Source organism: Myotis nattereri (genome assembly GCF_964212035.1).
Source record: "Myotis nattereri genome assembly, chromosome: 19".
Taxonomy (NCBI): Eukaryota; Metazoa; Chordata; class Mammalia; order Chiroptera; family Vespertilionidae; genus Myotis; species Myotis nattereri.
The window spans coordinates 12,734,840-12,851,180 of NC_138095.1; the positions used below are offsets into that span (position 1 = coordinate 12,734,840).

General features: G+C 45.3%; 2 protein-coding genes across 2 annotated transcripts; both read left to right on the plus strand.

Annotated features, from left to right (window-relative positions):
• Positions 1–315: 315 nt before the first annotated feature.
• PPM1F (protein phosphatase, Mg2+/Mn2+ dependent 1F) lies at positions 316–15,976 on the plus strand (the record flags this gene model as incomplete). The annotated part of the gene is made up of 7 exons (XM_081113577.1): positions 316–512; positions 4,629–4,774; positions 8,983–9,185; positions 9,655–9,843; positions 11,842–11,985; positions 14,245–14,338; positions 15,597–15,976. The coding sequence occupies 7 exons, from the start codon at positions 316–318 to the stop codon at positions 15,974–15,976; spliced, it is 1,353 nt and encodes a 450-aa protein (XP_080969703.1).
• Positions 15,977–31,628: 15,652 nt separating this feature from the next.
• MAPK1 (mitogen-activated protein kinase 1) lies at positions 31,629–109,353 on the plus strand. Its single transcript, XM_081113578.1, has 9 exons — positions 31,629–31,959; positions 70,451–70,633; positions 73,274–73,463; positions 80,535–80,651; positions 82,261–82,375; positions 82,668–82,799; positions 100,175–100,284; positions 103,136–103,261; positions 105,465–109,353. Exons 1-8 carry the CDS (start codon positions 31,844–31,846, stop codon positions 103,250–103,252), a joined length of 1,080 nt encoding a protein of 359 aa, XP_080969704.1. The 5' UTR covers positions 31,629–31,843; the 3' UTR covers positions 103,253–103,261; positions 105,465–109,353.
• Positions 109,354–116,341: the final 6,988 nt, after the last annotated feature.

Here is a 116,341-nt window from a genome sequence, read left to right on the forward strand (position 1 = left end):
GGCTCCGTCTCCTGAAGCCGCTTCCCGCATCCCTCTCAGATCAGACCAGCCAGGGTTGTGCCTCCCACTTACTTGGGCCCCCTGAGCTGTGTGTGAAACTGGGTGGCCTTGCCCTTCTGCTGTGAGCCCCGGGCTTGGTGTGGCACCTGCTGTATGATGCTCGGAGGTGCCCGAGACCTGGCAGTCAGCACTGCAGGGCCCGAAGACCCCACAGCAGGGCACCAAATGCGTCCTGTCTTTGCTGACCCTCATGTCTCTCCCTAGAGTGCAGCCTGCCTGGAACCCTGGCGGCAGGCCCCCCGGGATGATCTGGGCATGGCCTCTGGAGCCCCAGAGCAGAGCAGCCAGATGGCAGAGGAGACCCCCAGCTTCCTGGATGAGTTTCTCCGCGACTTCCCAGCCCCACTGAGTGCAGAGAGCCCTTTGCCATGGAAGATCCCAGGGACGGTGCTGAGCCAGGAGGAGGTGGAGGGCGAGCTGGCCGAGTTGGCAGTGGGCTTCCTGAGCAGCAGGTAGGCCGTGCACCCACCGGGAGGGGACAGCACGGGACAGGAGGAAGGGGCACGGCGTGTGCCACAGGCCAGCCTGGAGCCTGGCATTTACCCCACACATCCTTCCCTGTGCAGATCATGTTCCCTGTGCGAATCCCGGCGACAACGCGGTGTTGTCTCCGAGGGCAGCCATGACAAAGCACCACGGGCTGCGCGGCTCAGAGCAGCACAAATGCATGTCTCGGCTCTGGAGGCTGGAAGTCAGAGATGAGTGTGTCAGCAGGGAATGTTCTCAGGCAAAGGCCGTCTGGAAGAATCTGCTCCAGACCCTCCTCTTGGCTCCTGGTGTCACCCAGTCCTTCGTGTGCCTTGGCCTGGAGACACACCACTCCAGTCTGGCTTTCGTTGTCACATGGCGTCTTCCCACGTGTCTGTCCTCACGTGGCGTCTCTCCCTGTCTTTCTGGGCATCCTCTTCTTGTAAGGATGCCAGTCCTACTGGATGTGGGGCCCACCCTGCTCCGGTCTGACCTGCAAAGACCCTGATTCCAAATAAGGTCCCACTGTGAACCACTGCAGGTTGGGACTTCAGCATATCACTTTGGAGGGCACGACTCAACTCATGACGGTGCCAGGCAGTAGGCCCTATTTCTGTCCTGTTTTACAGAGGGGGAGACAGAGGCCGGATGGGCTAGGAGACTGGCCAGGGCCTCCATGGTGAGGCAGGGCCTGGCCATGGGCCCAGCGTGCAGGCCACGCTGCCTGCCCCACAGAGCCGTGTGGTGGTGCTTCCCCCGTTTCACAGACGAGGAAGCTGAGCCGCAGAAAGGGAGCACAGCCAGGTTAGCAGATCTCAGCGGGGAGAGGGGGAGGCTCATGGCCTGTGACCCCTCATCCTTCCTTGAGGGACCACACCTAGCGTCCCTAGTCACTGCCTCACTCCTAGAATCAGGACCCGGCCCTGGCCGCCGTGTGCTTCCTCTGTGACAGGTCGGCTCCATTCCCCCGCGCCCGCCCGGCCCCCCAGCAGAACGGCCCGCTCCGCTGTGTGGGAGCCTGGGTCGCTGAGCACAAAGGCCCCTGTTGTGGGCTGGCTTCTGGGCCACGTCCATCCCAGCATCCCCCACGGTCCCACAGAGCTTATATTTCCCAGCCATCTTAGTGGGTTTATTTTTAGTTGTATCTGTCTTTTTCTAGTTGTTCTTTCCCGTGAAGATGCAGACGTTTACACGTTGTCTACACTGCGTGTGGCTGTCAGGAGCATCCCACCGGGGCTCCCGTTCCTGGAGCTCGAGCGGGCGGGCTCTTGGGTGAACGGGGCCGGAGCATATTGGTCCATGGAGTTTGTTCAGAGTGTAAGTGGTATCTTTCACGACACTGACTGGAAGTCAGATGACTGAGTTCAAGGGTGTGACCATTTATATCCTGTCTTTCCCCCGTTGTTAGCAGTTCCATGTTACATCTCAGGTCCGCAAGCAGCGTGTACCTTACACTGTGTTATTTATGTGCCTTTTCGTCTCTGCTGCTAAACTAGAAACTCCCTGAAAATCCCGAGGTGGGCGGGACTGGAGCGTTTGCTGGGTCCTTGGGCCTTGCACACACACCGGTCCCTTCACTGCATCTTGTGGCCCCTTCAGCAGCCCCGCCTGACGTGGGGCCTGAGTGCCTTGAGAGTGTGGTAGGCGGGGACCCCTGGATGAGGCGGGAGGGGCATCCAGGAAGCAGGCCTGTGGCCCGAAGCCAGGCATTGTCTGGGTCCCCACGGCCGGAAGCGCGGTGGCCTCAGCACTGGGACTTCAGAGGGCCTGCAGGAAGACACAGCTCGACCTACAGGAGAACAGCCGCCCCTCTCCCTGCTGTGGAAAAGGAAAACCCAGTGGTGGGCAGGAAATCCCCAAATAGCAGAGGAACTCATTTCTCATGTCTTGACTGGTTGTTTTTAAAGGCAGTGCCAGAGGCTTCTCCCCCTGAGCCGCCGTCTCATTCATCCCAGTAGATTCCTAAGGTCATCCGTAGACACCACAGATGCCTAGCCCCAAAGGGACATGACCTGTCCCCAGGCTGTGGGAGGTCCTTGCCCTCTGGTGAAGCCCAGTGTTGTCAGCCCAGCAGAGAACCACAGGCCGCCCACCCTGGACCGGGGTCCCCAGTCCTCAGGGAAAGGCACGGGGTGGGGGGGGGGGTGAACACACGTCCTCCAGCCTGCAAGGGGCTCCCACTGGTGAGGAGGCAGATTCTGGGGTCAGCATATATTCTTTACTTTGTTTCGTTAATCCTCACCCGAGGATTGTTTTTCCCATTGATTTTTAGAGAGAGTGGAAGGCTGGGGGGGGGAGAGAGAAAGAGATACTGATATGAGAGAGAAACATCGATTGGTTGCCTCCCGCATGTGCCCCAAATGGGGCCAGGGGATCGAACCTGCAACCAAGGTATGTGCCCTTGACTGGAATCGAACCCAGGACCCTTCAGTCCCTGGGCCGATGCTCTAATCACTGAGCAACGGCTAGGGCAAGATGTATTCTTAAGGCTGTGGGGTACGAGGGGTAGTGACCCCTGTGCCTGGGGGAGCCAGGAAGGGCTTTCCAGGAACATGGTGTGGGAGCTGGCCCCAAGGCTGGAGGCTGGGCGGGCAGGCGAGCGAGGCATGGGAGAGTGTCCTTGTGGCCTCGTCTCTTCATCCCCACGACTTCCTAGGAACTGCCACTTACTGTCCCTCTTCTCCTGAGCTCGACCTCCCGTCTCCTCCCTCCACTTGCTTCCCCAACTCCTGCCCACGCCGACCCCGCAGTTCTGTTCTGGGTGGCCTGGCTGGGATCTTCGGAGCACTCAGCAAGTCTTGCTTCCCAGAATTTTTCCTCCACGGCCCTGGCAGCCACCTCCCCAGCTATCCCGGCCCTCCAGCGGCTGTCTGCCCAGGCGAGCTCCTTCAGGCTCGAGCCCTCCCCCCATTCAGTTAGAGGCCTCATCTCCAGTTCAGACCTCATGCCCACCGGCCCCAGGCCTCTTGACCTCAGCCAAACTGGAGACTCACTGTGGACAAGGAACCTGTCCAGTCCCCCGTTCAGTGCCTGCTCTGTCCCCTCCCGTCCACCGCCAGCTGCTGTTCAGCGAGGGCCTCGGCCTCCTTGCAGCATGTACCCTTCAGTCCACCCTGAGGGGGGAGGCCAGAGAGAAGCCTGTCCCATCATGTCACGTCCCTCTTCAAAGCCCACCAGGGCATGGCTCCCCATTTTCTGACACCTGCCTCCCTACCCCCAGCCTCCCCTGGTACCAGCTGCTCTGATGGTCCAGGGACCCCTTGGGCCATGCACAGCCCAGCCTTCCAAGCACAGCCCAAGGTTCCCACACTCCCTAGATTTGTGTTCTGGGGTGGCCGTGATGAAGGACCACAGGCATGGTACCTTCACCAACAGAAATGTATTGTCTCAGTTCTGGAGGCTGGAAGTCCAAGATCAAGGTGCCAGCAAGGCTGGTTCCTTCTGGTGGTTGTTGGCCGCCCTTGGCTTGTAGGTTCATCACTCCAGTCCCTGCCTTCATCCTCACAGCATTCTGTGTGTGCGTGCGTGCGTGTGTGTGTGTGTCTATGTCCGAATTTCCCCTTTCGATAAGGACACCAATGTTATTGGATTAGGGGCCCATCCTACTCCAGGGTGACCTCGTCTTAACTAATTATACCTGCAACCAGCTTATTTCCAAACAAGATCCCATTCTGAGGCACTGGTGATAAGCACTCGATATGTGAATTTTGAAGGCCACAATTCAACCCGTAAGCTCCCCAACTCCCAGAGGTCCCCAGCTGGTATTGGTGACCAGGCACCTGTCATCAGGCTGGATGTTGAACAGTTTGTCTGGCCTGGCCATGGAGGCCAGTGGACCCTGCCCACAAGTCGGTGACACCCCTGCCCCCCCCAACCCCAGCCCACGTCTGGAGCAGCACAGGCCCCAGGAACTGGCGGCATCATGTGGACGTCGGCTCCCCAAGGACAAGAGCTTGACCTGCTTGTGTGGCCCCGGGTTGGGGTGCAAGTAGTCGTTGCTGCCTCCAGAGGGGTTTCCCTGCGTGGAAGGGGCCCGAGGGCTCCCTCTGATGTTGGCTTCCGCCGAGGAGCCAGCCCAGCTCACTTCTTTCCCGTCCCAGGAACGCTCCGCTGCCACTTGCTGCCTCTCTGGCCCACGAAGCCGTTGCCCAGCTGCTGCAGACAGACCTTTCCGAATTCAGGAAGCTGCCCAGGCAGGAGGAGGAGGACAGCGAGGAAGTGGAGGAGGAAAAGGCCCCTGTGACCTGTGAGTTCTCTTCTTTATGGGGACCCCAGGCTTAGCAGGCAACTGGCTTGCCAGCCAGACGAGAGACAGGCTGCCGGCGAGCACCAGAGCGGGAGAAGGCAGGGCTCACCTGGCCTCCGGCCCTTCCCGTTTGCTGGTGGGAAGGCGGTGTGGCAGCGCTTGGCTGAGAGCCTCGAAAGGGCAGCCGTGTGGGTGTGCTCGGACGGGGCCGGGGCCTCAGGATGCAGAGAAAGCACTCGCAGCCTGACGGGAGCACAGCGGCCATCGCCGGGCTTCGGAACAGCCAGGGTGGACGATGTGCGGCCGTGTTACAGGGGAGGACACCAGGGTCCCGCTTCTGTTCTGCCTCACCAACGTCAGTCGCCCTGCGGTGACGTGGGAGTGGTTCCCAGAGGCAGCCTTGATGTCCGGCGGAGAGAAAATGCCAGAGCTCGGCCCTGGCCTGGGCTGACTCGACCCCGTCAGGTGGAGGTGCAGTGGGTTCCCGTGAGAGCTGGGGAGGCAGCCTGCTCCTGGACGGCGGTCAGCGGGGCGGCCCAAGCCATGCGGTGAGAGCGACCCAGAAACAGAGTGAGCCTTCTCCTGGAGAGGCGGGCTCTAGTTCTGCATGTCTTCCTTTCATTTTCCCATCATTCCTTCCTATCACATTTCACCAAAGTATCCGTTCGCGTCAGACCAGGACTACAGCAAGCAAGGGTGGCTCGGCCGTGGCCTGTGGCGGGCTGTGCGGTGGGCCAGGCTGGGTGCCAGCTCTCGGTGGCTCCATGCTTTCTGGTGAAAGGTGCGGCTCCGGCCGCAGGCAGAGCTGAAGGCCAGGCAGAGCTGAAGGCCGGTTGGGATGCAGAAGACAGAGTGGGTTCTGGGGCCGGGCCTGGCCGTCGGGCCTGCCTAGCGGGAGCCCCAGCAGATTCTTCCTCCTTTGCCATTTCCTATCTGACTGTGTTATTTTATTAATTTTTAATTGAGATATAATTGACATGTCACACGGTGTAAGTTCAAGGTGCACAGTGTGTTGATGTGGTTCATTTAGTGTTTTCTCCAGCACCTCCCTCACATCACTTAATTACAGGCATACCTCCGAGATATTGGGGATTCGGTTCCAGGCCACCGCTATAAAGCAAGTCATAATCTTTTTCTGGGGTTGGGGAGCGATTTTGCCTTCGGTTTATAAAAAATGCAACATTTGTCAAGCACACAGTAAAGCGAAGCATAATAAAACCAGGTATGCCTGTAGTGTCCGGCCGTCTCAGCGTCAGTGGGAGCACTGCGGGCAGAGCCAGGAACGGGCCAGGAAAAGAGAGGAAAGCAGACAGCCTGTCCCTGCAGTAGGCGCCGGGCCCTTCTGCCCTGGTCCCCTGCTCTTCTCCCAGGTTCCCTGCCCTCAGCCATCCCAGCACAAACGCGCTGGTCCCCCCACCAGGGACAGGAGACAGGCGGCCATTGTCCTCTGCAAAGTCTGCAGGCCCCGCCTTGCCCGAGTTCTGGCGGGAAGTCAGCGCCACCTGTTGGCGGGGAAGGAGCAGTGCAGTGGCTGGCAGCGCCAGAGACCTCCACTTGGGGGCTCCTGCCCCCATGCAGGCCTGGTGTCCCTGTGGGTTAGGGTCTCTCCGTGGGTGTTATGAGAATCATCTCCCAAGGGAAGAGATGTGACCAAGACCTCTGTGCGACAGGGTCAGGCGGAGCACCCCAGTGAGCTGCGCCCCCCCGTGAGCAGCCCCCGTGGGTGCCAGGACAGCAGGCAGTCCCATGAGCAGCCTGAGTGTGGGGGCCAGGCGACCTCCCCACAGCTTATCAGTCTTATTGGTAACTGCCCTTTGCTGGAGCCAAGATTCAAGTTTAAACACGTTGATGAAAACACTAGCGTGACCTAAGGCCAGAGGGTATACGGTGCCCTGTGTCTCCCTGGGTGTTTCGGACCTGATACAACCCAGTTCTTGACAAACACCTGAGTGGCCACCACTTTCTGGGGGGGGTGGCAGTGGCCAGTTCTAGGCACCCCCAGTGTGTGGATTTCCTCGGCCATATCGTCCCCTGGCCTCAGCCCTTCTTTTCTTCTGTAGCCACTGCCTTGAGGCACGAGCTGTTTCTTCCCCAGCTCCCCACATCCTTCGAGTGTGGCCTGTGACACTCCTGAGTCTGCCCTGTTTCCCGTTACTGGCCCTGGGGCCACCCTCTTAGCTGTGCCTGCCCCCGGCCCTGGGCCAGCAGGGGTCTCAGGAGGGATTTGTGTAGCAGAATGAACTGAGTCTCGGAGGTGAAGCACCTCAGGTTCTCTTTGGGACCTGCTCCTTGTTCATTTTTTCTTTGGAGCCAGGCTTAGGTAGGGTTAGAATTTTTGTTTTAAAATCTATGTTGTAGGTGCTGTTACCTGTTGCTGCATAACATTGCTCCAAAATTAGTGACTTCCAACAATAGGCATTTATTATCCCATAGTTTCTGTGGGTCTGGAATTTGGGAATAACTGAGCTGGTGGTTCGTGCCCAGGGTCTCTCACGAGGTCGGACGAAGGCCAGTGCGGGCAGAGGCTGTGCTTCCAGGGTGGTTCAGTCTCACGGCTGTTGGCAGGAGGTCTCAGTTCCTTGCCATGTGGACTCGCCACAGGGCTGCTTGAGCATCCTCGTGTCCTGGCAGCTGGCTTCCCCCTGAGCCAGTGATTCACAAGGGAAACAGAGAGAGGCAGAGAGAGTGACAGTGAGGAGACAGGGCACACAGGGTGGAAGCTGCAGTGCCTCTCAGGACCTAGGGTCTGAAGCCACTCATGGTCACTTGGGTTTTATCATCTTCATCAGAAGCAGGTCACTGAGTTACACACTCGGGGGGGGGGGCGGGGACTGAGCTCTGCCCACTCTTGCAGGGAGTAGTTTCGAAGCATTTATTATAGATGTATTTGAAAGCCATCACCTGGGACTAACACTTGCAATGATAATAGGGAAAGCACTAAAAAGATGTACTTAAGAAAACGCATCACCCATAAACCACCCCCCATAGTCGGGTCTGCTGGCATTGGCTGTGTGCCTTCCCTGCCTTTTATTTCTGGGTTCAGGTGGTCGAAGACTTTTTCACGTACTCACGATATGGAATTTTCTATCCTCCTTTTTTCACAACATTTTCCTTAATATCAGTGTTTTTTTTTCTGAGTATCATGACATAAGCATTTTACATGCCTTACAAACTCTGTAAAAGTCCATTTTTGTTTTACCCTTTAGTTTTTTGGTGTGTGTGTGTGTTTGTTTTTTTAATTAAATTTTATTTGAGAGAGCCATAGCCTCACATGCAGTTATAAGAAATAACACATCAGGATCCCAGGCATCCTTTACCCAGTTCCTCCCAATGGTAACGTCTTTACCAAACGACTGAAATGTCATCCCACCAGACTCCCTCATGTTCCCATGTATGCCAACCTAACACCCCTCCCCCCTGCACAACCCCTGACAACCACTAATCTTCTCTATTTCTGTAATTTTATCATCTCAAGAATGCACATAAATGGAATCACACAGTATGTACCTTTTGAGGATTGGCTCTTCTCATTCAGCTTAACTCCCTGGCGACTCATCCAGGCTTCTGTGTGTGTGTCGGTAGCTCCTTCCTTCCTCCGGCCAAGCGGTAGTCCATGGCATGAGGTACCCAAGTTTGTTCAGCTGTTCACACGTGGAAGGACACCGGGGCCGAATCGGTTTTCACCTGTCACGTGTAAAGCGGCTATGAGCAGTGAGCAGTCAGGCACAAGTTGTGTGTGAACATCGTCTTAATGTCTCTGGGATCAATGCCCAGGGGTGCAGTCGCTGGGTCAATGGCAATTACATGTTAATTTGCAAAAATCCTTTTTAATAGCAGCTTAACTCACCAAGAGAACAGACCATAATTTACTCCGTCATGAATATATATTGTTTCTAATTAGTGCGCAATTATAAGTGATTCTGTACTTTGCCCTTAAATCACCTGCATTTCTGGCTGTTTCCTTGGGTGGGGGGTTCCATGAGTGGAAGTGTTCCACCACGGGCCCGACCCAGACACTTCTCGCTGCCGATGACACAGGTTGTCACACCTGTGTGCCCGGAGGTGCTGGGCTGGACAGGCCTGTGCAGGCCTGTGACGGGGCTGTCTGGAGAGCTGCAGAGGCCACAGGAGGGGGGGCAGGGAGAGCGAGCAGAGCGTCGGCTGGCCTGCGCTGGTGCTTCCTAACAGCCCTCCACCTTACCCATCAGTGCTGGATGCCAAGGGCCTGGCGCTGAGCTTCTTCAACCGGCTCTGGGACGTCTGCAGCCAGTGGCAGCAGCAGGTGCCCTCGACTGCCCGGGCTCCGCAGCGGCAGTGGCTGGTCTCCATTCACGCCATCCGGAACACTCGCCGCAGGATGGAGGACCGGCATGTGTGCCTTCCTGCCTTCAACCAGCTCTTTGGCCTGTCCGTGAGTGCTCCACCTCCAGGGCTCCACCTCCCGGGCCCCAGGGCAGCTCAGGAGGCCAGCGTCCCCAACCAGGACAGCCTCGGAGGGTTCGCACAGGGCGTGGGGGTGGGAAACCACTCTGGGTGCCGAGCAGAGCTTCCCACCAGAACCAAGGCAGGAGTGATGCCTACAGCTTCCGTCTGTAGGCCGAGGTGCTGGACATCTCTCAAAGCCCTTCCAGCCAGCGCCTGACCCCTCCAGTCAGCTCCTGACCCCTCCAGTCAGCGCCTGACCCCTCCAGCCAGTGCCTGACCCCTCCAGCCAGCGCCTGACCCCTCCAGTCAGCGCCTGACCCCTCCAGTCAGCGCCTGACCCCTCCAGCCAGTGCCTGACCCTTCTAGCCAGCGCTGATGAGAGCCTTTGGCTGGGTCACAGCCTCGGCCAGGCATGAGGCCAGCAGGGCGGTAACTCCCGCTGCTTTCCCAACCAGGACCCCGTGGATCGTGCCTACTTTGCAGTGTTTGACGGTCACGGAGGAGTGGATGCCGCGAGGTACGCCGCTGTGCACGTACACGCCAACGCTGCTCGCCAGCCGGAGCTGCCCACACGCCCCGAGGGAGCCCTCAGAGAAGCTTTCCGGCGCACCGATGAGATGTTCCTCTGGAAAGCCAAGCGGGAGGTGAGGACAGGTGACCGGTCCTGCGTGGTGGGGGGCTAGGAGCCATTGGCTGCGGAGAGGCCTGGCCCCATAGAAGTTCAGTGGTGCTGGAGAGTCCTCACTAAACGCTGCTGGCAGTCACCTCACTTTGTTCTTACAGCCAACGGGGCTTGTTTTTAATTTGAATAGAAGCAACATGAAGCTTGCCGCTGGTGCAGCCTGGCCCTGCTGCTGCTCGGACCTGCCCCACTGCGGAGGGTGTGCAGCCTCGTGGGGAAGACAGGCCGGCAGTGTTAAGATGTGCTCGGGGTTTGGTTTTGTTTTATTTATTTATTTATTATTATTTTTTTATAATCCTCACCTGAGGATATTTTTTCCAAAGATTTTAAAAATATAGATTTTAAATATATATTTTATTGATTTTTTTACAGAGAGGAAGGGAGAGGGATAGAGAGTTAGAAACATCCATCAGCTGCCTTCTGCACACCCACTGCTGGGGATGTGCCCGCAGCCAAGGTACATGCCCTTGACCGGATCGAACCTGGGACCCTTCAGTCCGCAGGCCGACGCTCTATCCACAGAGCCAAACTGGTTAGGGCCAAAGATTTTTTTCCAGAGAGTGAAAGAAAGGGGGAAAGAGAAACATCGATGTGAGAGAGACACTTTGATTGGTTGCCTCCCACACACGCCCCAAGCAACCGGGACCAGGGATTGAACCTTCAACTGAGGTACTTGCCCTTGACTGTGCCCTTGATCGGAATCTAACCTGGGATCCTTCAGTCCGTGGGCCAATGCTCTAATCACTGAACCAAACCGGCTAGGGCCCAGGATTTTGTTTTACTCAAGCATGGTGGAATGACAGACCATGTCCTGAAAGAAGAGTTTATTACTTAGAGGAGTTCGTTACTTACAGTTCCCATGAGGATGCACTGTGCCACACAGTGCCACAGGGGAAGCACCACGTGGGTCAGGAAGCAGAGGGAGAGAGGAGAGCCTGGCCAGGGTCTCCACTGTGGCCTCTGCAGGAAGCATGGGTGAGGCAGGGCCAGCAAGTCACAGCAAGCCCAGCCCCCAGCTAGCGGAGCCAGCGAAACACTGGCCCAGCGTGAGAGGCAGAGCAAGTGGTTGAAGACGTGGGCTCCTGACCCACTGACTTGTGCATGAAAGGGTCTCCTGGGGGAGATGTTTGATATCTTTGGGAATTAGCTGGCCCAGGGGGTGGGGAGTAGGGCATTCTCTCCAGGATTAGCAAGGCCAATACAAATGATCATAAAATACAGAAAACACAATCATCATAAAGTATAAATCATCATAAAATACAGAAAACAACCCGGCCAGCGTGGCTCAGGGGTTGAGCATTGACCTCTGAACCGGGAGGTCAGGGTTCGATGCCCAGTCAGGGCACAGGCCTGGGTTGTGGGCTTGATCCCCAGTGCAGGGCATGCAGGAGGCAGCCAATCAGTGGTTCTCATCATTGATGCTTCTCTCTCTCCCTCTCCCTTCCTCTCTGAAATCAATAAAAATATATTTAAGAAAAATAAAATACAGAAAACAAAACTCATGATTCATATGCAGCCACACTTGCCCTTGCTCTCCTGGGCAGGGTCCCAGCAGGAGCTGGTGTCTGCTGGGAGTGCTCCTTCCTCGGGAGTTAGAGCCACACAGGGACGAGGCATCTGTTTGTGAACGAAGGAAGAACCCGTCCTCCCCTCAGCCCGACGCTGCGCCTCACCTGTGTTCTCTTCAGTGGGTTCTCCCGCAGCCTGTGGGGTCGGTACTGAGATCTGTCCACTTTAGACTTGGGGAAGCTGGGGCCCGGTTGACACAGCTGGTGAGGAGATTTGGGGTGGGGGCTGCACCATCATCAGACGCTCTGCGCACAGAACGGAAGTGATCACGGTGCATCGGCAGCCCTTCCCTCTCTCTGAGCACGCCTCCAACAGTTCTTCGTCGGACTGCGTGTGCCTGCGGGGCAGGTGCCTGGCCCACCCTCACCCGCTCGGCCTTCTCCTCCCACAGCGGCTGCAAAGTGGAACCACAGGCGTGTGTGCACTCATCGCGGGAAAGACCCTGCACATCGCCTGGCTGGGGGACTCCCAGGTCGTCCTGGTGCAGCAGGGACAGGTGGTGAAGATGATGGAGCCACATAAACCCGAGCGACAGGTGAGGGGCTCCTTCTACCCACACCCTGGGAAGCAGATGGTCAGGGAGCCCTGGCCAGGCATTGCTGGGACAGAGGAGGAAGTAAACGGGACCTTGGGCCGTCTTCCCAGGAAACCCTTGGCACCCCTCCACAGGGAGAGCTCCCCTGTCTGACTCTGGTGGCCAGGGGTCCCCTAAAGCTCGGCACATGGACAGCCAGTGTCACAGCGACACGGAGCCCAGGGCTGCAGGGGAGAGCTGGGCTATGTGCCCAGCAGGCAGCCAGAAGTGGGGTCCATGTGCAGGGTCTTGTCATGCCTGCAGACAAGGAGCGGCCCACCTGGGCTCTGGGAATGAGGGCAGGAGGAGGTGATGCTAGGCTTCCTTAGGCAGAAGCTACGCTGAGACCCTGAGGTCACTCACCCTGGAAGCAAGGATGACTATTCCTACTCAGACCATGTCTCACCGAAGTGTCCGTTCTGTCTCCTGAGGCGGGAGAGCGAGAGTTTGCACATCTCGGGGTGCCTCTAGGCCCCACATGCTGCTCTGCTCTGGCTTTTTCGCCTACTCATGCGCCTGGTGGGTGTTCCACGTCAGTACATACACATGAAGTGCTCCCACCCTCTCCCAGGGCTGGTGGAGTCCCATTCATTTCCATCCCTCCTCGATGGGCATGGGTTTTTTTCAGTCTTTTGGTTCTAGAAGCAAGGCAGCCATAGATAGCTTAGGACAGCATTTCCTTGTTCAGGGTCAGGGACGTCTAGAGGTCACGTCCCCAGAAGTGCAATAGCTGGGTCAGAGTGTACAGATTTGCAAGCTGCCCCCTCAGGCTGTGCGGGGCCCTGCGGTCTGAGAGGTGAGAGGCCTTCCTTTACTTTGCATTTCTGTTACGGAACCAGCTTTAGCGTCTTTTCAAGGCTGGAGATCATTTCCGTCACCTTTCCTGACTTTTGCCCATTTTTGTCCTGAACTGTTGCTCTTTTCTTATTGATCTGTAGGCATCTTATATACTTGAGGGAGGTTGGCTCCCTATCTGTGCAGCGATTGGCAAATGCTTTTGTCTTTCTTTATGGGCTTTTCCGTGTGAAGTGTTGGTTTTATGTAATTGTGTGGAACTGTCTTTTCTTTTGTGGCTTGTAGAGAGCACTGCGTAACAGCCAGGAATGACAGCGTTCCTTAGCCTCACAGCCTGTGCTCAGCATCCTGCATATGCTCTCCCCATTGTATAGAGGAGGGAACTGAAGCCCAGAGAGGTTAAGTAACTTGTCCAAAGCACACAGCCAGGAAAGGGCAGGTATTCTCTGTCACTCCAGGTCCTCCAGTGTCTGCTCTCCGGTGGACCCTCCCACCCCAAGACAAGCAGCCCGATGACATGTGGCCCAAGTTAGGTCTACATACAAACCTATGCTCGAGGTCTCGGTTCTGCACCCACCGGCTGCACCCACGTAAGCTCGGAGTTGAGCACCTCCTCTGAGGCCCGCTGGGCGCTTTCTGCAGGCAGCATTTCCCAAACACTGCCTGAGCTCAGCAGAGTGGAGCATGGCGAAGAGCAAGGACAGATGTCCGTGCTTGGGCCTGGCTCCACCCCTTCCACGCCTCAGGCTCATCCAACAGCAGACACTATTGTTACACCTCCCGGCAATAGGCTCAGGTCTGAAAACCTCCTTCCAGGGAATTTATGGGACCAGAGAAGCTTCAGGACTCACAGCTGGACTGGGCCTCTGTCCTGTCTGTCCTCTTTGGCCTGGAGCACCACGGCCTCTTGGGGAGCCGGACAGGGTCTGTGGGTGGAGGAGAAGGATGAGGACCCAGGGCCACAGGGCTTTCCAGGGCCTGGTTCAGGTTTCATCCAGCCCTGCCAAGTGGCCGCATGTCACACACGCTTGGTGTCCTCCCAGCAGCTTACAGAGAAGGGACAGTGTCCTGCCTGAAAAGTGAGACAGCCGTGGGGCCCGCCGTCTGACCCTGGGCTCGCGCTCTTTCTGTTGCCTCGTGAGCATCTCCCTGGCCCCGAAACGCTGCTCAGGGACAGGCTGTTGGTCGATGGCTGTGAGTGGCTTGTGGGTATTCGCACCATAACCTAGTTAGCCATTCCTGCACCTGGAGGACGATGAGGTTATTTATAATTTCTCACTGTGTTACTAATGCCTCAGTTGGGCATCTTTCAAGAGCTATGGCTTCCAGTGCTGTCTTAGAAACCAGCTCCCCTCCTCCCGGCTGGCAGTGCCGGACGCCCGGCCCGTGGAGCGCCGAGGCCCCCACTCTGGCTGTCTTCCGCAGGACGAGAAGGAGCGCATCGAAGCGCTGGGTGGCTTCGTGTCTTACATGGACTGCTGGAGAGTCAACGGGACCCTGGCCGTCTCCAGAGCCATCGGTAAGGAGGCGAGGGGCGAGAGAAAGGCCGCCCAGGGCTACGCCTCTGGGCCCAGCTGTTGGGGCGGCAGTGTCATGTGCTGGAGAGGTGCCTGCCGTGGATAAGGCTGTGCTGTCAATCAGATTGAAGGGAGATGGGAAAGTCACTGTCAGACATGTTGCACAGAGAACTGCGGTTCGAGTTACGTGTCATTATCTCTTCGTTAAAACACTTCCTCAGAAAAATCTAGGCCCTGCTCCCCTTGGTTAGCTGGGAGATAAGTTTCAAATATTCCATAAGTGAGATTTACCCCCCCCCACCTATTCATGCTGATGATTCTTTTTTCTGTCTTTTAAAATCAGAAGTATAAGCTTCCCCCACCCACCTCATTCTATATTCTCAGCAGCCTGTCGCTGCCAGGCCTCACTCTGGGGCTCAGCAGCCATGTCTCTTCTTCAGATACTTAGGAGTCGCCTCCTTCCTGCTAAGCCCTGTGATGGGACCTCTGTCCCTCCAGCCTCCTGAAACGTCCCCCTCTGGCCAAACGTGTTGCCTTCTTTATCACCCTTCTCCTTCTGGCTTCTGCCCTTGCGTCTCTGGACATACCAGGGCAGGGAGGTGGGGCAGGCCCCCCTTCCAAGGAGAGGGGACCTCTGGGAAGCTGGGCATAAGGGACGACAGGGTTTAGTTCACGCTCCTTGGGCAAGTGACTGTCAGGCCAAGAGCAGAAGGAGGGGCCGGCAGGAAGCTCTGAGGGGGCTGGGTGAGGTGTGAGCTGTCCAAACCAGGAGGGGAGGGGAGGGGAGCTGCATTTTGAAGGTAAAGCCGGTAGGACCTGCTAACAGCTTAGATGTGGGGTGTGAGAATCAGAGGGAACCCTCAGATTCTGGTGCTGTCTTCCAAGCTGAGGAGACTGGAGGAGCAGGTGTGGGGGAGGAGGAGCGAGCTCAGTTGAGTGCCTGTCCGGTGTCTGAGGGGAGCTGTCGGGAGCTCAGGAGGGCCAGGGCCGTAGCCCAGACGATGTCCTAGGCCGCCCCCTCTGGGCCCCGCTGTCCGGGGAGTGAGAGTGAGAAAGCTGTGTGTTGGAGCTGAACTCTGGCCCTGCTGGGTTCTGGTTCTTCCCCGAGGAACACCAGAATAAACCTGTTACATCCCCACCATGGGACGTGGTCTGTTCACCCCGTGCCCTTGCCTGTGAGCGTGGGGTAGCCATAGCGGCCAGGCCTGGCAAGATGGACAGCCAGCCCTCTGACTCCAGGCCCTTCTCTCCCATGCCCAGGGGATGTCTTCCAGAAGCCCTATGTGTCTGGAGAGGCAGACGTGGCCTCCCGGGAGCTGACCGGCTCAGAGGACTACCTGCTGCTGGCCTGTGATGGCTTCTTTGACGTCGTCTCCCACCAGGAGGTGGCCGGCCTTGTGCAAAGCCACCTGGCCAGGCAGCGGGGCAGCGGGCTGCACGTCGCCGAGGAGCTGGTGGCCGCAGCCAGGGAGCGGGGCTCCCGTGACAACATCACGGTCATGGTGGTCTTCCTCAGGGACCCCCGAGACCTGCTGGAGGGGTGGGCCCAGGGGGCTGGGGAATCCCAGGCCGACAGGAGAAGCCAGGACTTGCCCTCTGCCCTCTCAGAGCCAGAGAACAACACGCCATGGAGAAGCTAGGAGGCCCAGGGCCCCGGGGTCCCCACCCTGTGACCCTATGACCCTTCCCCTCAGATGCCTAAGGACCCAATAGGCAGGGGTGGGCAGGCGGCACCACCCAAGCAGTGCTTTTCCCTGGGATCCCTGAGCCCCTGTGCTGCTTGCATCAGTCCCTCCTGGTGGCTGTGGCACCGCATGGGGCGTGGGTCTCACACCTTGCTCGTGACAGGCAGTGGGACAGAGGAAGCCTTGCCAGAGAGAAGATGACCTGGGAACTGGACTGGCTCTTGATCCCCAGGAGGTGGGGGCGGAACCAGAGGCCGCAGTCACTGGCTGCAGCCCGACCAAAGACACCGGCGTGTGTGCGGGGCAGTGGCGCGCTGCGGGGGGCTCTTGGGCAGACCCAGAGCCGTGGGTCTTTGCAAACACGTCCTGGGCGCCCAGCGCAGGTTTTTTTCTCCATTCCTCATAGGCACAGCTGGGAGGGCTCGCGTCGGCAGACGCGCCTGGCTGGGCTCAGCTGGCCGAGCTCGCTTCCCAGACGGGAGAGGATCTAGGATTGCATCTGCAGTGGTCGCCCGCCTGCGCCAAGGCAGCCGGGACATGTGTGGGCCTGGCCTCACTGGTCCCTCTCGTCCCCCGAAGGGGCAGGGGAAGCTCAGAGATGCTGCACTCGTCTTTTGTGTTGTTGTTGTTTTCCAGGGAAAAGTCTAATTCTGAAGCAGTGTTTGCGGTTTTGTCTTTGTTCTGTCAGTGCCAAAGTGACCTGTTGTGTCAAATAACTTAAGCAGAGCTTAGCATTTATTTTAATCCTTAGAAACTTACGTATTGGTTGTTGTTGGTTTTTTAGGGGAACCTTCTTTTGCAGTATTACTGAATTTTTTTCTTAAATCAAGATTGAAATAAAAACCATTCCAGGTAGTGTTAATAAGCCATTCAAGTGCCTTAAACGGTTTTAGGGAAGGCTAGATCTGCCGGGCCTATGATGAGTTCCAATAGGCATGGTTAAGTTTCCACAAGAGCAGGATTTGTTTTGTTACACAGGGTGGTTTAGGCTAGAATCCTCCCTGCAGACTTCTTTCTGCCTCTCTGAGATGTGCCGCCGACAGTCAGCAAGGTGGTTCCTAAGAGCATGGGCTGTTCTGTGGGGCCCTGATCCCCACCTTCCTTGGCCCTGCCACTTGGTATCTGGCTGGACCCTAAGCTGGGGGCCCGAGCTCCGTGAGCAGGCACGCCCTTGCTGCTGTTTGGAATGTTCCAGAATGTCTTGTGTGTTGGTAGTTGGATGGGTTTCATTCGGTAACACATTCTTGGAGGCTCTGGCAAGTCTGTGGGTCTGTTTGGAGGCAGCAGGGATGTGGCTGGGAGTCTGTCCCACCCGCCCGACTGATGCCCCTCTTCCTGCCAATAGCTGGCAGCCTCTGCTGCCTTCACTGCCTGTGAGAGAGCTCGCCCAGGTCCCCGACTGCCCTGGGAAGGTGACGCTCAGGGGACTTCGTTTGCCCACATCAAGTGGGCGCTACAACTGCTGTGTGGATTGAAGGTGGCAGGGCTGGGTGAGGGCTCCAGGCAGAGGTCAGGCAAGTGGGAGATGGGTGTCCGGTGGGAGGACCTGGGCTTGCAGGGGTGGGCAGGGCTGCTGCAGGCAGAGGCTGGCAAGTCTGGGAGGGGCAGTGAGTTGCTTAACTGAGGCTTCAACAGAAGGTTGCCCGGGGGCTGGGGCAGTGGGAGGAAGCTTGGTGCCGGGTCCCCAAGGCCAGGAGTCCTGTAGAGGCCTTCTGAGTCCACCCACAGCTGCAGAGCCCCAGGAAGATCTGCCTGGGGAGCCCCCTGACCCCAGGGGCATTGAGGGGAGTCCCGGGGAAGTCGCGGGGATGATGAGAGGATGTTTTAGGGAAGGAGCCATGGGGGCCACCCGCAGGTTCTGAGCTTATCCCACCCCCGCAGCAGGATGAAGACGCTAAGGCCATGCAGCCAATGCCTTGCTCAGGGCCTCATGGTAAAAAGCATCTTAAACATGGTCACTGCAATCTGGAGAATGTTTGGCAGCCAGTATGACCATGTGTTACCCCATTTAACTTGAAGGCCTGCTGCCTTCTGGGGGCCAGAAGCCTCCTCGTCAGCCCCTCCCAGCACAAGGCTGGCAGCAGGCTGGATGTGGCCCCACCCTCCACTACCAGCCTGGCATCCTGAGGGCATGACCTTAATGGAGGGAGGGAGGGAGGGAGCAATGGGCTTGTTTTCTCTCCTTTCTCATCGTACTCCGTTGATTGCTGCCAAGAGAGGAGCTTGAGAGCGTGGAGTCTGGATTCCACCACTTGGTGGCCTGATCTGTGCCCTGATCTGAGGCTCCACCAGGACATTTCTCCAGGCTCGTCCTGACACCTCTCCAACCCCGAGCCAGGCTGCTGGAGTCAGCCCCTCACCCCCAGCAGAGGCCCTGAGCAAGGCATTGCTGTCTGGTGTGGCTGTCAGCCCAGGGAGTCCTCGTTATCCCGCTGCTCGGGGACTGGCCTATGCAAGCGCCTGGGCACAGAGCAGGTCTTTTCCATCTGGACTGGGCTGCACTGGGAGCCACTGGGCATCTTCAACCACTGGGCATCCTGGCCCACTTCCTCTTCAGGACTCAGTCCCAAGAGGGCCCCTGGCTGAGACCATGGTCTGAAAACCTTGGTCCCCTTCTCAAGTCCCAGCTTTGCCACTAGCTTATTGTGCAAGCTGAGTAAGTCGTTGCATTTCCCTGGGACTCAGTTTCCCCTTTGTAGGGCACAGGGTTGCACTGAGTCTGCAGCAGCTCCAGGAATTCTGGAGGTGCAGGGGGCACTTGGGGGAACCCAGCACATCCCCAGGAGATGCTGCCAGGGCTGAGGGCCCTTCCCCCACCGCCAACAGGGAGGGGGTGAATAAGTTTTACTAGTGTCTATTCTTAAAATTAAGTGGGTTGGAAAAGAATTGAGCTACTGATGCCAGCGCCTTATAAGGAATACAAAAGCTGGAGAATTGCAGCCTTGCTTTTACAGGTAGAGCTGATCCAGAGCCAGCAGGGGTGGGAGAGGCAGGCAGCAGCTGAGTGGGAGGGCCTGGGAGAGAGGCAGCGCAGCTGAGCTCCCAGGGCTGCTGGTCAAACTCCCAACCCTGAGGTGATTGCATAGCCTCCCTGGCCCAGCCTGTGCTCAGCATCCAGGGCCAGGAAGTGGGCGTGTTTTAGGGAGAGAACAACAGGGTGCTCACTGAGGTCCTGGGTCAGCTTTTGGCTGCCGCCTGCCTTTGGCCATAGCCCTGTCTCCCGTCCTGTCCTCCCTGGCCTTGCCCCTTCCCCAGCTACCTCAGCAGTATTCCCAGGGCCAGGGGCACAGTTCTGACAGCTCCTAGGCCTGGCTCCCGTGCCAGCTAACTGGAAACGAGGTGGGTTTGTGCAAAATGAGCCATTTGGTTTGATTCTGCCTGTAGCCCAAAGGGGCAGCTGCCTGGGGGCCTTTTCCAAGGCTCCACAACTTTGCCAAATTCGCTGAGCTTTGCCATTCACATGCTGTGCCAGCCTTGCCAAGGATTTATCTGTGCACATTTCAGTGAGGTTCTGTGGAGGGGGGGGGCGGGAGGCGGATGGGGAGTGGGGGCGGTTCCAAGACAGGATGTCTGTTTGCCCTGACCTGACTATAGGGACAAGTGCCAGGTGGGAGGCCAGAAAGGCAGTCCCCTCCCAGGGCTGTTGTGCTCAAGTGTCAATAAACCATGAGTCTGAAACCTGTGTCGAGTCCTGAATTCTGCCTTCTCTCACCTCTGGATTCCTGGTTCCCCTGGGTGTCCAGGGTGTTTGGAAGCTCCTGGGGTGAATGGGGACCATCGACAAATCTCCTTGGAAGGGGAGCAGTTGAATTCTGGAGGGAGCCCTGCCTCCCCAGCTAGCTATCCTGCCCAGCCTGGTTCGCATCCCGGGGCGCCCAGCCCTCCCCCCACCCCCCAGCAGCAGGAAGTGACATTCACTGTGGGCATGGGCAGGGGCGGCAGGAGAGGCCAGGCCTCTGGGGAGCCCGCAGGAGTCCTTGGTGTCCCTGGGCACTGAGGATGGAGACCCTGCCTGCACAACCCTCACCCGGGAGAGAGCAGGTCCGTGGCCCAATGGGAAGTTCTTCCTTGAGCTCCTGGCTGAATTCAGACCCCAAGGGAACTTGGACAGCATCCAAAATACTCCACACACAAGCTGCCGAGCCAGGGCCCCGGATGCTGCCTGAACTTCTCCCCAAAACATAGGGTGGGGTGGCCTGGGCTTTCAGGTTGGTTGGGGCCAGCTAGCCGGGTGTTGCTGTGTCGCTCCCTCCCTCTCCTTGCCCGTGGGACCCTCTTGCCCACTTTCAGGTCTGGTTAGCCTCATTTCTCATAGTCCTTCCCAAATCACCCCTGAGGGCTTTTAGCACCCCCTCCCGCTCCAGGCAGCCTGGGCATCCGTCTCCCACCAGGCCACACTGCGAGGGAGGCAGCATGATCTCTCCATCCTATCATTTGGGGGGGGGGGGGGGCTGGGGCTTCCAACTAGACATGCCCCTCCTCCAACCCCACCTACTCACCCATCTGCCTTCTGCCTCCCTCGCCCCCTCTGCCTCCTCCTAAGCTCCCGCAGAATCTGCCAGGCAGATCCTTGGTCTTAAGTATATGCTGTCTTGATTGTTCGCTAATGAGTCGCCTCATGTGTCTGAACCTCATCACTAGAGCCAGATGGTGGTTCCGCACCCCCCACCCCTCCCACCACTGCCACAGAGCTAGGAGCCCAGAAGAGCATTCTCTCTGAAGCCACTGGATGGAGGCAGGGGGAAGCCTGAAGGACTGGGCACACTGTGCAAGCAGGGACTGAGTGGCCCCTGGGGGGCCAGGACATCAGCCGGGTTCTCTGCCAGCAAGGAGGCAAGTCTGCACCAGAGGTCAAGACCCTGGACTGGGGTCTGCCAGGCACAGCACAGGGGCCCCTAGGGGTGTCACTGCCCACCACAGGCAGGCCCCTCCTTAGGCCACGGTCTTAGTCATCCTGGCTACAGCAGGGGAGACCTCCTCCTCCTGTTTTACCTCCTTCCTCTTCTCCAGTTCCCTGCCCCCTACCTCCTTCCTTAAATTATAAAAGCAATACGACAACATGACAATTTGGAAAAGAGAGAAAATGAAGATTTGGTTTTGAGTATGGAACAAAATAACAAAATAAGCAAGGTAAGTGTTTAGCAATATCGTTTAAAAATAAAACTTCTTGAAATGAAAGGCACCTTTTCCCAGAGCAACTCAAACAATGTATAGTCGGTGGAGAGGAGACAGAGTAAATATAAGAGCTATGTGTTTTAGAGTCAGAACTGTATGGATGTGTTTCATTGGCTGCAATTTGGTACATTTAATGTCTGTGGCATCATGTTTGAGAATCGAAGCCTCACTTCACGAAGCTGGTTCTCGGCGGCCTCTCCTGGCCTTCAGGCTCAGCCAAGCTGACAGGCGCAGGCTGCCCACTCCTGCCTCGTGCCATCCATTTCTGATCCCCACAGTATAGCACACCTGGGCTGGGTCTTCCATTTTTAAAATATGAAGTATAGTATTTGACATAAATACATTGAGCATCAATGTCAGAGATCAGATACGAAGCATAATAATTACAGACCCACCAGCCAACTCAAAACATCGTCTTGCCAATAGCGTTCGCCTTTGAGAGCCCGCCATCTGCATCATCTTGAGAGATGACTTCTCTATAGATTTACCACATACGTATATCTCCCTATACATTTTGCTTGTCTTTTTTAAAATTTTATTTTGTATTGGTTTCAGGTGTATGCATAGTGGTTAGACATTCATATATCTTGGTATTCCCAGGATCCGAACTGATGCCATACATAGTTATTGCAATATTATTGACTATATTCTCTGTGCTTTACCCAATCCCCATGACTGTTCTGTAACTACCAATTTGTACTTCTTAATCCCTTCACTCTTTCACCCAGTCCTCCAAACCCCCCTCTGGCAACCACCAGTTTGCTCTCTATGAGTCTATTGCAATTTTGTTCTTTTTGTTGTTTACATTCCACAATATAAGTGAGCTCATATGGTATTTTTCTTTCTCTGACTGACTTACTTCACTTAGCATAATACCCTCTAGGACTAGGTCCATCATGCTGTTACAAATGGTAAGGTTTCATTCATTTTCATGGCCAAGTAATATTCCATTGTATATATGTACCACCACTTTTTTTTATCCACTCGTCTATTGATAGGCACTGGGTTGCTTCGGTATCTTGGCTATTGTAAATAATGCTCATTTTGCTTATCTTTTTATGAAAAGTAGGAAAATAATGAAAATAAAAAACATGAAAAGACTGCCCTGACCGGTTTGGCTCAGTGGATAGAGCGTCGGCCTACGGACTGAAGGGTCCCAGGTTCGATTCCGGTCAAGGGCATGTACCTTGGTTGCGGGCACATTCTCCAGTAGGGGGTGTGCAGGAGGCAGCTGGTCGATGTTTCTCTCCCATCAATGTTTCTAACTCTCTATCCCTCTCCCTTCCTCTCTGTAAAAAATCAATAAAATATAAAAAAATAAACTTTAAAAAAAACATGAAAAGACTTTAAAAAAGTTTTGCTGTATGTGTGCTATATCATGTTTTTCATTACTCAGTATTCTGTTTCTCAGATTCATCTGTGCTGAGTGGGTTTCTGGCTTTTTGCAGAAACAGAGCTGCTATGAACATTTCCAACAGGTCTCCCAACACCCATAATACAAGAATTTCTTGGGCATACCAAGGAGTGAAACTGCTGGGACAGACTGGCCATGGAATTTACAAGGCCAAGTGCAAATCAAAACACGGGCCCCCTGCCCGGCCACCGGGGCTCAGTGGTTGAGCATCGACCTATGAAACCAGGAGGTCACGGTTCAATTCCCAGGGCACATGCCCAGGTTGCACGCCCAACCTCTAGTAGGGGGCGTGCAGGAGGCAGCCGATCAATGATTCTTTCATCATTGATGTTTCTATCCTCTCTCCCTCTCTCTTCCTCTCTCTGCAACCAATAAAAACATATTTTTTTAAAAAAAATATATTAGACCTAAATCTCCCATGCAGAAAAATTCCCAATAATTTCTGTAGAAATACTCTCAAGGAGGTGAAGCATAACTCCCCACTCCTTAAGAATGAGTATTGCCAAAACCGGTTTGGCTCAGTGGATAGGGCGTCGGCCTGCGGACTGAAGGGTCCCAGGTTCGATTCCGGTCAAGGGCATGTGCCTTGGTTGCGGGCACATCCTCAGTGGGGAGGTGTGCAGGAGGCAGCTGATCGATGTTTCTCATTGATGTTTCTAACTCTCTATCTCTCTCCCTTCCTGTCTGTAAAAAATCAATAAGATATGTTAAAAAAAAAAAAGAATGAGTATTGCATAGTGACTTCCTCCCAACGAGTACAGTATGGAAAGGGGGGGAAAGAGTAACCCTACAGGGGAGAAATCTGACAGACACTACCTCAGCCAGATGATCAAGATCAACATCAACAGTGATGTCACATTAATAGTAAGTAGCCTTGTCCTAGCCAGTTTGGCTCAGTGGATAGAGCGTCGGCCAGTGGTCTGAAGGGGCCTGGGTTCAATACCAGTCAAGGGCACATGCCTGGGTTTTTGGGTTCAATCCCCAGTAGGGGGCGTGCAGGAGGCAGCCTATCAATGATTTTCATTGAAGTTTCTATCTTTCTCCCTTCCTCTCTGAAATCAATAAAAATATATTTTAAAAAAATAGTAGCCTTGACATATTGTGATAAAAATAGTACTTTAACTCTATGGTCTTCCTCCCCCAAATCCACATACCCAGATGTATTATGAGAAAATCAAATGAGGGACATTCTACAAAATATTTGTCCAGTATCCCCCAAAACTGTCAAGGTCACCAAAAACAGAACGTCTGAGAAACTGGCAAAACTAAGAGGAGCCTAGGGGTGACTAAATGTAACGTGGAATCCTGGACCAGAACAAGGACCCGAGGTGAAAACTACGGAAATCTGGCCCTGGCCAGGTAGCTCAGATGGCATACTGTCCTGAAATGCCAGCCCTGGTCCGGGCAAATACAAGAAGCAACCAATGGATGCATAAGTAAGTGGAGCAATGGATTGATCTTTCTCTCTCTCTCCCCCCCTCCCCTCTCTTCAATAAATATGAATTAAAAAATACTAAGGAAATTTGATTAAAATATGAACTTTAGTTAATTATAATGTATCAATACTGGTTAATTAAAAATACAAATGTGCCCTAACTGGTTTGGCTCAGTGGATAGAGCGTTGGCCTGTGGACTGAAAGGTCCCAGGTTTGATTCCGGTCAAGGGCATGTGCCTGGGTTGCAGGCATATCCCCAGTAGGAGGTGTGCAGGAAGCAGCTGATCAATGTTTCTCTCTCATCAATGTTTCTAACTCTCTATCCCTCTCTCTTCCTCTCTGTAAAAAATCAATAAAATATATTTTTTAAAAAATTAAAAAACACACAAATGTACTATACTAATGTGAGATATTAATAATAGGGGAAACCTAATGTGGGGTATTTCGGACTCTGTACTATCTTTGCAATTTTTCTGTAAATCTAAAAAATATTTATGCAGTCCTAGCTAGTTTGGCTAGGTGAATAGAGCTTCGGCCTGTGGACTAAAGGGCCCCAGGTTTGATTCCAATCAAGGACACATGCTTGGGTTGTAGGCTCAATCCCCTGTAGGGGGTGTGCAGGAGGCAGCCAATCCGATCCATGGTCCTCTCTCATCATTGATGTTCTTATCACTCTCTCCCTCTCTCTATCTGAAATCAATAAAAATATATTTAAAATAAATAAAAAATATTTATGCAGTTCAGTGAGCAGGATTTGGGCATGAATTAGATTTTGGGGTCAGTAAAGAATGAGGTTGAGGAATATGTTTACTTTTTGGCTTGGGGAGCAGGGAAGATGGAGGGGCTCCTGGGTAAGATAAACAGTGGTCAGCTGAGGAGTTCAGTGGAGATTTGTAATGAAGCGTTGTGCACTTGAGTTTGGAGCTGATGCATGAGGCTTGGTTTGGCAAGGACAGGATTAGGGTGAGGCAACTGAGGAGCCTAGAATGCAATATCTAAGGAGGCGCTTGCTCTCGGATGTTAATGCTGTGCTTACATAACCCTGAGGGTGAATGTTTCCTTAGATGTTGCACCCTCGGCGCCTCCCTAACTTGCCTTATCATAGTCCTGGCCCTGTTTGAAAACTTCTAACTGGCAAGTAGAAGACACAGAAATTCAAGGAATGGACAGATAAAAGGAATCTAGAAAAGGAGATGAAAAACAGCTGGTGCCAGCAACCAGCCCAGCCTTCAACTGAATACTAAAGAAACTGCCTTCTAAGCTTTCTTGATTTTCTAGGGTGTTACTGCATTCATATTTCCTCCCTGTCTAAAGCATTAGTTAGAATGTTTGTTAATTTCCCAGTGGCTGGGGATTTTAAAATTTGTGTGATTATTTGCTAAATTGAGCTGTGATTAGAGGATTTGACTTGAATAATACTTGCTTATTTTGTTAAAACTTGTGGTTCAGTATAGGAGACTTTTTGTATTTTGTATAGGTATAAAACTCAGCATGTATTTTTGTCTTATTAATCCTGTTGCTTAACTTATATTTTGCTTACTTTATATATCACAGTCTGATAGTGATAAAATATTTTACTATAACTGTGTTTTTATTAGTTTTATTTTATTTCTAAAGATTTTTGTTTTTTGTTGTTATGTCATTTGATGCATTTGATTTCACAATGCCTTTTTATTATATGTTTTGGGCTCACCCTTTTTTTTTTTTTTTTTAACAACAGTACATCTTCAGAGTTTGTCCGTTGGTCTGATCTGAGATTTTCATATAGGAATTTTAGTTATTTACACTTGTTTGTTACACCTAGTCTAACTTTCCACCATCTAATTTTCTGGTGTTTTGATACCGTTTTAATGATTCTTTGTCATTTCCTTTTTTCCTTTTCTTTTTTCTTTGTTAATCCTCACCCAACATTATTTTTTTTTCCCATTGATTTTCAGAGAGAGTGGAAAGGAGGGGGAGAGACAGAAAGAGAGAAACATCAATGTGAGAGAGACACATTGATTGGTTGCCGCTCGAGTGTGCCCCAGTTGGGGCCAGGGATCGAGCCTGCAACCAAGGTACTTGCCCCTGACCGGAATCACACCTGCAACCCTTCAGTCCAAGGTCTGACACTCTAACCACTGAGCAACTGGCCAGGGCACCATTTCTTTTCCACTTATAATGTGAGGAAAGTGACCAGTACATATCTTGATTTGCTATATGAATTACATTTCCCCTTTTATCTTTTTTTTTTTAAATTTATTTTATTGTTTTTTTACAGAGAGGAAGGGAGAGATAGAGAGTTAGAAACATCGATGAGAGAGAAACATCGATCAGCTGCCTCCTGCACATCTCCTACTGGGGATATGCCCGCAACCCAGGTACATGCCCTTGACCGGAATCGAACCTGGGACCTTTCAGTCCGCAGGCCGATGCTCTATCCACTGAGCCAAACCGGTTTCGGCCCCTTTTATCTTTTGTCATAATTTATACGGTAGACATAAAACTATGCCACAAAAAAAGCTTTTTACACTGAAAAAAAACATATAAAATTGTACTTTTAAAATAAATTTTATCTTTATTTTATGTAAAACAAGACCTAGTGTGCCTTGCTTTTCCTACCACCTTTCTCCCTCTCTGGTTTTCATTGCATTAATCTGAGGTTAAAAACCCTGCTATTTAAAAAAAATCCTCTTTTTTTTCTTTTGTGTTTTGTTTGTTACCATAGCAACAATTATTTCAACCTATCAGCATCAAACAGTGTATACCGAGTGGTGTTTTTATTCAATTATCTCTCTATCTTTAGCTCGTTTCACGGCTCATAGCCAGTTCTTTTCTCTCATTTCATCATTCATGAGGTTCTGATTCATGTCTTGGTGATTTATTGTACAATTCTGAACAGTTTTTTGCAGAAAAGGGAGTTAATTGGTCAGAAACCTAAGTCAAGGTGACTTCAGTAAAAAAAGAGAATTTATTCAGCTGAGCCTGTAAAGTCCAGGCTCAGCTGCATATAGTATCAAACTATGTCATCAGAAAATGGACTCTGCTTTTCCTGTATCACCGTCATTCTAAGAGAGCATTTCTCACAACATGGCATATTTGGCCCCAGACTCATACTCACTGCCTTAGCACCCCAGCAGAAAGAGAACACTCCCTCCCCCAATTGTTTCTTTCAAAGTCTGGGCTGAGTGTCATTGTCCTGGAACAGGTCACATGCCCATCCTTTGAAGGAATGTCTCTGACTCTGATTGGGGAGCCCTGATCATATGCTTATTCTTTTTTTTTTTTTTTTTTTTTCATATGCTTATTCTTGAGAGTGCAGAAGAAACCATTCACCAATGGAAAATTGGGTTGTGCTACCAGGGAGAGCAAGAATCGATGCTGTGCAGGTAAAAATCACAGATGTCCATAGTTTTCCAAGTTTCTACAGATCTGTGAATTGTCACCACCCTAGAAAGACAATAAGGAAGACATTCAGGTGGCCAGCTAGTCATCCAAGTAGGGTCTTATGCTTTGATGGTGCTTGGTTTCAGTGGTTTGGTTTCAGTGGTCCAGAGCCTAGTTCTCACCTTTGTGTTTCCAGAAATTTGTTGTTGTCACTGTGGCTAGATAATTTTTCCCTCTGGACTGGCTCATGCTAACCTGACTCAGTAGAGACTGATGTATAACTAAAACCCATCTTTGAATGAACTATAATTGCCACAGGACCTGAAGAAGATTGTCTTCTGGTAAGTGTACTTTCTCTGTCAGGAAACCACAAGTGAAGCCAATCTCTAAGTATAAGGTTGCTGACTGCCCATGGAACCAGGCAAGAGAAGTTCTCTGGAGACAATCAGCTGTCAGGTGCATCATGCCACGATAGTGTGGTAGCTCTAAAATGTCCACAAATACTGGTATGCGCTACGACTGAAAGACAAGAGGAAACTGAGAGTAGGTTAGTCTGGCTGGACCATGGAAGGGCAGAGTAAAAGGAATTGGAGTGGAGGGATGGTCAGTCATGGCCTCACTCTGAGAGCATTGGGAGCCACTGACTTGCTTTAAGAAGGGGAATGACGTGGTAAATTTTATATGGAAAGAGTGGGTATAAATAAAGAGAAGCCATTGGAGATGGGCAACATGAAGATAGAACAGTTAAGGCTACTGTGAAAGTCTAGGTAAAAGTTGATGCAGCAGCCAAGGCCAGTTTGGCTCAGTGGACAGAGCGTCGGCCTGCGGACTGAAGGGTCCCGGGTTCGATTCCGGTCGGGGGCATGTGCCTGGGTTGCGGGCACATCCCCAGTGGGAGATGTGCAGGAGGCAGCTGGTCGATGTTTCTCATCGATGTTTCTAGCTTTCTATCTCTCTCCCTTCCTCTCTGTGAAAAATCAATAAAATATATTTTAAAAAAAAAAGTTGATGCAGCAGACTTTAAGCAACAGAATGGCAGTGGAAATGAAGTGAATAAACTCAAAATAGTGCTTTCAAAGTTTACTAAGGACCATTTAGATCTTGTTACAATGCAGATCTTGATTCGGTAGGTCTGAGGTGGGGCCTGAGGTGCTGTATTCCTAACAAACTCCCACATGATGCTGCTGCTGCTGGTCTGGAGACCATGTTTTCAATAGCAATGATTTCGGAAAGTAAAGAAATAGAATTTACAAGAGTTTGTGATGGGTTGGGCAGGGAAGGGGTTGGTAGGGAGGTAAAATAAGTTGTTGAGGATCATACCCAAACTTCCATTTTGAGTATCTGAGTGAAGGTGATGCTATCCACAGATACAAGATGAAGAACAGGTTTGGGTGGGGTAGATAACAACAACAGATAACATGTATTGGGTACTTACTGTGCGCCAGGCTCTTTACATAAGTTCTCTTATTTTTCTGTACAACAAACTTTGAAGAGGAAGAAACTGAGGAACAAGGTCATACAGGAGCAGTCACGATTCAAACCCTCTGGCAGTGTGACTGCAGAATATGTGCAGTCTGGAAATGTCAAGCTGGGCACATACAGAAGGCAATGGATTGATGTTTCTCACGTCGATGTTTCTCTCTCCTCTCTCTCTCTCTCTCTCTCTTTCTCTCTCTCTCTCCATCTCTCTAAGCATGCTCTCAGATGAGGGAGAAATTAAGGCACTGGAGGGAATGAAGCCATCTATGGATTACAGCTTGACCCCTCAGAGTTCTGTCTATCTTGTTCCATATTCCTTTGGGCATTTAATTATTACAGAGGAGGAATCTGGAAAATAAATTTTAGCTTTTTTGGTAAATCATTTTTTTTTCTGATTGGATATTGTTAGTTCTTTATCCCTGAACTTTAAGAATTTTCCCCGCTTACGTCTTGAAGTTGGTTTGTACTTATTAATGTTTCTGGATCCCAATGAACTCACTCCATTTTCCACCTCCACCTCAGATATTTTTAGACCTATTATTATAGTTTTTTTTATTATAATTTTAATTATTGCCTCTAATTGATTTGTTGTCTCCTTTTGGGAGATGCCTATAGTTTAAATTTCCATGATGTTCTATCCATTTTCTTCTCTCTTAAAGAATTCCATCACTTAATTGTTTATCTTCCATATTGCTGATTTGCTCTTCCACATTGTCAAATCTGTTTTTTACTGCTTCGACCAATGAATTTTACTTTGATTATTGTGGTGTTAATTTCACAGTACTCTCCATTTATCTTGGCCTGTTTTTAAAAGGTGCAATGTCCTCTTATAGCCAAGAATAAGAATTAGGTGTTTTCTAAAACTGGATTCTGCTTCATGGACTAAATATATTTCCAAGGAGTAATTTTTGGCTGTAGCACTTCTTTTCTCATGTGCCACATATGTTTTTCCTACAGGGCTCTTTAATAGATTAACTAGTTGAGATTAACTAGTTGATCTTTTTGGTTGTCTGCAAATCCAGAGTTGACTGCTTTCAAGATCACAGCGCTGGACAATCAGGATGCAGGGTTTTCCACTCTTACTCCCCTTTAAACATGGCCTGTGAAATGGTTCAGAAGCAATGGCTGAATCATTTCTCTTGTCTTAGCTATTCTTGGCATTCACCTGCTTCAGGATTCCAGTTTTTCTTTTTCAATCTTTGTTGTTTATGACTATTTTTAGCCTCAGCGTGTGTATGTCACATATTCTCTAGATCTTGATGCTTTTATTTAGCATTTCCATTTTGGTGTTACATATCAGTATGTCCTCTAAGTTTCTATCCCTTTATATCCATCTAGGTCTCAGTCTCTGAATTTTTCTTTTTTTTGTTAATCCTCACCCGAGGATATTTTTCCATTGATTTGTAGGGAGAGTGGGAGAGAGAGGGAAAGACAGGGAGAAACATTGATGTGAGAGAAACACATCAATTGGTTGCCTCCTGCATGCCCCCTGACCAGGGCCCGGGCAGGGGGAAGCCAAGTACATGCCCTTCACCCGAATCAAACCCGGGACGCTTTGGTGCACAGGCATAAGTCTCTTAATGTCTTTCTCTAATGTCTGAACCTACTTCAGTAGGTCTTCAAATATGGTGGATTGGTTATAGGGATTGATGAGATGCTGTAGGAACATAATTCTTGTTTCTATCAACTTAGCCTGTGGTAAAATTGGTTTCCTTATACCTTCTTTCACTTGAGGGTTCAGAATCTTTCTACATTGTTAAGTGAAGACTTACTACTGTACTCTCTAATCCTTTTAGTTCACAGTACTTATCACAACTTGAGCATTATCTATACTAATAAAAGGGTAATATGCTAATTAGACCAGATTAGCATATCTTTGTCCGACAGTGGCGGAAGCCAAGGCAGAGGCAGTTAAGGGCAATCAGGTCAACAGGGGAGGGCAGTTAGCAGGGAATCAGGCCGTCAGGGGAGCAGTTAGGGGCATCAGGCTGGCAGGCAGAGGTGGGTAGGGGCGATCAGGCAGGCAGACGAGCAGTTAGGAACCAGCTGTCCCAGATTTGGAGAGGGATGTTCCAGATTGGACAGGGGCAGGGCGGAGGGACCTCTCCCCTGCACGAATTTCATGCACCAGGCCTCTAGCATATATTGATTTGTCCATCTCCTCCAGGTTCTGTCACGGAAGATGTCCAGGAACTTGGTAGGTGCTCAACACGCACTTGTTGAAGGAACCTCTGGTCGGATTAGAGGATCCTCCCACCTTTTGTGTTTCACACTTTCTCAGTATGCAAATACCTGTCTCGGTCTCGGTCATGCCTTTTCGGTTTCTGCCCTGGTCTCAATGTTTCTAAGTTGGTGTGGCGACCACGGACTCTCATAGGCCTGGCCCAGGCCCGAAGCCCCTGGGCGGCGCGTCGTTGTCCCTCACACGCAGACCGGGGTCACTCTATGGCTGAGTCAGGACCACACTCCACGGCTCTCCCTGTCCCTGACCCTCTGTCAGGATCAGTCCTATGGGTTCTTCCCCGACGCCCTGGAGACCTCCTACGTCTCAAGAGCCACCCCCGGGCTAGCGCACGTGACCGCGTAGGGCGGTGCCGCCGCCGAGTTCCGCCCCGAGTTCGCTACTTCCGCCGGACCGCATAACCCCGCCCCCAGGCCTCGGAGAGCCAATCCACGCGCACGCTTCTTGGCCCCGCCCCTGCGCCCTCCTCAGCGTACGCCCCGCCCGCCGGCCCGCCCGTCAGTCAGTCAGTCAGTCGGACAGGCAGTCGGTCCTAGTTGCTCTGGGCTCTCACGCTTTCCTGAGCGGCGCCCTCCTTGCTCCTTCCCGCTCAACGGCGGCGGCTGCACCGGCAGCGGCGCGGTCCCTACGGGAGGTGCGGCGTGGGCCGAGACACGGCCACAGAGCGTCAAGCCCAGCGCGGCGGAGGCGGCGGCGGCCCGGCAACCAACATGGCGGCGGCGGCGGCGGGCGCGGGCCCGGAGATGGTCCGCGGGCAGGTGTTCGACGTGGGGCCGCGCTACACCAACCTCTCATACATTGGCGAGGGCGCCTACGGCATGGTGTGGTGAGTGTCCACGTCCGCCCGCAGGCCTGGCCGCGCCCGCCCACCTCTCGGGGACGCAGCCGCGGCCTCGTCCGCGCCTCGGGCCTTCCGCGCCCCCGACCCCGGGCTTCGCCGCGGTCCGCGCACCGGGGCATGCGCTGGGCCCATCGAGGTTCGGGGTGTTGGTCGCGGCACCTGGCGGGCCGGCCCGCGCGGCGTAGAGGGGTGGCGCGCGGGGGGGGGCGATGGGGGGGCGGGGCGGAGGCCAGGACCCGGGCGACCCAGCACCCCCAGGAGGGGAACGGAACCCCACCCCCAGTTTGCGAGTGAGGTGGTCTTTTTGACGTCCGGGTAGCAAGCCAGGAATTCCTCCAGATGCTTGTCGGGGCGGCGGGGGCCTGGGTCCTGAAAGCGGTTCGCCCCGGTTTGTGTGCAGAAACGATCCTCTCTTTTCCTCCCCTCGCCCGTGTCTCCCGCGGACGGCTTTCATTAAATACCTTCCGTGGTGCTGAGTGCTCTCCAGCGCAGGCTTTCTAAAAAGCATTAGTTGTGCAGTATTTCAATCCTGAAGTTCTTAAATGGATTTTCATATCGTACTGTCGACGTTTCAGGAAGGATTAAGTCAGCATCGCTCTCTCCATTTATTAAAAAAGTCGTTTGGACTTGGTCCTAATTTGCCTTTCTTCTTTTTTTTCTTTACCCCGAGTGAACTCTCTTACCAGCAAAAAGGCATCCAGACGTCATAGCACAATTACCGTGGACTTTTACTGTTAGTGTTTTAATGGCCAGTGTATAGCTAGGCAGCCTTAATGGAGTTCTTGCAGGCGCATGCGGGCTGCCTCATCTTAACCCAGATTCCTCAGGAAGGTTTGGCGACAGCCTTGTTTTTATTAGCACCAGCTATCTGTGGTGTCTTATGCTGATGAAGACTTGTGGAGGCCTAGGCTCCTTTACCTCTAACTCCTGTGACTGTGTCTGTTTTGTTGAACGAAAGAACAAACTAATATTGATTGAACACTTCGTGGCAAGTTCTGTGCTTAGGTACATTATTCCCTCATTTTATCTGAACTTCCACCTCGAGGGAGGGGAAGGTGGTGATACCATCTCTTTCAGGTGAGAAGGTATTTCAATGTGGAGCCAATTCCGAAGGTCACAACTAAGGAGTCAGACATGAGATTGTAGACTAAGATCCTGTTTCAAATGCTGCAGTTCTTTCCATGACACCCTGCCATCACCCTTAAATAGTGTTACTAATAATTTTACAGTTTTCGCATATTTTGCTGTTGTAAAGCAAATGTATTTCAGGAACATTCAAATTTGAGTGATCGTAATTTTAGAAATGCCGTAGAGGACCTATTTTGCCAAGTATGTTAGCTAGATAGACAGACAAGTTTAAATTCTATTTTTAAAAAACCCACTTTAATTCAACATTGAGTATTCTCATCCTCGTCGGGAGCAAAATGGTTCACAATGGTTCACAGTATTCAACTATGGAAATTAACATGAACTCAGAGGCTTAGGAGCCAAAAGAGAAATTAAATTAGGTCAGGCCTAAAAGAAATAAGGCACTGGAGCAGTGGTTCTCAACCTTGGCTGCACATTAGCATCACCTGGGAATCTTTTTAAAATCCTAATTTCTGGGCCTCATCCTCCAGAAATTCTGTTTCTTTGTTATGGGGTGGGGCCACAACATTAGTAACAAAGAAACAGAATTTCTGGAGGATGAGGCCCAGAAACCAGGATTTTAAAAAGATTCCCAGGTGATGCTAATGTGCAGCCAAGGTTGAGAACCACTGCACTAGAAAGTAATGAAGAGAAAGTACTGTACTGCCTGCAGCACCACTTCTGTCATATCTGATGGCTGTTGTACCTGCTGGTAAGTATGCCAGTAAATGTTTCACTATGAGAGGCTCAGATTTGCTCATCAAGCCCTTCATCCCCTTTAAAAGAAATTAGCATCTAAAATAGGTACTGAAATAATCTTTAGGTTTAAGGCAGTTTTTGTTGTTATTGTTGTTTATCCTTACCTGAGGATATTTTTTCCATTGATTTTTAGAGAGAGTGGAAGGGTGGGGGGAGAGAGAAAAATCGATGTGAGAGAGACAACCACCAATTGCCTCCCAAACACGCGTGGACTAGACCAGGGTTCAAACCTGCAACCATTGTATGTGCCCTTGACTGGAAATTGAACCGGTGACCCACCAGTGCATGGGCTGACACACTAACCACTAACCTCCATGCGCCAGGGCTAGGTTTAGGATATTTTGATTGAAAGTTTTTTGCCGAAACCGGTTTGGCTCAGTGGATAGAGCGTCGGCCTGCGGACTGAAAGGTTCCAGGTTCGATTCCGGTCAAGGGCATGTACCTGGGTTGCGGACATATCCCCAGTAGGAGATGTGCAGGAGGCAGCTGATCAATGTTTCTCTCTCATCGATGTTTCTAACTCTCTCTCTCTCTCTCTCTCTCCCTTCCTCTCTGTAAAAAGTCAATAAAATATATTAAAAAAAAAAAGTTTTTTTCTTTTTCCTATTTGATAGGATTTTTACTAGTCTGAAAATAATTTAGATCTGGTAACTTTCTATCACTGCTGTAGACTTATTTGACCTAAGTATTAGGTGAAATGCCAAATCCTCTTACTTTAATTTTTCTTTCTTAAATAAAATACAAATATAATTGGAATTAAAATTCTGGATCTATATTATAGCTTTTTATCTTCAGGTTGATGATAGACCCTAGCAAGACTTTAATTATCTTGCATATTATTAGCATTTAATAAATGTTGATTAGCAGTGATGGTTGTGTGGAAGGCTTCTTACTTGAAATGTTAATATTTGAATAGTAATATTTTTAAAAACATCATGCTTCCAGAAGGCTTTGAGGATTTTCAAGCTTTTTGTGTTTTGTTTTGCTTTTTTCATTTCCTGAATCAGTTCATTAGGAATTTGCCTTTTCTGTGCAGAGCTCTTTGCTAATCATTGTGTGGAGGATATAAAGATGAAGAGTGGAGTTTGAATTGGGCCTTGAAGAGTGGGTGTGATTTTGGTAGATAGTAGGCATAAGAGACAGTGTAAACAGTGGAATCTGATCCTGGATTAGATGCCACATTGTAGAGGACTGTAAAGGCAAAACTGAATTTGTATATTTGTGCAATGAAGAGGCATCAGTGTTTTTGTAAAGAAGCAGTCATGTGATCAATTTAAAATTTTAGGGGAAGGTAGGTCAACACAGGTGGAAATAAGAAAAAAAACTGAGGTGGGGGAATCTATTAGGGCTATTGTAACTCTAGTGGCAGTGGAAGGTAGCAGATGGAGGTGAGAGACTTTATAAGACCTTATAAAGATAGAATTAGCATCGGGCTCTTGTCAGAAGAGTGGTAGAAAGACTTAATCGTGGCAAGTGTGGGAAGAAGCAAATGATGAGATCTTAAAGGTAAGAGGCTGAGAGAGGTAGGATTTGGATTGGAGAGCGATTTCTGAGACAAGGCTTGGTGATTAACTAAGTATGGGCATAGTTGTAATTCCACTGCTTCTAGCATGGAACCCTTGGAGAATGGTGGTGCCATTATTTAAGGAGAAATACCAGAGGTAGAGCAGGTTTGTTAGGGAGAAATAGTGAGGTCTGGTTCAGATAAGTTTGTGGTGCCTGTTGGCCATTTAGGGTATATCCAGGGGCATCTTGAAATTTATAACAGGGAAGGTAGAACCTGGAGGTGAAAACTTGTGAAAGTTTTAGTATTGCATGGATGGGCACAGATTCTTATTTGAGGTCATTGGTTAGGTAAAATTGCAAATAGATGTTGGGTATGTTCATTTGTTTAGTGAGCAATCAATAGCATTCAATAGATTTCCAAAGGGTCCATTATCCCAGAAAGATTAAGAGCCACTGAGGTAGAATAGAAAGATTAAAGAGGTAATTCTGGTGAGATGCATAAGAGTCATGAAAAAAAGAAAGGGTATGAGAGGAGAAATTGAAGCTGTATGTTTGATCATCTAATTAAGAAATCTACTTTGAATAAGTTAAATTTGAAACACTTTCTGAATATGACAGAAAGATTATAGGGTTATCTCCATAGAGATACTAATTGAAGCCTTGGGAGTGGACAAGATGAGGAAAAATGTAAAAACTTAGCTAAAGGAATGAATGCCTGACTTTAGGTGTCAATAGAGGGCAAGTTACAGAAGAGGACAGAGAAAGTGTGATCTGAGAGACCAGAGAACCCTGAGTGGGCATTATCAGAGGAGCCAAGGGAGATAGTGGTCATTAAGGGATTAGTATTGGATCAGAATAGGAATAGGATTTGTTGACTTTCAACTCTCCCTTCCCCCGGAAACAGATGTTTCCAACCAAAATTTCATTGTGATCACATTCCCAATGGTACAGTATCCTGATCTATTAAGCTTTTTGTGATTATGACAAACTAGTAGACCTACCATGTATCACCACTTTTTTTTTAACATAATATTAATTAATCCTCATATCCACACTGCAAAGATGGTTACTTTGTAAGTGAGGAAATGAGACAAAGATTAGTTAACTTGCCCAAGGACACACAATTAGGAAGAAATAGAGCATCCCAATCTGTCTGGTTCCTAAGTGACACTCAACCAAAGATCAGAGTTGAAAAATACATGCTTTCAGTAATAGAAAATAGCTGTTGTTTGCTTTTGCTTGTATCACGTTTTAGTCTTTCTAAAAACCTTTAATGCAAGGCCATTCACTCAGAAAATATTTATTGAGCACCTTTTTATGTGCCAGGATTTACATGATCCCTGTCCTTAGAAGGCCTGCATGGCATGGGGCTGTCTTTGTATGGCTTCACATACTTCTGAGCTGGATATTAATGTATGACTAGGAGTTTGCTTTGAGAAGTGCATTCTAGGTGGAGGAAAATGTACGTGCAAAGGCACAGAAATTTGAAAACAGCATATCAGGTCAAGAAAACCACAAGTTGGGAGGGCAGGAGTATAGGGTGCCTTAGGCAGAAAGCTGGAGTTGAGACAGCTGGGATGGGCAGGGCCAAATCTTGAAGGACATTGTGTACTTGTGGAGTTTGGACTTGATTTTATGGGTGAGAGTCATTAAAACATGGCTCTTTATCTCGTCAAATTTTGTGAATTGTGTTCCCCTTTGTCTCTCTGTCCATTGTGCTACTCTTTTCTTTCTGCTTATCTAAGAGTATTCTGGGTGTGTCTTTACCCCCCCTGTCTGGGAGTATTTTGAAACATGTGGGCATTGTGGACTTTTTGTTGTTGTTGTTACATTGATTGGGGGGGTTGTTATTGGCCTTTGGTGGTGGAGGTGGGCATACTAAACAACTTGCAATGCATGGTACAGTCCCTCCGCTAGAGAATCGTCCTTTAAGGCTCATCTGTTCTGTAAACTTGCCTATATTACTCCCTGCTATACCACTCCCTTCCTCCCTGGAACTGGGTGTTTCCATCACCTGTTTGAAAGGCAGGGCCAGCCGGAGTAGTAGTATCTATAAAAGCTCAAGACTTGGAAATAGATCTGGATTTAGATTCTTAGTTTTGCTTGTTAACTCTTAAATTTAAATATAAATAAAGTAGTCTCTTGTATGCTTTTTGGAGCTCAAAGATGTGAGGAGACCAACTTACATGAGCAACAGAAAATTCAGTGTTTCTAGCAGAGTTTTGAGTGCAAATAAAACTTAGAACAAAATTAAATTTGATATTTATAACATCCCTAACGTGCTCCTAGTGGTTAGCTATAACTGATACACCATTCCCATAAATTTAATTTGTAAATGTTCTCAGTTCTCAAGTATTTATAAAAATATTTTTATGAGAAGTAACCAAGTTGGGTTTTCCCGGGAACCATATATAAAACTTATTCCTCACCTTACTTACATTAATGCACCTACTAAGTTAAAAAAACAACAACTGATTTGCCAATAAATATCCAGAGCTACTCTACCTTACATCAAGTCTACTTCACCCACCTACGTGCCTAAACCTGAGGTGCTGTTTATCCCTTTTTGCTTCTCTTTTCTCAGTTACTTCTTGGGGCTCCCACACATTAGAAAACCAACAGTATAGAAGTCTTCCAAGGTCCCTCTCAGATTCTCAGTCTTAGGGGAGGCTCTGGATTCTAAACCTATGGCCTGTAGGAGCAAGGTTCACAGCCAGTGAATACATAGCAGAACTGAGATTTGTCTAGATCTCCAACCCTGTGATTTTTTTCTTTAAATTTAAATCTTTATTGTTTAAAGTATTACATATGTCTCCTTTTTTCCCCATTGACCTCTCCCCAGCCACTCCCACTGATTTGCGCTTTTTTTTAACTACTGTAGGTTTTCCTCTGTTATTCCAAGCTACCTGGAAACATGCTCCTTGTATATAACCTGTGTTCCTTTATTGGCACTGAAGTATAAAATGATGGTTGTCATAGTTGACTTGAGCCTGTTGAGGAGGGTGAAGAGGGAGAAACGATACCTGGAAGGAATGAGGGCGATAGGGTCAAAGCAACTTAGTTTTTATCAGGAAGGTAGTGTTGATTTCTTCTCACTCCTCCTACTCATCTCTACTAGTTTCTTGATTTTTATTCATTTACTAATATTAGGTATTATCTGATTTAGGTGGTAGGATCAAAGTGAACAAAAGTGGTTTTTACACTGGTATTTACAGTCCAACAGGAAAGTAATAACATTTACTGAGGATTATGAGGTGCATAGTGCTACTGGAGGGTATAAAAGGTGGGCTAAGTTTAATGAGAAGCCTGGGAGGATTTCCTGGAGGAAGTGATGTTAAGCTGGGACCTGGAGAATGACTAGGAGCTAGCTAAGTGAAAGGTGGAGTGCTGGAGTGTTTCTGGCACTACCTTGTAGATATGAGTTTATGATTGAGATCCAGGGTCTTTCTCATGCTACCAACAGGAAAGGAAGTACAGTTAAAGCTTCAGGTACGGTTGCAACTAGGAACTAGAAAATAGATGAAGGCATCTACCTCCCTTCTCCTTTACATTTACAAAATCTTGCACCCTGCATCCCTGCACCACTGTTTTTGTTTCTCTTTTCCTTTTTTACCACTTCCCGATGCACTTAGCATAAGAGAGCTGACCCACACTTCCCCAAGGTATGTGTTTTTAATTCTCTGATTTCTGGGGGCGGGGGGGGGGGCCTGATCCAGCTCGGAATAGTGTCCACCTCTGGTCCATTCAGCTGAGGCTCAAGGTGGGGTCATTTGATAAGGTTGGATATCTCTAAAGTATGAGCGGTGGGGTTGGGGGTAGTCAAAAGATGTTTCCCATTGATTACTGGCTTGACAGGTAAAAGTTCTGGTGCTGTTTCCCCTGCTCTTCTCTAGGCTGGAATTGGTCCTTGCTGTTGGAGCCTAAGGAAGGGGAGGAGAGGAGAGGGAGTAATTGAGGCAGGAGAAGGGCTTTGGACTGCTCTTCTGTCTTCCTGTCTCTGGCAGTGTGGGGGTGGCATCTTTTATATATAATATATACATATCCTATATAATAAAAGGCTAATATGCAAATTGTCCCCTCGACTGGGAATTCAACCAGGGGCCAGGTCTGGCCAGCCAACCACCTGCAGGGCCCGCCTCGCCCCCGTCAGCCCGATTGGGGCAGGCTGGCCGGACCCCACCCGTGCATGAATTTGTGCACTGGAACTCTAGTATTATATATAAAACATGTGACATACATGTGAGTTATGCAACCTAACAATAAACACCTAAGACCTCACCCCCACTGGGTGACTTCTTAATCAGATTGACTGAGGCCATCATTCTGAAACCTGGCCACAGTTCACACCCCAGCGTTTTATCTACTTTCTGGAGTGGGTATGAGCGTGAGCTTCGACTATGTATATGGGACTTGAGCCTTGTTAATGTAGGCTCAAGGGTTGTGAGGATTAAGTGAGATATGTAGGTGAAGTGCTGGGTACACAATCTCTGGTTAATGCTCTAATTGTTGTTATTTCCTCAAAGTAAATGGGTTTGGCAAGACCCCATCCTCCCTTACCTCCCTTTCCTCCCTTACCTCAGTTTCTCAGAATACTATCTTGGAATGTAAAGGGGAAAGCGCAGAAATAAAAATATTAGACTTGGGGTCACACAGGCTGTGTGTTGAGTTCCAATTATGTGATCTTGTGATCTCACTCTCTGTTTAACAGTTAGAGAATCTTCTGTGCCAGGCCCTGGGCCATGTTCCTGTCCTCCCTCAAGAATGTTGTAGTGTAGTGTTAGGGACAGGCTGATAAGGAAATAAATCACTGTGTAACATGGTAAAAACACTTATGAGATCATTCTGGACAGAGCAACTAACTCCACCTGGGCTTTCTAGTTATAAATTAATTCAACAAATTGAGTATGTACTGGACACATTATAGTTGTGCAGATAATCAGTGAACAAACCATCTCAGAGAGCTTACTGTCAGATGCTTGGCCAATGGGAGAGGCTTGAAGAGAGGGTTAGAAAGGCTTGATCAGGGCCCTGGCTTTAAGTTCCTTCTAATGTGTTTCCTTTGATTTCTTTTTATAGCACTTATCACAAACATGGGTCTTAAATACTTTTTTTCAAAGTCTGTTGATATGTCATTTAATTTTAAATGTCCCTCCTTGTTTCTGCATTTGGAAAACTGAAAAAGGTGGCTTATGCACAAAACTCTTTTTCTTTTTTTCTCTTTAAATCCTAACTCGAGGACATTTTCATTGATTTTTAGAGGGCGGGGAGGGGAAAGAGAGAAATATCAATGTGTGACTAGGCCTGAAATCAAACCTGAAATCTACTAGTAGATTTGTGCCCTGACCAGGAATGGATCTCAAGACCTTTTGGTATACAGGAAGAAGCTCCTACCAACTGAGCCATAGGCAAAGGGTGAACAAAAGTGTTTTTAAGTGGGTTATTTCTATATTTACTAAATGAACATAAAGCACTTCTGAGCAGTTTCTATAGTAAGCAGATGATATTTGTTTTCCTTTTTCTTATATATGTCTCCTAAAATGTTGAGAATTTCAAACCATGTCATAATTGCCCCAACTCAAGATTCATATTTTATTGTAAGAAATAAAACTATGTTTTACAAATAAAAAGTTAGTGGGACAGCCTAACCAAGGAAATTAGTAGTTTCTTTCTCAGCCAGTCACCATCCTCTACACAAATTCAAACATCGTTGCTCTAATTTGCAATACTGTTTTAATAACTAGCATTGATGGGCTTGTGTTTCCTAGCTCAGGTACCCTCAGCCTTTTGCCTAAGTGTTAGAGGCATAACTGATGTATGAGTCTAATGCAGATTCTGAGAATTCCCTTTAAGGCCAAATGGAGAGAATATGAAGACAGCAGCTCCTACCAGTTATCAGGGTCCCACATTTTGCATATTGAACCATAATTTGGGTTAACAAGCTTTTTGTTGTTGTTGTTGTTGTTAATTTTTCCCCATTGATTTTTATTTTTATTTTTATTTTTATTTTATTTTATTTTTTTAAAATATATTTTATTGATTTTTTTACAGAGAGGAAGGGAGAGAGATAGAGAGTTAGAAACATCGATGAGAGAGAAACATCGATCAGCTGCCTCCTGCACATCTGCTACTGGGGATGTGCCCACAACCCAGGCACATGCCCTTGACCGGAATCGAACTGGGACCTTTCAGTCCGCAGGCCGACGCTCTATCCATTGAGCCAAACCGGTTTTGGCTCCCCATTGATTTTTAGAGAGTGAAAGGGAAGGACGGAGGGAGGGGAAAAGAGAGAGAAACATCTCTCATCGATATGAGAGAGAGAGAGAGAGAGAGATCGATTGGTTGCCTCCCATACACGCTCTGACTGGGCCGGGGATAAAACCTGCATTCCAGGTATATGCCCTTGTCTGGGAATTGAACCCTTGACCCTTTGGTGCTTGGGCCGATGCTCTAACCATTGAGCACACAGACCCGGACAACAAGCTATTTTCAAATGCTCATTCTCCTTACGGCGTTGAAGTCTCATTCACCCCTTTATACTATATTAATTTTTCAAAAAATTAACCAAGTGGCAAGCTGTCTCTAGTTTTCTACCTATTTTAAAATAGCTCTATAGGCATGCCATAAAATTATTGTTTGTTTTGTTAATCTTCACCTGAGGATATTTTCTATTGATTTTTAGAGAGAGTGGAAGGGAGTGGGAAAGATAGAGAGTGATACATCGATGTGAGAGAGAGAAATCAATCAGTTGCCTTCCAACACGTGCCCGGACCAGGGCTGGGGGTCGAGCCTGCAACTAAGATATGTGCCTTTGACTGGAATCGAACCCAGACCCTTTAGTCCACAGGCCGATGCTCTGTTCACTGAGCCAAACTGGTCAGGGCAAATTTACAACATTGTGCAACCATCACCACAATTCCAGTTTTAGGACATTTCCATCATTCCAAAAAGTTTTCTCTTGTCATTTATAGTCAGTTTCCACCCCAGGCAACTCTGATCTGCTCTCTGATTTGCCTGCTCTAGAACTTTCATGTAAATGCAATCATGCAAGGTAATAGTTTTTTGTCTCTGGTGTTTTCTTCACTTATAGTGTTTTGAGATTCATCCATGTTGTTGCCAGGATCAGTAGCTTGTATCTTTTTGTCATCAAATAGTGATTCATTTGGATGGTGTTATCACATCATGGACATTTGAAATGTTTCCAGTTTTTGTCTGTTATAAATAGTGGTGCTGGGGACATTCATTTGTAAGTTGTTGTGTGGACATATGTTTTCATTTCTTTTGGGTACTTAGGAGTTGGAGTTGCTGGGTCATAAATGATTTATGTGTGTTTGGCAGGGGAGGAGATGGTAAAGTGATTTTATTTTAAACTGTAGTAAAACTAGATTAATTTATTGAACAAATAGAAATACCCTATGTACTGGCCACTGTTTTAGGCACTGAGAATAGAGAGGTGAATATAGTACCAGCCCTAGAGAAGCTTAATTGTCAGTGAAGATAAACTACCACAGGTACTTAACATTTTGCTTGCTGATAAGTGCTATGAAGAAAATTAAAATGGGGTAAAGGTAGAGAGTGGAAAGGGGAGGGCTTTTTCCTGTAATTTTGTAACATTTTTAATGCTACACATTTAATATTTTTTAAACATAAGGAACTATTACAAGGACAAGTGCAAATTTTTACCACGAATCTTTTGAGAGTAAATTGCTGATAAAAATGCCCCACCTCAACACAACACATTGGTGAAATGTTATTTCACCAAACAAGGACTGTCTCCTACATAATATTGCAGTTGTCACCATCAGGAAGTTAACACTGACACTTTCCTAATTCCTACTCTTTAGAACCTGTTCAATAATCACATGTTGCATTTAGTTGTCCTTTCTCTTTGGTCTCCTTCATGCTGGAGCAGTTCCTCAGATTTTCTTGTGCATTAAATGCCTTGACACTTGAAAATTGGTCTGTTTTAACTGTTTCAGAAAACAGCAAACTATTTTCAAAAGTAGCTGTACAATTTTACATTTCCATCATCAATGTATCGGGCATTCCAGTACTTCACATTCTTACCAACACTTGGTTTAGTCAATCTTTTTAATTATATCCCATCTAGTGAGTTTCACTTTGCATTTCCTTCGTGACTAATGATGATGAGCATCTCTTTATGTGCTTGTTAACCAATTGTATATTTTGTTTGGTGATGTGTCTATTCATATCCTCTGTCCATTTAAAACTGATTCAATTTTGATTATATATATATATATATATATATATATATATATATATATATATAGTTTAGCATTCTCCAGGTTTTTCTTTAGAATAAGTATAGCCAAGAATTTGAAGCATAATTTAAATCTAATCATGAGACAGCACCAGACAAACCTGAGTTTAGGGATATTCTACAAAAGAACTAGCCTGTGCTCTTCAAAAATGATAAGGTCAGCCTGGCCAGTGTGGTCCTGTGGTTGAGCATCAACCTATGAACTAGGAGGTCACAGTTCGATTCCTGGTCAGGGCACATGCCTGGGTTCTGGGCTCGATCCCCAGTTGCGGGTGTGCAGGAGGCAGCCGATCAGTGATTCTCTCTCATCACTGATCTGTCAACGCTCCAACCAACTGAGCCACCCACGTAGGTCTATAGTGAAAATTTTTTTTACTCAACAAAACAAGCCTTTTGCTGTAAAACTCCTGTTGAAAATACCAGTTTTTGTAATTCTAGCCAATATTTTTTCAGTATTTAATTTAGTCTTGAACTTTCCTGTGCTTTGCTCCTGAATGTGAAAGAGGGAGAAAGAGAACCTTTCACTTATTTCCCTACAGGCATATTCTCTCAGGAATGATTTGTTCTGCTCCCTTTACTCCTGAGCTTGCCTTCTGTACTCTGCAGCCAGACTGCAGACCCAGCACTTCACTCAGAACTGATGCTCTCATCATTTTTTGTGTCTTTCTCAATTTTGGTCCTTCTGGACTGGTGGCTTTTTTCTGAAGAGGACCTCACAGCCTCCCCTATCACTATACCTGGTATTATAAGCTTTTTACTTTTTCGTTTTCCCCAGAAATTTACTTTTTAATTTCTTAGCAGGGCACCTACCTTGACTCCTTTTTAAATCCCATACTCTGGTGAAGTGGGTTGGCTAAGATAAAAAAATATCAAGATGCCTTTTTCTCCCTCTTCCCTACCCCAAAAACTCAGAGCCAGTTTGTCTTCTTGCTCCAGGTTCTTGTTTCCTGTGCCTTGTATTGGTTTTATTAGCTCTTCAGATACAGTGATCTGTAAAAAGAAAGATTTAAAAAAAAAAAATGAGACCATGCTTGCTTGCTTTTTAAAAAATTTTTTTTAAGATATCTAATTCCACGACATCTTCACCCTAAAAAGAAACCCTGCACCCATTACAAGTCACTCCTATTTTCTCCCCTAGTAACCAACCCCTGTCTCCTTAACCCCTGCCAATGTGGAGCTCTTTGTCTGAGCTCCACATTGTATCCTTTTGCATTCTTTCTTCTTTATCTTTCCACATGCATTTTACTGTTTTAAACTGTCAGGATTTACTTCTCGGAGACATTGTTTTTTATTTGGCATTGACTCATAAAATCAGTTTAGAGAATAATCATCTTTACTTATTTTTAATTTTCTCAGTTGGGCCCAAATGTGTGTCATCTTCTTGTTCTATTTCTGTATTCTCAGATTTTATTTTTTTTTAAAAAAATATATATTTTATTGATTTTTCACAGAGAGGAAGGGAGAGAGATAGAGAGAGTTAGAAACATCGATGAGAGAGAAAATCGATCAGCTGCCTCCTGCACATCCCCCACCGGGGATGAGCCGGCAACCCAGGTACATGCCCTTGACCGGAATCGAACCCGGGACCTCTCAGTCCGCAGGCTGACACTCTATCCACTGAGCCAAACCGGTTTCGGCTCAGATCTTTTTTATCCTCCCCACTATTTAGCTTTGTTATTCTTCCCTTTTCTGAGTCTATTAGGTTTAACTGATTAGTGGGCATACTTTGTTTTTTCATTCTTGACAATGATGCCCTTTTTTTCTGTTTTATTTCAAATTCACAAAATATTATTTGATTCTTAGGAATTTCTAAATAGTTAATCTTAACTCTTTCTGCGAGCCTCTATTATTGTAGATTAATTCTTTCTTTTTAAATCTGTTTTCCAGCTCTGATGGTTTCACCTGCATTGTCTTCTATTTAACTGCCTGATTTCTGTCATTATTATAAATTATCATCTTACAATTTACATTTTGTTTGGCTCATTTTTAAAAAAATCCTGTTTTTGCTGTTCAGAGACATCTTTTTTGTTTTAAATTATTTTGTAATATGTCATGGTTTTGCAGTATATATTCTGGTCTGTTCTTATTTAGCATTCTTTTTATATATAACACTGTAAATGTTGTTAATGAGCTCCATGCTGTCTTTATCTCCATTGTTAATAGACTTGACTCTTTTTGCCAAGCCTGCTTTTTTTTCCTCGTGGGCTCTAGTTAACCACTCCCAGCTCCTGGGTTGCCCTTTAAAATTTGCTTGCTGTGTTCCTTCAGTTGAGTTTATCTTTGTTCTTTGTTTATAAATGTTTCTTTATTTTGTTTGGTTTTGAAGGAAGAGGCATTCTGTGTCATTTCTCACTTAAAGTTTCTCAAAATTCTTTTGTGTAAGACTTTCTGAACACATTCTTGTATAATGGAAAGAACACAGATTTCAGAAGAAAGACCAAGAGTTGATTCTAGCCCTCTCATTGGACCCCTTTGGCTGGCTAAGGCACTTAGACTCTATGGCAGGACTTCAACTCTTTTAAAGTTTTATATAGTTACTAGAGGCCTGGTGCACAAAAATTTGTGCATTCAGGGAGGAGGGTCCCTCAGCCTGGCCTGTGCCCTCTCACAGTCTGGGACCCCTTAGGGGATGACCACCTGCTGGCTTAGGCCCGCTCCCCGGGAGATTGGGCCTAACCTGGCAATCAGACATCCCTCTGGCAGCCCGGGAGCCCTCGGGGGATGTCCACTCACCAGTGGGGAGCAGGCTTAAGCTGCAGTCTAATATCCTTAGTGCTGCTGAGGAGGTGGGAGAGGCTCCCACCACCACCGCTGTACTGGCAGCCATCAGCCTGGCTTGTGGCTGAGCAGAGCTCCTCCTGTGGGAGCGCACTGACCACCAGGGGGCAGCTCCTGCATTGAGCGTCTGCCCCCTGGTGGTCAGTGTGTGTCATAGTGACCAGTCATTCCCAGTCGTTCTGCTGTTAGGGTCAGTTTGCATATTACCCTTTTATTATATAGGATAGAGGCCTGGTGCATGGGTGGGGGCTGGCTGGTTTGCCCTGAACGGTGTGCCGGATCAGGGTGGGGGTCCCGCTGGGGTGCCTGGCCAGCCTGGGTGAGGGGCTGATGGATGTTTGCAGGCTGGTCACACCCCCTTCAGGGTGGGGGTCCCCACTGGGGTGCCTGGCCAGCCTGGGTGAGGGGCTGATGGCTGTTTGAGGCTGGTCACACCCCCTTCAGGGTGGGGGTCCCCACTGGGGTGCCTGGCCAGCCTGGGTGAGGAGCTGATGGCTGTTTGTAGGCTGGTCAAGCCCCCCTAGTGGGTACCCTCACCCCATGGAGGTTTGGTCGGCCTGGCTGAGGGGCTGATGGCTGTTTTCAGGCTGGCCATACCCCCTTTAGGGTGGGGGGGGTCCCCACTGGGGTGCCTGGCCAGTCTGGGTGAGGGGCTGAGGGCCGTTTTCAGGCTGGCTAAGCCCCCTGGCGACCGAAGCTCCCAGCCTCTCCTTTTTTTCTTTTTTTCTTTTTTTTATTCTGGGATTTATTATCTTCTATAATTGAAACTTGGTTGCCTTCAGTGGAACTCAGAGCTGGCGGCGGCAGGCGGGAAGCTTAGCTTCCTCCATCACTGGAGCAACCAGGCCTCCTGCTTGCTCCAGCTCCCCGGCTGCCGGCCGCCATCTTGGTTGGGTTAATTTGCATATAGCCACTCTGATTGGCTGGTGGGCATGGCTTAAGGTGCAGTGGAGGTGTGGTCAATTTGCATGTTTGTCTTTTATTAAATTAGATGATGTTCTTTAAAATTAGCATAATTTCTATATGTAATGAAAATATAAGGAACATTAAAATAATGCAGCATTTACAATGACCAATAGAATTTATGTAATTATTATTTTAAATGATTTTATGATTACTTTTAAGTGATAAGATAAAAAATGACATTGTTGGGGCTGAGACCCTGGTAAAATTGTTTTCTTCTATGTGGCAATAATATTGTTTGCATTTGTATTGTATATAAGATATGAATTTGCACATACTTATTCTTCCAAATAACCCTTTATGTGAGAGATAAGTAATCTTTTCATTTTACAGGGAAAGATATTGAGGTTTAGCAAGGTTGAGAATTGCCCAAGGTTATAAACACAGAGTTGTGACAATGCAAAAACTTGAATTCAGATTTCAGGACTTCAAGATTAGGACTTTGTAGCATGACCCAAAATAAAGGTTGAGTCGTTTTAAGGTTATTTCTTCAGTATATGACACTCTATCACTTCAGTAGGCTTTCTGGAGTGAATAAAAGGCAGTTTCCCTGGAAATCATCAGTTATTCTGAATGTGCCATTCACTAGCCAGTGTTGTGGGTTATGTGGGGCAGCCCCCATTTCTGGCAGTACTTCTCAGTCTAGGTGTTTGATTGTATTTGAAAACAGATGTATTTATTGCTCAAGGATGGAAGTGAGGGGGAAGAGAAAAGAAATTGATTTCAGAGCTAAAATTCCCAAAGTAACTTGTGCCAAGAAAATTTTGAGTAACTTTACAAAAAATCATAATTCTGCTGACCAGTATTCTACGGAATTCTTGTAGGTCTCTGAAGTCCTTTGGGTATTCTTTATGTACACTGTTGGATTATTGAAACACAGGAACTCAGGCTATAACCTGAGGTATGGAGGAGTTGGGAAGTCATCAAGAATGAAGGTAGTGCTTCTTTCATTCTCTGTTTCATATTCTCGTGCAGAATTAACTGGATATGTGGCCCATTCCAGTATTCTCAGTCCCCCAAACATTCCTGTACCAGGTTGGCCCCGCAGGTGTCTTAGATTCTCTGTGTCTCAGCTCTGTGTTCTCTGGGAAGAGAAGCTAGTTGGCCCAGCTTAGCCTTTGTATGGGTGCTCCCTGTGCTGGGTGATAACTCATGAGCCATGGTCAGAAGCAGTACTCTCAAGGGACACAGACAAGGTGATGGAGCAAATCTCTGTGAGTAAGGGTGAGTGTTTGTCACAGAAAGTCTCCTGGGGAACTTTGTAAAAAGAGTTCCAGTCTTTGTTCCTCAGAAGTTTTATTCAGTCAATAGGTATGGAATAGAAACTGGGTGCCCACTTTAATATATTTTTATTAATTTCAGAAAGGAAGTGAGAGGGAGAGAGAGATAGAAACATCAAGGATGAGAGAGAATCATTGATTGGCTGCCCCCTTGCACTCCCCCCACTGGGGATTGAGCCCACAACCTGGGCATGTGCCCTTGACTAAAATTGAACCTGGGACTTTTTAGTCCGCAGGCCAACACTCTATTCACTGAGCCAAACCAGCTTCAACTGGGTGCCCACACTTTTAAAAAGCTCCCACAATGATTCTGATACCTACTCAGATTTGGAAATCACTTTACTCCAATGCACATAAATCAATATGTACTCACATAAAGAATTAATAGAAGGATAAATAAGAAACTAATAAAATGCTTATGGGGTAGGGATGGATGAAGACAAGGATGGGAGCAAGATATCTCTCTTTCAAAAAATTTTATTTAAAATTTTAAAGAAATCTTCAGCCTAACAATTAGAAAGCAAAACCCTCATTATTATTATTTTTTTAATCCTCACCTGAGCATATATTTTAGGGAGAGGAAGGGGAGAGAGAAAAACATGGATCGGATGCCTCCAGTACTCACCCCAACTGGGGATTGAACCCACAATCTTTTTAGTGTACAGGACAACGCTCCAAACAATTGAGCCACTCCACCAGGGCCAAAGCCCTCATTTTAAAAAATTGAGGATACCGAGGTGTCACCCTGTTTCTGGTATTTCTGGTATTGTTTGAATGTAATTAATTTTCCCTCATCAGCATAAATCTATAGAAGTCAATGCTTGCCTGCAGGAGAAGGGGATAAACTACAAAGGGAAAGTGAAAAATTTGCATTCTGTTGCCTAGCTCTGTTCTGTAGGGAGAGTTCTTCCACAGACCTAAAACCATGAGATACAGGCCTAAGACAAAGTGGGCTGAGAAGGATTGGAACAATAATTCTCATTGGTTATACATTAGAATCACCTGGGGCTCTATTTATTCATTTGTTTGTTTGTTTATTTATTTATTTTTATATGCCTGAGGTCCTTTTAAAAAAATAGACCCCAATGCCCAGACTGCACCCTAGACCAATTCAATCAATTTCTGGGTGTGAAACCATGCATTTTTAAATAGCTCCACGTATCATTCCAGTGTGTTGTAGCCAAGATTGAGAGCCACTGGGCTAGAGCAACAAAAGACAACATCATGGCCTTGTTTTCCTTTTTTATTTCTTTTAAATTTTTCATGTATGAATAAAATATGTATTGAACATTTACTTTGTGCCATATACTATTGAATATCTTGCCATTTATTTAATTTATTCCTTCACATTTTGTCTCATTGTTACTTCCTTTTATCACTAGTTAACTTTGTTCCTTTTAAGTCTAATCTATTTTTCCTCTTTTCTCGTCCTTCTCATTCTTTTCTTTTTAAAATTTTTGTTATACACTTGTACACACACACATCATTTTTAACAAGCATATAATTTTTAAAGTTTTTATTTTGAGATCATTTTAGACTTACAAAAAGTTGTGAAAATAGTCTTCAGAGTCCCATATATCCACTTTTTCCTAATGTTAACATTTTATATATATAAAATTATCAAAACTAGGAAATTAAAACTGGTACAGTACTATTAAGTAGATGCAGACCTTATTTGGACTTCCCTATTTTCCCACTAATGTCATTTTTTTTCTTCTAGGATCCCATGTTGCATTGAATTGTTGTATCTTCTTCGTTTCCCCCAAATGTGACATTTTTTCAGTTTTTTCCTGTCTTTCATAACTGTGACACTTTTTTTTTTTTAAAATATATTTTATTGATTTTTTTACAGAGATGAAGGTAGAGGGATAGAGAGTTAGAAACATTGATGAGAGAGAAACATCGATCAGCTGCCTCCTGCACATCTCCTACTGGGGATGTGCCCGCAACCCAGGTACATGCCCTTGACCGGAATCGAACCTGGGACCCTTCAGTCCACAGGCCGACGATCTATCCACTGAGCCAAACCGGTTTCGGCATAACTGTGACACTTTTGAAGAGCATTGGATTGATTTTGTAGACTGTCTCTCAACTTGGATTTGTCTGATGTTTTCTCATGAGTGGAATGAGATGATGGATTTTTATTTTTATTTTTTTATTTTTATTTTTAAATATATTTTATTGATTTTTTACAGAGAGGAAGGGAGAGAGATAGAGAGTTAGAAACATCGATAAGAGAGAAACATTGATCAGCTGCCTCCTGCACATCTCCTACCGGGGATGTGCCCGCAACCCAGGTACATGCCCCCGACCGGAATCGAACCTGGGACCCTTCAGTCCACAGGCCGACGCTCTATCCACTGAGCCAAACCGGTTTTGGCGAGATGATGGATTTTTAAAAAAATATATTTTTATTGATTTCAGAGAAGAAGGGAGAGGGAGAGAGAGATAGAAACATCAAGGATGAGAGAGAATCATTGATTGGCTGCCTTCTGCATGCCCCCAACTGAGGATCAAGCCCACAACCGGGGCATGTGCCCTTGACCAAATCGAACCACAGGCTGACGCTCTATCCACTTAGCCAAACCAGCCAGAGTGAGATGATGAATTTTTTACACAGAAGCTAGAAAAGTGATATTGTAGCCTGGCCAGTGGTTGAACATTGACATATGAATCAGGAGGTCACTGATTGATTCCTGGTAAGGGCACATCCCCAGGTTGCCGGGTCAGTCCCCAGAAGGGGGCGTGCAGGAGGCAGTTGATCAATGATTCTCTCTCATCATAGATGGTTTTTATGTTTGTCTTTTTTTAATCCTCACCTGGGGATATTTTTCCATTTATTTTTAGAGAGGGAAAGACAGAAATATCGATGTGAGACAAACATGTTGATTGATTGCCTCTGGCACAAGCCCCGACCAGGGTCCAGGCCAGGGAGGAGCCTGCAGCTGAGGTATGTGTCCTTGACCAGAATCTTACCTGGGACTCTTCAGTCTGCAGGCCAATGCTCTATCCACTGAGCCAAACCAGCTAAGGCTCATCATTGAGTGTTTCTACCTATCTCTCCCTCTCCCTTTCTCTCTTAAATCAATAAAAAATATATATATTTGAAGTGATATTGGCCCTAGCTGGTTTGGCTCAGTGGATACAGGGTAGGCCTGCAGACTGAAGGGTCCCAGGTTCAATTCTGGTCAAGGGCACATGACCAGGTTGCAGTCTTGATCCCCAGTGGGGGGCATGCAAGAGGCAGCTGAGCAGTGATTCTCTCTCGTCATTGATGTTTGTACCCTTCTCATTTTTTATATCAAAATTCATGATGATTATGTCTTATTTCTGGAGATGTTAACTTCAGTCACTTGGTTAAGATGGTGTCTGCCTATTTATTCCTTCACTAGAGGCCTGGTGCATGAAATTCTTGCGCTGGGGGGGAGGGGTCCCTCAACCCAGCCAGTGCCCACTCACAGTCCAGAGCCCTGTGATCAATTGCCCCCCCATAGAGGGAGGCCCCGCCCACCCACCACAGCCCACCAGTTGGTGGCCTGGGCCTCCCTCTGCAGGGCGATCATGGGGCAATGGCTAGGCCCCTGACCAATCGCATCACACCCACCATGGCTGGCCTTGCGCCTGTGGGTGTCATAATATGGTCATCCGGATGGTTGTTCTGCTGTTCTCCCGTTTGGTTCATTTGCATATTATGCTTTTATTATTATAGATGATAACTATCTTTGGGAATGTACTTTAAGACTGCAGATATCCTGTTTCTTCTTAGATTTTTCACTTACTAATATAAGCAGCCATCTATGGATCTTGTTTGAAAAAATGATTATTGTGGTATTTGCTTAATGATAATTTTTTATTTCCCTCATTCCTTCCATAATTATTAATTGGAGTGCTTCTGTAAGAAAGAACTGTCCCACCCTGGCTGGGTGACTAGGTTGGAGCATTGTCCCCAAAAGGTTGCAAGTTTGATTTCTGGTCAGGGTGTGTGCAGAGGCAATCGATCCATGTTTCTCTGTCTGTCTCCACCCTCCCCTCCCCCGCCCCCCCTTTCTCTCTAAAATCAATAAAAACATTTCCTCAGGTGAGGATTAAAAAAAGAAAGAACTGTTTTTTCTCCATTTATTTACTCATTTATATCAGTATGAACTCATGGCTCTTTGTTTCATTCTGTAGGTTACAATCCAATGTGGCCATTGTTTATCTTATTCAAAGTGTTGCAGCTTTGACCTTTCTCCTCCAGATAGACTCTTAGGTCCTTTCAACAAATCCCACCCTTTTTTTTAGTATCTTTTGAGGTGCAAAGTGTGCTCATTGCTACTGGGATATTGTTGCTTCTAGGTCTTCTCACCAAATAACTCTAGGAAAATAGATGTATGTATATCTGCCCACGCTTATTCACACATCTATATTTATTTCTGTATCTATCTATGTACTATATATGAGTTCATACTGATATTCTCTGATTCTAATCCAACAGCATGTGTTTTATTTTAGCCTTCCTTCTTGTTTGTAATTCTTTCACCAGCCTGGCTCTCATCTTCCATTTGTGTACATATTTGTTCAATCCCATTCTATACATAAAGTAGTTTCAGAATTGCTAATATCCTTCTGAGAAACAAAGTTACGAACTGCATTGTAGGATTTATCTATAGTTCTTTGTGATGTTAGCTTTATATAGTGTCCAGTTAAAATACTGTTTTCTAAAGTTCCTTAGGCTGGTTTCTTCCTCATGCCCTCCAGTGTGTGGTTCTGTTATTCTTGTAGTTAGGTTCATTTGTTACTGTTTGTGTTGCATTTTGTATTCTTTCCACATTAGGTTGGTTTTAATTTTTTGAGTATGTGATACATTACTATGATTCTAAGGGTAAGAGCTACACACAGGCGATACTCAGAAATATCATTCCTGTTCATCCCTACCAGCTGTTCCCATTCTACCCTTCACTACCCACCCCCTTGTAGGTAGTCAGTCTCTTTAGTTTCCAGCTTATCCTTTCTATACTTTTGTTGTACATATAAGCATATACATGTATATTTTCAGCGTTGGTGGTATAGTGGTGAGCATAGCTGCCTTCCATGTATATTTTCTTACTAGGGGCCCAGTGCATGAATTCAAGCACCTTGAAAGGAACTGTGGGCCGCGAGGCTGTGGTGGGCACAGGGATGGGTCTTGGCCCATCCTCCACACCCCCACCTGGCTCCTCCTGCTGCGGCCCCCAGTCCCCTCTCTGCTGGCAGCCCCACTCACGCCGGTCCCATGCACTGACAGTGCCAGCCCTGCTCACACCCACTGACGGCACAGAGCAATTGGGGCCAGGGCCAGCAGCCGGTGCAAGTGGGGCAGCTGCTGCCCCAATTGCCCCTCAGGAGCAGGGGGAGGTGGAGAAGCCCTGAGGGACGATTGGGATCGGTGCCGGACACTGGCAGTGGGTGCGAGCAGTGGCTCCGGCACTGGCTGTGAGTGTGAGTGGGGCCGGCCCTGGCAGTGGGTGCGAGCGGTGGCTCCAGAGCCGGCAGTGGGGACCACGGTGCGCAGGAGCGAAGAATTTTCGGTAATCACCAGAGGCTCGCCCTGATGACAGTGACCGGCGCCCCACCATGGTCGGGCGCCACCCCCCCCCCCCCCCGCCCCCAAGCTGACCTCCACCATTCTGCTGTAGCCAACACCCGCCATGTTCCATGAACGCCCCCTGGTGGTCAGCACACATCATAGCGACTGGTTGTTTGGTGGTTCCAGTTATTCCGCCGTTTGGTCTATTTGTATATTAGCATTTTATTATATAGGATATGAAGAATAACATAGCCATAGCTGGTTTGGCTCAGTGGATAGAGCGTTGGCCAGCGGACTGAAGGGTACCAGGTTTGATTCCCGTCAAGGGCCTCGGATCCCCAGTAGCGGGTGTGCAGGAGGCCGCCAATCAATGATTCTCTGTCATCATTGATGTTTCAGTCCCTTTCTCCCTCTCCCTTCTTCTCTGAAATCAATAAATATATATATATATATTTTAAAAGAATAACATAAATCTTGTATACCTTTCCCTTTTTCCCCTCACTTAACAGTATATCTTGGAAACCACTCCATAGCAGTTCTTAGGGATTTTTCTCATTCATTTTTACAGCTGCATAGTACTCCATCATATAGATGTGTACCATAGCTTATTCAACCTCCCTCTAATGTATGGCCATTTAGGTTGTTTACAGTGTTTTGTTTTGCAATTATAGATAATGCCTTGTGCATATGTATTTTCATGTTATTGGAGTTTTTCTTCAAAGTAGATTCCTAGAGTTGGGATTGCTGGATCAAAAGATAGATGCACAGATATATAATTTTGTTAGGTATTGCCAAATTACCCTTGAGAAGGATTGTATAATTTGTATTCCCACCAGCAATATGTGAGAGTTATTGCATATATTTTGTAACTTCACATACATGTGAATGATTATCAAATTTTGTTCAGGGTCTTTCTTTCCTTGTTTCCTTTCTTTTCTTCTATCATGATGGTTTGCAAAAAAAATTTTTTTTTTTAACTGCAGAAACTTTTTTAATGGAAAGAAGTAAAAAATAGTTTTTCAGAGCTGCCTAGAGATTTTCTTTCTGGCATTTAGAATTATATAATTATGTCACATTTTTCTACTTCACCTAGTTTATCATCTGTTGCATAATACCTCACTGCCTGCTTAATTGTGCAGGCGAGTTTAACCATTTTCCTCATCTTAGTCATTTTCCACATGTCGGAGGCAGGTGTTTAATATTTCTGACAATGAGGCAGTTCATAAGAGACTTGCATTTCTTGATTCCTCTACGTTTTAGTAATGTGGACAGTCATCTGAGCCTCTTCCCCTTGACCTGTTGGGGTACAGCTTACAAAGGTGTGCAAGGGTCCAGCCTTATATGAAGTAGATCATTCTCTTTTCAGACTGTAACTCCCTACCCTCATGTCCTCTCTCCCCTGAACCCCCTGACTTGAGACCTTCACCTTAATGGTTTTCCTAGTCTACTGCTCTTGTTCTGGCCTTGATATGGATTCTGTCTGCTGACTGACAGAATCTCACTCTCTCTTGATCTCTTTCCTCCCATTCTACAAGAACCAAACCTTATTTTGTCTGATCTTGTTTACAGCCTGATTATATATACTAGAGGAAATAACTTTATTGTCATGATTGACATCACTAAAAAATCTCTGAATACTGATTTCCACTGGTATTCAACATGATCTTTTTTTTTAAAATATCTTTTTATTGATTTCAGAGAGGAAGGGGGAGAAAGAGAGAGAAACATCAATGATGAGAGAGAATTCCCACACTCCCCACACTGGGGATCGAGCCCACAACCTTGGGCATGTGCCCTGACTGGGAATCAAACCGTGACCTCCTGGTTCATAGGTCGATGCTCAACCGCTGAGCCATGCCGGCCAAGCTCAACATGATATTTTTACTTGTTCTCATTCAGGCCCCTTTCTCATGCCCTTATGTCTTGTTTGCCTTTACATTTTCTGCCTTCAAATCTGCTCTTGGACAACTCACAGCATATATTTGCCTCTTGTTTCAGAGATGACAGCTTTTGGCTCATCCTGAGAAAGAAGGTCTAAATAGCTAGAGCCTTTGAAATGCGTAGGCTACTTTGGGAAGCAGAACATATTCTGTAGCATGATCATTATGATTATTTTTATTTTTGTCATCACTTTCTGCCTTCTTCAACATCTTTTCAGTTGACCTGTCAGCCAGCTCAATTATGAGCCTAATGGTGGCTCATCACCACCCAGAGATGAGCATGGCCAGGAAGTACTATTGGCCTTTGTATGGTGTAGTGGCTAAGAACAAGGGTTTTAGAGATCAGCACACTTAGTCTTGAATCCTAGTTCTGTTAGCTATTAGTTATGCAATCACAGACAGGTTAATTGATTCCTCCCCTTTACCTAGGTTTGTTCATCTATAAAATAGAAGTTTTATGCTTCAAAGCATTCTGGTAAAGCCAGTATATGAGGATTTTTCTTTTTTTCTTTTTTTAAAATATATTTTATTGATTTTTTTTTATATATATATTTTTATTGATTTTTTACAGAGAGGAAGGGAGAGGGATAGAGAGTTAGAAACATCGATGGGAGAGAAACATCAATCAGCTGCCTCCTGCACACCTCCCACTGGGGATGTGCCCGCAACCAAGGTACATGCCCTTGACCGGAATCGAACCTGGGACCCTTCAGTCCTCAGGCTGACACTCTATCCACTGAGCCAAACCGGTTAGGGCAAGGATTTTTCTAAAGCTCTTAACACTGCTAAGTGCTCAATAAACTATGATTATTATGATTAATGAGGTCCCTTCTCATTTCTTACTCTATCTACTTCAGGTCCAGAGGCACATGGAACTGCCTGTGCTGCTACCCTTGAATGCTTGGCATTGGGGGAGACTTGATGCTCTTAGTCTTTGTTGATTACCTCTAGCTGTTATCATAGCTCACTGTAGCCAGCCTGACCTGGACCATTCCAAAATTCTTGCCCAGTGAGCGTGGGAGGGAATAACTGAAGAGGAAAGAAATGTAGGGGAATGATAAAAAAGTGAGTAACCCATCTCCTTCATCAGAGTCTCTCTCTCGTGACAAGTTCAGAGCACAAATTACAAAGGTCACTTCTAAGTAGCACTGCTTTGGATGAGTTTATATGTTGCAAAGAATAATAACTGACTTTGTGCTACCCTAGTATGCTTCAAATAAAACAAAATTTCTTTTTTTTAAAATACATTTTATTGATTTTTTTACAGAGAGGAAGGGATAAGGATAGAGAGTTAGAAACACCAATGAGAGGGAAACATCGATCAGCTGCCTCCTGCACATTCCCTACTGGGGATGTGCCCGCAACCAAGGTACATGTCCTTGACCGGAACCAAACCTGGGACCCTTGAGTCCACAGGCCGACACTCCATCCACTGAGCCAAACCAGCTAGGGCAAAACAAAATTTCTTGGTTGTGGGTTTTAGGATGTTGATAGTCACAGTGCTAAATTCTGATAAGCAATCTTAGGTCTAGTAACATAGACTAATTTTTCCTATTCGTGTGGAGAAAGATGTTAAGTTTTTTACACTTAAAAAAACAATAATTTGTGTACTTCAGTCCACCTAAAATTTGTGGAACTTTGAGTCACTATAAGTCTTCATCTTTCTATGTTTATATCTATGCATGCATATGTATATACATTCAACCACATAACTGGGTATGAGGGTATTTTCCCCATTCTCTCTCTCTCTCTCTTTTTTATTTTTTAGTATAGCAAAGGTGGAAATTTATTGAAGAACAAGTACAGACTCCCACGTGGGGAGGGGGAAAGGGTCCCCCCCATTCTCTTATATATATTATGTTTTGTTCGTTTGTTTTATTTTATATTTCCCAATGTCTGGAAGAAGCCTGACAGAGTAATGGAACCTTCTCCTTTTTGTAACTTGACCAGTGCTATCAGAGCAGACATATAGGGTAGAGCCAAGTTGGGTCTAAAACTCAGACCTCCTGATTTGAGGTCTGATATTTCTTTCTTTTTAGGGTCTCATGTGATAAATATAATTAATAGTAATAATAAATAAAGTAATAAAAATGACTATACCACTTTGGGGGAGAAGGCCTAACTAATATTCTTTTAGTTTTTGCATCTGCTATTCTACACTCTTCACAATCCTTGAGCTTATCCTCTTTTTTTAGCTTTCCTAATTTTTGAGCCAAGCAAATGGTTGCTAAGATATGTCTCAACTAGTAAGGGATAAGGGCCAGAATTGCAATTTACTAGTATCTGACTATTTGGCCCTGTTTTATTACTTGAAGAGATTAAAAAACGCATTTGTAGACAAATTTGTTCAAGCTCTGGGCTGTGCACCTTTTCTAGTCAGGTTGCATACATGTTAATGACATCAGTTTTAAGCTGTGATTATCTATACCAGCAGTTCTCAACCTGTGGGTCCCGACCCTTTGGCGGTCAAACGACCCTTTCACAGGGGTCGCCTAAGACCATCCTGAATATCAGATATTTACATTACGATTCATAACAGTAGCAACATTACAGTTATGAAGTAGCAACGAAAATAATTTTTTTTTTTTAAATATATTTTATTGACTTTTCACAGAGAGGAAGGGAGAGGGACAGAGAGCCAGAAACATCGATGAGAGAGAAACATCCATCAGCTGCCTTCTGCACACTCCCCACTGGGGATGTGCCCGCAACCAAGGTACATGCCCTTGACCGGAATCGAACCTGGGACCCTTCAGTCCGCAGGCCAACGCTCTACCCACTGAGCCAAACCGCCCAGGGCTGAAGTAGCAACGAAAATAATTTTATGGTTGGGTCACAACATGAGGAACTGTATTTAAAGGGCCAGAAGGTTGAGAACCACTGATCCATACTATGTTGAAGCATTGATTTTTAAAATAATGTAAAATTATGATGATTTTATAGCTAAAATGACTTTTGACTAGCTTTTATTTGCTCACTTAATCATTTGCATCCTCTTAAAGAAAACTTTGCACTGGCTTTCTTGGTTAGTAAATTATGAGAGAATCATGCTTAAAGTAAGAAATATATTATTATCTACCTACTTATTTTTAGAACATTAATTTAGATCAGTCTAACTTACTTACCTCTGAAGACAAGTTAATTTTTATCTGTGAAACGAAATACTGTAGTTTTGTGTTCAGATAATTAAAGTTCACCAAAATGGATAGCTTAGAGAACAGCTTAATAGCTTTCTTTAAAAATAACCCATTCACGGCTGATAGGTAGCATTTTACTTGCTTAACACTGGGTATAATATGTGGTGCTTGTGCATGATAAGATATCTATTTTAATGTATAAAGTCCTAGTATGTGAAGGAAATGAACCCTAGAGAAATACGACCTTAAACTTTCTCCCAAATCATAAGGCGGAGTAGTCATGAACTCCACATAGAATGACTTGACAAGTCAGATTCTCTAAGTTATTAAGCCCAATTGGGAAAATTAGTGCTTTGTACACTCACATAACCTTGATTATGGAATAATGGGAGCATTTATAATTTATTAAAAGATCTAATTTTCCTCAAAGAAAAATGCACTTGGGAACCTAACCGGTTTGAACTTCTAAAACTTAGAATTTTTATGAAGTATATGGATATCATCTTTTATTTTTGTAATACATTATAAAACATTAAGGATTTTAAAATAATTACTTGATTTCTTGTCAATTATTTTATGATTTTCCGCAAAAGTTTTAAAAGTAAGTTATCTACCACTCTTAAATTAATTTTACATTTTATATTAAACTGGGAAATTTTAGTTAATAATTCCCAATTATTTTAGAGTTTATAGCAATTCCACAGTTATAGCCCAAATTTCTAGTGTGTTCAAGAGTGCTGCTATCTTTCAGTGGGGAAATGGATTACCATTGTGTGCTGTATGAGAGCACTTTTTGTTACTTAGTGATAAGTAATGCAATATAATTCAAGTCTGTGCATGAAAGCTGTGACTCTACAGCTAACTAAAAAAAAAGAAAAGACATCTATTTTATTTAAACAAGCTATTTTCCATAAATATTATTGAGTCTCTGCTGTGAAATGACTATAATGACAGGGGGGCTGGGGAGGATAGGGAGAAAATCTGAACATACCAGGAATTTTATATTTATATCAAAGCTTTAGAAAATGACTATGGAAGAAGGCTGGACACTTATTTTATTTTATTTTATTAATATATTTTATTGATTTTTTTACAGAGAGGAAGGGAGAGAGATAGAGAGTTAGAAACATCGACGAGAGAGAAACATCAATCAGCTGCCTCCTGCACACCTCCCACTGGGGATATGCCCGCAACCCAGGCACATGCCCTTGACCGGAATCGAACCCGGGACCCTTCAGTCCGCAGGCCGACGCTCTATCCACTGAGCCAAATCGGTTTCGACTTCAAACAGGTTTTCAATATCTTGCTCTCTCTCTTCTTCTGGCACCCCTATAATTCTGATGTTGGTACGCTTGAAGCTGTCCCAGAGGCCCTTACACTATCTTCGTATTTTCGGATTCTTTTTTCATTTTGCTTTTCCGGTTGGGTGTTTTTTGCTTCTTCGCATTTCAAATCTTTGACTTGATTCTTGCGCTCCTCTGGTCTGCTGTTGGGAGTCTGTATAGTATTCTTTATTTCAGTCAGTATATGCTTAATTTCTAGTTGGTTCTTTATCATAACATCGAGGGTCTCATTAGATTTCTTGAGGATCTCATTAAGTTTATCGGCGGCTTCTAGACAGTTCTTGAGAGACCTTAAAAGTGTGGTTCTGAACTCTATATCTTCCATTGACAATTTTGTCCTGTTTCTTTGTCTCCGCATTTTTTTTATGCTTCCTTGGTGCACCACCTAGTGGTCTTTGTGTGCAGTCTTGTAGTTAAGCCTTGATTGTTGTAGTTAATACTGGGGGGATTTGACCTCCAGGCCAACTGGCTGTGAGAGTCAGCTGTGTCTGCAGTGGGAAAACTTCTGTCCTCTGGGGAGGTGTTAATCTAGCCTTTGCCTGAGGCTATCCGGCAAATGGCTCTGTGCAGGGCTTGAGCGGGGCAGGTCCCAGGGGATCTACAGGGCGGGCGGAGCGAGCAGTTATGGCTGCTCTCGGTCCCATCCCCAGAGGCTCTGCCTCTCAGAGTCCCAGCAACCGCTGCAAACCTCGGAGAGAAAGCTGCCCTCACGTTCCGACCGATGCCCGACAGTCCTGCTTCTCCCGTTTGAGTCTGGGTCCCTAGAGACTCGCCCAGAACTGGAGCTCAGGGCCTGAGCCTCCCTCCTGATTGAAAACGACAACCGCGCCCTCAGCCACCAGCCCGCTCCGCGTGCACCTCCGCACCTTTGTATTTTCCGCACTGCGCCGCCTCTGAGTCTCGCTGTTCTCTTTCCTTCTAGTTGAAGAATTTCCCCTCAGCCAGCTTTCCTGTGGTTCTGGGTGATGTCCGTTCCGTCTTTTAGTTGTATTTTTGAAGTGGTTGTGCGAGGCAGCATTCTCCGGTGTTTACCTATGCCGCCATCTTGGTTCTCTCTATTTTCATTTCTTGAATAAATACTTGGGAATGGAATTGCTGGGTTATATGGTAACTGTATGTATACCTTTTCAGAAACTGCCAAACTTTTCCATAGTGGTTGTACTATTTTGCAGTTCCACCTGCAGACTCTATGAGAGTTCAAGCTTTTCTACATCCTCATCAGCATTTGATGTGGTCAGTTCTCTTTATTTAGCTGTTCTTTAATGAGTATATGGTTTTAGTTTGCATTTCCCTATGACTCACCAGTCATCTTGTCATGTGTTTATTATCTCACTTCAGTGTCTATAATCTTTTGCCTATTTTTAAATATTGTGTTGTAGCCGAAACCGGTTTGGCTCAGTGGATAGAGCATTGGCCTGCGGACTGAAGGGTCCCGGGTTCAATTCCGGTCAAGGGCATGTGCCTGGGTTGTGGGCACATCCTCAGTAGGAGATGTGCAGGAGGCAACTGATCAGTGTTTCTCTTTCATCGATGTTTCTAACTATCTCTGTCCCTTCCTCTCTGTAAAAAATCAATAAAATATATTAAGAAAAATAAATAAATAAATATTGTGTTGTCATCTTATCTTGAAGTTTGTAAGAATTCTTTATATTCTAAATACATATTGCAAATTTTTTTCTCCTGTCTGCACAGCTCATTTTCAGCCTTAATGGTATTACTGGACTTGTTCACCCATTTCATTCACAAGATCCCACTCAGCACCTTTCTTTTCCAGTCTTCCTAATTCCTTCTTTCTCCACTGTCATCATTCTTGTAGACTTCAGGGGTTTTACTACTCCCCTCAAAGGTGTGGTTGTTCTTCTTTGTTCAATTATTTTACTGACTTAAGAGTGCTACTGGTTTATAGTGCCCTTGGGCCTGAGATGTTAAATGTCTTTGCACTGGGTGGTGTGGTTTAACACAATGAACCTACTTAAAATGCCAGTTAATGTGCTTGTTGTTTAGTGCAAGCTGCTATCATTTCTCACTATTGCAATGCTTCAAATGGTTTCCTTGTTGTGTTTTGTTTTTCCTTTTATACGATTCATTCTTAATATCACAGCTGGAAAGATCATTTAAAAATATAAATCGGGCGCCGGCTGGCTTGGTTCAGTGGTTGAGTGTTGAACCAGGAGGTCACAATTCAATTCCAAGTCAGGGCACATGTCGGGGTCGCTGGCTCTATCCCCAGTGCAGGAGGCAGCTGGATCGAAGATTCCCTCATCATTGATTCTCTCATCACTGATGTTTCTATCTCCCTCTTCCTCTCTGAAATCAATAAAAATACATAAAAAAATACATATATATAAATAAATTGGGTATTCTTAGTCCCCAGCTTTAAGTGGAAGTGCATGTAAGATAAATCTTAAATCCTTAGCACAACTGCCTATTTCTTTGCCCTTATCCTGAGCCATTTCCTCTCTGCTTGGTACACTTCAGCCACATGGCCTTCTTTTGGACCCACAAAGACTCAGGCCTAACCCCTCCCTGCTCGATAGAATACTTAACCTTCTCTGCCACCCCTCAACCTGGCTAATTCCTGCTCATTCTTCAGGTCTCTATGTTTTAAATGCCACTTCCTTAGAGAGGAAGAGCCTTCCTTAAGCCCCTAATTAAAATAAGCTCTCTAGTTATCCATGATGATATTAATTATATAATTTATATATTGTTTGTTGGCTTCCATTCTAATTTATATATTTATAATATAAATGTTTTTTATCCCCTGCCATACTATATAAAGTTCATGACAACAGGAAGCTTTCTATTTTTACACTGCTGTATTCATAGCACTCAATACAATGTAGATGATTGATAAATATAATTGACTTTAATATTTAAAATTTTTTAAGTTATTCAATATGCTTTCTTCAAGGTCCCAGACTGACATTTCTTCCTCTTGAATACAAACTTCTTTACTAGTTTTCTGTCTGACATTTCCTCTGAGTCTGTAAACTGACTAATGAGAGTTCTTAATCTTTATTCTGCCATGGATACTTTTGACCAGCGGTCGCCAACTGGTGGTCCGTGAGGCCTGAAAGGTTGGTGACCGCTGCTTTAGGCAGTCATTGAAACCTGTGGCTCTTCAGATTGTTTTTAAATGAATAAGATAAATTATTTATGACTACCAAGGAAATCAGTTTTCTTCAAATACTGCCTTTTAAATATTGATAAAATACATCTTTAATGTATGTGCTTCTTTATTAATGCCTTCAATAGCAAGCTCAAGCAGCATATCTAAGAACTGTTGTAATTTCAGAGTAGTAAGGAGTATAAATATTTTGAGAATTACAACTATAGTCTTCTCACTAGTCTTAACTATTTCTAGTTTTAGCCTCCTTCAGTCTATAGAAATACCTGTGTTCTGATAGTGTCATTCTCATGGTCCAAGGATTCTTTCTATTATCAGAATAAAGTATAGATTTCTTGCCCTGGCTGGTTTGACTCAGTGGATAGAGCATTGGCCTGCAGACTGAAGGGTCCTGGGTTCGATTCTGGTCAAGGGCATATGCCCGGGTTGTGGGGGGCATGCAGGAGGCAGCCAATCAGTGATTCGCTCTCATCATTGATGTTTCTCTCCCTCCTTTCCTCTCTCCCCTCTTCCTCTCTGAAATCAATAAAAATAATTTTTTTTAATAAAAGTATAGATTTCTCGGCTTTCTCAGTCTGGCATCACCTTTTTTGCTTTTCCCTGGGCGGGTTCTAAACTCCAGCCATATTGAATGACCTAGCACTTGTACTCTACCTTCCATGCTTTAGCACCTGCAGCTCTCCTTTCTACAGGTCTTTCTCATTGACGGCCTATATTTAAACCTTACCTGCTTTTGAAGTGACCACTTAAAATACCACCCTCTGAAAGATGTCCACAGATGTTAACATAGAGCAGTGCTTATGTTCAATAAATTGCAGCTATTTTAAAATAAGAATTGCTAACAAAACTTCTTTTCATTATTACCACCATTTAGTTCCAAATAATAATTATAAACATTTTGAGTGATGCACATACAGGAAACAAGGCAAAGCAATGTATCAATAATATACAGTGAATACATAAATAAATACTATTTAGGATTGTTTGATCTCAGTTTGAATGCTTATTCAATTTACATCTGCACAATGAGAAAGTTATTTAATAAACCTGGATATTTCTGATCCTAACTTAGTCATCACAAAAAACACCAATAATCCTTATAGATATGATAGATTTAGAGTGCTGTCAATCATTTATTACAAAACAAAACCCTCAAGCTCCTAAGAATTCTAAGTTTTTTAAGTATTTTAATGTACTTCGCTGCTGAGTACTCATCTGCCTCATATATAATATATACCAAAAACAGAAGTCTTGAAATGAGGGAAACAAAACTTAAAGTATGACATCAACTATGTTAACTGTTGTTGCTTTTTACAAGGTAGTAAATAAGATCTTGAAAGGTGGAGATGTGATCAAGAGTAGAGAGTATTAAAAGTTTGCAATATAAGCTAGCCTGGATCAAGACTACAATGGAGCCCTACATGCCATATAAATCAAACTAAGAAACATTGAATATATTCTCCCTCCTTACCATGACCAATAAACCTTAAAGACCTGGAAGGTCAAGTTTTAATTGATCTTTGGGGGCCTATTTAGAGTTTGGTGCCAACGGTTCAAACCAAGCAGATCTCCAGCATAGCGCTCTTCTATTCTCAGCCCGAGCAGTCTCCATCGTGAGCTTGAGCTTGTGTGCGTGGGCACATGACACGATATTCCAGGTGTAGTGCACACTCTGCAAATGCTGCCCCTTGGTTACCCCTTGTGCACACACTGGAGGATCATTCTGCTCAACAGAGCCATTGTGCAGGAGATACACACAGCCTTGGAAGCCAATTTGGGAGACAGGTAGATTTCTTGAGCTCCTGATGGGCATGTTCCCTGGATCCCATAAACTACCTCATGAGGAGGGGCATGGCTGGGTGAGGGCCAGTCATTCTCATGTATGTTCTGCTCATTTTCCTCTCCATGTGGTGGCCCTTGCCTTTCTTTATATTTATAACCTTGCTCCTCTTTTGAAAGCCTGCTCGCCTTTCATCTTGTAATCCTCTCCTTAAAACCTTTATTTGGACTTAATCTACCCAGCTTTTCCGGTGTTTCAGATGTGTTTTACTATGATAAAGGCAGTATGTATGTATGTTGTCTGTTCCTGCCTCCTTCCCTCATTAAATTGCAAGCTTCTTAAGAGTTGGGATCATTATTTGTTTTTGCCACCAGTCCTAACACGAAGTCTCACAAATAGGAAGTGCTTAACAAGTGAGGTTTGAATCTACCACAACTCTGGCATCACTCTCGTGTTGTTGTGGTAACCCTATCAAAACAGGAAGTGAAGTTAGTTTAGGATGATTTGTTCATAATTGACTCATTCTGGTTCCCCTTTCTTCCCTAAGTGATCACAAAACATGTTAAATAATCTCCAGAATTTTGTGGGCTTCTACTTTCACATTTACTGGTCAAATACATTTCTGGAATCTGTCTGTTCCCACCCACACAGGCCTGGGAATAAACCACACATCCAAAGAACCCTGGTTCCTTTTATGAGTGCTCCCTGATGAAGTAATTGATATAGAATACTGTATATACTGCACATAAAGTGTACAGTTTGATAAGTTTGACATTCCCATGAAATTATCAACACGATAAAAATAATAAACATACTCATACCTCCAAAAGTTATCTAGTTTCAATTTATGTGTTCCTCCCACCAGCCCCAGGCAACTCTGTTGATCTATTTTCTATCCCCATAGATTAGTTTGCATTTTATATGAATGCAAGAAATTTTCTTTTGGTCTGGCTTCCCTCAGTATAATTATTTTAAGATTCATCTATATTGTTTATACTAATAAAAGGGTAATTACTAATTGGACTGGTTCGACTGGCCATCTTCCGGACATCTGACATCCTTCCAGACAAAGCCATGGTGGTGGAGGCCGAGGCAGAGGCACTTAGGGGCGATCAGGCCTGTAGGGGAGAGGTTAGGGTCGAGATCAGGCCGGCAGGGGAGGGCAGTTGGGGGCATTAGGCGGGCAGGCAGGTGAGTGGTTAGGAGCCAGTGGTCCTGGATTGCGAGAGGGACCAGCAGTTGGACATACCCCGAGGGGTCCCGGATTGCAGATGGTATAGGCCGGCTGACGGATACCCCCACCCCCACCGCACAGGGCCTCTAGTATTAGTATATTCACCTTGACCCCTTCCCATTCACCTTAGAGGGATGAGTTAGGAAACTCTTTATTCTCCTAATCTTGAGCAATTTAACCTTGAATTTTTATTTTTGAAAATAGCAAATTTATCAGCTAAAAGAGAAATATGAATATCTAAAATTATCCAAAGACTGTGTAGTCACAGATTGGATTAAGATCCCAATTAAATTGTTTACAGAACTCACATTTAACCCATTGTACGCCATAAGCATCTGTAGACACAAACTGTGGACCCTCCCACACATGCATGTATTAAACTGTTTTCCCTAAGTGGCCCTGACCAACTTTAAAATCATTTTTCGTGAGAATTTTCAGCTGAAAATATTCAAGAACACCCGAATTGTGAGTAATATATTTATTTTTATAATATTCATTGCAAGTTGATTTTTTAAATTAAATTCAAAATATTGTGGCGTGTGGGGATGGTTTCCGTTTTGGACTCGTGGCAGTTAACTGTTTAAAGCAAAAGCTGTAGCATATATAGCAATAGTTGGGAGAAGGAGCAAGGATTAAGTTCTTAGAGGGGAAAAAAAGAAAACGGGGTTGATAATACCAACGTTATTTTAAAACTAACACTATTGCCTTCATCAGTTTGGCTCAATGGATAGGGCGTCACCCCAAGGACTAAAGGGTCTCAGATTTGATTCCAGTCAAGGCCACATACCTCGGTTGTAGGCTCAATCCCTGGCCCCAGTCTGGGTGCATTCTGGAAGCAACTAATTAATGTGTCTCTCTCACATCAGTGTTTCTTTCTTTCTTTCTCTCTCTCTCTCTCTCTCTCTCTCTCTCTCTCTCTCTCTCTCTCTCTTCCCCTCCCTCCCACTCTCTCCAAAAATCAATGGAAAATGTCCTTGGGTGAGGATTAACAACAAAAAATTAACACATATTAAGAGACACCAAATAATCCATGGTAAAAGGTATACTGATAAAATATATTTGTCAAGTATCAGAACAATAAATATAAAAAACAAAACTGAGAAATCCAAGGAGAAATGAGCAAATACAGAGTATTGTGGAAGAGTGTAAACTGTTTGTGACTGGTTCTACAACAGATTGTGTAATCCAAAAAGACAGCAGAATGGAGTCGAGCAGACAAGAACAGACCCAATTCCATAGAGAGGGTCACACCTTCTTCTCAAGTGGGAACTAAATGAGAATGATCTCATGCTTCTCGCTTAAAACAGAAAGTGTTGATGTAATTGGAGGGGCACACTAACCATAAACCCCTCCCCCTAACAGTCTTGTTCTTGAAAGCAAGTTTATGGCCATGGTCATCTTTGACTACCATGTTTCAGGAAAACTAGGATTTTACATGTTGAGTTTAAACCAATAATTTGCAACTATTTTAACCTGTATTCCCTTTTGTTGAACGTAAGCTCTATGATTTGAATTTCCCTAAAAGAGTTTTAATTTCTAAAAATATTTATTCCCTTGCCTAGCTGGTTTGGCTCAGTGGATAGAGCGTCAGACTGTGGACTGAAGGGTTCCAGTCAAGGGCGCTTGCCTGGGTCACAGGCTTGGTCTCCGGTGGGGGATGTGCAGGAGGCAGCTGATCAGTGATGAATCATTGATGTTTCTATCTTTCTCTCTCTCCCTTTCTCTCTGAAATCAATAAAAATATATTTTTAAAAAATATTTATTCCCTTGCCCTAGCCAGTTTTGCTCAGTGGATAGAGCATCAGCCTGCAGACTGAAAGGTCCTGGATTCAATTCTGGTCAATGTCATGTACCTTGGTTGCATGTACCTTCCCCGGCCAGGGCCCTGGTCCGGGCTCATACAGGAGGCAACCAGTTGATGTGTTTCTCTTACATCGATATATCTCTCTGCCTTCCCCTCTTTCTTAAGGATTAGAAAATAAAATAAAAAATAGTAAAATAAAATTTATTCCCAATATTGATTAAGTTTGCTTAATATATCCTTTTGCCTGCCTACCTTCAAATCAGTGGTTTGGGTCTTCATTCAGCAAACCAAGGCAAAATAAGATTTAAGCAATGATTCTTGTATTTAAGGAAATAGATTTCAAAGTATTGGGGGCACCTGTGCGCACTATATTAATGGTATTGTGGGAGAATTGAAGCTGGATAAGATAAAGTCCCCCTATAGCAGTGATGGCGAACCTTTTGAGCTCGACGTGTCAGCATTTTGAAAAACCCTAACTTAACTTTGGTGCCGTGTCACATATAGAAATTTTTGATAATTGCAACCATAGTAAAACAAAGACTTATATTTTTGATATTTATTTTATATATTTAAATGCCATTTAACAAAGAAAAATCAACCAAAAAAATGAGTTCGTGTGTCACCTCTGACAGGCATGTCATAGGTTCGCCATCACTGCCCTATAGCATAGTTTTGTGATAGAGTCAGACAAATGTATCAAATAATTCTCTGAATAAGTAGACTGATAAATATCATTATTAAAGCACAGACTTGAAATAAACTTATTTTACTGTTTTATATTTCTAGCACTTACCCTGAGTAAACAAGAAGTAATGTCTTATTGCCTGTCAGTGTTATTTCATTGCTTCATTTGATGGGCCAGATGTTGGTATTTATTAATATGAAACGTTCTTGCAAAAAAGAATACTGATTGTACAGATTCAGATTTACCATAAAATTAAAGATATAGTTGTAATTGCTTCTGCTTGGATTTCTATTAGGTCAGACCTTAATGACAACTTGGAAAGAATTGGGCCTTTTTGAACTGGGCTATGAAAGTATTTTTTGAAAAATACTTTATAGGTTTTGTTATAAGACTACCCAAATGTCTTGGTTAAATTTCTTCCAGGGGGAGAGAAAGTCATGTCATTTTGATAAACATTCAAGGTGTGTCCCCTTGGGTCCATTTTGTTATGGATGAAGATGTAGTTGATGGTCATGTGAATGTTTTGGCTGAGTCAGAGGAATTTGAAACAACAGTAGGAAATTGTTTTGGAGGCAGAAATGATTACTCTCACCAGAATGCAATTGCTGTTAAAATCAGTGAGAAAGCCCTGGCTGGTATTTCAGTGGTTAGAGCATTTGGCCTGCACATTGAAGGGTCACAGGTTTGATTCCTCTTCAAGGGCACATACCTGCGCATTGAAGGGTTGCAGGCAACCACAATCAATCTCTTTTCTCCTCTTCCTCCTCCTCCACCTCTTCTTCCTCCTCATCCCTGCTTCCCTCCCTCCCTCCCTCCCTCCCTCCCTCCCTCCCTCCCTCCCTCCCTCCCAGGATCTAAAAATCAATGGAAAAATATCTTCGGGTGAGGATTAACAAAACAAAAAAACAGTGGGAAATGTTTGTGTGTGTGTCATAAACCCATGTTGCCAGGTTTATAAAAATGGGCATCCACAGTTACCAGGGCCAGGCCCTCTGCTCCCTTTTTCCAGCTGCATCTCCCATAGTTTGGGGCCTTTTTGTGGATAAATACATGCTGCCTTCACATGTTTTAAACAAATATTTAACCAGAGTGTTAAACATTTAATACTTTACCAGTTTGCATTCTTTCTACCAGGATATTCTGAGTTGTTTTAATGCTATCTCTTACCCCTTCCTTTTCCTTTTTTTAGCTCTGCTTATGATAATGTCAACAAAGTTCGAGTAGCTATCAAGAAAATCAGTCCTTTTGAGCACCAGACCTACTGCCAGAGAACCCTGAGGGAGATAAAAATCCTACTGCGCTTCAGACACGAGAACATCATTGGAATCAATGATATTATTCGAGCGCCAACCATCGAGCAAATGAAAGATGTGTATCCTTTGCAGACATCGGGCTCTAGTACTTGGTACCTTGTTGAGTAAATGTAATTTGAAATGTCCTGGACTTACCAGATTAAAGAAAAAGTATATAGAGCACATTTAAAGGGAAATTGAAATATGTTTGCCATTTACTATAACACTTGCATTATATAAAATTTTTCTCTGATGCTTTTCTTTTTAAAAATATATTTTATTGATTTTTTACAGAGAGGAAGGGAGAGGGATAGAGAGTTAGAAACATCGATGAGAGAGAAACATCGATCAGCTGCCTCCTGCACACCTCCTACTGAGGATGTGCCCGCAACCCAGGTACATGCCCTTGACCGGAATCGAACCTGGGACCTTTCAGTCCGCAAGCCGACGCTCTATCCACTGAGCCAAACCAGTTTCGGCTCTGATGCTTTTTATCAGTTCTGTTTTTAGTGTCTTTGGACAAATTCAGTTTTCTCTTGTCAATTTCAGTAAAGATTTCCTTTACGTGTAGTTATGGGAAATCTTGGATAATACCATTTCTAGTCATGCTTTCTTCATTCAAGATATAGTTGTTATGACGATGAAACAGAAAAGAATAAGTTGTAGACAAAGAGAGAGAGGGTACTCTGGATATCACCTGGTCAAATCCAGACAGTCCTAATCTTAGACAAAGTCATTTTACCTTTAGGTCTCCGTTTTCTCATCTTTAAAATTAAGGTACTAGCCCAGGGGTGGGCAAACTTTTTGACTCGAGGGCCACAATGGGTTCTTAAACTGGACCGGAGGGCCAGAACAAAAGCATGGATGGAGTGTTTGTGTGAACTAATATAAATTCAAAGTAAACATCATTACATAAAAGGGTACGGTCTTTTTTTTTTTAGTTTTATTCATTTCAAACAGGCCGGATCCGGCCCATGGGCCGTAGTTTGCCCACGGCTGTACTAGCCCCTCATGATCTTTAAGGTGACTCTCCTCTGAAATTATGTAATTAACTAGGACCAACATTTAGAAATCTGGACTAAGGAGGTCCAGAGGATGCTACCTGGGCAAAGACTATATTTGGAAGATAAAGGCATTAAATATACTGAAGAGGATCTGCCAGAAAAGTTACAGTTTCAGCTAGTGCAGGATTCCTACCAGCTTGCCCAATTTGCATTCTGTGCCTCCAGGGAGAGGTAGCTCACTATCTCTAGGCAGCCCTTTCCATTTTTAAATAGCTCTGTTACTAAGTTGTAACATATTTTAAGTGAAATACCTTCTGCTCCTACCAACTGTTGTCTTGTTTTACCTTTTGCCATAAAAATCAAATCTCTTTCTGATAACAAGTTTGCAAGTAAGGTTTCATTTGAATCCCATGTCGTGTCTCATCTAGCATGAATCTGTAGGAGACATACATTAATATGAACACAGAAATGAATAAAGGAAAGGCAAAATAGCCCTAGCCGATTTGGCTCAGTGGATAGAGCGTCAGCCTGCAGACCAAAGGGTCCCGGGTTCGATTCGGTCAAGGGCACATACTTCCAACATAGGCCCTGGTTAAGGGCTCATGCAGAAGGCAACTAGTCGATGTGTTTCTCTCACATCGGCGTTTCTCTGTCTTTCCCTTTCTCTTTGACTCTCCCTAAAAATCCATGGAAAAATAGCCTTGTGTGAGGATTAATAAAAAATAAAAGAAATGCAAAATAATTACTAATGAAATGCTATTATGGTGAAGTTAAAAGCTAAAGGCTTGCCTTGGTCAGTGTTTCTCACTGGTTAGGGTGTCAGCCTGTGCAATGAAGGATCTCGGGTTCGATCCCCTGCCCTAGTTGGGGCATGTGCAAGAGGTAACCAACGGATGTATCTCTCACATCGATGTTTCTCTTTTTTTCTCTCTTTCTCTCCCTCCCCATCCACCTCTCCTTTCTACTCTAAAAAGCAATGGGAAAAATATCCTCAGGTGAGGATTAACAAACAACAACAACAAAAAGCTAAAGGCTTATAACTTAATTTCTGTAAATAATTTAGCCATAACTAAAATTATAGATGCTTAGATACATGAAAAGAAAGCAAGAGAAACAAAACTAGCACGAGCACCTTTCTCATAGTCTTATTTAGGATCTTAACATTAATTAAAAAGTCAAGTAGATAGATTGAGGGTTGAATTTAATAGCAGTGTGTTTTAGGCCTGTATTTCCAAAAGTTTTATGGTTGATTTTTGAGGAGAAGGGAACAAGAAGGGAGGTAGAAGAACAGTGACATTACAAGTTGTTGCTGGGCCAAAGAAAGGAGTGTATGATGCTTGCTGGTCACCACCTTCACCCAGCTCTTTCCAACAAGCGTTGGAGGGGCTTTTTGATGTTGGACAACTCGGAGACCAAGAAGGTTAGGATTTCAAGATTGGTGAATATTTCCATAACAGCCTGTTTCAGGTCTTAATGTAGGCAAATAATAGGTCATTATCAAGCAAATATAATGCCGTTTGTCTCACGAGATCTAAAAAAGAGTTAACTACTTCAGATTCCTTACATAAAGGAATACTAAGTTTTCATCAGTTTCTCATTTCCCTTATGGTCCTCATGATGTAATAATGAACTGCTTGAGGAAAGGGTTCATTTGTTTTCAGTGCTTTGCTAAGTGTGACCAGCTGTTTGGTGTGTTACCTTAACCTGTCCAAACAGATATATAGTACAGGACCTCATGGAAACAGATCTCTACAAGCTCTTGAAGACACAACACCTCAGCAACGACCATATCTGCTATTTTCTTTACCAGATCCTCAGAGGGTTAAAATATATCCATTCAGCTAATGTACTGCACCGTGACCTCAAACCTTCCAACCTGCTGCTCAACACCACCTGTGATCTCAAGGTCAGGCAGGTTCTTTACTTTTAGGATGATACATACTGAAAAAACTTTTACTGGGCATGTTTTTATTTATTCTTACTCATATTTAAAATTATACCAGAAATATGTGAAAATATTTTTATGGCAAAAAAGAAAAAATTCAAGAGTGCTAGTTCTCTTTTCCATCCCATTGTTCCTTCCTCTCCAGAGGTAACCACTATAACAGATTAGCGTATTTTCTTACAGTGTTTTTTCTATGCTCTTACATAATGTGTACTTTTAAAAATATATACGTTTCTTGGTTTTTAGAGAGAGAGGAAGGGAGATAGAGAGATAGAAACATCAATGAGACAAAAACATAATTAGCTGCCTCCTGCATGCCCCCTACTGAGGATCCAGCCCGCAACCTGGGCATGTTTCCTGACAGGGAATCAAACCGTGACCCCTTTGTTTCTAGGTTGACGTTGAACCACTGAGCCACAAGGGCTGGGCCATAATGTGTACTTTTATGCTTATACTAGAGGCCTGGTGCACGAAATTCGTGCACTCGGCGGCGGGGGGGGGGGGCGGTGGGTCTCTCAGCCCAGCCTGCACAGTCCAGGAGCCCTCAGGGGATGTCCGACTGCCACGGAAGCAGAAGAGGCTACCGCCACTGTGCTCGCCAGCTGTGAGCCGGCTTCTGGTTGAGCGGTGCTCCCCCTGTGGGAGTGCACTGACCACTAGGGGGCAGCTCCTATGTTGAGCATCTGCCCCCTAGTGGTCAGTGTGTGTCATAGCAACCAGTTGTTCCCGGTTGTTCCACCATTTGGTCAATTTGCATATTAGACTTTTATTATATAGGAAGGATATAAAAGTAGGATCATGTGCATTATGTGTAAGTTAACAGAATCATCTGTTTCATTGGTGACTGTTTTCTTAAATACATTTTATAAGAAGAATAGTCAGGAAACCTCAATGACTTTAATACCCAAATAAGGCATTTTCAGTAAGCAGAAAAACTCTAGATCCTTTACAGTCCTGAGAATTCCCTTGAATATGAGCAGCATATTCTATATAATAAAAGGCTAATATGCAAATTGACCGAACAGCAGAACGACCAGTTGCTATGACGTGCACTGACTACCAGGGGGCAGACGCTCAACACGGGCTGCCCCCTGGTGGTCATGATCAACTGATTTTCGATAAGGATGCTAAGATCATTCATTGGGGAAAGAATACTCTATTCAACAAATGGTCCTGGAGCAATTAGATAGCCATACGCAAAAGAATTAGATTGGGCCACGCCTCACATCATGTGCAAAAATTAATTCAAAATGGATGAAAGACCTAAATTTAAGAGCTACAACTAGAATCCATTTAGAAAACATAGAAGTAAATCTTTGCAATTTTGAGTTAGGCAGAGCCTCTTAGACATTGGCACCAAAAGCACAAGCAACAAAAGAAAAACAATGGGTTTCATCAATATTAGGAATCTGTGCCCTGGCTGGTGTGTCTCAGTTGACTAAGTGTTGTCCCATGCACAGTAAGGGTGCCAGTTCCATTCCCAGTTAGGGCACATGCCCCTGTTGTGGGTTCAGTCTCCAGTTGGGATGCGTACAGGAGGCAACCAATCGATGTTTCTCTTTCCTTCTCTTTCTAAAATTAATAAAGCCATAAAAAAAAAAAGATTAGGAACGTGTGCTACAAAGTAAACCATCAAAAAAGTGAAAAGACAACACACAAAATGAGAAAAAATGTTTGTAAATCATGTATTTCAATAAGATATACCTGGACTACATGATAAACTCTTACAATTCAAAAATTAAAAGATAACCAAAAAAACCCCACAAAAAACCAAAAGATAAATAACCAACTTTAAAAATGCCAAAGGATCTGAATAGACATTTCTCTAAAGAAAATACACAAATGTCCAATAAATACATTAGTCAGTAGGGAAATGCAAATCAAAACCACAATAAGATATCACTTCATACAAAGTAGGATAGCTGTAATTAAAGTCAGTTAAGCCCTAACCAGTTTGGCTCAGTGGATAGAGCTGTGGACTGAAGGGTCCCAGGGTCGATTCCAGTCAAGGGCCTGTACCTCGTTTTCGGGCACATCTCCAGTAAGGAGTGTGCAGAAGGCAGCTGATCGATGTTTCTCTCTCATAGATGTTTCTAACCTTATCCTCTCCTTTCCTCTCTCTTAAAAAAAAATCAATAAAGTATATTTTTAAAATAAATAAATAAAAAATAAGTCAGGTAAGTGTGAGGATTTCACTCCTGTGTATATGTCTAAGTGAAATGAAACATGACCACACAAAAAGTACACGAAGATTCATAGCAAAATAGCCTAAATATAGAAACAGTTCAAATGTCCAAATGATGGATAAAATAAAATGAGGTAGATTCATACATGGAATACAAGGGAGTGAAGCACAGATACATGCTACAACATGGATGAACATTATTTTGTAAGTGAAAGCCAATCATAAAAGGCCACATATTGTATAGTTCCATTTATATGAAATGTCTAGAACAGAAAAATCTAGACAGATTAGTGGTTGCTGAGGACCAGTGGGAGAGGGAAGAGACTGCTAATGGGTTCAAGCTTTCTTTTTGCAGTTATAAAAATGTTCTAAAATTGGCACAGCTGGGTGTTGCTCAACAGTTAAGAGTCTCGACCCAGGAACCAGGAGGTCACCCATGTGATTCCTGGTCAGGGAATATACCTAGGTTGCAGGTTCGATCCCCAGTAGGGGGCGTGCAGGAGGCAGCTCATTAAGGATTCTCTCTCATCATTGATGTTTCTGTCTCTCCTTCTCCCTTTCTTTCTGAAATTAATAAATATATATACATTTTTTAAAAAGAATGCCAGTCAATAAATGCAAAAGGAATAATAAAGTTAGAAAAATTACGTTTTGCAACCTCTTATGTTGATTTGTGCACTATAATCCATGGATCCATTGTTAACCCTCCTCAGACTAATGCCCTGGGCTACTACTACCTACCCACATGGATTCCCTCTTCATCTCACACCTAGACCATGTCTCAGTCTGGAGCCCACTCTTAACTCCACTTGGATGCTACATATCCCCCTGGGCTGCTGTAGTTCTCCCCACCCCACAGAGAACATTAGGTCACCTGATCCCACCTAATAGCTTTTGGACTGGAGTTCCTGGAAGGAAAGGACAAGGAGGAGCACCTGTACCCTTGTTTGAACTTTAAGAAACATGTATTGCAGCATAGTGATATGTTCAGTTGTCTTTCCTAGTGAAGGAATGCTGCTCATTCCAATTTTTAATTTTTCTTTCTTAATATTGCCACTTTGAACACTGTAATTTTATTAACAAGATTATTTAATGTTTTAGCCTGGTAACCTTTACACTGATTTTTAAGAGCTTGTTAATTCATTATTGTGAAAATACAGTAAATCCTCACTTAATGTCATTGATGGTTTCTTCAACTTTATGCACAATGACATGTAATGAAACCGGTTTTACCACAGTCTAATTGATATAAGCAAAAGTTAAATTTCTTATCAACATTATAACAAAATGATGTTATTCAAGGACCTGCTGATCTAGAATGTCTGCCAATTAATTCACCCCAGTTGTTATGCTTCTTAAAACATTTAAAGTAAGGCATTTGTTCATCAAATGTTGAGAGCTCATTATGTATAGGACACTTGGGAATAAAAAGTAAGTCAAGCCCTAACTGGTGTGGCTCAGTGGATAGAGCGTCAGCCTGTGGACTGAAAGGTCCCAGGTTCGATTCCGGTCAAAGACATGTACCTTGGTTGCAGGCACATCCCCAGTATCCTGGTGTGCAGGATGCAGTTGATCGATGTTTCTCTCTCATTGATGTTTCTAAGTCTGTATTCTTCTCCCTTCCTCTCTGTAAAAAATCAATAAAATATTTTAAAAAAGTAAGTCAAGTATTGCCTTTTTCTAGCAACTTACATTCTTTTTTAAAAAAAATATATTTTATTGATTTTTTTACAGAGAGGAAGGGAGAGGGATAGAGAATTAGAAACATCAATGAGAGAGAAACATTGATCAGCTGCTTCCTGCACACCTCCTACTGTGTATGTGCCCGCAACCAAGGTACATGCCCTTGACCGGAATCGAACCTGGGACCCTTCAGTCCACAGGCTGACGCTCTATCCACTGAACCAAACCGGTTAGGGCGCAACTTACATTCTTGCTTGGGAGACAAGGATATGCACAACTATCATGGATTATGATTGTGTACTTACATATAATAAACTTCTAACAAGATAATAGAAGAGTTCAGCAAAGTGAGCAGTTCTTGGAAGTGGTGCTGACTCCTGGGAAACTTCTCAGAAGAGTAACTTTCAAGCTGGGTATTTAAGTTGGAATGGCATAGGTAGGGCACACAGTTGAAAGGGCATTGCATGGTCAGTATGGTCTGGAGTAAATAGGAGCAGGTCTGAGACAAAGATGGTAATAGGAGAGACGAGATAAGGACAGTGAATGGCCTTGAAAGTCATGCTTAAAGAATATGGGCTTCATTCAGTATGTAAAGGTTAAAAGGTTTTTGAGCCAGAGAGGTGACTTACATTTTAGAAATGACACTTAGGTAAGATTTAGAGAATGAATTAGATTGCAGGCAGGGAGACTAGCTTTTGCTAAGTCCAGAGGAGTGTGGTGACACTTATAACCTCATTGGTCTGTGAATTTCTTTTCTGGTTTTAAAAAAATCTATCTGGGATTTGTTTTGTGATTCAACAGACCCACGGAAAGCTGTGTATCAAGTCTAGGTCCATCCAGTCTGTGTGATGCTAGTGTAGTATTTGTGGTCATGATCTCAGACTTATGCTAGTTTTTTGCTGTTGACAAGATGTAGTATTTCTTCTCTGCACAATTCAGAATGTGGCTTCAGGTATCCATTTACACTACAGAAAGCAGGCTGAGTTAGAAGATAGAGTGTTAGCTCTAAAAAAGAGAGAAACGATGAGTGAGTTACAGATGTATTCAACCGAAGGACTTGTATACATGTATATAAGCCAAACCAATGGACATGGACAACAGGGGGATGGGGGAGCATGAGTGTGCGGGGCGGGGGGGAGGGGGAGGTTGGGGTTAATGGGGGGGGATGAGGACACATTTTTAATACCTTAACTAATAAAAAAAAAAAAAGTTCGAGCCACACACAATTGAAATGGGTCGGTGGTAGTCCAACATGGTAGGTGAGGCTCTGAATAGCATAGAGGATTCTCCTTCATATGTAAGAAGACATCCATCATTCATTGCTACTCTAAGTTGGAAATCGTGCCAAATGGGATCATGTTGCTAGTGAACCTTGTGGGTACAAATACTAAGGTGGCTTCCTGCAGTTTGTTTCACAGGTATTGGTAGAAAAGGCTCTACAATTAGGGTGCAGGTACATGAAAGTCTCAAGTCAAGCCAAAGTTAAAACTTATGATCCCCCTAAAACACTTATGGCCATTTATCAACTAGATCCTGTAACAGGCCCATGGGTGTCAGGGGTGTATTGGCATTGGCAAGCAACTCAATTTTGAAAGGTGAGAACGGTGAGTACAGTGACTGGAGTTAGCTGTCAGAGCTTTGGAGCAGGACCCAGGACTTCATCACCATGCAACTCTGTGAGAGCACACATAGAAAGTGGCCTTGCCCTAACCGGTTTGGCTCAGTGGATACAGCGTCGGCCTGCAGACTGAAGGGTCCTAGGTTCGATTCCGGTTGAGGGCATGTACCTTGGTTGCAGGCACATGCCCAGTAGTGGGTGTGCTGGAGGCAGCTGATCCATGTTTCTCTCTCATTGGTGTTTCTAACTCTATATCCCTCTCCCTTCCTCTCTGTAAAAAAATCAATAAAATATATTTTTTAAAAAAGAAAGAAAGTGGCCTTGGGAAGAGTAACTGGAGAAGCAGATGTGCTATTTGCTCTTTTTGAAGATACAGTGACAATATGTCAAAAGATGGAAATTATGAAACACAGATAGGTAACTCTCCTTGAATGCTACAGTTGAAGCAAGCAGCAGGGCCTGTGGGATCAGGGGTGCTACAAGACAATGCTATTGTCCAAGGCTATGGGAAGACATTTGTGAGGTGGATGGGAGCTTTCTGTATTTTTCTGAATTATTGAGGCACTCTACATGTAATATCTAAACAGAGATTAATGTTCATTTAAGCCCTATGTATATCTCTTAGGCATGCCCCTTCCTCCTCCTTTTTTTTTTTTTTTTAATGTCTCTTCCCCTTGTCTCCATTTTATGGCCTGAGTGCAGGCCCTTATCACTTCTTAGCTGAATTAAAGCATCAACCCTCCAAATTAGTCTCTGTCTTCCAGGATGCCTTCTATACTTTGACCTGTCGTTGTTAACACGCTTCTCTCTTTCTTGGGTTATTTATCATGCAGTTGTATTGGACTAAGTATATTACAGTTATATTTTATGTACATTGGAGTCTGGAATAGCATCAGATATGAAATGGCCAGGTGATGGAGGATCAGCAGTACTTTTTGTGAGTCAGGAGAAATGAGAAGCTGGATATTAAGGGGAAAATGATTTGACTTCAGTATATGAAGCCTCTTTAAAGCTTTGGGAGTGAATCTGTCTGCGAGGAAAGTGGAAAGAATCTTTGGAAATGCCTACATTTACGGAATAGGTGGAAGAATAGCAGGAAGTGAAGTCTGAGAAGTAGAAGTGCAGGTTGAGGAGCTGATTTTAGCAATGATGATCCTGGGAGTGCCAGCAGGTGGGGGACCTAGAAAGGATCCTGGGTGGTTTTTGGTGATTTATTTTTCCTCAGGACAGTTTTTTTCAAACAACCTAAATGAGATTGTTGTGGGGTAAGCAGATAATGAAAGGTGGGATGTTTCTTAAAATGTGTCCTATTACAGACTCCTTCAGCCTGTTCCTTGTCTCTAATGTGGGTTGTCATCACTGCCTTCAGGTTGTGAGAATAAAATAAGAATGAGTACGTAGAATTCCCAGCAAAGTACCTGCCACATAGTAATAGTAGTAACTACTTATTACTGATATTGTTGCTATTATCTTTTTTATTTTATGATATTTTAATATTAAATTGGTTAGAATCTCTAAGGTGTCCATTTTTTTCTCTCTCTCTTAGATCTGTGATTTTGGCTTGGCCCGCGTTGCAGATCCAGACCATGATCACACAGGGTTCCTGACAGAGTATGTAGCCACACGTTGGTACAGGGCTCCAGAAATTATGTTGAATTCCAAGGTAAGGAGCAAGTTTGCATATGAAGAGAATAAGCTTCCCTCTCAGTAAACCTGTTTCCACTTGGGTTCAGTCTTGGCCTGTTTGGGCCGAACCAAGGTGCTGTCATAATCTTCTGTTTAGCATTGAACTCTGGGCCCTGGATTTTGGCCTCAGCTGGAGTAGTGCTGACGTGTAAGAGTTGGAGAGTGTGCCTCTCTGGTCACTGTTACAATAATTGGTCTTTGTCTTTGCTCAGCTCTACGCATGTTCCACCCGTGGCAGCTTTTTTGTTGTTGTTGTTAATCCTCACCTGAGGATTTTTTCATTGATTTTTAGGGAGAGTGGAAGAGAGAGGGAAAGACAGAAACATCGATGTGAGAGAAACACATTGATTGGTTGCCTCCTGCGTGAGCCCCGACCAGGGCCCAGGCCGGGAGGAGCCTGCAATCAAGGTATGTGCCCTTGACTGGAATCGAACCCAGGACCCTTCAATCCACAGGCCGATGCTCTATCCACTGTACCAAACGGGCTAGGGCTGTGACAGCTTTTACACCTGCTGCTGCCACTGCTGAGTGTAGGCTGGGTTGGTGTTAGAGGTTATCAGATTTAGCTGATAAAAAAGAATGACTCTTCAGCAAAATTACAATATAATTTGGAGAAAACATAGGTGTGGAAAGGATAAGAACTGCTATGGATTCTTTAAAATGATATAACCCTGTTTCCAAATGACATGTGTTCCTCTGATCTCCAAGTGGCTGTGGAAGAGTGCATCCAGTAAACAGGCAAACTCTTCTCACAAGTCTGAATCTTGGTCAGAAAAGATAATTGATTGAATAAATATATAAAAGCAAGAAAAAGCAAAGTATGATATCTTTGTTAGGCTTAGGAAACAGTTGGAAAGCATTGAGAGCTTCTGTGGAGATTGAGATTCATGGGGGGTGTTTTGGGGTTTGTTTTTTTTATTGATTTCAGAGAGAGGAAGGGAGAGGGAGAGAGGGATAGAAACACCAATGATGAGAGAATCATTGATTGGCTGTCTCCTGCATGCCTCCTATTGGGGATTGAGCCCACAACCTAGGCATGTGCCCTGACTAGTAATTGAACCGTTGAACGCCTGGTTCATGGTGATGCTCAACCACTGAGCCGCACTGGCCGGGCTTCAGCTTGACTTTTTAAAAAATGATTTTCAAAATGGATGAAAATATTCTATAAGTGTAACAGTGCCCCTTTTGAGTTAGTTTCTAAGTTTCCAAAATGAGTTAATAGGCTACGAATGTTCTAAACTAATAGGTGTAATTGCTTTTTCTTGTTTCTAGCTTCAATTTCCAAGGATGCTGATTTTTTTCTCTCAAATTATTTGAAAAGAATGAAGTATACTTTGGAAATTCTTATTTCATAATAACATGATCAACTTTGAAGATCAATAAGATTAAGTAGTCTTGGTTGTTCAACATCCTTTAAGAAAACAAAATTATTATTGGTTTGTCTATCTTTTTCATTTATTTTTGAATTATAGAGCCAAAGGACAGGCTAAAACTCCTGACAATCATGTGCCTGTCATGTAGGAAGATCTCATTTTGTCTTGTAACGCCAGATATAATTTTCCATCTTTTCTCCCTTCCTATTGCAGGGCTATACCAAGTCCATTGATATTTGGTCTGTAGGCTGCATTCTGGCAGAGATGCTCTCCAACAGGCCCATCTTCCCAGGGAAGCATTACCTTGACCAGCTGAACCACATTCTGGGTAAGAGCTCATTGGGGACTAGATTTATTCATTTCATCAGTTTATAGAGTCATTTCATTAAATTAAGAGTTTTAACAGCTCTTTCACCTATGACAGACATGAGTTTTTAATGGTCCTTGATTCAAAATGATAAGACCCTTGTAAAAAAAAACTTGTTAATAAGAAAGGTAAGTATTGGCAAGGTGGTGTGAGAAGACATTAATTATCAAAGGCCATTCTGCCCTACAGCTGATGGTGTGTGGTCAGTTTACTTTGGTCTTGATAATTAACAGGTATTTATTTTATCTAATAGGTATTCTTGGATCCCCATCACAGGAAGACCTGAACTGCATAATCAACCTAAAAGCTAGAAACTATTTGCTTTCTCTCCCACACAAAAATAAGGTGCCATGGAACAGGCTGTTCCCAAATGCTGATTCCAAAGGTAAATATTATTTTGTTGATTATTTTTTTTAGGTTTAGCTTCTTGTTTTTGTGTTTGTTTTATTTGTTAAATCATTAGGTCACTAGCCTATAAAGTTAGCCTACTGGATAATGCCTGTTTATTGCTCTCAGGCTTCGCTCCTGTTTGTTTTCTTACTCTTTCCTATAGACATGTTTTATATAAGAATATGTGTAAGGCCTTTTTTTTTTTTTTTTTTTAGCTGATTTTCCTTATGTTAAGGTTATAAACTTCTGAGATTGGTCTGCTGAGATAATAATTGACACCACTAAAATTCAGAAAATTAATGTTGAAATGCAGGTTTTGGATTAATACAATGAAGCAGGGAAAGACTATAAATAGAATAAAGTGGAGATATGGAGTTGGCAGTGCTAGAGTCAACAGTACAGCATCATGTGTTAAGAGCACAGGCTTTGCAGCCTTTAGGTTCAGTCCATAACTCAGCAACTTAACTAGCTATCTGAACTTCGCACAACTACTTAACCTCTCTGGGACTCAGTTTTCCCATTTATAAAATAGGGTTAGTAATAGTACCTGTATTATAGTAGTAATAGGGTTGTGAGAATGTCTATACCACTGGCATTTGTAGATCTAAATTTTGAGATCTCAAGACTGAAACTTTTTAATTTATGTATCTTGGACATCTTTCCAGATCTGAAGTTATAACTACAGAATGTTCCCTGGTAGGGATGACCCATAATGTCTTTAGCTAGTCACATATTGAACATTGAAGTTTACATCAGTATCTATTGCTGCATAACAAACACCACACCACAACTTGGGGCCTTAAGACAACCACCACATATATGTTTATGAGACCATTAGGCTGGGTGTACACAGGTGGATGGGTCTGCTCTATTCACCTCAACTTGCATAGTCTAAGGTGGCCTTATAACATCTTGCATTTGGTTTGCCTCTCATCCTATAGTAGACCAGACTGGGCTCTTCATGATGGTGGAAATATTCTAAAGGAGCCAGAGCAGAAGCTGCAAGGTCTCTCAAGGTCAGGTCTCAGAACAGCAGACACTTCTGCACAGTGTAATGGTCAGAGCAAATCACAAGGTTACCACAGATTCAAGGGGTGGGGAAATTAATCTACCTATAGATGGGAGGAGCTATAAATAATTTGTGGCCATATTTAATCTGCCTACAGATTGTTTCTAGTTTTTTTACTGTAACATACATACACTTGTTTATCTAATAAATAGATCTAAGTGTCTATCTGTGCCATCAAGGGTTCTAAGACCTTGGACATAAAACAGCAGTAAGACAGATTAAGAGCCTAGATTTATATGAAAATGACAAAGAAATGAATGGGCCCGGTTTGGGTCAAATGACCGGTTTGACTCAGTGGATGGAGCATCGGCCTGCGGACTGAAGGGTCCCGGGTTCGATTCCGGTCGGGGGCATGTGCCTTGGTTGCGGGCACATCCCCAGTGGCGGGTGTGCAGGAGGCGGCTGATCGATGTTTCTCTCTCATTGATGTTTCTGGCTCGCTATCCCTCTCCCTTCCTCTCTGTAAAAAATCAATGGAATGTATTTAAAAAAGAAAGAAAGAAAGGAATGGAAGCTCTCCGGGAACTCAAGAAATTAAAACTTTTCCAGCTGAAACATAAGCACTTTTAAGTCTAGTTAATGATAGTTCACAAAAAGGAAATGTAATTGTCTCATAAATATAGGGAAATGGAAGGTACTCATTTTTATTATATGAGATATGAACATTAAAAGTCATTAATTCAGGGGGTTGAGGGGAGTGCTAGGCTCTGCCCTTTGGGACTAGATTCGGCTCGTAGGCATTGGCTGGGCTCTTATGGGCTAAACTCCACCTTTCCAGGCTAGGCTCTGCCCTTCGGGTCTGGACTCTGCTCTTTTGGGCTACACTCTGCCCTTCTGAACTGGCTTCAGCTGTTGAGGGCTAGGCTCTGCCCTTTGAGACTGAGTTTGGCTATTCAGGACTAGGTTCGGCTCTTCTCTTTGGAGCTAGGCTGGGCTCTTTGGGGCTAGGCTCCACCCTGCAGCCTGGGCTGGGCCCTTTGGGACTAGGCTAGGCTCTCCAGAAATAGGGTCAGTCCTTCAGGACTAGCTTAGGCACAAAAAGAAAAAAAATGATTTGAAGTCAAAGCAATTGCCACCCCTAGCTTGTTACTATCACGGTGTTCTATGAGGCCAACTCATGGCCCAATGTAACCGCCCTCTGATATAGGGAAGATGCATACTAATGGGTCAGATTACATGGCCTAACTAAATTTTTGTTAGTCTTCATTAGTGGGGAGGAAATAGTGGACAGAGAACCTCAAGAGTTTCTTGTGCCCATACCAGACAATGAATGCTAGCCTTGGTGGGGTCAAATCCAGTATCTAGAGGCCTTGTCCTCTCTCTCCAGCACCATCTCCATCATGGAGATGCTTCTCCATAATGCAAGAAGCTTCCTCCTCAACCTTTCATGAAAAAAATCTTTTATATGTCTCTTGATAGCCCTATCCCTCCCTTACCTCTAGTACAGGGGTGGGCAAACTTTTTGACTCGAGGGCCACAATGGGTTCTTAAACTGGACCGGAGGGCCGGAACAAAAGCATGGATGGAGTGTTTGTATGAACTAATATAAATTCAAAGTAAACATCATTACCTAAAAGGGTACGGTCTTTTTTTGTTGTTGTTTTATTCGTTTCAAACGGGCCGGATCCATCCCGCGGGCCCTAGTTTGCCCACGGCTGCTCTAGTATTTTTAAGCTTGGCTCATGCTTTATTTTCTGGATCCCAGTGCCAACAAATCGCTTTAATTTCTGTGGCAACTTGCTGCACACATGTTTGTGGAGAAAATAACCCACAAGTTGGTGGTAATTGGGTGGGGAAATGGCCTCCACTAACAGTCAGCTCAGGCACCTGTGCTGGCCTGTGGAGAACTTGGGCTGTGAAGCAAGTCAGCCTCTCAGCTTCCCAGCTCCAGAGTCTGGCCTTGGGAGTCCAATTGCTTTACCAGAGAAAGAAAGTCATAAATTTGGGAAAATAAAGCTTTTAATAGGGACAACTGGAGCAGAATATCTAAAGGACATTGTATGACAATGAGGCAGGACTGGGGTGTAGTAGGAATTAGGTATGGGAAGATAAGGGGCTCTATGAGGTCAAAAAGAAAGCCTTTGATGAACCCAACTCAAATTGGGAAGCAATGATAGAATACCCAGGTCAGACGAATCTGTCTCGAAATGAGCTGGTCTATTTTTCTGCCTCTGTGTAACCTACCTATACTTCAGCCCAGCCAGCCAGGATTCCCTCTATCCCAGGAGGTTATTGCAGAGGGGGGGGGGGGGGTCTCCTGGGATCACAAAAAATCATCTGGTCTAAGAGCCTAGCTTTCCATGTGAGAAAATGAAGGCACACAGAGGTGAAGTGATTATATGCAAGGGAGCTGTTCTGTGGCAGACGTGGAGCTGGAGTCTTTTAAGTTTAGTGCTCTTCCCTTTAATAAATGTAACCACTCAACTTTTTTATCTTCTGAGCCATTTACCCACCCATCTTTCCATCCATCCATTCAACAGTCCTTTTCTAAACTTAAAAAGCTAGAATTCTGTGCTGGGGGGCGGGAGCGGGCTGAGAGAGATCAATGGGGTAAAAAGGAGACAGACATATGTAATCCTTTCAACAATAAATAATTTTTTTTAAAAAGCTAGAGTTCTAAAGTATTCTGAACCAGGATTTCTGATTGGATGGTTGTTATTATATAGCTGGCACAGAATTATGTTCATAATCTCCTAGCCACTTAAAGAATATGAGCACAGGGCACCTCCCCAAAGTACCTTTGACCCATCAAAGGATGAATGGATAAACAAAATGTAGTATACACCTACAATATAATACTACTCAGGCATAAAAAAAGAATGAAGTACTGATACATGTGATAGCGTGGATTAACCTTGAAAACATGTTATGTGAAAGAAGCCAAGCATGAAAGATCACATATTACATAATTCAGTTTATACGAAATATCCAAAATAGGTCAATCCATAGAAATAGGATGCAGAATGGTGGTTGCCAGGGACTGGGGGGCGGGGAGAGTGGGAGTGGCTGTTGACTGGGCACAGGGTGTTCTTTTGGGGATGATAAAACACAGTTTGGGCCCTAGCCAGTTCGGCTCAGTGGATAGAGCGTCAACTGCAGACTGAAGGGTGGGTCCCGGGTTCAATTCTGGTTAAGGCCACTTACCTCAGTTGCAGGCTCCAGGGCAAGTGCAACCAATCGATGTTTCTCTCATACCGATATTTCTCTCTGTCTTTCCCTCTCTCTTCCACTCTCTCTAAAAATCAATGGAAAATACCCTCGGGTGAGGATTAAAAAAAAACGTTGAAAAACAAATAGATAAATAAAATAATTTTTAAAAAACAACAACACAGTTTGGAACTTGATATATCAGGTAATTGCACAACATTGTGATTGCACTGAATGCCAGTGAAATGTATGCTTTAAAATGGCAAATTTTATGTTATGTAAATGAAACCTCTAACAAAAGAAAAGGACTTTATATTTCCTTCTGGCCCTGGACTGGAAAAGGGAGCTCTATGTGACTGCTTCTGGGCCTCACAAACAGGGGGACTCGCTTACAGAAGAGCTCCCTAAAACCAAAAGGGCCTGCCCCTAGGGATCCTGATACCTGTGGCCCAGGCCCCAGCGGGGCGTTTGGTGGGCTTCCCAGCTAGGTCCCTCCATAGCCTCACCAGATGCAGGGCTGCAGTGAGGAGGGGCCACATACCTTGAATTTAAAACAAAAATCTGAATTTTAAAGCTCTCAACAGCTTTAGTTACTATTTTTAATAGACTTATCTCTTATGCATTCAATTATTATCATTGTCACCAGCACATGGAAATTTCAAGGTGCCTATTTAAAATGTCAAGTTTATTAGACACTCAAAGCTTAATTTTGTTGTTTTGTTCTCTACTTCGTCCTCCTTTATATTTATTTCTTGGTTTGCATGCATGGTTAGTCTAAACATATGGACTGATTTTTTCTCCACTGGTTTTAAAATACTTCAATGAGTTCTGCAGAGGCTTGTTACAGAAGGAGCGCAAGAGTGGGTACTACTCCCCTGCAGATGGAGGAGACGGGTACCTTTGGTTCCTGCTGGGTCTGCCTCTGCGAGAATAATTGTCTTCTCTCTGGTCCATAGAAACTGCAGAGCTCTTGGCCTGGGGACCTGAGTTCCCATGTTCTTTTTGTTTTGTGGGGAATTCCCTTTCCCTGACAAATGGTCTCCACAGAGTTCAAATGGGTCATCATTGACCCTGGGCCCCCAAAGAGGTGCTCTGCTTCATGTGCACACTCACCCACTTTGGTTGGTGACTTTCTCCTTATTCTTCTTGCCTGTCTTGAGATGGAACTTAAAGAAAAGGAAAAGAAAAAAGCAGAAGGTAAAGAGACTCAAGAAATGCTGTTCTTTTCTTGCTCTGGCCCAATTTGCAGAGGGTACATTAGATACTCCTGGGCCAGAGGATCAGCCAGCTTATGCAGCTGTCACACCTGTAACTGCTTTACCTGCCAGGGTCAGAAAGACCTGGGAGTGCACCAGGCACCTTGCTTTTTAAGCCCTTAAATCCACCCACTGCAGGGTCAATACTTCTGATGTCCACTCTGCAACCTGCAAGAGCCATACAACCCTTAGTGCCTTGGTGTGGGACTCCCAAGACCTACTCTAGGAGAGGAAATAGGTGACTTTAAGATACCCACCAGATGTCAATTCCCTAGTACAGGGTCACCCTGGAAATCATGCTTTTCCTTCTAGTGTGTGTGTGTGTGTGTGTGTGTGTGTGTGTTTTCTATTATTTTCTCATTTCTTTTTTTTTATATATATTTTATTGATTTTTTACAGAGAGGAAGGGAGAGGGATAGAGAGTTAGAAACATCGATGAGAGAGAAACATCGATCAGCTGCCTCCTGCACATCTCCTACTGGGGATGTGCCTGCAACCCAGGTACATGCCCTTGACCGGAATCGAACCTGGGACCTTTCAGTCCGCAGGCCGACGCTTTATCCACTGAGCCAAACCGGTTTCGGCTATTTTCTCATTTCTAAAGTTGGAGACATAGCTAATTCAAAACCAGAACTTTCATTCTAACTATGTTAGCTGCATCCCACAAGTTTGGATATGTAGTATTTTTTTGTTATCCATCATTTCTAAATTTTTATTTTCATTGTTATTTTTATTTGATCCATGAATTGTTTAGAAATGTGTTTTCATTTTCCAAACATGTGCTTTTTTACCGGTTCCATTTTTGTTACTAATTTCCTTTTGCATAATTGTCAGAAAAAGTGATCATACAAAACTACTATTTCTTGAGACTTGCTTTACAGCCTAGCAGCTAATCAGTTTTTTGTAAATATTCCATGAGTGTCTGAAAAGAGTATATTCTCCATTCAGGGGATGCACTATTCTGTGTGTGTCCATTAGCTCAGTCTTTTTCTTTATTTTTTGTTTTGTTGTTAATCCTTACTCAAGGATATTTTTTCATTGTTTTAGAGCTTGGAAGGGAGAGTGAGAGACAGAGACATCAATGTGAGACACACATCAATTGGTTGCCTCCTGCATGCACCCCGACAGGAGGGGGAACCTGCAACCAAGGTATGTGCCCTTGACCGGAATTGAACCTGGAACCCTTACATACAAGTGCCAATGCTCTATCCACTGAGCCAAACCAGCTAGGGCTAAATCAACCTTTAATTGTGTTTTTCAAGCCTTTCTAATAATTTTGTCTGCTGGATATATCAATAGCTTAGACAAGTATGTCAAAATCTCGTACCTGATGATGGATTTATCAGTATCTTCTAGCAGTTCCTTCAGGCTTTGTATTTACTGTGTTTACTAAGTACTTAGATTTATTTCTAAATAAATTGTATTTTGTACTTTCTATTTTTCTATTTCTCATTCATTTCTCCTTTCTTGCCATCTTTTGGATTGATTTTAGTGCTATTTTTCCCCTGCTATTCTTGTGGGTTTTGTTTTTTTACACTCATTATTTAGGTATATTTGCTATTTTTTTGTCTTTTATCTCTAGTTTATTGTTTTAGATTAAACGTTTATCTTTTTTTAGAGCTATTTAAAGTTCACAGCAAAATTGAGGGAGAGAGAGAGATTTTCCACATACCTTTCCCCCAAGTCCCTATTATCCACATCCCCTACCAGGACAGTACATTTATTACAACTGGTGAACCTACACTGACACATCTTAAGCATACAAAGTCCATGGTTTACATTATGTTTTACTACTCTCAGTGTTGTACATTCCATGGATTTGGTCAAATGTATAATGACATGTATCCATCATTAGATGGAAGTACTTTTTTTATACATTCTTTCATTTTTCCCGTTACTTGTTTGAAAATTGTCTTATGTGTTTATTCTTTTAGTGGTTGCCCTAGATCAGCGGTTCTCAACCTGTGGGTCACCACCCCTTTGGCAGTCGAACGACCCTTTCACAGGGGTCGCCTAAGACCATCCTGCATATCAGATATTTACATTACGATTCATAACAGTAGCAACATTACAGTTATGAAGTAGCAACAAAAATAATTTTATGGTTGGGTCACAACATGAGGAACTGTATTTAAAGGGCCAGAAGGTTGAGCACCACTGCCCTAGATGGTATTTAGATGTTAAAGCTGTACATGTATACACATTTAGAAGTCTTGTGTCTTTCCCATGATTTGAAACTATCACTGTGTAGTAATTAACCCTTTTTCTGTCTAGTTAATGTTTTCTTCACTATTTAGTTTGAATTAATATGTACACACCATCTTTCTTCTAGTTTGTATTTGCTTGGCATATTTTATTCTCATGATTTTACTTTCAGTGTTTGTGTTCTTATAAACAACGTTTAGTTGGATTAAAAAAAAATCTAGTCTGGCAAAATAAAAAGAAAGAAAAGTCATTAATTCCATTTCTCCCCACTCATCACAGTAATAAGCATCAATAAGTTTGCTAGCCCACTGTGTGGTCACGGCTGTGGGGAAACGTGTTCTCAGAGACAGCTGGTGGGGTGTAAATTGGTTGATTCTCCCGGAGGACAATTTGGCAATTCTGTCACATGTCTCTTGTTCCAGCAATTCTGGCTGGGTATTGAACTTTTGGGTCTGCCAACCAAATGGGGGAGAAGTGGCATTTTCATTTGTTTTTTTCTTTAATTAAGAGTGAGAATGAATATTTTTTCACATGTTTGTTAGAAATTTCTGATGGCTGAATCCTTTGAACCAGCAGTAATACAGATTTTTCTTCAAAGGGATTGAGCTTCAGATTCTCTCAAATCTTGAGGGGGAAGAAATAATTATTATTCAGCAGATGGTACTGGGCTAGCTGAATAGCTACTTGGAAGAAAATCAGTTTAAATTATTACTCACACATCAAAATAAATCCAAAAAATTAATGATTAAATACTTTTTTCTAAAAGTCATACCATTTGAAACTAACAAGTATTTAGAGTAGTCAGTATTTTTTTCTTATCTCTGCATGGAGAATGACTATCTTCCTAAAAAAAAGCAAACATAAAGGAAAAATAGTAGATTTGATCACATGAAAGTTTTAAAACTTAAAATAGATTAGATGGAACAGGTGTGGACAATAGGAATAAAATGTTCTAAACTGAATAAGCTTTAAAGGAGCCCTGTTCTGTCATTTTGAAGGCAGCACAGCATAGTAGTTAAACTGTGTGCTCTGGAGTCAGGCTCCTGAGTTCAAACAAGCTCCACCACCTCAGGTCTTTCACTTTGGGCAAGTTATTTAACCTCTATTTCACAATTTCTTCATCTCAAATTAGGGAAAATTGCATTTCCCCCCTCACAGGGTAATTTAGGAAGGTTAAGTAAATTATTAGTTTTTAATGTTAGGCTCATCATTAATATTAGTGTGTAAAATGCAGAGAAATCAGTAGATAAATAAATGAGCAAAGAAAAAGAACATAATCTATAAAGATTACACAATTAAGAAATTTACAGAATCATAATTAAGAAATTTTGAGATTGGGAGCAACTGTTTGGCGGTTAGCATGTGAGAATCTAGTTTGTGCCATGTTGAATTTAAGACACCTGTTAGGCAGTAGAAACAAACTAAATGCCAAATGTTTATTGAATGGTTGAGTAACTTATGATACATCTGCTTAAAGGAATATTGAAAGTCATTAAAAGTTTTTGTGGGGGTCTTTTTTGTAAAACGTTTACAGCATGGGAAAATATAATTAGCAATATATACTAGGGAAATAATATAGCATTTATTACATATAGTATGATCTCATTTATGTGCAAGGAAATACATACAAAAATTCTACAAAATATATCAAAACATTAGCAGTGGTGAGAGAAAGGAAGGGAGAGAGAAACATCAATGTGAGATCAGTTGCCTTCCATATGCACCCCTACTGGGGATTTAACCCACAGCCCAGGTATGTGCCCTGTCCAGGGAATGCAACCGGCAACCTTTCGGTGCACAAGACAATGCTCAATGCTCAACCAATTTACCCACTCCAGCTGGGCTGAGACATTTTCTTTTGGCTTTCAGGAAATCATTGGATACACCGTCTCAGCCTCCATATATAGGCACTTCTTTTCCCATTCTGTAACTGCTGGAGTAAGCCAGACTGTTCTTCAGCCTCTTCTGTTTGCTTCTGTCTCCTGCTTCCTAGGTGGTCAATTGCAATCACTTGACTTTAAATAACTATAAATTAGTGACTCCCATATTCACATCTCCTGCCCTACCTCTCCTCTGAACTCCAGACTTATATACCTCAAGTAGCATGTTTAATAGGCATCACAAACTTAATATGGCAAATGATACTCTTTATTTTTCCCCTAAATCTGCTCTTTCTGTGGTGTTTTGTGCCATAGTACTAGTAAATGAAACCAGGGGTCTGCAATTACTCTGCAAAACAAACACATAAAGAAACAAAACTTGCCCTAGCCGGTTTGGCTCAGTGGATAGAGCGTCTGCCTGCGGACTGAAGGGTCCCAGGTTTGATTCCAGTCAAGGGCACATGCCCGGGTTTCGGGCTCAATCCCCAGCGTGGGGTGTACAGGAGGCAGCCAATCATTGATTCTCTCTCATCATTGATGCTTCTCTCTCTTCCTTCCCTTCCTCTCTGAAATCAATAAATATATATATATTTTAAAAAGAAACAAAATTTGAGGTTTTTTTTAGTCCATCAGCAAATGCTGTTAGCTCCATCTTCAAATTATAACCAGCATCTAATCATGTCTCATCAGACCTACCTCTACCTTATCAAGCATCTTTCATTTCTTGCTTGGATTACTAGGATAGCTTCCTAACTGGTCCTATGGCTTCTACTCTTGTCTCCATATGATTTATGTATATTTAGAATCCAGATGGAATTATATTACTTATAGAAACCATTAAATGGCTTTCCATCACACAATACTAAACCTAAGGCCCAGGGTCCTATATCATCTGCCCCAGTTACCTATCGTGTTCCCTATATCTTAAAAAGAAAAAAACATTAGCAGTGGTTACCTTTGAATGATGGGGCTGTGGGTGCCAGAGTTGGAAGATATTGGGTAAGTCATTCACACAGATTAGAGGGTCAGCTATTGGAGGCCTTCTCACTTCCACAGAACCTGTCAACTGACTTCAGCCTGATGAAGGACTTCACTGGCTCTCATAAAAGATAAGCCCAGTAGTGTTGAAATTCCCAGACAGTCACTCTGACTGGAACCTGGGCTTTATTTCTTCCAGCATGGCCTTCCTCTTGTGCTATCTTTATTTTTAGTCTCTTTGTTTTGGTGGCAGGATAGCCACTAGCAGCTCCAGGCACACACTGACAGGTCTCCTGATAGTTTCAGCTTAGGGCTGGCACTCATTGTCTCTTTGGACCGACCCCAGACTATTCATTGTGGCCAAGGGAACCCACCCAGGTCACAGCACAGCCAGGGTGGGTGGGCAAGCCTGGACGCTCCCCCATGGCAAGAGCAGCTCGTGTGGTTAGAGGGAATCGATACTGGTAAGCAAAACCAACAGGCAAAAAAAGATGAGGAATTCTGCATGAAAAAAAAAGTTGAGGAGCCCTAACCGGTTTGGCTCAGTGGATAGAGCGTCGGCCTGCGGAATGAAGGGTCCCAGGTTCGATTCCAGTCAAGGGCATGTGCCTTGGTTGCGGGCACATCCCCGGTAGGGGGTGTGCAGGAGGCAGCTGATTGATGTTTCTCTCTCATCGATGTTTCTAGTTCTCTATCCCTCTCCTTCCTCTCTGTAAAAAATCAATCTACACTAATAAAAGAGAAAAATGGTAATTGGCATACGGCGCTACCCTTTTCATTGGCTAATCAGGGCTATGTGCAAATTAACTGCCAACTAAGATGGCAGTTAACTGCCAACAAAGATGGCGGCTAATTTGCATATGTAGGCACAATGCAGGGAGGCGAAAGGGAAAGCAGGAAGAAGCCCCCTGCCACTAACAGTGATCGGAAACCCAGGGGGGAGCTAAGAGGTGGTGGGCAGGGCAAAGGCGGAGAATCAGGCACCTTTGCCGCCCTGGCCAGTGATAGCAGGAAATAGGGGTGGAGCCAGCGATGGGAGCTGGGCACGGTCGAAGCTGGCAGTCCCGGGAGCTAGGGGTCCCTTTCCTGGGCCTAAAGCGGAGCCCACGATCGCGGGGCCGCTGCAGCTGCGGGTCCCCGCTGCCCGAGCCGGACGCCTCAGCCAGAGGCGTCCTGCAGGGGCAGAGCCCACCTGATCGCGGCGCCCCCTGCTGCCACTGTGGGTCCCCGCTGCACGGGCCGGACGCCTAGGCCAGAGGCGTTAGGCCTGGGCAGGGGCGGAGCCTGCAGCCGTGGGGAGCTGGGGGTCCCCTGCCCAGGCCTAATGCTTCGGCCAGAGGCGTTAGGCCTGGGCAGGGGCAGAGCGGGAGATCGCGGGGAGCTGGAATTCCCCTGCCCAGGCCTAATGCCTCAGCCAGAGGCGTTAGGCCTGGGCAGGGGCGGAGCCTGCAACCGCGGGGAGCTGGGGATCCCCTGCCCAGGCCTGACACCTCTGCTGGAGGCCTCAGGCCTGGTCAAGGGGCCGATCCGGTGATTGGTGATCGGAGGGTGATGAGGGTCAACTCCTCTGGCCAAGGCATCAGGCCTGGGCGGGGGGCTGGGGGTCCCCTGCCCAGGCCTGATGCCTGAGTCAGAGGCATCAGGCCTGGGTTGGGGGCGGAGCTGGGGATTGGAGGGATATGATGGTCCCCTTGCCCAGGCCTGAAGCCTGGGTCAGAGGCATCAGGCTTGGGCGGGGGGTGGAGCAAGCGATCAGAGGGAGATGGGGGTCCCCTGCCCAGGCATGATTCCTGGGCCAGAGGCCTCAGGCCTGGGCGGGGATCAGAGCCAGTGATCGGGGGGAGATGGGGGTCCCCTGTCCAAGCCTGACACCTCTGGCGGAGGCGTCAGGCCTGGGCAAGGGGCCGATCAGGCGATCGGAGGGTGATGGGGGTCAACGCCTGAGAGCTCCCAGTATGTGAGAGGGGGCAGGCTGGGCTGAGGGAAACTCCCCCCACCCCCACCCCCCAGTGCACGAATTTTGTGTACCGGGCCCCTAGTAAAATATATTTTTTTTAAAAAAGTTGAGGAATTCTGTTCTTCCCCACTTTCATTTTTTTAATTTAAAAAGTGTAGTTTATGTAATGAGTCTCTCCATTTCTCAGATAACCTACTGTTTGAAAAGCTTCTAGACTTTGTTATTGTCTATATATATATATATATATATATATATATATATATATATATATATGTTGTAAATGTGACCATAAGCTGTATCCTTTTTTATTACCGACAGTTATATTTATTCATCTGAAGCTTGGGTGAGAGTTCTAGGCTAAAGATAGGTCTGGGAGTTATTTTACACATGGCATTTGAAATCATGCAAGAGGTTCAGAGGCTAGAAGAATGAGATGTATAAGAAGCTGGATAACATGAACCTTCAGTGGGCAATGGAATAAATGAAATAGGAACGCTTGAAAACTAGAAAGAATGGACAAAGAAAATAACTAGCTCAGTATTTTACAGAAGCAGATGATGGCATTATAAGAAAGAAGACATGTTCAGCAATCTCCATGCAGCAGAGAAGCTTCTAATGAAGGGGTCATTGGTGACCTCATAAGAGCAATTAAAGCATTTGTGTGAGAAGTTTGAAATGGAAAGTGGAGACAAATTAGTGGTTCAGATGAGGGAGAGCTGGTTGTGATCAGGCCACGTGTCGCAGAGATTTGGCTTTAATTAGGGAGAGGCTCTCCTCTTTCCACAATGAGGATATATGTGCATTTGGGTGGAGGGACATCCAGGAATGTCACTCCTGGGCATCTCAGTAGCACCCTCAGTGAGATCTGCTGAGGATAATGAGGTCCAGTTGATAGGAAGGTTATGCTTCAAGTGGTAGGAGTTGAGAAGACTCTTAGAATAGAGAAGGGGCAGACCAGGGATTTTCCAGAGCAGTTGGGAGGCCTTCATGAGATTTTAAAAAAAGCTTGCAATTTTGTATCATAGGAATTCTCAATAGCATAGTCCTTACACCTCTGAGGTCCCAAAGTCCTTCCAGGGTATCTGTGAGGATAAAACTATTTTTATATTATAAGACATTGTTTACTCTTTTCTCTGTTGCCATCTGCACTCTTGGTTCTTAAGCAGTGGTGAGCAAGACTGCCAGCACCTCAACACAAGACAATGCCATGCCCTCACAGCTAAAAACCAATGCCAACTGCAGTCAGAATGTTCTTTTTTTAAAAAAAAATATATTTTATTGATTTTTTACAGAGAGGAAGGGCGGAGGATAGAGAGTCAGAAACATCAATGAGAGAGACATCAATCAGCTGCCTCCTGCACATCCCCCACTGGGGACGTGCCTGCAACCCAGGTACATGCCCTTTACCGGAATCAAACCCGGGACCCTTCAGTCCATAGGCCAACGCTCTATCCACTGACCCAAACCGGTTTCGGCAATACTCTTTATTAAAACCCATCCTTCATATGTCTTTTTAATGTTTTATGTGGCAAAATGGGAAGTACACATAGAACATGTCTGCCACATATGATTGCCCTGGTTTTCTCAAGGAAAAGCACTTGTTTGAATTATGAGCTGACTTAGCTGCTTTTTGAAATTGATCCTCAAAAGTTTTGGGGGGTTTTGTTTGTTTGTTTTTCTTAATTCTTACCTGAGGATATTTTTTCACTTCATTTATTTGTTTATTTTTTTAGAGAGAGAGTAGAAGGGAGGGAGGGGGAGAGAGAAACATCGGTGTGAGAAAGACACATCTATTGGTTGCCTCCTGCGCACGCCCCGACCAGGGCTGGAGATCCAACCTGCAACCCAGGTATGTGCCCTTGATAGGTAATAAAACCTATGACCCTTCGGTGCATGGGCCAACGCTCTAACCATTTAGACACTGTCCAGGATGATCCTCAATAGTTTTTAAGGGTTAAGAAACTCAGGTTGAGGATGGAAGTGACAGGTTGCAGCCTTGATCCAGGATCAGTTTTGCTGGGTAGGTGAGATGGACCCAAAGCCATGCGATGGAGAGCCAGTCTGATGACCCTCCATGGGGTCTAGGCCTGGGGTGGGGGCCAGAAGGGTGGGGTTATATTGCTAAGCACCCACTGAAACTAAAGAGAAGGTGTGGGTTCTGAGAGGGCACCAGGGAGTCAGAGATCACGGTCAGCCCCGGAGGGACTTCAGTCTCTTAGGAGAAATAAGACCTGTATCCAAGGAAACATACGCACAGGCAGCGTGATTCATGCCATCTGAGTGGGGCCAGCGGATTGCTGTGTGGTGTGGGAGGGGGAGGCTGGGCACTCTAACTGTGAGATCAGCACCTGCCAGCTGCTCCCCATTTCTCTCCTTTTCCCCTTCTGTAGTTGTGATTAATGCAACAAATATCATTTGCAGTAAAAGGAGGCTAGAGATCCAGTTATTTTTCCAAGTAGCAAAATAAAAAGTTACCTTCCTTTGAAATTGTTACCTGGAAGATTAAGGGCCTAGAATTTTTTTAACTTGAAGGAACTAAGAGATCTGTTTTAGAAATGCTTAAACTACCAGGTGCCTTGAAGTGGGAACGTACCGCACCCCTCAACTATTTAGAAATACTGCTTTAGAATGAGACTGTTGCTAGCCTGACCTGGACTTTTTCTGACACCAATGGTGTCTAATTGGGCAAAAGGACAAATGACTTCTAATCTCAGCCAAGTTCTTGGGGAAATGTCTGTGAGCTCTTCTGAGGGAGGGGTGGTTGGGAGTAGGTAAGGTAGATTTTATTACCTGTGTTATAGGTAAGACTCTAAAACTTACTCGACAAGGGTTGTGTCATGTGCACATACATCTGTCTGGTATTCCATGGGACTCAGATGTGAGCAGGAGGTGCCTCAGTTCTTGACCATCATGCTGCACTGTCCTGACCTTAGAGTGAGCCTCCTCTGAAACCAAGCCAGATGTAGACCCCGTGAGACCCCATGTCACAGCTGCAGAAATGACAGCTCTTCTGCTGCCCAGACTGCTTCAGTCAAAGCCTAACATGTCTAGATTCCCAAGAGCCTCCTCTGCTCTGAAAAGTCTCCTAATCTGTAGAGCAAAATGTCATTGTTCCCTGGTATCCTCAGGTAAACGCGTGTGTTAGAACGACTGATTGAGGCACACAGTCATTACATGTGTCTTAAAAACCTTTTACAGCCACCCTTATGGACATGAGGAAAATTCTGTGCTATGTGGAATTTCTCATTATGCCCAACTTGTGGTTTACCACACTTATTTTCTCTTAATTGTCTTGAAGATCAAGATGGGTGACATGCAACTAGGGAGTCACTAGTTGGCATTAGATGAGCATGCAAAGAGCATGTGCACACACTGACAAGCGCACGCCCTTATAGTGACCTCAGGCAGTTAGGTGCCTCTTCAGCCCTCCACCTGCTCTCTGGAGTTTGACTTCCTAGCACATAAGCAGTCACTTCAGAAGGTGCATTGGCCTGTTGCTCTCAAGGATTAAATGAATGAGTAAAATTAGTTTCCTCTACCATTCTACACGTAGAGCTTAATGGCATGTGGCTGAGGTTGATGCCTGATCAGTTATCACTGCTTCATTAAGTAGATGCCACTGTGGGTTTTTTGTTTAAGTGTCACTATATTCTCTAGGACTTAGGAGAGGCTTGGATAGCTTTTCGGCTCCCCTTAGGATTTAAAGAAAGGACCTGCCACTTAAATTGAAAACGGCTGGTTTGAGTGTCCTTAAAGAGACAGTTTTAAAAGAAGCCTCCTACCGCCCAGCTGGTGTTGCTCAGTTGGTAGAAGCACTGTCCAGTACACCAAGGGGTGATGGGTTTGATTTCCGGTAAGGGCACATACCCAAGGTTTTTGTTCTATCCCCAGTTGGGGATGTGTATGGGAGGCAGCTGATCAGTGTATATCTCTCACATCTCATATCTATGTCTATCTGTCTCTCCCTTCCTCTCTCTCAAAAATTTTTTTAAAATTTTAGATCTTTCAGAAAAGAAGCCCCCCTTGCTACCTCTTTATCAGAACAATAATGTATTTTCTGACATTTATTGTTTCTCATTGACATCTACTTCTGATACTAAATCCAGGAAGTGTTCTGTCACACTTCCCTTAACCCTTGTCCCAGCTGGAGTTAGCCATGCCCTTTGGCTATCCTCGTGATTTGAGCTGTTCCCTGGATACTAGGTATGGAGGAGTCCATCAGGATAAACTGTCCATCAACCCCCTCTCCCCCATCTCATTCCTGTTGATTCCACACTTGCTTCCTACTGTTAACGTGAAAGAAATGTTCAGCTGCTAACTATGGTCAGATTGAGAGGATACTTTTAGTTTGCGGCCTTGGAGAAAGATGCCAGGCTGCAGAATAGACCGGGCACCTTTGCTTCACACATGAACCTTGGCCAGGACCTGGAAGAAGGGGACTAAAACCACATAGGAGGGCAAATGACCATTTTCTTCTATTACCTTAGAGGTCTATCCTGTATGTTGAAAGATAAATTGACCATTGCAGAAATCACTTTGGAGTTGACTTAAGAGAAGCACATACATAAAACTTGCTTTTGACATCTACAAAGCAGAGTAGTGATTTAGGAAAAGTCCAGGTGTGGCAGGCAGACTTGGGTTTGAATTGTCGTCTTCCACTTTCAGCCTTTGGCTGAGCGTCACCTGTAAGCCTGGGTCAGCAAGTGTCAGATGGTCACAGTCTCAAGAAGCTCGGAGACATCATAGCCACCCGTGTGCTGACTCTTCTCCCCAAGGCGATGCTTAGCTGTTTGTTTTTGAGTCCCTTAAACAGGAAATGGAAAGTATTTCAGTGATTATTCCTTTATTTCTCACCACTGCAAAACTTTCTCTTTGTAGCTCTGGATTTACTGGACAAAATGTTGACCTTCAACCCTCACAAGAGGATTGAAGTAGAACAGGCGCTAGCCCACCCGTATCTGGAGCAGTATTATGACCCAAGTGATGAGGTAAGAGCCTGTGCTCCTTGCAGCTTCTGCAGGGATATATGTGAGCCAGCAGCAGGCCCAGCCAGGAGGGGCCCAGATGGCCTTTGTAGATTGTTCTGAGAGATACTTGGTGCTGTACCTGGTCCTCCCACTATGCCTACCTCCTCCGCCTGGAGGCCTAATTCTGTCAGCACAGCTTGAAACCCTTCTTCAGACCCTTTTATCTTAGAAAACTTCTAGCAGGGGTGAGGCTGGGAAATAGTTGGATAAAGGGGAGCACAGATAAGGAAGGGTTCCAGGAGTGGAGACCATTGTCATGGTCTATGGCAGGTAGAGACGCCTGAACCAAAGTGCCTGTCCTGAGGATAGAGAGGAGGTTGCCTGTTTGGGGATGGGTGTCATGTAAATTAAGGGGGCAGGGAGGTCAGCCTGGACAGTTCCCCTATAGCTTGGTGACTTCAAATATGGTGTACCTCCCTGAAGATGGGAACACAAGAGCCTATTGTGGTAAGAGATGATGAGTCCACAGGTCAGTGTTGGCAGGTCTCCAAGCATTCTGGAGATCCAACTAAAGATAGCAGAGAAAAATGCAATATGAACCACGTTGGGACCTTTCTAGTTGAGGTTTATATGTATAGAAAGCAAGCCTTCACACTCCTATTTTTGAAAGAGGGAGAGCCAAGGAGGGTGTATTAAAATTAAAGGGGAAAATAGAAGAGGAGAGGAAAAGCTATAAGAGCTAAAAGCTGATAAATGAAAGAAATCAAGAAGAAGTATTTATTAAGCAGCTTCCCCTTCTACCTTTATCCCCTCCTCCAGAAACAAGACATCTTGCAAAGATACCTCCAGTAGAGTAAACAACAAGGAACTAGGTGAGGGAGCGTACCTTATGGAGCCCTCAGTGCCCCTGTGTCCTCATCTCAAACTGGTTGCCACCCATACCCAGCAGGGGGTTGTGAGGATTCGGATGGTGTAGGTAGGACACCCAGTGTGGTCTCACACAGAGCCGTCCTTCAGGGCAGGCCAGCTGCTTGTTGACTTCTCTCATGGACACACATTCTTTCCCCCCTTTCAAGAGGCCAACGCTTTAGTGTAGACTTTGGGGCCCATACTTGTTTTCTGTGAGGTCTGGTGGGAGGAATATGTGACTAGGTATCCAATGATTGACAACTGGTATCATCATTAGATTAGTTCTATAACATAGTGAGTTGGGGGTACTTAAAAATCAAAATATAAATAATATTAATTGACTAATTTTGTTTTGTTTTTGTCATTGATAATGTATGGAGTTGTTTTTTTACATAGATAGTTTTCATCTATACTGAAATAGCTGTCTAGTTAAAGAGAGTGATAAAAGAAAATTTGCAGGAAAAATACAAGAAAGATCACTTTGTAGTCTTTTTACAGTATTATTATTAAAGCTTTGGAGTATTTCCTGCCCAGCTTACATTTCTGTATCTAAATTTTAAAAATAAAATAGGGTTCATTCTGTTTAACATAAACGTGGGTATTTTCCCATGATACAGTAAAACCTCGATATAAAGGATTAATTTGGGAGAGGGTATGTCAGTTAAAACCGATAGTCCGTTATGTAATAAAGTAGGTTTTCCGAATGCATATGTTAAAAATAGACAAAATAGTTTACCTGTTTTTACTTATATAGACACATTTGTGTAATTAAAATTAAGTATGTATGAAAAGTTTCATTTCACAGAAAAGTTTTCTATGTCTATTACAGTAATTTTAAATTTATACTGACTCGGTCTAGTAAATGCGTGCATTCACCAGTCACTGAGAGTGAACAGAGGCCCACAGCTGGAGCCTGGCTGAGCACACTGTGGGACGTTGGCAGACAGGCGTTGAAACTGCTGCAAAGTCACCCCACTCGACAGCAGAACCAGTTACCCTGTGAGATGCAGTGTGATCACATGCTAGTCATTCGCTGAGCATTGTTTATGACCGATGACTCTCCGATTTAGATATGTAATGTTTATTTACGTGGGTGATATTATTGCAGTGTTCTTTTTCCAACATATGGCCCATTTGCTAAAATTTGTTAAAAATAACTGAGTTAATTAAAAAATAGCCTATTTAATTATGAGCAAATATTGGTTAAAAGCATTTTAAAATTAACAGGGCATTAATTTTCACATATGACATACAGACCGGAAACTTTTCCCGGTAAATCCAAAGTTCATTATATCGAGGTCTGAAAAATCAAGGGTTTGCTGTACTAATCTTTCTTGCAGCTTCATTTTATATATATTTTAATTGATTTCAGAGAGGAAGGGAGAGGGAGAGAGAGATAGAAACATCAATGATGTTTGAGAATCATAGATCGGCTGCCTCTTGCAAGCCCCCTACTGAGGATCAAGCCCACAACCTGGGCATGTGCCCTTGACCAGAATTGAACCCGGGACCTTTCAGTCCGCAGGCCGATGCTCTATCCACTGAGCCAAACTGGCTAGGGCTGTAGCTTCATTTTTAACACTCCAAAATATTTCTTCATATAAAGATATTATAATGTATTTAATCAAATGCATCTATTTGAATATTTTGGATTTTGATTGTATAAACATACCATCACCATCACCCCTACAAGTTTCTGTGATTCTTAACTTTCAGTGCCTTAAAACATTTGAAAATTATTCTGGGATAAGTTCAGATGGATACTCGTAATGAATTCAATTGCTCCCTGTTTGTTTATTAAGTGCTCACAGGAATTACACTTTGAGGCATGTGGGGCACAAGTACATAGATACTTACCATAGCTACCATAGCTCTTGGTCTTTAGTAGATGTCAGTCTTGTATACGTTTCAGAGACTCCTAACCATAACAATTGTCTACTAAATATTTTGTTTTCTCTTAAAGCCCATTGCTGAAGCACCATTCAAGTTTGACATGGAATTGGATGACTTGCCTAAGGAGAAGCTCAAAGAACTCATTTTTGAAGAGACCGCTAGATTCCAGCCTGGATATAGATCTTAAATTTGTCAGGTACCTGGAGCTTTGACCATACAATAAGACCTAGAGAGGGAAAGAGAATATAAATTAAGTTACCTGAAAGAAAGTGGGATCTCTGTAGACCTGCATGGAAGCTTCATGAGTTTAGATTATAAGATATGGTGGACAATACAGTGATATTGGTAGATTTTTAAAAAGCACGTGCTCAAAAAAAGGAAATGCAAATCATGATTTTAGAGAATGTATGGAAGAGGGAGAATAGGGCTTGTATTAGAACCCTATAGAAGTGAAAGGTGAAATAAAGAATTGCAGCCAAGGTTTAAAGCATTTGCTGTGGAAATGCTTCGGACAGACTGGCATGGAGGGGCTGGAGGTGTCCTTTGGCAAGCAGCAGTATCATGTACAGTGTGCACACAAGTGGCCCAAGGGGTGCTATGCTTGTATTAGAATAGGAAGCCACCTGGTGTCATTATGGAAGAGCAGATTCTGCAAGTGGTAGACATTTGGGGGTTTCTTACCTGGGTCTGTATTTCATTCTCTCATGCCTTTTTATTTTCATACTAGAGGCCCGATGCTCGAAGTTTGAGCAAAAGTAGGCCTTCCTTCCCCCGGCTGCCTGCATCGGCTTCCCTCTGTGGCACCTGGGACCTGGGCTTCCCTCGCCACCCTGGCTTTGTCCGGAAGGATGTCTGGTCTAATAAGCATATTATGCTTTTATTATTATAGATTATTATAGATGTTGAGGTCTGAGGACAATGGCTCAGGCCGAGGATTTCAGTGGCAGTGTTTTCACTTCTCCCAAGGAAGGTACAAAACTAAGAGAAACCTAGAGGTAAAATTAATTCATTACATACAGGGGCTGCTTTAAGCAGTGTTTCTCAGAAGTGTGGTCTATGTCCGTCCTCCCCGTCCCTCCCCCACTCAGCAATCTGTGTTTTAACATGTCCTTCAGAGGATTCTGACACTCACAGTTGAGAAACACTAGCCTGTAAGTGGTTAGAGTAGATTTGACCATTTGTGATTCTTAACTTTCAGTGCCTTAAAACATTTGAAAATTATTCTGGTTAAGTTCAGATGCATACTTGTAATGAATTCAGTTGCTCCTTGTTTGTTTAAGTGCTCATAGGAAATGCACTTTGAGAAATATAATTTCTCCAAGTGGAATAGAGAATGGGGATAATGGAGGGGGAAATGTGCTCCTTGTACTTTTGGAGGTGACTCATTTGCAAACATCTGGAGAGCCAAGTGAACCCTGTCATGTACAGAAAATGAGTGAAAGCTGTCGGCAAGTTGCTACCAGCTGCCTTTCAGGGTGCTCTCAGAGGTCAGCTCCCCTCGACCTGGATAATGAAACCCACCCCTGCCTATGGGAACTAGGCCACAGTTCCCTCCTCTCCAGAATCGGGCCACCATCCTCTTCCAACCAGCACTTTGTTTTGCTGTTCTTCTGCACCACAGTCGGAGCATTAGAACAACACACGTCCTGCTGCCTATGTAGTTGAATTTGTCCTACCTGATCATCCAGAGAAAAAGAGACTTACTGAGAAGAGGGGGAGGGGGAAGGGTTTTTTGCTTCGTATTACTTTATAAAGACCCTCAGACTCTGGTTTTGATCATTATCGTGGTGGGTTAATAAAAGGCATCTTGAGTCAACTGAAGCCAGCCAGCTAGCCTGTGAGCAAGTGTGTGTGTCCGTGTGTCCCCCACAAGTGTATGGAGACATCTGAAGAGAGGTGCCTTCGAAGACGGCCCCGCCTTTCAAAGCTGCCCTGTTTCACATGCCCAAGTGTTCCAAGTGAAATGACCTTTTTGCAGGTTCTTTTCCCTTTTTCACTTTTTGTTTTTCATGATGTTGCTGTTGGTAATGTTTTATTATGGTTCATTCTTTTCATTTTAACACTTTTCTAATGCTACTACTGATGTTTTAATGTGATTCTTTTTTTTTTTTAAATCCTTACCTGAAAAGGTATTTTTTTCATTGATTTTTAGAGAGAGTGGGAGGGATGAAGGGGTGGAGGAAGGGGGAGAGAGAAACATAAATGTGAGAGAGACACATCAATTGGTTGCCTCCCAAATGTGCCCAGACCGGGGCCGGAGATCAAACTGCCACCAAGGTATATGCTCTTGACTGGGAATTGAACCTGAAACCCTTCTATGTTTGGGCTGATGCTCTCACTACTGAGCCTCCCCAGCCAGGGCATTTTTAACTCGGGTTTGTTTGTTTGTTTTTCGATAGGACAAGGGATCAGAGGACTGGATGTGCTCAGACATCGGTGTTCTTCCCAGTTCTTGACCCTGGTCCTGTCTTCAGCCCGTCTCGGCTTATCCACCTTGACTCCTTTGAGCCATTCGGAGGAGCGGTTTCTGGTAGTTGTGGCTTTTATGCTTTCAAAGAATTCCTTCAGTCCAGAGAACTGTTCCTGGCACCCCTGTGTGTGTCACCCACCGGTGACCTGTGGCAGTATGTACTTTCAGTGCACCTACTGCTTACCGTTGCTTTAGTCACTAATCACTTTCTGGTTTGAAAGATGCAGTGGTTCCTCCCTCTCCTGAATCCTTTCTTACACGACGCCCTGCTGACCCATGCAGTCACACCAGAGACAGTTTTTTCCAGGTTGGCTCTCGTCACTGGCGTCTCACTTTATGATAGGGAAGGCTACGACCTAGGGCACTTTAAGTCAGTGACAGCCCCTTATTTGCACTTCACCTTTTCACCGTAATTGTTTCCCCAGAGCAGGAACTCGTGGAAACACCTGGGATGACGTTGCCGCCTGCAGCAAGTGCTCCTATCCCGGGAATCTTTGGGGGCCCTTGTCAGCATCTTTTCTCATATCATGTTAGTCACTAACATTTAAGGTATGTGCTATTTGCCCAGCTTTTAGAAAACTCAGTACATTTTTCTAAATAAAAGAATAATGTACTGCACTCAGCAGTTTCACTCTGTAGCTTTACTGTGGTTACTTGTACAATTTGTAGAGGTATAACACTTGCCAAAATGTGTTATGTGCAGAACAGAGTGTTGGCAAGACTTATGCAAAAACCTTTAAAGTGGCAGCTTCACTCTGGATTTAGTGAGAGATGTACAAAGGTCACAGCAGGGTGCTGAGGAAAGTACCTGGAGAAGTAGCCAGTAGGCTGCCTGATGTCACTGGGGCCGCCCCAGGTACGCATACCCCAAGCTACTTCACATGGTGTGCCACATTCAATGCCTGAGGGTTTAGCAGAGGGTAAACACTGCGTCTTCAAATGAGAAAGTGTACAGTTTTTCCTCCTACAGCATGTCAGCATTTCAAGTTCATTTTCAGCCTACAATATAACAGTTTGTAATAGAGCCTTCATGAGCTCATGACATGAAGCACTGTTCTGTCTCAAGTACCAAGTACTCTCAACTGTTTCTGATAATGCCGAGCTAAGACCATCAGAAAAAGCTAGCACTAAGTCACGTTTGGAGCGCAATCCCATGTTTTCCTGATCTCTTTAAGTATTGTTCCTGCCACTGTACACTGTGGCATTGACCCGGTGTTCTATCCCCGTGCGGTGCCTCCTCTTGACTCCCCCACTGCTCTCTGTGGTGAGATATTTGCCTTGTTCAATAATTACTGTACCCTCGCATGACTGTTACAGCTTTCTGTGCAGAGATGACTGTCCAAGTGCCACATGCCTATGATTGAAATGAAAAATCTATTGTTACCTCTGAGTTGTGTTCCACGGAAAATGCTATTCAGCAGATCACTTAGGAATAATTCTATTTTTAGCTTTTCATTTCTCAGCTGTCCTTTATTTCTTGTTTGATTTTTGACAGCAATGGAAAATGGGTTTTATGAAGATTGCCTGCTAATATGAAAAGAAATGCACTTGTAATTCATGGAAATAAATGTACATCTTCTATCTTCATATTCATGTTAAGATTCAGTGTTGATTTCCTCTGGATCAGCATGTCCGAAGGGACAGTCAGGTTCAGTTTGTGCTTAGAACAGAAATGCTTCCAGCCTCACCTTCCCACTGGGCACTGCCCAACACTTTGGTTTACATGAAATGACTTAGAAAGCATTTGTTTCCTATTTTTCCTACTTGCACAGCAGAGAAATAAATTCTGACCTGTTTCTTTATTCAAATCATAGGTCCAAAATATCTCAAAACTCTGACGAAGAAGCCCAAACATCTCAGGCTGGATTCTCTGGTTCTTTCTAAAGAGGGCCTGCCTGTGTGCCCCAGAGCTGCTGCTAGGCACAGCTGAGCGCTGGGAAGGGCTGCCCAGCATCCCTCGCCCCCCAACCCAGCCCAGAGTCCTGAGGCCGAGACCTCACGGGCTAAAGAAGGATGGCTGACTCATCCTCAGTCATTGGAGCTGCATCTCGATTCTTGCCCTAAAATACATGATCCTCAGCTCCACGCTCAGAGCTACATGTCAAGGTCCACACAACATTGACAGGATATAGATCCGACTGTTACTTGATACATTGATAAGTCAGTTTTCATTTTAAAAGGAGCATTGACAGTTTTATTACTCTTGTTTCTGTGGACTCTTTAAGTGGAATGTTAGTAGTATTATGAGGTTAATCTTCAGTCCTCTAAATGGAAAGCCATAGTCTTGGTTACTAATGCCTGGGAACTGGGCTCTTCCCATCTTTGCTGGTACCTGGAGTCAGATTGGCATGAAACCACTAACTGCATTCTAGAATCACTGTAGCCATATGTGGTGTGCTTTTAATCAATCATGCCAACTTGGTTTAATAGTTCAGAGAATTATCATAACCAAGGTACCTGTGAAAAGTACTAGCTGTTATGTGCGATAGACTCAACATTTGGATCTTCTTGCATCTCTAAAAATGTACAGATTAGGTCATAAATTTATATTGGTGAGAATGAACACTTTCATTATGGTATGCTCACATAAGCTTTCAAACTAATGGCTTTTTTGGTGTCTAAAATGTAAGCAAAAAATTCCTATTGAAACATTCCAATTCTTTCATTTAGTGTGAAATAAAATACCTAATAGGCCAGTGGGGTGGATTTGAGAGAACTTATGATGACTCTGCTGACTCAGGTGTTCAGAGCTGGTAGAGACACGCAGACCATTTTGATGCATGGGGTGAAGAACATCTTTGCGTTTGTGTGCAGTACACAGTGCTTGGTGTGTTCACAGCGATTCTTTCTGCTGCAGGCATAGGTGATGGGTGTGGAGGCAGCTGCTAGCTTTCAGGACCCACACACGGCTCATCAGTGGTTGTCTCTAAGGAGTCACAGGGATACTGCCCACGCCGCGTGCCACGTAACATTCAGACCATTCAGAGGAGACTGTTTTACCTTTATTTGCTTAGATGTTAATACAGTTTTTAAATTGGTAACTTTTATATAGTATGGTAACAACATACATATGCACACATGCTTTGGGTCCTTCCATAATACTTTTATATTTGTAAATCAATGTTTTGGAGCAATCCCAAGTTTAAGGGAAATATTTTTGTAAATGTAGTGGTTTTGAAAATCAGAGCAATTCTTTTGCTTATACATTTTTAAAGCATTTGTGCTTTAAAATTGTGATGCTGGTGTTTGAAATATGATATTCCCATAGTGCAGATGAGAAGCATGGAGCAGTAGAGTGAATCTGTGGTTTCTCTCGCCGTAACCCAGCGCGGCAGGTGGATCAGAAACGACTGGGAATCCAGAGCGAATTCTCTAGGGTTGCACCAGGTTTACCCTAAAGCTCGTTGCCTTTTTTGTGCTGTTTATCCGTTTAGAGCACTCAAGAAAGTTCTGAAACTGCTTTGTATCTGCTTTGTACTGTTGGTGCCTTCTTGGTATTGTACCCCAAAACTCTGCATAGATTATTTAGTATAATGGTAAGTTTTAAAAAAAAGTTAAAGGAAGATTTTATTAAGAATCTGAATGTTTATTCATTATATTGTTACAATTTAACATTTATTTGTGGTATCTGTGATTTGGTTAATCTGTATAAAAATTGTAAGTAGAAAGGTTTATATTTCATCTTAATTCTTTTGATGTTGTAAACGTACTTTTTAAAAGATGGATTATTTGAATGTTATGGCACCTGACTTGTAAAAAAAAAAAACTACAAAAAAATTAGAATCATTAAATTGTTTCCCTGTGTTACCAAAATAACATAGTACTGTGCATGTATAGTTTAATTGGAATTTTATGTGTGAAAATATGAATTCGTCTGGTCCTTTATTAGAGCGTTTCCCAGATAAGTGTATCTTCCTAATCGACTTTGCTGGTAGTAATTGGTGATAGAAGCACAGGCTGGAGCCCTGGGTCAGTGGTATTTCAGTGCTCCATCCGGTTCTGCGATTGGTCTTCAGACTGTGGGGGAGGAAGGCCGTGCGGGGTGTCCTGGCGCAGTTCCCACATGTCTCTTCCCACCTGGGCCCCGGGCAGGTGTCATGGGCGGCCTGTTTTCAGACCAAGAAACCTGACTCCTTCAGGGACTCTGGGACCTGCGGTTCTTGCCGACACCGGGCATCATGCAGGAGGATACTTACAAGATAAAGTATTGGAAATGTCTCTGGTTTCGTGTGGAAAGACCACAGGTTTTAGGCCCATAACTGGGCCTGTGCTTGTAGCTGCGCTGGCTTTCGGCGGGTCACCGCTGCTCTGTGCTTCTGTCCCTCACTGTAAAGTGGAACCATATCCCTCTCTTGTGTGCGGTAAGGACTATGAAAGTATTTCTCAACTGTCCAGTAAAGGGCTTCAAAAGAAAGTTGCTCAGTAAGTAGCAAATGTTCCTGATGCTTCCTGTTCATCTGAGAGGAAAACCCGTCCACAGCCGCTCCAGGGAAGTGGACTCATCCACCGAACCCAGAGTTTATGGCGAGATTGGGAACGCTCACAGGAGAAAGCATTCGCCTTACCTTTGAGGGTAACACTCTTTGTTGTCCAAATCCTATAGAAAGCAATTAAAATCATCTTCCTTATTCAGCAAGGACTCTAGGAATCATTCTTTTCCCCTTTAATTCCGGTGAGTTCCTTGCCTTAGCGGTAATGTGGCCATTCCAGCTGGTGCTACACACCGGCCCCCTGGGTGGCGCGGTTTGCTGCATTTCGTCAGAACAGGAGTGTTCGGAGCTGACTGGTGACTACAGACCAGTCCTCTGAGAAGAGCAGAAACCAAACCCAGAGCAGGTGGAGGCGAGACATAGACCCGCTGGGCCCTGTGTGGAGGGAGGAGAGAGTGGGTGGTCCACTGAGGAACAATAAAGAAATGGGTTTTCTTGGGGGACAGGCGTGACTGTTTGAATCTAAGTAAGGAGGGAGGGGCAGTGGAAGGGGATGATGGAGCTGGGCCTTGCACGGCTGAGAGCAGGTAAGGGGGGGTCTAGGTGGACTTGGGATGAGGAGGCTCTTTCTGAATCTAGGGCCAAGGGGGGCTGAAGACAGGTCATTTTCTAGGTGGAGAGGAAACAGTGGAGTGAGGTACCCCATGGCATGTCTTTTTCAGGTTAGGTGGGAAACTGAGTCTGCGGAGAATGAGGAAGAGCCACCAAGAGAAGCAGAAGTGGGAATGCCCGGCACTGTGGGGCCTGTGTGTGATGGAGCAGATCTGTGGGGCTGCAGTGTTTCCTCTTGAATGATGTCATTGGCTGGATCGAACAGGCGGGGGGTGGGGCGGCGGGGGGTGGGGCTGGGGAGAGAGGGCAAGGTGGCGGACCACCAGGGCTGGCGTGCAGTGTGGAGGGGAGCCCTAGGATGCCGAGGATGTGGTGGGAGATGTTGAAAAGCAGGAGGCAGAGGTCAGAACCCGTCATGCTCTTTGAAAATGTATGGGTTCCGGTACCCAAGTTTCCAATGTTGGGTACTTTTCCATACAGCAAGCACCAAGCAATTCTTGGGACAACAACTGAATGTCCAAGAATTCAACTTCATTATGATGCTGTCTACACCGGGATGGTGTCAGATCCCACAGGTTAGGGGCTCAGTCCCATGGGACTGCCTTCCGCTCCCCCACTTAAGATGCCAGTCACAAGCCCAGGTTGTCACTGGACTTCTGACCAACAGGCTATGTATATAGATCATGTATATAGATTCCCACACCCCTTCTCAGGTCCAGTTAATTTGCTAGAGTCACAGAACTCAGGCAAACGTTTAACTACCAGATTATTAAAGGACATGATGCCCAGAACAGCCAGATGAGATCTGTAGGGCGAGGTTTGGGAGGGTCCCAAGCGCAGGAGCTTTATAGAGGTGGGGGTGTCACCTCCCAATGTGTGGAAGTTCCTCGAACCCCATCCTTTGGGGTTTATGGAGGCTTCACGTAGGCATGATCCATCATTAACTCCACTTCAGCTCTTCTCCTTCCTCAAAGAATGGGAATGGCACTGACGATTCCAAGCTGCTAGTCGTGGCCCTGTGTTCCCTGGGACCAGCCCTCATCCAGGAGCCCAGCCGGAGTGGCCTCCTCAGAACCAAAGGCACGCCCAGCACCCAGAAAATGGCAAGGTTGGCAGAAGCCCTGCGCCAGGAACCGGGGTCAGAGACCAAATGTTAGAGCTGAAGATGCTCCTAGCCTTCTGATCACCCAGGAAATTGCATGGGTTTCAAGAGCCCTGTGTCGGGAATTCGGGGCAGAGGCTCGCTCACAGGCATCTCCCAGCACTAGAGCCTGGGGTGTGCCTGTGGGGAGCAGAGCGTCATCAGACGAGGGCCCACAGTGGGCCTTGTCGTGCGGGGGGTTTTGAAGTCAGTCGCCAGCAGCCAGCACGGGAGGAAGAAACCCTGTCCCCTTTCAGTTGCAAACCGCCCAGTGGAGGAAACCAGTTGTGTGCGTTTCTTTTTGCTCCACTTGATGCTGATGTACCAATCGCCCTCTGGTCAGATCTGCAGACTGAGTACCTGCTGCCTCATAAACCTGCTGCCAAGCCAGCCCTGGGCTCCTGAAGGCAACCCCTCCTGCTGCGATCTCTGAAGGAAGGGAGGGAACGATGTGCAGGGGCTTGGCCATAGCATTTCCATGGGTCCACAAGTGTGTGGATTCAAAGGCTGAATGATCACAGCAGGAACAGGAAAGCTGTTCTCATCCAGGAGCAAAGTTCTGTCTCGTGAGGGGATCAGGAAGAGCCTGTGGGACCTCGCCACTCCCTCCCCTGGGCTGAGGAGCCTCGGAGGGGACAGCTGGGCCTCCTTACTGTGAAAGAAAGGCATTTGGCTCACGCCTGGAAGAGTTACTTCCTGTTCCCTTCTGCCCCTTCATCTTCCGTGTCCTGATTCCTAAGCTTGAGAGTGAAGAAGTCTCGATAGTAACGTCCTGTGCTCACACTGGTGTCGAGATGCTTTCCACTCACCGGCTGGACCAGGGGACTGACACCGGCTGGTTCAGAGCGGCCGCCTGTGCTGTGCTGGGTGCGTCCCAGGGCAGAAAGCCCGGCTGGTTACGCTCTATAACCCGGACAGCCACGCTGTGGCCACTGGCTTGGGAAAGGACCGGGGTTAGAGTGTCCGGGAAGGGAAGTACCTAATTGGGTGGGAGTTGGAGAGGATTATTCTTGCATTTCTTGGCCAGAGGAGCAGGGGAGCCGGTGCCCCCTTTTTTAGTAAGACCAACAGGTACCAGAAGCCACTCTTAGCTGGGGAGGCCAGGGAGGCACGTGTGTGGTGGGAAGACGGTGTGCAGTGACCTGGGGCAGCAGGGCCAGAGCTACCAGGCCCCAGCACCGGAGGGGGCTCTGCTGCAGATGCGAGATGGGTGTCCCCTCGCAGGGGCCACCGCAGCTGACGGCTGAGGCCCGTGTGGAGAGTCAGGCCAGGACCAGTGGCCACAGGGCCATTCCGCCTTCGTGTTTGCTCTGAAGCCCCGCGGAGCCGCCACGGCTTCCACATCACCTACTCCCATCTGAGCAGGAGCCACGGGCTGGCTCTCTGGGCGAGGGAATGAGGGTTTCCTGAGGGTTGACCAGCTACCCAGTGCGGGGGGGGGGGGGGGGGCACCGGTGCAAGGCCACAGGAAGGGACCCGCGACGGGGCCGTGCGGCACCCAAGAGCCTCGCCGGTTTCTTTAAAGAATTACGGTTTCTAAAGATCGCCTTGGAAAGTCTTTGCCACTTGTACACATCCCACACAGCAGTAGTTTCCAATTTCTCAAATATTTATCACCAGTGCCCTTTTCAGAAATGAAATCAGTGAAAGTTCTCCTGCTCTGAGTAAGCAAGGGTGGGGCAGCCCCGCACCCCGCCCGCCGCCTCCCACAGAACACAAAGCTTCTGGCCCAGAAGATCCCAAAAGTGAGCGGAGCAACCGCAGCAGAGCAGACGCCTGCCACAAACAACAGGTGACCGCTAACACCTCGGGGTGGCCCACGGAGGGGGCCAGCAGCGTGGGTCAGCCAGAGGGCCTGAGGGTGCATTAGGTAGGGTGGTCCTCCTGGTTTTACCAGTCAAGTCCAGGAAAAACCCAATGGAGACGTCGTGCAAGTAGAGGTCGGGGTGGACGACAGATGGTCATTAAGGAAGATGAACTATGCCCGTCGGCCTGCGGACTGAAGGGTCCTGGGTTTGATTCTGGTCAAGGGCACGCACCTCAGTTGCAGGCTTGATCCCAGCCCTGGTCCGGGCACGTGTGGGAGGCAGTCAATGTGTTTCTCTCACATGGATGTTTCTCTGTCTCCCCCCTCCCTTCCACTTTCTCTAAAACTCAATGGAAAAATACTCTCCGGTGAGGATTCACAACAACAAAGATGAATTTCAAGGCAATAGAGAGCGAAGTGCGGGGCGAGCATCAGGCTCCCCTGCATGCTGTGAGCGTCGCCCTAAACCAAACAGGACTGCCCGCAGGGTGCTGGTGACCTGGAAGGGGTGGTGCGTTCAGTGATTCGTTACACAGACGTGCGATGTGCCAAGTGCTTAAAGGAGACAAACGCAGGCACCACTGCTGCAGCGTTAGAAAAGGCACTGTCCCTAGCCCTAGCCGGTTTGGCTCAGTGGATAGAGCGTTGGCCTGCGGACTGAAGGGTCCCAGGTTCGATTCCAGTCTAGGGCACCTGCTCAGGTTGCAGGCTTGATCCCCAGTCGGGGGCGTGCAGGAGGCAGCCAATCAATGATTCTCTCTCATCATTGATATTTCTCTCCCTCTTCCTTCCTCTCTGAAATCAATAAAAAATAATTTTTTTAAAAAAGGAAAAGGCACTGTCCCTGCTAGTGAGGCCAGGGCCACCCCAAGTTTCAGAAAGGAGAGTGGATCTCAGTGATGGTCTCCCCTGACAAGGAGACACGGGAATAAAACCACAGGGACAGTGTTTGCAGGTTCCGACCCTGGACGGCCGGGACGGTGGCCTGTGGCCAGGGGCGCACAGGGCAAGGATGAGTTGCAGGAGGGGCTGGGCTGGCAAAGTTCATTCCCTGAAGAGATAAGTAGCTACTTGCCTGCGATGTGCAAATAGTCCATTTGCTTTTTGTTGTTTGACTTTGCATTTTGCTTTTCCTTGGAGGTAACAGATGTACATTTCTGGTTCTGGAGGTCATGTCAGGCCCCTAAGGGAGCCCCCACTCCACCACCACTCTCTGGTCCTTGCACCCCGTCCCCACTTGTGCCCCTCCCGGACAGCAGTCACAGAATCAAATCGCCAGGTCAGGTCACAGTGATCTCCCTGTGGGTGGCCCTGCCTCGCTCCCCACCCGCAGCTACAATCCACTCGCCCCATGTCTGTCTGGGCTCGGCCCTTCGCACCCATCCTGGGGGTGGGTTTGCCACTGGTGTTCAGGCTCCGGTGCAGGACAAACGAGGATGGAGGGGGGATCTGGGGGAGACGGTCCCAGAGTCCCCAGAGTCAGGTACATCCTGGTACACAGGAGCTTCTATGAATGCAGTTGACAGAAAGGGATGTCAAGAGGTTTAAAACTTGGTATTACTACGGTAAAGGAATCATTAGAACCAACAAGCATTTTGTGGAAGATGCCATATCACAAAGTGGGGAGGCGGCATACAGGCCTGAGAATTCCAGGACATTGTGTCCACAGAAGTCTTCATTTTACCTGTTCCCGTTGATGCCTCTGTTTACTGACGAACAGGTCTCAGCATCCTAGTGGGCCTATGGCGCTGGGCTGTGGCCTCCATAAGTGCTCCTCAGGGACTCTGCCCTCTTAGGTAAGACAGACAGGCTAGAGGAGCTGGAGTTCCGTGATCTCTTTCCCCTGTTGGCTGAGCTCTGAGGAGGTCACCTCCCTTGCTGGCCGGCCTTCGTTATGGGGAATGAACAATCTGGGCATATTTCAGATGCTTGCTTTTGCTCTCCCCATAGTCTAAACCAGCCGTGGGCAAACTATGGCCCGTGGGCCGGATCCGGCCCGTTTGAAATGAGTAAAACTAAAAAAAAAAAAAAAAGACCGTACCCTTTTATGTAATGATGTTTACTTTGAATTTATATTAGTTCACACAAACACTCCATCCATGCTTTTGTTCCGGCCCTCCGGTCCAGTTTAAGAACCCATTGTGGCCCTCGAGTCAAAAAGTTTACCCACCCCTGGTAAACCAAGGGAATTTTGCTCCCATCTTCACTGTGAGAAGCTACTGGGGCTCGCTGGAGATAAAACCCATGAAATTGTAGGTGTGGGGTGTCCTGTGACCTCAGTTCTCTGATGGATCCAGGAAGTCATTGATTTCTAGTTTAGTCATCTCTTTTCTTGAGTGATAACTTCGAAGCTCTTTTCATCTTAAAGATGAAATGAGTCTCCCCTGTTTTTATGCTTGCTACCTACCTACGCCGTTTCTAACAAATGCATCTAGAAGGGCAGTTGTGGTTGGAGAGAACTAGTTAAATCCAGTGACTTGGACAAACGGGAGGACTGGAGAGAAATATCTTCTCATCTACTTTCAGCACAGGCCAATATGAACAACAGGGGGGTGGGGGCACTCTGCCATGGGTGACCCATAATAAAAGCCTATTTTGGCCCAGTCCATACAGCTCAATGGTTGACCGTCCACCTATGAACCAGGAGGTCACCGTTCGATTCCCGGTCAGGGCACATGCCCGGGTTGTGGGCTCGATCCCCAGTGTGGGGTCTGCAGGAGGCAGCCGATCAATGATTCATCATTGATGTTTCTCTCTCTCTCTCCCTCTCCCTTCCTCTCTGAAATCAAAAATACATTTTTAAGTCTATTTTTAAA

Bases quoted from the DNA above. Each gene is read 5' to 3' on its own strand.
- MAPK1 (XM_081113578.1), top strand. From the start codon at position 31,844: ATGGCGGCGGCGGCGGCGGGCGCGGGCCCGGAGATGGTCCGCGGGCAG. The intron at 80,652-82,260 runs GTAAGGAGCAAG...TTCCTATTGCAG, and splicing joins AAATTATGTTGAATTCCAAG to GGCTATACCAAGTCCATTGA. The intron at 82,376-82,667 runs GTAAGAGCTCAT...TTTATCTAATAG, and splicing joins CCAGCTGAACCACATTCTGG to GTATTCTTGGATCCCCATCA.